This window comes from Apus apus, chromosome 2, assembly GCF_020740795.1.
Source record: "Apus apus isolate bApuApu2 chromosome 2, bApuApu2.pri.cur, whole genome shotgun sequence".
Classification (NCBI taxonomy): Eukaryota; Metazoa; Chordata; class Aves; order Apodiformes; family Apodidae; genus Apus; species Apus apus.
The window spans coordinates 106,329,988-106,474,166 of NC_067283.1; the positions used below are offsets into that span (position 1 = coordinate 106,329,988).

The window sequence follows — 144,179 nt, forward strand, 5'->3', positions numbered from 1 at the left end:
CTCAGATCAGTTTTCATGTTACTTCTCAAATACTTGCCTGGGATTTTATTTGCAGGAACTCCAGCAGTTTCTGGTCTTCTGCTCACCTTGTCTAATACCTTCAGCATGTAATTGTAGGAAACTCCTACCAAAGAGCTGAGACTCCTGAGTACTCTTGAAGTCATCTGCCAGCAGCCTCCACGGCTGGTTCATCTCTAACCCCAAGCAGACTCAGTCTTGGAAGCAACAGAGGCCTAACAAATTGTCGGGTCTCATTTTTGGAGATGTGAAACTTCAGACCCAAATTTCAAAGTCATCAATGTCTGATTCCTTATGCCGTCTCCATCGCTTCCACAATTCCCCTCTCCCTGCCATGTACTCCTCCATTCAGACTTCTCTGAGGCTCCTGCTTATATTTGAAATACCTTGGCACATGTGGGTGGTGAAGTCTGGTAGAGGAGAGAGGCTCTGCCAGCATCACAAGCTTACTCTCAATAACAGTTAAAATGAAGAAGCAAAAACCCTTTTGGCTGAGTGCAGTGTGAGACAAGAAAAGCCCTCTCTTTGCCAGTGCTCCTGCTGGCCTCAGTGTTTGCAGAGTAAGGAAGAGGACAAGAATGGTCACATTTCTCTTCTACAGGTTGGATGCTCTGGCTGACTCCCAGATGGGCTCAATTCTGCACGTAGATAAAATCTCCATCCAGAGTCAGTTTGGGCTGACCACCCACTTTCAGAGGGACTTTTTTCCTTTTCAAGCTGTGCATGACAATAGGTTGCTTTTGGCATCTGGAGGCTCCCCACTCAGAATGTAATTACAAACTTCAGATGCCAATGAAGGACAAGCTTGTGCATCTGTCTAACAACACACTGTCACAGTGACACACCATTACTTATTAACTGTTCTAACCAGTCCCTGATGGAAGATAATGCTGCTATACTGAAGGCAACTCTCTGTAGCCAATTTACCTACCAAAATCACCATGTGCAAGAGAAGCAGGCTCAATTTCAGCATGTGTAGCTTCTTGCATGTTTACCAGTCTTCAGTGTGCTTCCATTTCAGCAGTTCTGCTCTGTTTTCCCGTCACTGAGCCAGCTCTGGTATGCATTACTAAAACTACTCTCATGACTGTTTTTGCCAGAACTCACTAACATTTTGAGGACTTTTAACCATCCCTTCTCACTTTTCACAAGACATTCTCTGTCCTAGAATTGCCCCAGGACTCTATTGAAGAAAAGAAGCTCTTGAGCAACTTGCAGAATGGCCTCTTCCATTGTTTCAGAAGAATTCTTTTCACTGCATTCCTCAGGCTGTCATGAATCTTCCTCTTGCACAACCGGCTCTTCCAGCTTGAGCAGAGCTGGACCTATGAACTGTGACTGCAGGCAGACCAGTCCTTAATTTAGGTTGATATTTGTGTGCTAAAAGCTCCTTAAAAAGACATGAAAAAGACACAATCTTGAACGGAAGACAAAGCAGAAGCACGCCAGTCCACCTTGCCTGTTTATTATGAGGCAGTCTTTAATTGAGTACAAATTTTATGATACTGCCATTTCATTCCTCTACTGTATTCTTGATCTAATCATAAGAACCTGATAAAAGCAGAAGCTGTTTGTAATATGAAATATTTGTTTTCAACAGCTGTTTACTGGAGAAAGTCAACAGTTTTTTGGGATAATTTCCATTAATCAAAGTAGCAGCAACTTTTAATTCAATAATCCCTTCTTTTTTATTAACTAACTTTTTAATCTACCAATTTTTTTGTGAAAAATTGTGGATGAAAGGTTCCCAGTTAGTTAATTGGTTCACCATTCTTCCAAAATTCTAAGTACATTGCGGGAAAATGAAGTAATTTTGCTGTTCTAGAAGTTAGGCTTGAATGCAACAGTTTGTGTATTTTTTTGCATGATGTTATTTAGTTGGTTTGCCAAAATCATAGGAAGAGGAATAAAGGAGTGAGTGGATAATGGAAAATGAGAGCCCATTAAAAGTCCTTCAGGAAACTAGAACATTCCTCTGCTAAAACCAGAAAATATTATATAATTCAGGCAAAAATTATCGGGCTGTTATTAGGTGAAAAATTATTAAAAAAACCCCCCAAAACTTAGGTAATTTGTTGTGGTGTTAGAATGGGAAACAAAAAGCTCTGGTATTGTAAAATATTTTCAATTTTGGCAGATTGAAGGAAGGTCTATTCTTTGTGGCCCATTTCTGTTGCAAACTACATATGTGCTTGACTTTGTGCAAGCAAACTGGGCCTAAATATTGTAGTCATAAACAGCTAGCTGCTAGCATACTGTAAAATAATTACCCACAAAGTAATGAGTAATTTCTTTAGAGCTCTCATAGGTACTCAGCCCTATAAAAACTAGTGTAAGTTGTAAGAACCCCTTAATATACATTAAACATACAGTAAGAATTGTGGAATCAATATATTTGCAAATAGAAGGTGCTTGTTTCCCTACAATATCTGAACATTTCCCTTTGTTTTATATACAGGTTGGTTTAAAATAAAATTGCATTCAATTAGCTTATGTGCACCCATGCATATGTAAATTTTTCAATGTGAGACTGCTCTGCTCCTGGGAACCATTTCGTTGTGGAGAAGACATAGTGAGTGTATCTATTCAGCTAAACTACCTTCAGTCAGCACAGTGCATTTCCATGATCACAGTGTGTGTAGAAGAGGCTGTTGATGGCAATACAGAACAGCACAGGAACTAGATGTATGCATATACATACATATGTTAGTGAGTGTATGCACATACATGTCTATGCTTTGTATGCAACAGAAATGATCCCTGGTCCTGAAGCCTGGGGGGATGATCTGATGTGGCAGGAATGTCAAGATCACTGGATACACCCTTTCCAGCAACAGGCAGAAAGGGAGGCTGATAGCTACTTGATACTGAAAGATAATGTTAGTGCTATCATCAGTAAAATGTGTTTTGATTGCTGGAGGATAAGAAAACAGACTTAAAAAAACCCAACAAAACACAACTAAAACTAATTTGGGCTTCTTCAATGCTGAACTGCAACCTAGCAGGTGAAAAGGAAATGACTGCAGGTCTCTTCTGAGATGGTTGCCTCAGTGGAAATTACTATTCTTTGTGTGTTCTAAAGAAATACAATATTGACAGGCTTTGTTTCCTCAATATGAAAAAAATCACATGGGAGCAGAATTTATTGGAAGAAAATGTTGATGCATGAAGGCAGCCAAAATTTTAATGACAGTTTGTTACTACTGCTTTATTAAATGTCCACAAAATGACACCACCACAACCCCCGCCACATTCTGTAATCCTAATAGTCTTTGATGAAGAACCCCTGTTCTACTGCCTAGGTAAAGAGATGAAAAAAACAACTACTGCTAAAAACAATGCCAATTTATTTGCTGTTATGAAATTATTATTATTATTATTATTATTATTATTATTATTATTATTATTATTATTATTATTATTAATGTAAAAAGAGAAGCATGTTTGAAGGGTCAGAAAACACAAACTGTGATAAAGGATGATGAAAGTATCAGTAGAAAAGGACTGTTGGGTTTAATAACAAAAAGGAAGAATGGAAAGCCTGAAGCGAACTGATGCCTGGAATGGCATACTATTTGCCTGAACAATTAGTATTAATTTTTAATGAATCTTCAAAGACATGGGAATTATTAAGTTACATTCAGTTCTTTCATTGCTGTACGTGTATCAAACACACACACCTTAGACAGCTGGAACTGGTCTGTGTGCTCAGAACTTGAGTTTTGCTTCATTCACCAAGGACAACTGAATTTGTTTCACTTCCCCCTCCCCTCCAACCAAAATACTGGATACCAGTTATCAAGAAGCCCATGGAAAAAGGGATGGAGGAATAACTGCAAAATGTACCTGTAGACTCTGCATCCCCAAAAAACCACATTACAGCAAGCAACCTACCTCTCTTCATATTATGAGCAACTGATGGTATGGACCATTTGTCAATGGTGACTGCAAATCCCTTGACCAGCTTAGCTGAAATGGAGCCCAGGTCCAGGATTCACATTAGGTTTCCCATTGATACACTTTTGCTAGAGGCTCCCTGTCCTCCCAGAGAGCTCAGCAGCTTACGCCATAGAGGGGCAGCACCCTGTCTCCTTGTTAAGGATACAAGCTCTGATTTCCATGTTGGCTGACCAGCCCAGCATATGAGATAGATGATACTGGGGTCTGCTGGGGCAGGGATCAATAAAATCCACAAACTAGGGAAAGGGCAAGATCTCTGTTCTTTTGATGAGGGGAATCATGTCCACCTTCTGAGGAGGAAAACTGCTGCGTGGGGTACAGGGCTCAGTGTGTGGAGCAGGGGCAGCTGGCACAGCCGTGGGCCTCCATTGAGCTTCCGGACAGGGCACAGCGATAGGTGCACTCATGGTCATTGCAGACACCACCTCACGCTGGGACAGCAGCACCACCAGTGTCTCTGGGAGTCTGTCAGAGCAAGAGGGAGAATGTGAGGTCCTGTCTACCTGGGCTGGGGCATGTGCTAACAGCCAAAAGGGAACAAAAGGGACTCCCAGCCAGGCTGGTGCTGATGCCTGAGCTGCTGTGGCTGCAGCCCACTCTGTCCAGTCACCACCCAGCCCTGCTGAGCAGCTGCTCTGTCTCCCTGGGGTGGAGTGGCAGGCAGCAACAGCCCTTCCCCACCCAGAACTGCTTCCAGCCTCCATCAGAAACCAGCTCCTTGGTCCCGTGAGCTGGCCCAAGCTTCCGCTAGAACCATTTCCCCCCACATTTCCTGCACTAGTCTCCACTAACCCCTCACAACATCATAGAGGACAACATACACACCCTCATTTTCAGTTCCTAGTTTGCTGTTACAAAGTAAAGAACAGGTAAAGAAAAACAAATTGACACATTCAGAGCTTGAGTGTTTTGTTAGGACCAAACCAGCTGCCCTAATCAGCTGTGCAAAGCAGTAACTTGCACCGTAATAACCTGCAATCTGCCGAAAAAACCTGAAAATTCCCTTGTGAAATTTCCTGAAATCTCTGATAGCTCTTGCACAACTCTAGAGATCATCCTTAATTTCCTGCTTGCTTCTCCCAGGAGGGAGCTCCATCACATGCTGGTAGTGCCTATATGACCACTGAAGGCAAGAGATGAATTTCAAAAGGAAACTTTTCTGCTAGAATAGGTATTTAATCAAACAAGCTTCAAGGTCATCCAGAGGCTGGAGGTTGAGACTAGGCAGATCACGGAATGAAAATGCATTTAAAAGTAGTACTGAGTAACTTAGTGTGGTGGGGCAGTTTCTTATGTGACAAGCCCTCCATTGCGGCTGCCTGGTTCAAGTCTTGAAGTCTAAAGTTAGAGCTGAGAAACAGGAAAAAGGGCTGAGGCAGGGCTAGCATTGCTTTTGGCTGGTGTTACACGTTATACTTGAATATATTGATTTTCTTTAATACTACAAATTGTTATCTAAAAACTAGACTAACTTTAAGACCTGAGGGTTTGGAGAACCTTTCATTACAGAATACACTTCTTAATTTCTTCTTGATTTGGAGAAATTTCATTTTATTAGAAATGTCAGAGATATGCACCAGAGACCAGCACTCTGAAACTTCCAGCAGGATGCCATTATGTCTTACTACATTTAAAGTCCCTTTTCATAAAAGCTCTACATAAAATGCCTGTTGCTGAGTGTTAATGAGTAGATTTGATATTAAGTTTCACTCCAAAGCAGAAATTCTTTAAGGCTGGTGTAAACCGACACCATCCACACCCTTGAACAACTTCTGCTGTTCTTTACATAGCTTGGAATAGTGTTGTTACACTGTTTCCAGCTTAGCTTTCTATGCTTGCCCCACCTTTTTTATCTAGTCAAGCCTATTTTCAAGTCCTCTCTCTGAGCCTGGCTGAAACGGTATTTTCAGTTACCTCTTGTGCTCCTCTGCCCTGTACATTAATAAAATCCTTGTGATTCAAATATTTGACCTTTTTTTTTTTTTTTTTTTGGCCCCTTTACCTGATTAATGCTTTCTCTAGCACTTTAAGACTCCATCTCTTAAACCATGGAAAACTTCAATATTCTTTAGCTATTTATGAAAGCAAACAGAATCCTTCTGTCTTTGTTACATTATGGTGTCAAGGACCATTTAAGGACAATTTTTTCATCTGCTTATTCAGTGAGGTTCTTTCATGAAGGATGTGGTAATACAGATGTGGAAAAGTGGTCAGCATTGGTAAAAATTGGCACCTACGAAGCATCCCTCCTCATTATTCTCCCAATCCATAAAAGAGCCTCCTAGTAAATGTGTTGCTCTTTTCATACTCACATTTTGCTGCTTTGTTTTTCCCATTCGCACAGTCTGAAGGAGACATGAATTCCCATGCCAACACCCTGCACATAAGCCCTAGATACTGGCTTGTTGAAGACTCTACAAATGGCTGTGGTTAGATACTAGTCCATGGCTCCTCCAACCCTCCCTTTGAAATTGGTATTACCTTGATACCTATTCCATCAGAGCAGTCCAGAAAGCTCTTTCCCAAGACAGCCAGGGATGCTTTTTAAATTAAAACCTCATTTCACGGCACAATCTGTTGACTTAATTATTACAATAGATTATATTGGCAGTGCTTTGTATTGAAGCAGTTTTATTGAAAAGATTGATTTATTTCATAAATAAAAAAGGATATATTTTAAACTTTTTTCACACATGAACATAAAAACTCTGAAAGCTTTTAGAAATCAAAACTAACTATACAAAAATTAGGCTATCAATGTTAAATACTTAGATTTTTTGTTTTTTTTTTAGTATTACTACTAACTGAAATACATTTATATCTTCTATCAGTATAAAAATCTTCATAGTGATGGGTAATACAACATGAATATGTCCTTTAACTGAATGTATTCACATTTTCAATACACAGCTATTTCCAGCAAGTCTCATCAGTCTATGCCTTTCTTTTTCGTCCAGTTCCATTAAGTTCTGAAGAGGATATTTGCAGTGGTTGCTGTTGCTGCTGCTTCTTTGCAGAAGAGGGGGTCCATTCTTCAGAGCTAAACAGAAACATAGCACAGGAGCTTATAAATCAAGCCCTTTTCTGTATATATGTTGTATTTTTTAAATATAGGTGTTATTTTGATATAATTAATGCAAAAGCACAGAGCTCCCACTAGTATAAATATTATAAAACCTGTATTTGTGCACAGCTTCTTGTTTTTGTAATGACTTCATTAAAATCAGGAATAGCTTCAGCCTAATATTAAATAGTTTAAATACATAACCATTTAAGTTCTACATGCAGATTAAAAAAAATTAAAATTATAACAAGCATAAATAATACATATTAATATAGTGAAAATTCATTCAGAGATTTGCAGAACACAACTAAAATTTAAATAATCTCAAAAATATGACTATAATTCAGCAAAGACCATGATGCAGTCACGAGGAGAGACATGAGAAATGGAAAAGTCAGTTCCAGTAACTTTAAAAGAGAAAGACTTACAGATTTCCCTGATTTTATGTTGTGTTCTCAAATGTAAATTAGCTACAGACCCAATGTAGAAATAGATATATAGGTAAAAAGATAACTATGTTAAATACTTTACCACCAGCTCACCTCAGCTACCTAGAAAAAGTTATGAAAAATTCTTCCTCTGTTCATCTGCCCAGAATTTGATCTCAAACCTTAGAAGAGTTTACAGACCAAACCATCTCAAATAGTTCTGGGTCGTAACAGAGTTGAATATACCAGAAAATACAGGGAATGTGAATGCACAAAGATGCCAATAAGTTCATAAAAGAGAAACAGAATCTGAATTAGCAAGCAAATCTTTCTATCAAGCTTAAAAACCAGCACAAACTTTAAAGGAAATAAAAATTAACTTGAAAATGACCCTTATGCAAACTCTACTCATTTTTGGTTATTGCATGCAAATATGAATTAAAAAAACCCAACCCAAACCAAAAGAAACTCTCTCTCATGCAAAAAAAATCCTGAACTAGATTTGCTTTGAATTGAGGATATGGAAAAGTAATTACTAGATTTAGAACAGACTTACCTATACAATTTTTTTACTGTTTCTCTTCGTATTCTCTTGGGAGGGATGGGGGTGTCAGACATATCCAACACTAGAGACTGATGCAGTGATTCACTGACTTTGTCTGATGGAGTCATACCTAAGAAAAAGTTGCAAGTAAGACCAAATTAAAAAAAAATATATTAATCATATTACTAACAAATGAGCCCTGTAACAGTAGTGTTAAACCTTTGAAGTAAGGCTTTAGACGTGCCATAAATTTTACAGTTACCTTATGTCTGCAACTGAGTTAAAAGATGACAGGTAACACATTTGCTTTATTTACGGTTGTCACAGAGTAAAAGTTGCTTTTTAAAATATATTTTGAAATATCACAAATTATTTGATATTGACATAAAAACCACCTTCAACTAAGAAATACTATCCTTGCAGAATTAGGGGTGTTTTCTTTTTATAGCACAATGTTTTGATTGTGTTTCCTTAGCAAAAGCAATTCAGCTTTTCACTATGCAGTCATTTCAAAAAGAACATCCATGCTGTCTACCACTGGGCCAGCCAGACTAATAGTTATACAGTCACATATTAATAATCATAGTTTCATGTTCATAAGACACTGTGCACATTCTTACTATCTGAACATATTATAGGGCAGTGCTGGTCTAGGCAATACCCACAGCATTGTACTACATACATGTTTTCTATTCTTTCCCTAAAATGAGGTATCTCTAAGCTCTTAATTTTAACCATCTTCCTTCATATCTTGGACTTGTTAGTCTGTAAAAGTAGAATATATCTGTTAACAGTTCTCCTCCTTTAGGACACCAGAAGTATAATTCAATAACCCACCCAACTTTTGTTCAATTAGCTTGAGGCTCTTCTCTTGTTCGGCAAGTTCCCGTTTTTTCTTTTGCATTTCTGGAGTGTTAAGTGACTGCAAATGTAAATCGAGGTCCTTATTCACATTATCAAGTTTCACCACTGCTGCACGGTATTGCTGAAGAAGCTCTAATTGAATAAAATAATAAAATGCAAAACAGCAAATAAATGTTCATTTTGATGTAGATGCATACCAAATACAATCCAGACAATGTTTAAGATTCAACAGAAAATGTATCTTTCAAAGAACCACTACTTAAAAAAAACCCCCACAAACACCCAAACTTACAGTGCACCAGTGTCTGTTCTTAAAATGACTGTAAAGACAGACTGAAAAAAAAATCACACCTAATATTTTAATTCTTGTTTTCTTCTTAAGCCTGTATCTTAGAACACAGTAAAGGACCAGCCAACTAAGAAAATGATGTGGCAAACACATTCTTGGGTTTTTTTGTTTTTGTTTTTTAAACACATCTTGTCACTTGTGTGCTCCAAACTGAATTCTCTACCTTTAATGCCATCAAGTGTGCTTCTAGTACATTCTGTTTTTAGTGCTACAAAGCTGAAGCTTGTATTACTGACTTGAATTCTAGTCCGCCTTGTGGAACATGAGAACATCTACTGAGTTCACTTTGTCCCTCCTATCGAAATTTAAACAAGGAGACAGCAGTAGAGTCAGGTAAACAAGGGCATATTTTGCTGACAAACTTTGTTTCGCTTTTAACATGTGACACAAATATTTTCTCTTTGTCCAGGTATTGAATAAATATGTCAAGTAACAAAGAAATGGTTCAAGCATGTTAGCCCCAGCTTATTTATTTTGCTTTGTGGTGAAAATGAGGTAGCTTGTCCAAAGCTTAACTGAACACTAGATGACCTTACATGTGCTATACAGATAGTTACTGCAGACTGACAATATGCACTATGAACTCTTAAGACATTTTAAAAGTAACTCATCAGTGTAATCACACTAAGTAACTACTTTTCTTTTATGCTACAAATAGAGAAGAAGAGCAAGTGAGAACTAACACTAAGGCTGAAACTCCATTCAAAACAATTCTTGTGTAATGAGGTGCTGACCTTTATATGGAATTTCACTGTTATTTTCCTTTAAATGTCTAGTAACTATCCATGTGAATTTAAAACATGCCCTTCTATCATGATTGTTCCTGTTCTAAATTATAGACAGTCCCAATTTAATTTAACTTGGGCAATAATTGATTTCAACAATTGAAAATGCATTGATAGACAAACAGGAAGCATGCTAAATCCAGCATATTTCAGTCTATAGATGAAATGCTTCCTATGTTTTTCCTACCGGTAATGCATTTTTTATGGAATACTTAGGAACTATCTTTTTAGGGTTTTTTCCCCCTCCCTCAATTGGTCAGTGTAAAATAGTTTGCTCTCTCTCATTCTCCGCCACCCCTCTCCATTGTATATTTCTAGGAATATTGTCATGGAAAAACTTTATGTCCTTTCTTTTGAAAATTAAGTATTTAAGAATAACTTTAATTGCGATTAAGACTTTTCAATGTTTTACAAATCAGTCAGGTCAGCTGTTACACGTCAGAAACTGCCAACTTTTAACTTAATTTATAACCTTTATTGTGAAAGGAAGAATCCAAGCACATAATGAAATATAAGGGATCCCAGAGAGGTAAAAATTATCTTCTTGTTCGGAAAATAATGCAGAAGCTGTTGTTCATGACTGATGAGAGCAGAATTTTTCTACTACTGCTACATAGAGCTTTCTTGCACAGTAAGAAATTGTAAAATGATGTATGGTGTTTCTGGAGGAGAAAGACCTGAAACTTGTTCTTCAAGGATGCTGGAATTCAATCAGCTCAAGCTTGTCATGCCCACTGTTTGACAGACTACCATTACTCACACTCTTTCTTTAAGAAAAAGAGGGCATATCTCTTGAATATTGTTTTTTCTTTCAGGAAATTTAATAGCTATAAGCTTTTAAGAAAAGGGAAATTCATAAATAGGATATTGTCCCGGCCATATTTCTTAAAATAACTTGATATTACATAAAAGAATAACAAACATAGGTGAACAATATAATTTTGGTAGTTTTGTCTTTTCATTATTTCATTAACCCACCTATCTGTCCAGAGAAAGCAGAGTAAAGTTTTGGCATGGGTGCTCCAAACACCATTCCTCTGAGCTTGTCCATTGGAGGAGCTTTATTCTGAAGGCCTCCAAATTTTCCATTGCTGCGAATCCTGTCTCCTTCCCGAGTCAGCAAAGTAGGGCAATGCGTAATTTTTACAACCTACACAGGTATAAAAAGTGATACTAAATTAGTAACTCTGTGGAAAATCTATTTTTTTCAGTAATGCTATTGTGAAGCTTTGTATCTTTCAACTACAATGCAACTTGTTCTTTAATGAGAACATATTTCATTACTTTTACTTTCAAGTAGTAGAATGCATATATTAAAAACAGCAGTGTTGCTAATTATGAAGACTAGATTTTTGGGGGTTTTTTGTGTCCTCAGATTTTATCAGAACTCTAAAGGCAGAAATCAGATCTATACTGGGAAAAAGCTAATTATCAACATACACTATGAAGTAATAGTAATAAACAGTGTTGATGACAAATGTGAGCACATATTCAATTATTCGATTCAGATGAATTTTTCCTTTTTTATTTTTTTAATACACATTATTTAAAGCATCTGAATTCCAATGGATTTAGTTCTTATGAAAAATCCAATAAAACGCCCATATATAGTTGATGAAATTTACCTGTGGTGTGTGACTGAATGAGATGGGGTGACAGACTAACCAAGTGAAATGACCCAGAGAAACAACCACATATACAAACTTCTTGCCCTGAAGACACTCTACTTATACTGATAGACAACCCAAATCTGACTCTTCTGTCTCTTCTGTTTCACTTCATACCAAAAAATATACACTTTTTGAAGAAAGAAGCCCACAGTCTTCACAGTTGAAAAAAACGGCAGCTATTTGTTAATTTTGTGCACACTGAGATGGTTACAACACAAGATGAAAACTACAATATTAACGTCAATAACGTGTTTTTTACTTCGACTATATCCATATTTCTGAGACACTCTTTGGAAACATTCAAGATAGTCCTCGTTCACAGGTTAACAATAAGTGGCAGCCAAAAAAAAGGGAATGGAATCACAGAGTAATGAATAACCAGCTCGAAGAGATTAGTGTTTAATCAGTACAACTCTACATTCTTATGCTGAACCATTATTTCCATTCCAGCAAACTCATAACCTGAAAGAGAAAGTGCCCGGTGCCAGGACTTCCTCAGAGAGTCTTGCCTGCTAAAATGTGTCCCATCAAAACTATATAAAATGGGTCAGAAAAAGGTCTACTAAACTCCACACCAAGATGTTAGTTATTTTAATGGATCTGAAATTTTATCATGTGCCTCAGACTCTTATGTTTTATTATACATATAGGGACTAGGAAAGTACTGAAGAACTTACATTTACCAGTAGCAGCAAAAATAAAAATTATTCTCTTTTAAAAACTGGCCCCATGCTTCATGGCAAGATTTACTTAATAAATTGTTGAACAGAGATAAATTTGGCAGCACCAATAATAAAGATTCCATTAACTGTGAAGTGCAAGAACTACAGACAGTAAGCACACTTAAGCTAATGCAGCATTAAACTTAGCAATTACTTTAAGTTCGTAATGTATTAAAGAGGTACATACACAATGTATTTGTTTTAAAAAGTATCAGGAATATTTGAAACGTACCTCTTTTCTATAATGGTTGGCAGCATCCAAGTTATCTATAATGATAGTGTCACCCAAAAGCATCCCAAACACTGAAAAATGTAAAATTTTGAACCATGAAACTTCTCTGCAACAAAATAACCTGAGTTTTGCAAAATCAATTCTGAGGCATAGCTTTTCACAGCTTTTCAGATAAGTGCAAGGGAAATAGCATGTGAATGATCTTTTTTCAATGACATTTTATTCTGAGATTAAGATAAATATGCAGTCTTATGTTTTCAACAAAAGAATTAATAAAGAAAAAAAATTAGTATGTTCATTGGCCTTACAGTATAGTTGACCATTTCCCATGAAAATACTCTCTTGATATCTTACATTTATGAAGACACATATAATGAAAATTCAATTTTAGTAAAGAATGAATGATAACTTTAAGTCCTCCTTGAATTGTGTACTCAGCTTGTCAATGTTTCTTAATATTCAATGGGTTATCAAAGACAAAAACGTTAAGAAGCTGATAATCCAACTGAGTGTAAGACTTCTCTTCTGCTAATAAAAGACTGTTCTATACAAAGTAACACAATGTAGCCTTGCATGGGATATGTCAAGAATCTGGTTTTTAAATCTCCCCAAGGACAAGGAAAATAATTTATAGTTACATTCTCTGACAATATCTAACTTTCTGAAAATAGACTAAAATTTATTTTTTATTAACAGTAGCGAGGAATATTTCAATACTGGAAAGTTCTGAAGTAAAATGAAAAATTTACTGAACTAATTACAGATTCAAACTCTCCACATAAAAGAGCAGGTCTACTTAATTTAAGAAAAAGATTGTAGGAAAAGGTAGGTCCTGTTACATTATTAGAAAGAGGGTGAGAGTGATGGTTCTCTAAACTGAAGTCTACATAAAAAATGAAAGCTTATTCTTTAACTACTTAAGCATAACATATAATTAGTCATGTACAGTCCAGTCTGAGTGTACATAAATTTATGCATTACACATTTTTGAGAGGAAGAGGACTGGAAAAAAGCCGAACAAATGCAGTAACTTTTGCAGTATGAAAATATAAAACTAGTATCACAATTTTCAGTTTCTGCTTACGTGGTCTTGGGAATTAGACAGTGCTGCAAGTAATCTACAAAAGAAAAACCCTCTAGTATATATAGTGGAGAAAATAAAAGTAAGACAAGCAGAAGACAGTGGTCATTGCTGAAATTTTCACAACTGTTGTTTGCAAAAACGCTAATGCCACCCTCTTTTTACCAGCAGACCTCATAAGGAATGTACACTGGTATTTGCAAGTGTCTCAATACTGAACGGGTTATGATTTGTGATGTTTCTGTATTTCATTTATTACAAAGAAAGAAGAGATGAACAATTTCTTTAATATTTTTTTACCTATTTGGCAATGTTCTACATTATCTGGAAATGTTAACAGATCTCTCGCAAATACAGGATTTCCAATAGGTCTGAAGAAGATTTTTCCATTTCTTAAGTGAGGTAAAGGCCTAGTTAAAGGAAGGGGAGAGTGAGGGAGAAGAGAAAAAAAAATAAATTGTCCTTATTTCATTATTGCTCCTGACAACAGAGTCAAACTGAATTTAATGCATCTTAACACTACCACTTTAGGTGCTAAACAATCCCAACGTTACCTGAAATGCCAGTTGTAATAAAGATGCTTTGGTGAAACACTAATTTGCAATGAGACATATATCCAACAAATACATAGGACTAGTTTTATGGACAAGTTTTATTACACTATTTTACAACAACAGAGATTTTGGACCTTATAAATACATCTGCACATCAGAGCTTTTCTGAAATGCATTCTTTACATTAGCAGTGATTTTTCATAAGCAAATTATTTTTAGGCACAGAATTATTGTATTTTCCTTTATCTTCCAGGAAACCAACCAGCAAAACGGATTTCTATTACTACAGATAATTTTAGGAAATGTACTCAAAGATTGGATTTTTTAAAACGATAGAATTTTATTTGAAGCACTAGAATTATTTAAAAGAAGTTTTTGCCCTAGAAAACTTATATGTGAATAAAAATTGGCAGATTGTATTATCTTTTTAATAGAAACACCATGATAAATAAACAATGCAAAGCAGTTAAAGATATAAAGCTACAACTTCAGCTAGCATTTCTACTGACACTACTGTCGCTGTATTATGTAGCCAGAAATTTTACACTTAGAATCTTTAATAGGAGTAAAGTTTAAAAAACAAATCAGACAAAAAAAAAAGGTGCAGAGGTTTTTTTTTTTTTCTCTACCTGTTCCAATCAGGGAGTGTCTTCTTGTAAATAGAATCAAGGGGTAACACTTGTTGTCGACCTTGAGTTTCATCAAAAATAGATCGAGCGGCTTCAGTAGTCAGTGTGACTACACAGTCCATGTCACTTGCCAGATGCCAAGAGATAACTTTTGCTGCTTCATTATCCTCAATTTGAGCTAAATGTGCAATCTGTATCACAGAAGTTAGAACAGTCATAATAGAAGCCAAGGTCACCTCCCCTTTTGGTGCTAATCAGAATCATCCTGCACCTTCAATCAAAACATTGAATTCCCTCCCCTGTTGATGGTTCTGCTAGAAGAGCTGGTCACCTGATGGGTTGAGAATGCTATCTTCTTTTTAATATTCCTCAAAAATTACTTGCCTATTTGGTTGGCTAAATTTTCATCACTACCATTTCAATTCCTAGAACCAACACATTTGAAGGCTATCTGAGAGAAAACTCACCTTGCCTAAAATATCCTGGTTGCCTTTTGGGTAGTTGGGGAGGGTACAAGTTCGCCTCGGCTGCTTCATTAATCCTTCTTGATCCAACATCTTTTGTTTTATAAGAGAATCCACATAATGAAGCTGAGAATTAAACATTAAAGTTAGCAGGCATATATCATTGGGCCAAGCTGAAGAAGCAATTACTTTACCTGCTGGCAATCAAGTTCCTAACAAAAAAAAAATATTCAATAATCTGAAATATATTATTATTACATAGGGGACCACTGCATATAATCTCAGAGTAGAGCAGCAGGCAGCTCTATGCAATTGTGATGATGAACTTTTGCATTACACATGTATTTTTTTTTTTTAAAGACTTCAGGGAGCTTTTCACAAAGAGCTTCCAGTGCTTGATTAGAGCCAAAACTGAAGAAAGTTTAAATGAGCTTGAAGAGACAACCACAAACGTACAAAAATAAACCATTTTAGCATGGGACTATGTCCAGGCCTGAAAAATGTAACCAACAGGGGACCCTGGGTATTGTGATTGCAGAATTATATAATTTAATTAATAATTAATTTAATTAATAACTTAATTATATGATTTCTGATTAATGGCTTTAACACTTGTTTTTATTTGATCTGAATGGATTGTTTACTTTTTAAAAAATATTTTTATGAAATTTTAGTAGTTTGAAAGCTTTCTTTAAAATATAATTGGATCTTTATGAGAAATTAGCAGTGTGGTACATTGCCCTAAGTCTTTAAAAATTACTTTTACATAAACTTTGGCAGTAACATATGAAATTACCGAATTCTCTGAAGAGTTTTCCTTTGATCTACTTATGACAGGATACATACAGTGCAAGTTGATCAGCTTGCAAAAACCCATCATGAAAACTAGGTAACAGAACTGATAACCTTAGCAGAAAGGCAAAACCAAGATCAGGATATGACAGAAGTTTTTCTTATTTCTCTAGGAGTTTCTTTATGAGACAGTCACATTAGCAGAACAGCAAGTTTACCACTGATCCACAAATTGTCCTCATGGTTCAAATTTCCAGGGTTTCAGCAACAAGTGTTTGCGCATATACCAATGTGATTCAATAAAGTAATATAATTATATCAATTTCATATTAAGATGTTATGGAGTTTAGGAAGAAATAAGCCATACTGTGTTTGCCTGTGGTAATTCAATTTGGTGTTTTTTCAGTTCATTCCTCAGGTGGGCTTCTCTTGTTTCAGCTTCTTTAACCTGACCTGAAACCAGTAAAATAAACAGAGTAGGGAAATATTAGAAAGTAATTAAACACCTCCTCCAGTATTTTTTGCAACTTTTCAGGATTATGCCACAGCTGATCCTATCTACTTCTTTAGTTCAGCACAGAGTATCAGGATTTGTCAGCAAAGGTCTTGTACTTTGTCTAGCGTCTAAACTACTTTGGCAGCTGCCATCTCCTCTAGTTTTAGGAAGCAATGGACCCTGTCCTTACATCAGTCTGAGAAGATAAGTTCTTTTTTTCTTTTCATCCTCAATTGTTTTTCCAAATGGTTCTTCGATAGGCAAAATGGTGTGTTGAGTCTGTGTGGGCAGGCTGTAGTAGCAGGGAAGGGGCTACAGGGGTGGCTCCTGTGAGAAACTGCTAGAAGCCTCCCTGGCTCCAGGTGGGACCCATCTCTGGCTAAAGCTAAGTCCATCAGGAGGGGTGGTACCACCTCTGCAATAACATGTTTAAGAAGGGGAAAATCAAACTGCAAAGGAAACCTGCTGGGGAGAGAGCAGTGAGATGTGAGAAACGTGTATGCAGCTATCAATTTCCAGATGGTTGCACATTCACACATCTATTGCAAAGCTGGGAGTACAAGGTGGTCATGGAAGAAAATAATCAGACCACCAACATCAATGTGTTATTCATCCTTTTGACAGTTCTCACATGAGACTTTCTACCTCAAATCAAGACCCTTTAAAGGTAGGCTCATTCAAATAATCAGATGTTTCCCTGCTAATGCAAAGACATACTCCCTTCCGCTCCCCTCTAACTGTCTCATTATTTCAATACAATTTTTTTTGCCTCATCTATATTTTCAAAATTATCAAAGGATAAAAATGTTTAATTCCAAGGATATGTAATTATTCAAATGTCTGAACTTACATTTAATTTCAGTTACAAGCTGATTAGTAGTATCAAACCAACTTCTGTAAACACCTATGGACTGAGATAATTGGTCTCTCTCCCTTGTAAGTGTTGCCATCTGTTGCTGCTTCTTGAAATCTACAGAAACAAATACATATTCTTAGAAGAAAATACAGTAACATACAAGTTGGTTTAAGTATCAGCAAAAAACTACTAAGTTATTACACAGTTCTGAGTAAGTGTTATGGACCTAAAAATAGTTGAATGTAAGGAAAGGCAAGCATTTTAGAGTAACTGAAACATACCATTGTAAAACATAAATGACAGACGGTATGGTTCCAAAGGTTTTTTCAAAGCTGGCAGATCTGCCTCAAATACAAGAATATATTCAGTGCTATCTCTTCCAGGACTGTTTTCAGCCAGCACTAGGTTCTAATAAAACAAACAAATACAGATACACAAGTTTATGTTCACAGCTGAGTTAACACACAAAATAAACATTCGTTAAATACTAAATCCTGTAAGTTACCTGGCACATTATGTCTATACAATATTACTACAACTTTAAGTATTGGCTCAGAAATGCCTTTTATACATAATACAGAGAAGTAAAATACAATGATTTAGCAGTAAATATTAAGAATTAAAATTGTAACTTTACCTGTTTAAAGAGTCTTACTGGTTTTGGCTATATATTTTATTTAAGAGAGACATGCTTAGAAAAAATATTCTCTGCACTGTCCCACAAGCAAGATCTGCTTGGATGTATTTCATTCAGCATGTGAACAAATGCAAACACATTAAAAATAAAGATCCAATGCGCAAACACAGAGAAGGAAAACCAAATTATTCCCAGTGCTGAGTTAAAGTTACTGCTGTTACCATGGAAGTAGACAGCAGGTCCCAAATGAATCAACAATATATATCCAAACACTAACATATTTCTTATTAATCACTTACTGAAAAGACAAATAATTCTTTGCCTTTCTTTACAAACACATGAAATATTATAAAAGCATAAAGAACGGTAGGCAGAAGTAAAATTAGTATTGGTAATATCTAAATGTGCTGTTACTTTGGGAAAGGTATCATGCATAAAATGAATAATGCTTATAATAAAACTCATACTGTTTCCACCTTTAACATGTAGAAATTGCTACTCAACTGGCCAAATCAAGAGAGAGGTGGCTGCAGCCTAAAAGAAGAGATAGATATATAGTCTTCAAAGATAAGTCTTTATGGTTTTCAAGAATATTGCAGCTAAAAATTTTATCAAGAGAAGTCTGTAGTGGAAATTCATTTTCTTTAAAAAATTTATACTAATAAAAATCTTAAACATTTTCCTTCATTAAATGAGTTTAGTATTCCTGAATCTCAGTGTTAAGGGTAACCATGTCAGATTATTAGCTTCATCACATTAATGCTAATTGCACATAATTTATAAGTAAGATGGAACAATTTCAAAACACTTGAACACAGACTGGGTGTGTCCTCATTACTACTCATACGAAAAGTACACTGCATCAAACCAACAAATCCTTTCCACATGATCTTTGTGAGCTGTCTAAAGCCTTCGAGACATCAGTATAAACTAGAAAACTGAAAACTGTCCACAGAGGGGAAGAGATACAGGATTCACTGAAATAGAATTACTCCTGATGGAAGATAGGGAACACAAGTTGCTGTCAACAGCATCAGATCACAGTAATGAGAAAGCAGAAGAATGCAACCCCTCCACCCTCCAACAAATCAGGAATATGTAAGTAGAAAGAATACACATAAACTTATTAAAAAATCCAAAACAAGCCAAACTAATAATAATAAACAAACAAAAAACATTCCCCCACCATTACACAGACTGTTAGTTTAGCCACTGGAGCAAGATTAGAGTGCTTAGATCACTGTGGCTCAACAGCAGGTAACTAGTACAGGGAGATAAAAAAGTTACTTCTGCATCGATGAAGAGTCTGAGAAATTACCAAGTAACTTTATCTGAACTGTCAGAGTCTACTCTACAGAGTTACTATTCCCCTCAACAGTATGAAGTTTTAAATATCTGTTCACATTTCTGCCACAAGTGTAAATGCAAGATTTGTGGAGAAAAGCACTATTTTATTAGACCAGTGGTTATAGCTCATCCCTTATCTATACTTCTGCACTTTTTGCCACCCTGTACGTGTTCATATGTGAAAAATGTGTTCACAAACCATGTAATTTATTAGTCCTGAAACATGATTGGGGAAGAAGAGAAACTATGAGTGCACCAATTAATTTTATCTGATACTTCTATTCAGTCCATTAATTTTTCTAGTTTGTTTTTCATACGTACTGTGTCACTTGTCCTTACAGATCAGAGTGGAGCAGTTAGACAGACTGTTCAATGAAAAACGTTTTCCATTATTAACTGCATGTTTCTGTCCCTGAGTGTTAACAACAGAGGATTATTTCTGCTGTGTCATTAAGTTTAATATAACTAGTTCCATAAAAGCAGTTGATGTACCAAATAAAATAAAACATATTATGAAGAAGTTGGTATATAGCATCTATAGATTTTAGTGATTCTACTGGAGTTTTATTGTGGTGATTTTGAAGATGTACAGGGAGATTTTGTATTTGCTGCCAAGGCAGCTCCTGCCTCCACTTGGCACACACTGATGCTGGTCTGCTGGGAAGCTACTTGCAATGAATGAATTAGAAAAGGTGGCTGAGAAAATTTCTTTTTATGTCAGATTCTCCTTCAGTACACCTTCCACCTGTTGGAAGATCCTCACAGACTTCAGGCTAGTAAAACGTGCAACAACCAGAGAAGCCAAATAAGGTAGGGGTATACTTTTGCTCCACAATTTTTATGTGATACTGCAGAAACTTAAAAGAAAAAAATCTTTATCTACATATTTCACTACTATGAATAGTCCTATTGACTGTAGTTCTCTGCAGGCTTTTAAGAAAGATATTGTGACTGTTCCACTCAGAATAAATGTGCAGCTCTGCATTCATCTGGGTTTTTTTGGTATGTTTTGAACAGATTTTGGCTTTGTGCATGGATGTGTCTTTATATTACACTTTTTAACAATAGTTACAAATGAAACTCCTAGGTTTTAAAAATTCAACCTGTATTTATTGAAGAAAAAGTCATTGCAATGACATCACTACAATATGCAGTACTTTCAGAGGTATGCACAATGTTTCAGTCAGATTCAAACTCAACTAAGGCAAAGAGTCCAGGGCAGTAATGACTGAAATAAAGCACAGAGTGGTAGTTTTATCTTCTTCAAATGAGAAGAGGATGCCTTTCTGCAAAATATATGTAAGCCCAGTTAGTCTGACAAAATGTAAAGAGATCCTGGTAAAATTTAATTTCATATATATGAAGAGGTCAGACTAAGTGATCTTAAGATAGTATAACCAAATAGTATTACAGATAAAAATGTAAAGTAACACTGATATTAATGTAAATTTGTAGTTAAACAACTACAAATTGCTGAAGTGTTATTTACAAGTGAAATTGAAATGAGGAAAAGACTGAATCCCCCTTTTATGTCCCAGAGTGTACTTGTAAACTTCCCTTGCTTGGCAAAGATAAACAGTTTAAAAAATGTCCTTCCTTTGGGTTTTCTGAAAATCAACAACCAGAGAAGAAATAATTTATCTACTTATTTGTAAGCGAAAGCTACAGTACATGCTCATCCTCCACCAAACATGACAAGGTGTAAGATCAGTGTTGAAACTGTAGGAAAATAGGCCTCATTAGATCCATTGTTCATGGAGATAAGTGCATTTCAGTCATGCTTACAATTGCAGCTGATCCTCTTTCAAATGGAAACTCAACTGCACTGACTTTCCCCTGAAACTGTGGGATCTCTGTATCATCTTCACTGGGGCTCTTAATTTTTGCTATTATTCTGCCAATGAGATCAATTCCAGTGTGGTTGTTGTATTCATCCTGTAAGTAAAAAAGACAAAACAGTTAGTTTGGAAAAGTAAGTAATCCATTTACATACTGCACTGGGTTTACATGGCAAGGTGCTGGCAGTGGGGGGCTGCAGGGGGGCCTCTGTGAGGAGTGGCTGGGGCTGCCCTGTGCTGGACATGGCTGGTTCCAGCTGGCTCCAACCGACCCATCACAGGGCACAGCTGAGCCCCTCACCCAAAACAATGGTTCCTCTGGGAAAATTTATTTATGAAGGGGCGAAAATGCACAGGTAGAGACAAGAGATAAAAATAAGAGAAACAGCAGAGGGATCACCAAGGTGAGAGAAGGCAGAGGGTGGGAGGTTCCCCTGCAGCCCATGGGGAGGTCGCAGTGGAGCAGGTGTTTCCCTGCAGCCCACGAAGGAGCCATGGTGGAGCAGACATCCATCCACACGGCAGTCCATGGAGGACCCCACGCTACAGGAGGTGGCTATTTCCTGAAGAACTGCAGCCTGTGGAGAGGGCTCATGCTGGACCAATTAATGAAGGACTGCCACCCTCCACTGTGGAGGAACCCACACTAGAGCAGGAAAACTGAGGAGGAAGGAGCAGCAGAGAGGAGCTGTTATGGACTGACTGTAACCACCATTTCACATTCCCCGTGCTGCTTGGGGAAGGATAGAGGAGTCTGGAACAAAGCTGAGCCTGGAAAAGGGTAGGGTGGAAGGTGCTGCTTTTTTTTTTTATCTTTTTTTTTTTTTTCTTCTCATTACTCCAATCTGTTTTAATTGCCAATAAATTAGTTTTTCACAAGTTAAATATGTTTTGCCTATGGCAAATGATGTCCTTGTATCTCTGTGAAAGTTCAAAGTTCAGGATACCTTCCTTTTTTGTAACACAAGATTTCTAAGATAAACTGTCTTCTAGAGGAAAAATCATGGACACAAACACCTGCTCTGTGCGTGTGTGTGTGTATATATGTTTTCTTACTGCCACCTATTCTTGAAACGTTATTTTCCTGTGGCAACAAGAAATGGGTTTCAATTGAGATGTTCAATGGAAAGGATTGCACGTTTTAGTTTTGTTCATTTGTTTGTAAATAAAACAAGATGCACCTGTCATATACTGGAAATCACTATTTACAATTTTTTTTGGTGAGTTAATCTGCAAAGTGATAGCAGCAATGCCTTACAGCCAAATTCAACACACTTTTAGCAGCCTTATAGATTTCCCTAATTATGATTTTGTATTAAAGTATAGTTACCATTACATGGAGGTATAAATCCTTGACCAGCGTACGGCTAGTAAGAGTTCGAACGTTGGAAACTGCTGGAGTAGCTGGTAAAGAATCGGGTAACAAGCGTACAGGGTCATTAGGTACAACTTCAACTATAATCTAGCAGAAAAGGAGGAAGAATAAAATAAAACAAAATAAAATAAAGACTGATATAATTCAGTGCAATTCACCCGCACACATGGGTTGCTCAAAAAACACTGAAACAAATGCATGTGAAATTTACTGACAATCTTGAAATAAATTAGCATGACCATAAAACAGTTCTACTAGGTTGCAAATCATGCAGCTGTTATTCCACAAAATTTCTTCTTAGTTTTAAAAGTTAATGAAAACATATTTTGATAACCAACAGTTGGAAAACAGTAATTAAAAAAACATACAATTCTTGCAAAGCTTGCAAGTGACAATATTTGCATTCAGAATCAACAAAATATTATAATATTTCTCCCAGAGAATTGTGTGTTGCATGTTCTTGGCTTCATGTAGTTAATTACAGATTCAAACCTGGTCACTGATGAGCATATTTGTCTTATCCATTGCAAAGGTAAACTGGATACTGTAAGTGCCCACTCTCTCTGGAACCACTTTATCCCTAAAAAAATCAAAAACAAAAACCAAGCAGAAGCAAGTCAATATTGAATCGGCAAGTAAGTATGCAAGCAATTCAAATTCTGAGTAGTCCTCCGAACTTGTAAGAAAGAATTGTTAAGGCATGGCATATTTTAGTAGTCCTCCATAATACACCTCCCTTCAGCAAGAATGCTATGACTGTTTCTCAAGAACTAGAATCAGGCTTTTGAAAACTTGCATGAGGAAAGTTTCCTTCAAGAGTTTGTCTCTACTAGCTGATAGGAAGGCTTGTCATGGACCTATTATTCAGAAATCTGCAAGTCTACCTCATTTCACTTCCCTATTCAATGAATTTTCATAAAGCTACTGAAACAGAGCATAGAGAAGTTTATTCCTACAACAACAAAACACCTCAAAAGTTAATTGTCTGGATTCGATTTAAATAAAGCCTGAGTAGCTAATTCCTCTTCTTACTCAGAAGGTGTACAAAGTTGGGTAACTTGGACCAGTGGCCGAAGTTGAGCACAGAGAAAAGTTTTCATTCTGCTTTACAGTGTTCCAGAGTGCAGACTACTGGCAAAGAGCCCCTAACATCAAGATAGGAAGACAAGACAGACACCTCTGCTTCTGCTGCTATGAACAGAACTTCACCCAGGAAGGCTGGAGAGCAACCAGAAAACTGTTGCAGTGTTTAACAAGGGATAGCAGTGATTTGTGAATGCTTCGAAAATTTTCAGGAGATGCAAAGAGTCTCTAACTAAGATTCAGTCAGACATCTCTCTGAGAGAATGACTTATGACACTTTTGAGCTGATTAATGAAATTCTTGTTTTCAACATACAGCCTTTTATCTGTTTTGTCAATAACATCAATAAATTTGTGTCCTCTTATTTTGTCTGGGAAGGACTAAGATGCAGGATTTCCTGGAATCCTTAACTTGTAAAAAACAAAATCCCAAACCTTTACCTAATTTGTAGAACAGGCCATGACTTTTCCTTTTCCTATTTATATGGAGAAGAAACAACTGAACCTTCTTTTCTGCATTTTATCTAGGTTAAGATTGCTAGTAGCTTCTGCCATGTCAGAATACATTAAAAACTGAGTTGTAAATAATCTGCTGCTGAGAATCTTGTGGCTAAACACCACATAACCAGACATATGCTTTAGAAAAAGAAGAAATCACACATTTGTTGTTAAAGTTGAAAGACTGTATAAGAGCATCCATTGGTGTTAAATGGATGAGAACCATCTGTGACTGTGCCAAGGACAGAAAACCTTGAGAGAAACCTTAAGGTTGTAGTCAGTGATGCCACAGACACTGGCAGCAATGAGTAACATGTACTTTCCTGCAAGAGCTGCTAATGGGTAACCTCTACCATCTGTCATTCCACATTTTTTTGTAAGGTTGGCAACTTTATTTCTGGGTATTTGTAGACAACTAGTAAACTACAGGTACTAATGTCAAGATTTTCATAATTCCATATTCAAGTCACACTGACCACCACAGTGCTTTTCACAGGAAAACATTTACTAGCATGACTACGAATTGGCACATGCATTCTAGCTGGTTTTGTTTTTGGTTTTTGTGGGGTTTTTTTCCTATGGAGGTACAAACACATGATGCAGAGTGCCTTGTTTTGATAATGGGTTTGGGTGTTCTTATGTTTTAATTAACTTTACAACTAAGAATTTCTCAGAATGACCAATGTCACAGAAATGCATCTCATACTTGGTCCAAGTCTGGAGTAATCCTTGCTTTCTAGAGAAGTTAATTCCGTAAGCTTGGACTAGCCACACAGAAAGCTCTGCTGTGTTAAAAGCAAAACCACACTTTTGTTTTGGAACCTAACTTTGCTATAAGCTGTCAAACTCAGAAGGCTTTGGAACCTCTGGTGCCCTCAAGGTAAAGAAAGATCTTGGTAATGATACAAAAAGTCATGCTTAAATAGCTTTTTGAATTAGCTGTAATCTCTTTCATGAAAAAGCCTTTATATACATTACATTGCTGAACACCATCTGAGAAGTTAAAAAGACTGAATAAACAAAGGTCATACCAGCTGCCTTCCCAGATGGGATACTTTCTTGGATGGCCAGGACAGATGGAATTACAGATGGAGGTACACATGCACTGCATATCAAGCTGGGCGAGAACTCTGAAGTTGAGCCTCAGGTCCCCGTAAGAGTTAATGCTACATTCAAGGTCTTGAAAACACAGATTTCCAAGGATTACAAATAAGATGCATGGTTTCTTGAACTCTACAATGCACCTCAAAAGAGAGGAGAGCCACAGCTGAGAGGGAAGTTAGGAAACTTCCTGTCACCTCCAGAAGTGCTAACACTCATATGCTTCTGGAATTTTGAGATAACTGAGCTGCTGCAGCCTTTATTCCTCTGATACAGGAACTAGGATCAGCTGTGCAGCAGTGGTGTCGGTAGCATTAAGGTGATCCTAAAGTTTGCTTTCTAAAAGCACAAGGAAAGTCTGTTCCTAGGAAGCAAAAGAGTTATTTAACTAATCCTGCCAGGAATGCAGAAAGAACGTGGCAGTCAGGCACCAGCTTAGGATGACCTCTAGTTCTGCTGCCTGTCATCTAAGACACCATCTCTGAAAAAGTAACCCAAGAAAAGACCACTAAACTGACTGGGCCATGGTCATGGTTCAGGATTAACACACAGCAACAGAAGGTATCAAATCAGTTCAGCTCCCATTGTCCAGCCTGCAACTCTATAGCAGTTCAATGTGACATTTAAAAGAATTATGGAATGTTACTAGATAAATGACAAGCAGATGGTGTACCTGAAGTAGAAGAAGCCATCTTCCTTGTCATCCTTCACTTTACTACAGCTAAACGTTGTAACCTGAGAAGAAAGATGCAATATTTTTTATTCAATATACTGATAGTTAAAGTACCTTACTTTTAATACGCTATCAAGTCAATGACTTGCAGTACTGATAGCATACTGTAATTCAGTATCATCACCTATAACATAGACTCTAGTTCAATATTCTTAATTCTCAGACTCTTTCTTTGCAAAATTCAGGGTGGACACTTTGAGTAATCTCCCTGCTATTAGCTTCTGCAGAGAGGTAGCATTTTTGTCTTTATTATAGTCTTGACATTTGAACAGTCTGACAACTTTTAACAGGACAGATACTGATAAACAAATATAACTGATACGTAATACTTTTTATTTAAGATCTAGAACGCAGTATTGATCCAAGTTAAATGAAGGAAAGTTTCTAGTACAACCTCTATGCTGGCACTTCATCCATTTTGAATACTCATTTTGATGACTTACATCAACTGGCATCCTAGTTCCGCTGCTCTGTGTTTCCCACATATTCATAGAAATCCGTGCTGGATTAATATTTTTAATAATGTTGTCATCTTCAGAAAGGACACTAACCATAAAATCTGTAGAACGAAAGATAGCATTTTTTTCAATATTATTTTAATTCAGAATTAAGGCAAACAAACTCCCTGAATTCCTGCACCTCTCACACTTAAAGGAAAACCACACAATACCCACATTCTAAACAACAAAAAATTAAAAAAAGATATGGAAAACCTTCTCTCCCTAGCGCTATAATTAGATCAGGTAACAATTCTTAGAAAAAATACCCACCTAACTTTATCCAATGACTGCTTAAAAAAAAAATAAAAAAATCCTCAAATTTCAAGTCTGCCTTTCCCAGATTATCATTCTTATCAAAATAGCAAGCCAGGATTATTTTTGCTCTCAGGAAAGAACAATCATTAGCTAGTTAGGTAACTGATTCCTTCCTTTGTGCCAAAGTTTCCTTAAAGAAAAAAGCAGAAGTTTCAAACTGAGTTTTGTTTTTAACAAAATATGTTTACTCATGGTCATAACCTGCTTGTCTTTATCTGTTTATGCTACTGTGAATACTAACAAGGATATAAAAGGTGAGACTGTTTTTTGTTTTCTTTTATGACTCAGCAGCCTTAGAAAGCAAAGATCATCATTTTGTGAGAGAATAAAGCAAAAGTGAAGAATAATCTGCACTGTCCCTGGCATCCTTCTGATCGCTGTTTGGTTCCTCTTGGCTCTCTGCTGCCTCTAGTATCATAGTTACTGCCTTTATTACTATTCCACAGAAACTGACATGAGGGAAAACATGCATGAACTAGCTCAGATCATCTTTTGGGAAGATCAAGAATGGAAATATAGTGTTTCATTAAGGACAGAAGAAATTCTGTATCTTACTATGTATTGAGAAAAACAGACAATAATGTGGAACAAATAAATAAGGTCTTTTGAAACGTTTTCCAAGGTTCGTATGTGGAACTTTTCTCTCCAAGTGCTACAGTGTGTGACAGAGCCATGTCAATTATGGCTGTTACAAAGAACTGAGACAAAACAGACAAAAAGAAAGAAAGTAATTTCATAGGTTTCCAAAGCTTTTGAGCAATTGGCTTCCACCAAAGAATCCTTATACTCACCAGGGAAGGTACCTCCTGCTGGAAAAGAAGCATTTTTGTCGTATTTTACATTCAAGCAGACAGGTTTCTCAGGATCAGGTAGGACATTCAACGTGATCAGAGGACAGTCTAACACGGTCTTGTTGTACGAGGCCTTAAGCTGTAAAGTGTGCTCTCCCCTGAAATATACAGAAATCATAAAAATTGTTATCAAATACCTCTTCAGAAAAGACAGTTTTCAACACACTTCAATTGTGAATCATGTACATTCAAGTATGATAAAAATCGAAGTTATCAATAGTAAAGGGATGAAAAAATCTGTTAATGTGAAATAATGAGTTTAAGATATTCTTAAGATATTAGTTTATTTATGTTTATTTTGCTTTAATATTTCATTAGCTTGCTCATATTTAATTGTCTGTCTGTGAGACATTAGCAACTACAGCTGTAAGTTGCCAGAAGACAGTAAGTTGGAAAGCAAGCATAGCTAATTAAAATGCTGTCTGAGAAGCATTCTGCTTTGACAGTTTCGAAAGGGTGAATTTGGGTGCATCCATCTCGCATTTAGAGAAGCGCGTGACAAGCGTGTCATGTCTTCATTGCTAGAGAATAACTGGTTTTCTTTACGGTTGTTAAAAACTTGAAATTTAAGTCTTTATGCAGAACTGGGAATACTGTATTTAACTGCATAGAGGCTGTACTACCCAGCCAGTTTTGATTTGCTATAAATAGTATGATGTTACCACTGAACACACCTGTTTCTAACCTCCAGAAATACACTGACGATGAATATTCATCACCCTTCTACCAAGACGCAGGCATTATAAATACACTGAGCACCATCAATAGTATTTAAAATATATTTTCTTCCAAATGCAAAACAATATTATGGATCAAATCCTGCAGATATGAATGCAAAAACATTTAACTGCTGTGAAATACTTCAAAAGTTTAAGAACAAGCACTTATTGCTAGCTTTTAAGCTAACTAAAACCCACTTAGTCTCCCGGGAAAAGCTCAGGGATACATGGAGTGGGTAGCAGAATGGTGAACACAAGGAGGATACAGAAATAATGAATTTGAAAAGTCAGATGGGATGTGTGTGTTTTAGGGGAGCCAGGGTGACTGACATGAAGAAGCAAGAGCCACAGGACACACCATCTGCCAGAAATGAGACTTCATCAGTTTTACTGCCAATAAGAAAAAATAAATGTGTATACTTAAAATACTTTTGGACACTTTACCAAATCTTTAAAACAACGGCTAGCACCCAGAGAAACTAAGGTTTCAACACTCCTAAAAACACGCCTACTTTGAAAACACGGTGTCTAGTCCAAAGGCTGTACATTTTGAATATTTTAAGTGGTTTATTATAGCATCTGCACTAGGTACAAATTGACAATTACAAGGAGTGTTTTACCACAACCAGAAAAATCCAGAAAATTAGAGAAGCAGCTTCTCAAGAAGACCAAAAGAAGCAGCTACTACATTTCAACTAGTTAAGCACTTAAATTCTTCAAGCTCACTGTCTGGTCTTCTACTGGCATATAAATAATAAATGTTTCATCTTAGCTCTAGATTAATTCTTGGTAGGTACTTTAGGAAATGTACAGCTTAAATACATGCAGGAAACAACATTTCAGAACTCAGTTTTTTTCCGTACAGTTTTCACTACTTACCTAGGTGCATGAATACTAATAACTCCCAGGTTAGCCCTACCATTTTCATCTGTTTTATGTAGCTGGTTTGAAGGAACAATCTGTCAAAAAGAAGAATAATAATAAATTATTTCAATAACATAGAAATAATACCAAGTTTTACTATAAAATGTTTATAATTTGCCTGTGTACTGTCCATCCACTAGAGCAACAACTTCTTTGTACTTTTGTGCCCTAAATTGGTGAAAGTTACATTGCTATGAAACAATATTAAGAGGTTTCAGAATTTTCTCTGCCAGTTTTTGAAGACAGTAACTTTATTTAAACTAGGATATTTTTGTGAATATGTTCCAATATTTTATTAATGTTATTTAACTGCTATTGATACTATCACATCACTCATGACACGTGTTAATCTGAGTATATTTTCAGATTCTAAAATCTTCTACAAACTCTTTATTGCCTTTTACAGTGTTTCACCAGTTTGCACAGAGATTCCTGGGTATCAAAAATGAGTGAATTATACAACTGGAGCAAATACAACCACAACATCTGTGTATCTTTTCCTCCCCCCATTCTAGAACCACTGCCACAAATGTAAGACTGCTAGACAACCTAGAAAAAAATGTCATGACAAGTGAAGAAGTACAGTACCTTATTTACCGAAATGTAATGACAGACAAGAACTAATCACTATACTGTAAGAAATGGCATTTAATGAAAAACCAATAGCAATAACTTCTTGTCAGTGGTCTTTTAATATAATAACACATATAATAACACAATAAAAACACAATATAATAACAATATACATCTCCTGTTCACCCTGAACATCAATTAATTCTGATTCAAAGTCCTTTGATGTCAAGGGAAATTCTACCATTGACTTGAAAGAATTCTTGGTGAATCCCACTGTTAGAAAATAACTCCCCTTTAACTATCTGGTGTTCTTCAAAGTGTGTCTTCTATGTGCACCCTGTCCGGGCCGCATTTACTTCCCCAGCACGGAAAGTGAAATCGTATGATTGGCAGTAATATTAAGTCATACTTGCCTTGACATATTATACTGGCAAATCAGCTATCACTTCGCTTTCCTCATCTTCAGTGTAGCAGATAGAGAATGCCTATCCTGTCATTGAAACAGGTCTTACAGAATACTAATACACTCTTAAAGCAGAAGCTATTGATACAGCACAACAAAGTGGGTCAAACATCTGCCAACATCTGAATAGTCTTCCAAATTAAACTGCTTTCCCTTTGCTATTTCAGCACAAATTTCAGGAGACTAGGTGTCTAGTATCCACTTACACAAAAAACAATGGTTTTGGAATATGTGAAGTGGGCAATCTTAATCCATAATTGTTTTATTTTCCAAATCTCACTTCAGTAATCTAAAAAAAATGGAACTACTTTAGGGAAAAAAGTGTGAATGCTGGTTCAAAATGGATTAGTTATGGGAGTATGAATTTATCCTACCATGTCACTAGAGAAAAGCCATGGCAAAAAATGTGTGCTTTATGATTCAAACGAAAAGCAGCATTGTAAAGATAATACTGAGAAAATTGCCAGACATTTCATGAACTCTTTTGAAGAGTATATTCAACTCAAGAAAATAAATCTGTATTTGAAATTACAGTACATCACAGAACTGAAAGTTTTTTTTTTTACAGGAACTACTGCTTTGTGCATTTCCACTACTGAGCTACATATATGAGTTAAGAGTGTTTCTGTTCAGCCATACTACATGGCCAGCTTCTGTGGTTTTTTTTTGTTGTTTGTTTTTGGTTTTTTTTGTTTGTCTGTTGTTGGGTTTTTCTGGGTGTTGATGACTGGACTCTCATCTCAGAGGTCCTTTCCAACCATGATGATTCTCTAATTTAGTTTTGGATCTGTAAGATACAGGATGGAGTCCAGGAAATGCATGCTGCAGAGTATCAGTCTTAGTAGACTTAGAAGGCAGAATGTGAAATACAGACAGACAGCTTATCTGAGAATTTCAGTACCCAAAATCTTCTCACTTCCTTTGGGAGACTGTGCATACAACTAGTCTGAAATGCCAAAACAAGGCAATTCTATAGACAGGTTGTCCAAGATACTCATGAAGACTGATCCCATCTCTGCTCAGCAAATTCGCAGTTGATTGTTCCCTAATGTACAAAAGCAACTCTTAGAAATGATACCAGTGTTAAGCTGTGGCAGAGCTAATGTGTAATAAAAACATTACAACAATGATCCACCTTGGCTTTCAGAACACTTTCTCCTGGACAAATCCCACTTGGACAAGGAGCATGCAGACTTTCTAAGCCCTGCTGCTGGTTCTCTCTGCAGGAGTATCTGAAAAGGCACAGCATGCCTCCACAACATCTCTCTGATTGGACAATACAACCACACGGTGTTATTGTCAAGATTGTATAGTCTCTCAGGAACAACATAATTAGAAGCCCCAAGGAACTACAGCTGCCATTACAAAGGCAGTAGGTGGGCAAACAAAAAAAAAAACAACCCCAAACTATAAGGCAGGCTTTTATGGCAAGAGATTGAAAAGAGACAGAAAATAAAATGTTCCATATATCAAGAAATATCCTTAAGAAAACCCAAAACAATAAAAATAAGCAATAGTAGAAAAGTAAAACTGGGGAAAGGTGAGGCTGTGGCACAGTTCTTGAGGGGTGAGCAAAAGGAAGTTCTTGGCTGTTGGGTGTTCTGGGAGAACTGAGAGACAGAAATGCATGGCAAGCACAAACAACAAGGGAAGAACAGCCCTGCATGAAAAAGATGTCACATATAGAGGTGGATGAATATATCCTGTAGTGGTAACGTACACATTCAATATAATAGTCCCTGCACCAACAATCAGGAATGTTTCACAGTTTTACTTTTTTCAAATAACAAGAGAAAAATTTTCCATGAATGGAAAATTCTGTCAGACTCCTTTCTTTGTACAGACCACCTGCCACTCATACCTCACTCATGGAAAGGACAGTAAACACTTAAATTTGGGTTAGATTTGCATCCTCAGTTCTAACTTGGTTTGTATTGTCAATGCTTTTTCACAGGGATAATCAAGTAGGAAGCAAGCCTGCTAACTAGCTTTACATACAGACCATAAGTCATACATTCAGGAATGAAAGTAAAAGAACCATCAGAGAAAAATTACTTGGCTGCCAGTGTGGACATAATAATAATAATAATAATAATAATAATAATAATAATAATAATAATAATAATAATAATAATAATAATAATAATAATAATAATAATAATAATAATAATAATAATTCAGTAAATTACCTCAGATAAAATGGGAGATGGGGGCAGGGTGGTGTGCATGCAGCATTTGGGAAGAGGTTCAGTAGAAGATCCAGAATGTATACTACTTATATTTGGATGCTTCACTATGAAAGTTTTACTATATTTTTTATTGTTATAATGAAATAGAGCTGAGCAATCTGTCCTGGGAACTATTCACATTACTCATTGACACTACTATTATGAGATCAATTATTCTTTTCTGCCCTTACAATATTTTACTGACTTTACAAAAAATGTCTTTAAAATGAAGAAGATAATGTTGACATGACAACAGAAATTTGTGTAAAGCAAAGTTCACATAAAAAGGACTATGCTTACCTTTAAGTTGTTACCCTTTATAAGGCTAATTTTGACATTAGGTTCAGGAGTTGGATTTCCCCATTGATCACAGAGCTGAACAATAAGAGGCTTCTGCAGTTCTCTACCATTAATCACTGCAACAGGCTGGAAGAGATACAAACGTTAAACGCATGCACGGTTCTTCATTTTCCCAGTCCTTGCCTTTGCCTTCTGTCACTTGAGTGTGGCCTGAGCCTTTGGCTGGTGAAGACTGAGGCAAAAAAGCTGTTGAGTACCTCAGCATTCTCCACATCCTAGCTAACCACGTATCCTGTTTCCTTCCAGAAGGAGCCCACATTTTCCCTAGTTTTCCTTTTATCACCAACAGAACAAATGAAGCTTTTCTTGTTGCTCTTGATATCCCTGATATCCCAGATTTAATTATATCAGGGATTTAGCATTCCTAACCTGATCTCTGGATCTCTGGCTGCTTGGAAAATTTATCTGTATTACTCCCAGGCTACCTGTCCTTGCTTCTACCCTATGTAGGCTTCCTTTTTTAAGAGATATTAAGGAATACAGCATTGTAAACACACACTCACTAGTTAGATTACTCCAAAATAAGTTTAAAAAACCAAATGTAGTTAACTATTGCATGAAAAATGCTTCACATCTAAAACACAGCTATATAATTAGATAGACTGCAAAATACTTCCTTAATTTTGCTTCTGTTACGTTGTCCTGCGTAGACAGAAAGCTCTGGAGATAAAAGACCAGCTGATTAGGAACCTTGTTGTTTGTCCTAAACCAAAGTTGTGCAACTTACCTTTTCTAACTCTGGCCAATCCACAAACTGCAATTTAGCAGGGAATCCTGCAGTTAAATATACTCTGAGAAAGTCAGAAAATTCACGCCAAGCGAAGCACAATTCTTTGCTTCCAAGTAAACAGTTTTTAAACCGAATACCTCTTACTCTCATTGTTAGAGTACTTTCCTATTGAGAAATAAAAATATTTTATCAAGAACAAATAAAGGGAAATATAATTCATTATTTTTTTTTCTACATTATTATAATATTTATGCCTGCTAGAAACTATTTGCTGGTTTTACTGTGAGACACTGGACTTAAAATTAAACTAGTTCTATTCCTTTTCTTAGATTTGATTTTGTGAATAAGAAATGATCAATTTAAAATTCAAACATTTCTCAGGACCTTGTTTTTCAGTATATAAGAATTATGTACTACTTAGTAATATCCAGCATATTTTAAAAGGAACTACAGCACACAATAGCTTTAGTCTGCTCTACAAGGTTCTTCAAAAGATCAGAAAATCAACTGTACCACCATAAATAAACACAGAAGACGACACTAAAAGCAAGTTAGAAGAAAAGTTTTATGACAATGTACTAGAAACAAAGCAAACCTGACTCAAGCACGAAGTGAACTGACCCTCATACTGTATAGATGCAGCAGTGATCAGGTTTTTAACAGATCCTAGAGAGCAGGATTGTACAATGTTAATGCTTTAAGTCTTTATCATTCTCGCAGGTTACCACCTAGTGTTTAATTTTACTCCCTTTCCCTGGTTCTGGTTTAATTCTGTGTCACAGAATTTAAGACAATTACAACACAAAGGCCACAAAGAAATAAACTATATGACATCTTATAAATACCTGCCAAGTTATTTTCAAATTTGATTTATCAAGTCCAGGCCCAGAAACTCCTAGGGAATTTACACATGCAGATGTCACTGTCTGCACCTGATTTCCATACTGATCTGTAATCATTACATCTGTTAAAAAAGATGTTGACGATTAAAATTATTATTAAGATTATTACCTCACTAGCTGCTTTCAAGAAACATTATACAACACATAGAATATACAACATACACATGAAATAGAGAAAAAATACATGAGTATCATTGAATCACAGAGTGGCTGAGGTTGGACCTCTGGAAGTCATCTGGTTGAACCTTCCTGCTCAACCAAAGCCACCAACAGCAGGTGTCCAGGACCATGTCCAGATGGCTTTCAAGTATCTCCAAGGATGGAGACTGCAATCTCTCTGGGCAAACTGTGCCAGTACTCAGTCACTCTTGTAGTGAAAAATTGCTTCCTGATGTTCAGAAGGAACATCCTGCATTTCAGGTTGTGCCCATTATCTCTTCTACTGTCACTGAAAACCACTGGGACAAGCCTGTCTCTATATTTTCACAATTCTTTATCTCTTGCCATGGCATGTAGCAACTGTGTACAGAAGCCAAAGGAGAATGAGAAGACTGATCACTAACATGCCTTCCTCTTAGGTTAAAGTTAACCTTAAAATATTTTACTTTGCAGCCCATGCCTTTGAATAATCCCAGTGTTGTTATGGCCTGCAAGATTTCAGAATACATGAACTAAACAAAACTACAATTTGAACTCAGTGTGATGAATGCCCCAATGTACAAACTAAGAAGAAAATTTTCTCAGAGTTACTCCAGAACTGTAAAATGGCAATTTAGAGAAGTCTGATCATCCTTCCATGAGTGAGAATGTAAACCTGTTTTTTATATTAAAATAGTCAAAGATACTTCACTCTTGATGACATCTGTATACATAACAGGCTAACAAACTGCAAAGAAATGTATCTTACAGGTAACTGAAGAACATAATTAGCAACACTCACCAATTTCACTTGGTAGTTCTTCACCCAACTGCAGTGTATTTGGTCCTTTTAATTTACATTTAATGTGTTTGGGTTCATCAGGAAGTGGCCTAATTCAGCATATGAAAATTTACTTAGTTTCATGAAGACAGTAACTTAAATAGCAGGCATGAAAAAGCATACAGCAGTTACCCATTCATGAGTGGACTTTATTTACTCTCTTCTTGCACATATTTAGATCAAGCCTCATGTACACCTAAGTTACACTGAAGCTTTCATTTTGGTCTCATCAAAGCAGCTTATCAGACACAGCTTACATAAAATTCTATATTGCTGTGATTTGTTACCTTATCTGTAATAGTGTCCCAACTAGCATTTTACCATAGATCAGATAACTAGCCAGATAGAGTAGTATTCAAGCTTGGAGTATTTTAAATCTTGAAAAAACCCATCCCTAACACCACTAAGACAAAGTAACATAAAATTGTCCACATAGTAAAATACCTCTGTTGCTGTAAATCTAATTATAATATCACCATTAATCCTGGTATGTACCTAAAAAGGTATCACAGTCTCCCTTGCTGTGAAAATATTTGCTGACTTCTTCAGGACCTGATTACAACTAATATAGCTTAAAATTTTTAGTGATAGTTTTTCCTTAAAAGTAAAACAAAACCAGAGCACATTAGAAAAAGGATGGAGAAGGTGAACAACCACAGAACCAAAAAAATCAGATTTCCATTTCCTCTTCTGTTATGATAAAGCAAGTCATCAACCTAAACTATGCCTAACTCTAGTCTCTTAAAAATACTTTCTGCTCTGCTTTTTAACAATCTCAGCTTTTCTTCCTATTTTCTTGATGAAGGTTAACATGTTCTTTGCTGTTTCCCCAAATATTTCAGTTATCTTGCATCTGTAAACTACTTAATATTTAAGAGTTATCCAACACAATGTTTTTTACATCTTTTGTGTGTTCTAAGCTAAAAATTACGTTGAGATCTTTAAAAATCCCATTAGAATGGCCTCCAGTTAATTTTTATGATAACCACAATAGAATTACCACTAAATAGAAATTCCATTACCTGAGACTGCTTTTTAATGACAGGCAAAAATGTATTGCAAGTACCCAATGAATCAATCCACTGTTCTACTTCCTTTAGGAAGGGAGGTATCAATTCAGTCTGCTTTTTTGATCTTCTTAAAACAGAAAAATACTGCTTCAATTAAATACTACTTAACTGTCTCTGACAGTGCTGCATCATGGACAGCTTTTTACAAGCATTATGCTCCCAGCATTTTTAAGAATCTTAATGCTTGGTCATGGATACTTTTTCTTCCTATTGCACATCTGTGAAATGTCTGACTGCTGCACTGGGGCTCTGTGAACTAGTTAACTTTCCACAAGAAAGATTGGACCATATGATACTTGAGGTCCCTTCCAACCTGCTTTTTTTTTTTTATTATTTTATGAATTTTTGCCTATTAAGAAAAACTAAAATACACTAAAGTAATTTAGAATCATATGCATCTTATCAAACTTCATAAAGATCCAATAAGTAGAGCTAACTGCCTAGGCTAACTAAGATTGTTAAACAGGCAATTCTGACGTTCAATTTACAGCCTGTCACTTTTGACTGAGATACCAGATGCAGGCATCCAGCATTAAGCTAAATAAACACTATCTTTAGCTTCAACATTAATAACTTCTATAACGGTAACAATTAACTTCATAGTGGTATCTCTTTGTAACCAGTAACCTGACTCTTCAGTAAAACTGGTTATTCTATAAGCTAAGTTCTACTGAAAGTTTTCAAAGATAGCGATGACCTTCTTCAGTGTAGGTATACTTACAGAAGTAATTATAGGGCTGGATACAGATTTTGATGGAGGCTTTTACATAGGCAATTTTCTCTTCTGTAAACAGTTTGCATAAAAAACCGCACCCACCCACACCTACATTCCCTTGTTAATTTGCCAACTGCTTGCATTATCTCAGCTTCTGGAGAAATATTTCTTTACCCCACACTAGAGATCTACGATTGATTGTTAACAAAATAATTCATAACAAAGTATTTCAAATGAACAAACCTGACTGTGAATGCACTCTCCAAAGACACATGGTCATCAAGATAAGTAATTAGACAGTAACGTACATCTTTTACGGATGTTGGTACTTTGACATCAGGTAATAATCCCTGAATCAACTGTTCTTTGTTAATTTTAGGTGTCCAGTTAACCTAAAATTAAAGCATCTTACATTAATAAAAAGCTACATTATTAACGACTAGCTACATAATAATCTGAAGTAAGATAAGGGCAATAGAACTTTCAATGGAAAGCCTTTGGGTTTCCCAACAGTAACCAGTGCTATCTTCCCAAATACAGAAAATTACTCTAAAAACCAACCCAAACAAAACATACATTCAGTTTCCTTCACTCATCTTGAGTGAGGAAAGATCTGACTCCGAAAAGCCTCACCAAAAAAAGTGTAATGTATTTGGTGAAGCTCCACCTTTCTATTAGGCTCCACATTTGTACACAGACAGAACCATAAGATAGGTAAACAATTTTTCACAAAGGAACATGCCTATTGAGGGTTCCTAAATGTTGGGAAAACTCCAGATCTGAAGAATTATAATTATGTGGAAATTATTTTATTGTGTTTAGGAGAAGCACTGGAAATGACTAACCTGCTTTTCCCAATACTATCCTGAAGCATTTTTAAACATTTCATTAGGTGTCTTTATCTCACTAAGGACACAACTTTAATAAAATGTTTTTTTTAAAAATTATTAAGCAGAGAGTGAAGTTCCCATGTTTAAAAATACAATCTTGAGGAATATTATTTCACAGTCTGGATTTTAGAGAATCATCATTGTACCTCTCCTCTATATTATGCTGCTGTGTACTCAAAGTACTTGCCTTGATTTTTTCTGCCACAGCCGGAGTTATGTGTATCTCCCTTTCACCTTCATCATACATCTGAACTATAAGGTTGCGCATGATATCGCCAGCAACCCAATTAATTTCATCCTGATGTTTAATTTGAATAGCTTTTTGTCCATCCATACTTAAGACCTGTAGTCTTGCAACATGACTGCTAGGAAGAAGTTTAATAACCTTTTCCACCGGTGGCACATCTTTGCAATTCTATACACAGGAAAAAAAATAAAGAAATATAATTAAGATATTAAATATGCAAAAATATCACTCCATAATAGCCTATGGCATTACTCTGGGATTACCAGGTGTGATCAGATGTCCACACATGAAATCACCTTCCCTTGTCAAAAGTAAATAAAAAGAATATGCCAAAATAGTTACAACTTGTAACAGATACTAGAATTGATACTAGATATTTAGAACACTTTTCTATTCCAAAAGTACCATGTTACACAATATACAAAATACTTACTAAGAGTAATCATAAGTATCCTTTCATGTAGGTAATCTTGCCATATCACTATTTGTTTATACATCTTTCAGGGTAAAACACTACAGATCGTATTTTCTCCAGCCGTATGGCTCTTCTGACTACCAGAGAAATGGCACATTCACCAGCATTAAAAAAAACCCCACAAATTTCAAAAGCTTTGAGACTGAAATACTACAAAAGCTTATTGATTCTTAACCTTTGAAAAAATATATCTTTTTTCACAAAAGTTCTGGGGAACTTGTTGCCGTATCTATTCTGGATCAAAGTGTTTTTGCAATGAAGGCAATTTGTCAGAAGGAACCAGGGAGTAAAAAGGGGAAGAAAAATCCCAGAAACTATGCATATTTCTGAAACACTTCAGGAATTTCAGAAATAAAGAGTAAGGTTTAAAGAAAAAAATGGAAAAAATCTTTGCCTTTTTATGATTTCCCAGAGAGGAAAAAGGGCAGCCTCTCGATTATCAGACTTATGACAAATAAAACAGTAACTTCTTAGGTTAAATTGACTTTGGTACACTAGCAAGACAGTACAATAAACTGTTTTCAATCTTTTAGTTATTCAAACATCCCATTCAATACTTACAAGTATTTCAATCTTTGCTTTCAGCATCTGGTCTTTCTTGATATTCTGTACATGTATAGCTGGACCAGTTAAAATGTTTGTTCCTGCATTACTGCAGTCCACAGAATACAGAGGAAGGTTTGAAGCACCTAAAAACTGTTTAAAACATAACATTAAATTTCAGGTTTCTTCTACAGACCTACTGCAATTGTTCCAGAAATTAGTATTTGTACAAGTAAAAAAAAAAAAAAAAAAGGATTATTTCCATATAAATTTGACAGATTTCAGTTTTCCTACAAGACCAACACCTGTATTTTTTCACAGGTGATAAGAAGAGATGTGTGGGAGAAAGGAAGAAGTTATACAAGTAAAATTTACTATCTATTTAACGGTTTTGTATTAACACAGAAACAGTCTCTTTTGCCATTATGGCAATAAATTCAATTAAGCTTTTAATAAACCTCTGTTTAATTAATTTTCTAAAAAACACATTAAACAGAATTTAGATACGAAGTTCAACATGTCATCATACTACTGCAGAGCCAGTCTGCAGCAAAGAATCTATGTATACGAAGTGTGAATGGAACACAGATGATTGTGCAATGGGAAAAACTTTTAATTTACCTCATCCTACTAGAAGACTGATTTCATGAGAATTGGAAAAGTCACTTTCTTGAGTTAAAAATAAACTTGGTTCAAAAGAGCACAAGTTTTTTATTTCTAAAAGCCAGGCTAACAATTGCACTCCCTTCTGAAGTTAGGTAAGTGCTTATGATAGTATTATCTAATACTGATTTTAGGTACTAGACTTGCATTTTTACCTTTACAAAAAACAAAAGTATGTTGTATGAAGTTTTTATCCTGAGCAAACTTTAGCACTGTACATTGTATTTATGACCTAAAACATGAAAACTGTAGCTATATATCCTAATGTAATTTTCTTTTCTATTTCTACACCCAGGTTCCTGTGACTCTGAAACTTAATAAATGACTCATAATAGGTGAGGTGAGAAAAGTCACAGTTACAGGTAGCAAGCTACAGAAACTTCAAAAGCATTATTAAAAGATACTAAATCCTACTGAGATGCCAAAATAGACTCTTTTCCCAGCCCTTTAAAAAGCAAGTATCAAAATTCTTATGACACATAATAAAATGCAGTTTACCTTACAATGAACTATCAACTTTGGCTGTGCTGTTGTATTTCCTGATTCATCCAGTACTTCAACCTGGAAGGGGAAAGCTGTACCATTTTCAATCTTCAGAACTTCAGAATCTGGTTTTACTTTCAATTGATGAGGAGGGCCTGTAAAAATGCACAATTGCAGAACAGTGGTTTTATTTTAGATAACCTGAGACACCGGATTTCAGTTTTTGCTATCTCAAAAAGTTTTCAAAGGCAAGCTACCAAGATACTTGTGGTAACAAACCATTTAGACCAATTCAAGTGCATCAGTTTGTGCTGAGAAGGTCTAGAAACTTACTGTCCCTCAATAAATACCACCTGCCAAGCAGTGCTATTTACATACTATATGGATTAATGTTAATCGAAAAGGAACTTGGAGCTTTCTCACGACAAGTTAAAATGAAAGATATTAACGTTGAGATATCTGATCAATCATGATGTACAGCAGCTTAATTACCAAAGCCATCACACCTACAACTTCTAAGCAACTAAAAGCAAAAGGAAATTTTGTTAGCCTTGGAGAGTCAAGTGAAGCTATTCAAGTAAGTCTACCCTCTGGAACATATAATAATCTTAACAGTTTAAAAAAAAGAGAAAGTATAATAGATAACTATTAAAAGACAAGTTCTGAAGGAACTATGAAGGCCATTTTTCAGAAAATGTCCTTTATACAACATTCATTAAAACTTCAGTTTGAAACTGACTGGTTGAAGAACAGGAAAGACTGAAGTAGCTTTTATTCTGTCCTTCCTCAAAAAGCAACTTTAAAAGCTAAGGATAAATCCAATGAAAAGAAAGAGGTAGTGAAGCATCTGTATGTTGCCAAAGGCAAAAGATTCTAATCAAGCATGAAGTTGCCTCCAGTCAAAAGTAAACAACTAAGCAATATGCAGTACAATCTGTCTCAAGCCAGATTTCTCCACTCCATTTCCTACAAGAAGCCATAACTTCTACAAAAGATAAAGAATAACAGAATAAACTGTGCATTGTTGGTCTAACAAAGCTTGAAGTACACGATTTCCCTGCAAAATGAGATGGGAAAGCCTGAAGTTTGGTAATCTGGGAGGCTACAAATCACCCTTCAAACTGTACCTTTTCTCCCAAATCCAGAAAAACCTAGGTAAAAAGGGATAGCAGGTATCACATAAGGGAATCCTCAGTATCAAGACATCCACAAAACCAAAAATTATGGTTTCAGCAGTGGACTTACAGACCTTTATATTCCTTTATTGCATTATGATAAAGTCAAGATGTAACACTAAAAATTTCAGACCCAATCCCAGCTGCTAAAGCATCCTCCCTCTGCTGCTGTAAGAAACTGAATGAGCACTTACTCATTCACAAGACATTTTCTACAGGGAGAACAGGTCAATGCAGACTAGTGCAGCTTAAAGGGCTTAATGTTGAAGAAAATAAAGAAGAAATTATTTCATTCAATGGTGCTGGGTTAAAAATAAATGAAAAAAAAATTAATTTTTTTTTTTTTAAAGCAAAAAATCAAGTCTCGAGTGAGCAAATTCCAGCTGCTAGAACAATGGACAAGATTTGGCTGTGAGTTTGATGCCAAGAATGACACACCCTCAGCTTTATTTAGTTTCAGTCATCACTTAGATGAGCTTCAATAAATATTTTACCTTCTTGGGAGAAGCATTTCATTAACAGTGTCAGAATAAGGTTCAACAGAAATTCACTAAGTATTTTAAGGATACTTACCAGGCTGTAGTCTTATTTTAATGACTTGTGTGTCTTCTTTCAAACCAGGAAGAGTAACCTTCAGATTAAAGTTCTAAGGAAAATAGTATTTTAAATATTAACCTTAAACAAAACCAGATCATAAATCATCTCACATAGTCATGTCAATTCATATACATGTAAATTCCAGAAGTCTAACCAAATTTTCTTGAACTGCCACATATTTCAAGATTTTTTTTCCTGTACTAACATCTACTATTTTCATGTTATTGTTCCCAGAGATGTTCAAGATTTGCATGTTCAACTACATGGTTCTGAAACCACTAAAATCAGCTATGATAACTTGAGGTTTCCTGCTTAGAGGTTGGTTTAGTAGGGGAAAAAAAACCCACCTATTGCGTAAAAAAAAAAAGTTTTAAAGAAAGGATCTGCAAGTTCTGTGCTCATTATTCCCTAGCTAATTGCCTGAAGGAAAACACCACAATTATTATCCATCTCATCTTTGAATAAGGCCATAAGAAAAACAACCACTGTAGAGCTGCATCACTAAAACTGATTTTCACATTAAAATCTGAGAATGAAGTGGTCTAATCAATAATCTTAAAAGCTCCAACTTAGTTAAAAAACCTAGTTGCACTGATGATATTTGAATTTCATATTTTACATATTTGAGAATATTTAGTTACAATTCATGAACTGTCATTTTTACACATTCAAAAATGCTTCCTTTGGAAAGGTTTAGTTTCACAATCCTGGCTTATGCCCTGACCATGCCTGACAGGGTATGTGCAACGTTAACACCATGCAGATTGGATGAAAACAATCAGGCAATTCCTTTGGTTTGCTGGGTAAGAGAAGCAAAAAGTGCAATGAAGCCTGGGCAGGTGCATCACAACCACAGCCACATCAAATGCAGGAGCTCCGCAGGTGATGGGTGGCCATACAGCTGCGTGGAATCTCTCCAGCTCAGACCAGCCAGCCAAGCATATTGGTCTGCCTGTAAGCCAAGCAGCACCTATCAGGTGGAGCCCCATTAAACCAAATGGTGACTCATGAGAAAAAGGGAAGGCAAAATATACTAAAGTTCAGTTTGCAGACTGGAAGATAAAAAAAAGCGGGGGAAAAGAAGGGAAAAATAAGGTAGTAAATAAAAGCATAGGAAAACAGTATAACTCATAGATGAAGTTTAATGTCAATAACTTGAATTCTTCAGTAGTTCATTCAATCTAGCTTTGTATTCATGCACTAGACACTCATCCTATGCTAAAAGTCTGCTTTTCCTATTTCAATCAAGTTTTTCTTCTCAATTTGGCATGATTATTCCTTCCACAGTTTTTCCCTTACTGCTTTCTCTGAAAAACATTATTTTTTCTCTATGCTCTCCATGTCTTTTTGTTCTCTTATTCTCTAAACTCTTTCTAGAATCCTATCACTAGCTGTTTCTCTGACATATTTTAGTTGTTCTGCTACCATTTAAAAAAAAAATCAACTTTTCAGGTGCTGATATTTCTCCTCTCTTCTTTACTTCTAATTTTAAATTAAGCACTGAAAAATACACACTACTTATGTGTTAAAATTATATATTGATTTTACTCTGTTGTCCCACATCATGCTTTTTGCCATTATTTTCCATTACTGTCTTAAATGGTCTTTTTTTCTAATAAATTAGAACAACTACTTCCAGCATCAGTTTGTGTATTGTCTTCAATATTTTATACAATTAAGCAACATGACAACATAACACTCCTGCTATTCCATTGTTATGGTATTATACGATTTCTGTGTTCCAGGTTCCTTAAATGACTTTTGGTCTGGATCCTCAGCGAATTTGTGTCTTGCTACAGCCTTGTCCTTTTGCTCCTACACACTTAATTTCCATAATCCACTTTTATTTTCTGTCATTATTCTTGTCCTTCACCTTAAATTTTTCTAAGCAACAGTATCAACAGTATATTGAGGTATCTTCAGCTATCTCGGTTCCTAGCTTTGTCTTTACTATGCTACACTGCAAGACTAAATGAAAGGATTAGGACCTGGAGAGAACACCATGTAAATATGCCATATGTATGTTTTTTAAATTATTTTTTAAAATCTTGAAACCTATATTTCTCAGGAGCATTAGAATTTGTTTTATGAAAAAATCATTTGAAGATATGTTTTTGTTTTTACAGTAAAATAGCAGCTGGAATAGGTGCTGAGAACTTATCAGTAGCAGGTTGGATTTGGATCACATATTTGCTACAGAAGTGTGAACAGCCCTTAGGAAACACCTAGAGAAGCTCAGATAGTTACCACATATATTCATATCAAACCACTACTATTCATCATCTCAGCTATGAAAATACAAGATTTATGTGCTCCCTGTGCTATTTCAGTGCAAAAGCCACCAGGATTATTTGGATTAAACCAATTTCTGCAGCAGTCTAGGCGAGCTGGGTACACTCTATCACACACATCCATGTGTTGTGCTCCAGGTAGAACTGCAAGAGATTATTTGAAAATACCCCAAGAAATATCTGTAGTCATTAGTGTGGACCAAACGTGGATAACACAGTGACAACCCATTTTACACAAAATTATTTGCTCTGTGTTGGTTTGTTTTTTTTTTTAATATGTTACTTCAAATTTAAATTCATTAGCCTACCTTGCCCTGGCAACTATTTACGCAGCCTTTAGCAGTGACACCCTTAATGATGCACGTTACTCCTTTTGTTATTTCTTCATAGTGCAATGTCAGTCCACTAGAAAAATACATGGGATGGAAAACAAAATAGAGTCAATTTAAAAATAAGCACAGAGCTCTGATATACTAGATTCTTTCAGATATCCTTATGGAAAAAAAAGAAAAAAATCCAGTTAATTTATGTGAAAAGGATTGCATGCATCACCCAAACAAACCCCAAAGATTGTACTAGTGACACATGGAAAAAGGACAACAAATTAGTTAAGAAAGAAAAAAGATGGTTGAATTACCTAGCTTCAAGAACTGGTTTAATGTCAGTTGTTAACTGTGTTGCATGACCAAATTCATCCTGTAATTCCAAAGGAATATTAAAAGGTACTCCAACACGAAAAGGAAGCTCAAGAAGACCCACTGAAAATTTCTCTGGCTTGCCCTCTAAGAGAAAAGAATAGTACATTTTTAGAAGGAATGATGTGTGTTCATTGGCTTTTTCTTCATTAGGGCTCCAATGAAGTCAAGTAGTTTTTCAGCCTCAATGTAAAGAGGCTGTTCAGAATACTCTTGTAACTAAAATAAAGCTTTATTGCGAATCCTCTTTTCTTAACTTACACTTAACATAAAAAAAACCCCAAACAGTTAAAACATAACGGCAGTAGGCTATAGTATAAAAACAACAAGCACTCAAAACTTCCAAAGTAACTTAGAACATAAATACAGCACCTGAAAGTGAACTAGTTCCTTGTGGACAGCTTTAGTTTTATTAAAATAAAATAATTCATGTAACAAAATATTTTTGTTCTACAACTATCTCAAATTTGAGAGATAAATAACTATGAATATTTGAAAAAGAAATCTGAGTGTACCCTTCCTGTGAAATCTGTCCCCTTTGGTCAGCCTTCAGTTAGACACCAAAAAGTGAGACCACACAGAGCAGTAAAAATGGGACCTTAAAAATCAAGAGTAATGTTTTGTGGAATCAAACTGTCTTGGCCAAGTAGACTTTGAAAACAGCAATACAGTGCTGAGGCTAAATGATAAATATCCTACCAAATTATTTTGGGTTCGAATTAACCCCTATTTTCTCTACCTACAGGTGTCATTATCAGGGAGCTGCTTTTGCACAAGATGTGAAAATCATGGGGGAAGGAAAAGTGTTACCTCATATTGGCCAACATTATTTAAACTCTTTGAGTAACAACAAAAAGACCTCAATCTTTCAGTGATTACAATTTTATTTACAAGTGAATGATAAAACTGTAAAATTATTTCACAAACTGACTGGTTTGGACTAACAAGCATGAGGATTTATGGCTGCCCATGTCACAACACACAAATTGCAAAAACGAAGACTTTAAAAATTCAGTTTTCAAGACTGATTAAAAATGGTAGATTTAAAAAAAAAAAAAAAACAGCAACAGGTAGCAGAAGTGCTTTTAGAAACCCTTGTGTTAAAGTACAAGCTTAGATTTTTAGAGCATATACTCCTTTCTGAGGAGATTTGTTCATTTCAATCATTATGGCCAAAGGAACTTTTAACTGAAGGCTGCCATGCAGGGGAAAACCACTACAGAATGCAATATTTAAGATTCTCTTTCTGCTTTGATAAATATAGATAAAGGAACAGACAAAGTTCATTTCTGTATTCATTCAAAGAAATCAGTTGTTTCATTTTCTTGGAACATCACAGAAGTATCTTGAGACTTTAATGCCAGGTTTTCAGCCATATTTTAAAATAATTACTCTTTTCAAGTAATGCCAAGTATTCTTCTGCATTATCATACAAGAATACTTCTTTGTATTCTGCCAGTAATATCTTTACAGAAGCTTTTAGACAAATATGCTACAAAGAACTCTTTTCTGCCTCAAGGATTTGCATTCAGCACCTCTAGTTTTGAGGAAAAATAGGAGACAGCCAAAAGCATTTATTTTTCTGTATTTTCTGGACTAGATGCTAGCTCTACCTCCCAAACTTGTGACAAAAATATCTATTTTCATATTAAATGCAAAGGAAGCAATATTTTATTCTCCCTCCTCCTTACCCCCTTTGTAGATAAAGCTCACAGAATCGTTGAGGTTTTAAGGGTTCTCTTGTCTAACCCTGGCTCAAGCATGGCCACCTAGAACCAGCTGCACAGAAACTTTTCCAGAGGGCTTTTGAACACCCCCAAGAACAGGGACTCTACAACCTCTTAGACAAGCTGTGCCAGTACAGATGGAACCTCCTATGTCTCACATTGTGCCCCCCACTGCCTCTGGTCTGATCACTGTGCACCAGTGAAAAGAGCCTGGCTCTGTCCTCTTTACATCCTCCCTTCAGGAATGTATAAGGTACTTCTAAGATCCTCATGACTCTTTTCTCCAGGCTGAGCAGTCCCTGATCTCTCAGCCTTACCTCACAGAAGAGATGCTCCAGTCCCTTCATCCTCTTCATGGCCATATGTGGGACTCTATCCAGTATGTCCGTGTGTGAATTGTAACATGCCTGTAACTGGACACCAATACTCCACTTGCAGCCTCACTAGCGCCAAATAGAGAGGAAGGATTGATCACCAACATCAACCTGCTGGCAACACTCCTACTGATGGCAGCCCAAGATGTTGTTGCCCTTCAATGAAGCAAGAGCACATTGCTGGCTTGTGTTCTTCCTGCTGTCCACCAGTACTAACTGGCCCTTTTCTTAAAGCTCTTTTCCAGTTGTTCAGGCACCATCCAGTATTTGTGCATGTGGCTGTTCATTCCTAGGTGCAAGACTTTGCACTTGCCCTTGATGAACTTCATGAAGTTCCTGTCAGCCCATTTCTCCATTACCAGAGTGTAATTGCCGCTCTTCCCTGTTTTGTGTCATCAGCAAACTTGCTGGAGGTATACTTGCCCTTTCTGAAGAAAGGAGTGACACTGGCTTTCATCCCATACACAGACAGTTCTCCCAATTGCCATGATTATTCAGTTACTGCCAGTGGCCTAACAAAGACATCAGCCAGCTCTCTCTGTCTCATGTGTGCAACCCATCATGGCCCATGGACTTACATATGACCAGTTTGCTGATCCTTCCTATACCTGATAAGGGCACATCTTTCTTGTTCCAAACCTTCCACTGGTGTCTGGGGCCTGGGAATTCTGAAGGTCCATCTTGCTAGTAAATATTGAGGCAAAGGAGGCATTCGGTATGTTAGCATTTTTTGTCTTGTGTCCCCTGCCTCATTCAACAGAGAGCTCGTATTTATCTGAGACATCCTTTTGTCACTTATGTATTTCTAGAAGTCCATCTAGTTGCCTTTGATATCCCTTGCCAGGGATTCCAATTTCAATTGCAATTGGACTTTGGCTTTCCAAGCCCCATCCTTGCATGCTTGGATAGTGTCTCTCTATTCCTCCCAGGTTACCTGTCCCTGCTTCCACTTCCTGTATATTTTTTTGTGTCGATTTTTGCCAGGAGCATCTTGTTCATCCATGGAGGCCTCCTAGCATTTTTGCCTGACTTCCTATTTATTGGGATAGAGTAGACTTGAGCTTGGAAGAGGTGATCTGTGAATATTAACCAGCTTTCTTGGGCCCCCTTTCCATCCAGGGCCTTATCCATTGTAACTTCACCAGAAAGATCTTTGAGAAGGCAACTCTTCTCTCCCGGGGTCCAGGGTTGTGAGATTCCTTTTTGCCCTCCTTTCATTAATGATCATGAACCTTACTATCTCTTGTTTCTGAGTATGAGGTCCAGCACAGCACCTCTCCTTGTTGGTTCCTTTATAACTTGAATCAGAAAGCTGTCATTGATGCACTCCAGGAACCTCCTGGATTGCTTATGCCCTGCTGTGTTGTCCCTCCAGCGTATACTGAAGTGGTTAAAGTCCCCCATGAAAACCAGAGTCTACAAATACAATGCTGCTTCTGGCAGTCTGCAGAAGGCCTCATCCACTTGTTCTTCTTGGTCAGGTGGCCTACAGCAGACACCCACTACAGTGTCAATGATACTGGTTTGCTCTTTAATCCTTACTCACGGGATCTCAGTTGACTCATCATCCATCCCCAGGTGAAGCTCCATGCATTCCAGCTGGTCAATGACAGACAGTGACACCCCCTCCTTGTCTTCCCTGCCTGTCCTTCCTAAAGAATCTGTATGCTTCCATTCTAACACTCCAGTCATAGGAGCCATCCCTCCACATTCCCATGATATCGCTGAGATCACAGCCCTGCTGTCCCTAACCCATTGTGTTTATTCCCCATGTTGCATGCACTACTGCACACTCAATTCAGAAAAAAGGTTTTAGGATTTTGCCATAATGGTATCTTGTAGGCATTTCCTTGTATACATACAAATACTGGGGGTGAACCCATTTCGGACCCGTTTTACAGCTTTTGTGATTTTCTTGACTTTTAGATTTCTCTGTCACATCATTCCAGGCCCTGTGCTCATCAACCATGTTCATCACTCCCTTACATGGCTGCTGGTAACTCTTTCTGCCCCCTGTTGTTCCTAGTTTAATTTTGGCTCAGTTTTTGCCACTTTAGTAAAAGGCAAAGTCACAGCACAGCAAAAGGGCTGAACAAATTTATTCCTTCTGAACTGGAGGTGGAGAGGCAGAGATCAAGAGAAGTTCTATTTTTCTCATGTATGTAGGCTATATACATACACTCTTACATAAAAGAGTCTGGCTGATAAGACAGAGTAGGGGATGTATAATCCATAGTTAACATGTAATTTTTGCAAATTAATTTAGCAAGTCAACAACTACAGATTTTCTTGAAGATGAACTATGATACACAAACAAAAGTACTGAATTTTTTTTTCTTTAAACCCCATGGAATCTTACTTACAGAAAACATATTACTCCTTTATAATTTAAAAACAAATTGTGTTTCATATTTTTGGAAATAAAGAGCAACTTCAAACTAGTCTATATCTTTATGCTTTTTCATAAATGTATTCCTACTTTACATGGAAATTAATTCTTTTAAGCAAAAATGTGTGTAAACAAAACTAGCCAGCCACTAACAGATAAATGTACACAAATAAATTAGGAAATACAATGCATTAGAGGACGAGAGAAACAAGACTAGCAAAGGTTGTACCAGAAACACAATATAACCATACACTGTAGATCTTACAGTCTTCAACGATATCATAAAAATCAGAATCCATCAATTTCTTTGGTAAGATATGATCAGTTGCATATTATTTCAGGCCACATTCATACATAACAGAGTGTAAAGCAAGAGAGAGCAAGACCAGACATATTTAACAGTATTATTTCTATTCTGGTATTCCAGTAGGTATTTTATGATGGTTAACTCAAAGACCCACATCCATTATAACCAAATGAGAATTTAGTTTTGCACAGGATACTTATTTTAATATTAAATATAAAAAACAGACTTCAATCTCAACATGCATATTTTAAATGCATAACTTTAAAAAAAAAATTAGTTTCTGTGGTTTATCCATGAAAAGTTGGCCTAATGGATACTAGCTTTATGGTAAAAAAAAAAAATTCGTGCCAGTGGCATGAGAAAAAAAAAGGTAATTCTAATTAAGTAAAAGTTTATTTTTATTAAGTACATTTAGGAAAGTTCACATCAGGAAAAACTTCTGATTCTATCAACACTTCACTTTTTGGTAAAACTAACTGTATATCAGAGCCAACACACCACAGGTACTATCACACTTATTAAGACAAAGTTATTTTTCCTGAACCTTCTTCATATTCAACATGCAAATGCTACTTTTCAGGGCTGAAAATTACCTCTCAACTAAAATATTAATAATTTTTATATACAATGATTCAAATCTGAACAGTAAAAGAGAATTAGCATGACTGAAATTCTTACCTATAATAGTAAATTTAAATATTTTAGATGGTAGAGGACTTCCTGCATAAGTGTCTGCATTACTTTCATTCAATACTACTTGCAGTTTCAAAGTGTAGTTCCCAAGTTTCTGAAGATTTTCTAAACAGAAGTACAAATACAATTAGAAAGTAAAAAAAGGAAAATTATAAATTAACTGAATATATTGCATATATGAACTTACCCATTTTTTTAAACCAGTATGGCCATTTGCCTCCATGCTGACTGATATGGGAAATTATTTCTTTATTCCCAGTAGGTGCTGAAAAACAATTAGCTTCATGTATTTAGATTCTAGACTGTAATTAATTTTTCACTAATTATTACGTATTAATGTAACTTCTACATCTAAAAAATATAAGTTCACCTTCATAATTAATCACAATCACAGCTAAAAAAAAAATAATTAATTGTCTACCTAATCTAATTTTAATTAAAAATTGCTAGCCTCAGACACATTAAACCGAAACCAGCAGGTTTGTAAAGTTTCATTTTATTACCTTTTTGCTTACATATTCCCTATTAAGTTTGAGCAGTTGTAGTTTGTGCAGTCCACACTGGTAATTGATCAACTTGACAAATGACTATAACAAATTAGCTTAAATGGGAGTGAGGTTAAAAATGTGCAGTTGATTGAATGTATACTAGAGGGAAAAAGAACATTCCTTTTTTGCTTTAAATATTTTATCTATCTGTATAAACACTTCTGGGCATTCTGACACATCCAAAAAGAGCAAACATTGAAAATTCAAGGCAATTTTTTAGCCACTGATTCTATAACCTAAGTTAAATATAGGAATAATATTTACTGTTTGAAACTTCAAGAGGCATTAATATATATTTTTCAAAATGTAATTTAGACTAAATACAGAACATGACGGCAATAAGACTACAGAGAGTAAGAAGAATGCAGTAAAAAACATAACTTGTTCTATAGCTAAGTACAACTGTTTCAGATCCTGTTCTTGCACCAAATTGCATACATAAAGCAACAGCCATCAATTTTCTTAGGTATATTTCGCTGAATGTGTAATTCTTGAAGTTATTTTGATAGTGTTTTGTAGTAAGACAAATTCAGGTTCCTATAGTGGGGCTTTTTCCACCTTTGGTTGTTTTTAACACTGAGCAAACAGTACTTCTTAAGTAAGGGCAGACTTCCTACTGCAGCACCAACTGCTACCAAGTTAAACTGCAAGTGTCTCTGTATTATGCAAGACGCACATCTGTCAAGTGCACTACTTTTTGTATTGCCCCAATATAGATGGATAATGTAAGGTAGAAATTTGTTGAAAGGAAGTGAAGAAAGTCCAATACTCCTGTGCATAGCGATACACAAAAGATTACAATAAACAAATGGGATCTTTGAAGAGAATAAATAATAAAATGTTGGCTTTTAAAGCAGGTCTGCTATGTTCTGATGTTCCCTTCTGAGAGATGATCCAAAGAGCAGTTCTGTGCAAAAAGAGTTATCAGGTACGTCCAATATTGTTGTGGTGGTCTTTGTGGTGAAAAATCATCCTGTTTTTTTTTATTTGAACAACAGACTAAATTATTTCAGTAGAGCCACATGCAAAGATTTAGAACTTTCATGGGAACTTCTCAATTTTTTTCCTTTGCGAGAGGAAAAGCTTTGTACTATAATGAACACTTTCCTCTGCTGTTTTGCTAGAAAGCAACATTACGACTTCCTAACCACCACGTTCTTGACATTTCAGCACACACATTTATAAATATTACAAGTATCCCTACAATCACTGAGACATGGAAGGTCACACTTGGTGCAAATTGTGTTCCACTAACAGCACACAGATATGGTAGAGCTTTGCATAAAAAAAAAAAAAGACATCTGAGGCTAAATTATTTCGATTTTGTTGGTTTTCCTCACACAGAAACAGAAGAGAATTCTCATTCATTGTTGAAGAGGTTTTTTTGTGGTTTTGTTTGTTTTTGTTATTGTCTGAAACCTTTGGGAAACAAATGTTCTTCTAGAGACAAAACATACCTTTTACTCACTATGGCACCAATGTTTGCTTCTCATATGAACAAAGTTTCCATATATAATATTCTAAAAACAAGAGCTAACTAAATGTCCCTGCTATGGGATAAAATAAAACCACAGAGGGTACAAACTGAAGTAAAAGGTTTGTAATTTTGTATCAAATGACATCTTAATACCCAACAGCCGTAGCCTTCCTGAACTAGGAGAGAAACAAAGCAAACAAGATTTTAAGTTTCTCTAAATGTCAGATATATTTGACATGTGCAGCACTGCAGTTTTCAGAGAGTTTAGTGTTCTAATTCTGTGTTCAACACACAATTGAGTAATTTCCGCTGCCTAGGACAGAAAGCAATTCTTCAACAAATGCAATATAAGAATATCATGTGAAACATCCATGAAATGGAAACCACAAAACAGTAAAGCTCACAAGAAAACTGATTTTAAAAAATTCTTTAGTGACTTTACATTAGATACTAAACAAGTCTGGTCCACACTTTTATGCAGGTCACATGAATTGCTATATTAATTACAGAAATATGCATTTTAACCATGTTCTTAAGTATATTGAGTAGACAGCTAGGAACTGATAAGCCATCCTGAGATTTGACAGAAGATAACTATAATATAGCATTAAGCCAATAAATATTTAGGACTGAAGCAATTGTCATTTCATGAAATGAAGCTTTGGAGTAATACATGCTCTGATGGGATATTGTCCTTAAAAGTAACAGCTATAGCTATCTATCAAATTCTAATATGCATTATATGTTTATATACAAATAACACATGATCCATTATGCATTTCAAATAATAAAGACTCAGTCAAATATACTGAAATACTTACAATGTAAAATAACCTTGAGTTCAACAAGAAGCTTCTTTGAACCTCCATGGCTTGTACCTGGAAGTTTTTGCATTGCTTCTCCTTTTTTATTCAAAATTTCTATTCTTAATGCTCCTGTATTTAAAAGAAAAAAATTATGGATTTTTAAAGTATGCTGTGTATTATAAGTGATTGGAGATTTCTGTATGCTTGCTTTTTTTAAAAAAATGTGTGTATAATATATTTTTAAATTGACATTTTGGAAGAAAAAAATATACCTATTGGTGTACCAGCAAATCTTGTTTCATTCGGTATTAACTCATCTCCTTCGGGCCATGTCACTGATAATTTGTCAGGAAGTCTAGCAAAAAAATAAAGAACGAACAGTTTTTCTCTGAGTTCCAAACAGAGTAATTTATCTTCAGTAGAATATACACAAAGACATTTTCTGGGGAAAAAAAACCTACCCCGAACTATTTCATTTTGGTTTAGAGTTCCAGTTTATTTTTTTTTTTCCTACTGAAACAGCTGATTGCTCTCCCATTTGGAAATAAAACAATTTTTTTTTTTTGCTCCTGAGGAAATACTAAAACTCCACAAGTCAATAACCATGTTAGAGCTTACCTTGCCATTTCATCCTCTATGTATTTTTTAACAACTTTGTCAGACACTGTTCGGTCAAGTTTTGAGATTGGAATAGTTTTCATTTCAGCATACAATGCCTGAGGTTCCTGAAAAAAAATGGGAGTGCTGTTACATATAGCCAGATGACAATTTGTCAGAGAAAAAAATACCTCTCTATTATGGGACTAGACAAGCAGATACACATAGTGCAATATGCTAACAAATACTACCTGGTGACAGCACAACACACTATTCTAAAATTTGCTGAAATCACAGGGGTTAAGAATGGATGCACAACATACCTTCGATACCAACTGTGATACTCTAATTCATATGCAAATGTAAATAAATGAGATGACAAAATCACAAAATGTTAGGGGTTGGAAGGGACCTCTGGAGATCACGGGAGTCCAACTCCCCTGCCAGAGCAGGGCCGCAGAAAGGCATCCAGACAGGTCTTGAAAGTCTCCAGAGAAGGAGACTCCACAACCTCTCTGGGCAGCCTGTTCCAGAGAGATTATGGAGATCACTGATCATGACTAATAATTTTAATATGTTTACATTAAAAATAATGTAACTAAGCAGTTTGATTATTTCTAGATTACCAAATCTCAAATAAACCCCATAATTTTCAACAGTTATTTAAAAGTCACTTTAACAAGTCTGACCCAGTATTATGTTTAAAGATTCCGTTAGGGATACCAGGTGTGTGAATCCTTTTTATGCTTCTCTTACCAAAGCAATCTGAACCTCTCCTCCAGTGGCAAATATATCCCCGTCATGGTCTCCATACAAAAAAAATTTCTCAATAGTTCCATAGAATATTGGAAGAGTCCTAATAGTTTTCACCTGAAAAGAGATAACAATTAACATCAATGTGTTACTTCTGCATCAGATGTATAGCATTTACCTTTTATAAGGTTCAAATGCTCTATTACAAAACTAACAAAACCCCAACATCAGCAAACAACTAACTTACCAGCTGCCCAGTTTTGTATGTTTTCCCATCCCACTCTATTGCAGCATATACTGCCCAAGGGCTCTGCATTCTTTTGGATGGTAAATCAGTACGTGTAGTTACTCCTTTAAAGACTGTGAATTTTATTTGTTTGTCATATTTTTCATGACAGTCTTTGAGCCACAAAGCAAATTCTCTGTCAATTTTCATTCGTTGCTCCTATAAAGTGATTACAAAATAAATACGTATTATTAATCTAATACAAAAAATTAATTTGACAATTTCAGAAGTACAGACAGTTATAAGAGTACAGCGATAGTGTACTAAAAAAAAAAAAAAAACAGGTAGAAGAAAAAAGGATTCTTCAGCTTGGAAACACTACAAGATTCTAGGAAAGCTGTAATTCAAGCCAGAGTAAGCATTTCCCCCAGCACCCACATTCCTCTGTGAAGAGAGTATTTGCACAAAACCTGTCATATAACAACTAGATAAAGTCCCTGTTTAAGAAAATAAAAGGAGGAAGACTAAATTTTGTATTTTTCAGATTTAAAGAGTCAGCTTTTCTACTCACTAAAGGGGAAACAAGCATCTGCTACAAAGTTCTGCAAAAGAGCCCATGGTGAAAGTTCTTCAGAAACCAGGCAATATTCAGTGACAAATGACCAGTGAATAAGGGTTTCTATATTGTATGCATTAAACTTTGCCAAGAAGAGATACTCAACAGAATAAAATGATTACCTGTCCATTAAAGATTCTTGTAAACAGAGTATTTTTATCTTTTAACTTCAGCTCCAGATCCATGAAAGTGAGTTTGTTTGTGCTGACCTGGAACTTATCATTGGTAAATAATGCCCCAGAAATTCTGTTGTAGCATTCAATTGGTGCCAATCCTCTCTTCTTTGGAGGGGCGCACCAGTCAAAACTTAAACGAAAGGAGAAAGACATTAAACCCTTCTTTACACAGAGTTTTACATTACAGAAGCAGGCTGTTTTACATTGTAAAAGCAGATTGCCACTTACTCTTCCACAGTTGAATACGGTATTAATCTTCCATTCCAAAAACATTCAAAAATAGGCCTTTTTCCTCTGGCACCCTTTTCTACTATAAAGCAGTCCTCCTCATCATCATCACTGTTTAATTCTTGATTAAAAAGAAGAATCTCCATTAATAAAGTTTCTTCTAAAAACTAATCTAAAGCAAAAACCACAGACGACTAAATTAAGAAATCCTTACCAGGTTAGGCACAGTAGTAGCATGCATGATATGAAGTTAACTGTACACAACAATAGGATTTTTTTTTTTTGTTTAAGTACCACCAAGCAGAAAACTAAGGAAAGGTAAGGAAAAATTTTAAACTAGGGTTGAATAATATCACCTAATTTACAAATTTCAAATTTGACTAAATATTATTTTTTTCTCTCAGTTTCAACTGATGTTCTTCTACTATAATAAAACTTTGTAATACTTAAACTCAAAATTTGTTCCATTAAAAAAACCCCAAATCATCAAATTATTTTAAAACCCTAGAATTTGAAAACTTGTCAAGACTGGATAAAACAAAATTTTTTTGTTTTATCCTAGACCTAGGATAAAGGACCTAGACTACATGTTGTCCTCTGAAGTATTCTGATGTTATACTCTCTTAAATCAAATTGCTGGTGTTTCATTATTTTCTTGGAGAAAAGATTATAACAGTCAGGAAAGTGGAAATGTTTCAGACAGGCTGCATTCCGTAACAATTTATAGCTTGAAATCAGATGGTGTTACGTCACAGATCAGGTTCACGTGAATAAGCTACCAGAACAGCCACTTTGTTCACAGGACTTGTTAATCCAAAAGGACATGAACTTTTCCATTCTGCCACAACCCAAATTAGATAATTTACACTTCCATTTAAATTGTTCTGATTTCTATTTCATTAAACTTTTAGGGCAGCAGGGCTGCCTGTAACAGGGACTGACAATAAGAAAAACATTTCACTCACTTGATGGAAAACATGGATCATCAGGGTACGTTTCCTTATCATACAGGAAGGGATGATATCGGATGATGCCTTCCACTATACCTTCTCCATCAACATGTGCCTTAAACTCAAAACTATCTGCTGCAGTATTTATATACAATGTCTGCATGTCATCTTTGATCTCCCTAAGATTGACAATCTTTGGTACTTTTCCTTTTTCAAACATGGAAATCTGGAACAAAATAAAACAATTTGATTTTTCTTAAACCAAACAACCTACAGTAAGAAGCATTTGTGACATTTATCTTAACTGTCAGCAAAATTAGTTAGCTCCTATGCCGCAATGATAAATAGTATTACTTTTAAAAAGTTAAATTACATACCTATCTTAAAATGCTGCTGTAGTTCAAAATTAAAGAGAAACAGGCACAATATGAAATAAGTTGACATCAAAGAAAAATTTTGACTAAGAAGTATAAAATGTTACCTGAATGTCAATGTTGTTGAAAGGGCTTCCATCTTTTGTTACAGCATTAGTTTCATTTCCTTTTGGTCCATGGATATAATAGTGATAGATATGTCTAGAACACAATTTAAATTACAAATAAATACAAAAAAGTAAAAGTTAAAATTCGCACATTATAATTTACACAAATCTATATACACTTGTGTTTTAATTGAAATATAACTGATTCACTGCATTGCTAAAAATCACCTCCATGACAACATGTATATCTGGTACATGGAAGGGAGTGACTCCTTTCCTGTCACCTCTTTCATATTAAGATCAATTTTTGATAAAATAATTAGAAGTATTAAAAAACTGAAAATAATAATAAAAAAATTGTTACATGCCTACAGATCCTTTACATCATAGTGCAGACTAATAAAACTACTGTAATTTGTTCTGTTTTCTGAAGATCAAAAATAACTAGAGCCAAAAAGCTTTCCACACATTGTTTCCAATATCAGTTTTGTATTGATCATCTAACAGTAATAGAAACATTCAATAAACAATCACTATCCTTAGGTTATTTACAAAAAGGTAAAGATACTCCATTTGAATACAAGCAGCAGTCATGGATGTGATCTGCATATTAGTAATATTTTTCTATTTGTAAACATTATTTTCTAATGCCACTTGTGCTCATGTAAGAAACTCAAAAAGATCCACATGGTCAGATAGATTAATTACTTTCATAGATATATGAACTTTGAGAAAATGGAAGAACTTAACTCCATTTACTTAAACTTTCAGAAAGCTAGCTACTTCTTCCACCTTCAAAGATGGAGTCCTTAAAGCTCAGTGTGGTGGTTTGCAGAAAAAGAAGATTATACAAGTCAATGGGACTGGATGCATGAAGGAAGTTAATTGTCCTTCAAGTGTTTATAATCGCTTGTCTTCTGAAATCCACTGCACTAAATGTACCCCATGGAGAAATCTTGGTTCCCAGACAAAAGCTCCTCATGATTTCATTGCTCAGGACTTTAGAGCAGACTTGTATGTCCAAACTGCTTAGCATTTTGTCAGCATTTCTTTCAGACTTCAAAAGGTGCTCTCATGGTCTTAAGACTTGATTCTTTTGGGACTTCACTTCCCCTCCCTCTACTTTAATGCATCTGAAAAACACGAGGGCTGTGCTGTATGCCCGTTAAAGCAGAATGAAACTGGTATCATGCATTTGTGACAAAAGGCATGGAAGAAGGGTATGTGCAGGTGCCTGAGGGGATCTGACTTGGCAAATTGTTGAAATCTGTAAGACCTTTAGGACCCCAAAAGACCCTGGAAAGTCAGAATAGAGAGGGGTCGGTATTCCCTCCCACTTCCTGCCATACTTTATAAAAGCTGTGAGAACTGGAAGCTCAGCCTCCTTTTTCCTGTGTCTTCTTCCTTGCTGCCAGTGCTGCTCCAAGTCTCCTGTCTTTTCCTTCAACTCACCACACACTCTGCAGAATCCAACTCAGGTGCTGTGAGGAGCTGTGAACCCCTCTCCTGAGGTGGCCTTGTCACAAGGGACATTCATCTGCCTGTTCCTGAGATCATCAAGATAGGTTTTGTACATATCTGTAAATTAAGTTTATATATCTGTTCCTCACCTCATGTGTTACTCCCTTTTTCCTTATTCCCCTTTATGTCTTCCCTTAGGAAAGGTGGGGGAAGGGTAATAGCAATTCTCCTCTCTGGTTTGTGGTTTGCCGTGACCACTTAAACCAAGACAAGGGGATAAAGGCCATTGCAGCTGAAATACTACTGCAGAACTGTGTAGTACTGGGAAGGTAAATCTGATTGGTCTTACTATAATAGCTACCAGGCATGTACTTCAATAATTGCACCCGGGTTTCATCTCAAATGGAGGCAGTTCTGCCACTTCATGAGGTCCCTGGAATGAACTAACACACACCTATGTGTAGGTGTTCACCAGAAGAGCATCTAGAAGCTCATGGGGGACGTAAGCAATTTGTCAACATAGATGTACACTATATTTTCATAAGATTAAAAAGGGCTTTCCAGTCACAAGTTCTTACATGCAACACTGATGTTGCTTCATATAATAAGGTACTATCTAATCCTTATACAAATCCTTTTATCAGTATTACCTATTATTATTAGACTACAGGTAACAAAAAAATATAGCTTAAAAATTAAGTTCTATGTTTTGCCAGATTTCAATATTGGGCTATGATTTCATATTTCAGTTTAAATTCACAGACAGATCAGTCTTCTTAATAGATAAGCCCACATGATTCACAGGTATCACAGACATCAGGTATCACAGGTATCTCCAGGCTCTGCAGTCCCATTGATGACACTACAAAAGCATTGAGTGGAGAGTATCATATACTGATCTCCCTCTTAAACTGGGATGAAGCAGCAGGTTTTTTTTGTTCTTGGGTTTGGTTTTTTTTTTAGGGTCTTGTTTGTTTGCTTTTGTTTCGTTGCTTTTTTAAACAAAAAACCCTCTAAATACAATCCTAGATATAAAGGTTAGGAGCATAGCTGTGAGGAAAGTAATTTAGCAAGTTATCAATAATTACTTCTATAATTGTTACATTAATATTACAGCTACTACGTTAAATAGATTCTTAATACTTAAGATTGGATAATTATGTATCAGTTATTAAGCCTCATTGAGACTGATATTTTTAAACATCTATGCTTGGACAGGGTGTCCCACTCAGTTGTGCCAGCTGCTGCAAAATTAGTTAGCTAGGAAGACTAATTGTGGCATCAACACAATACGTATCAACAGCCTTAATACGAATAAAGCAAATTACTAAGTATAAAAAGGAAGTAAGTAATCATTATCTGACTTTGTTAGTAGTCCACTTTTAAATCACCAACTTACGCCAGCTGCCTTGTCCAAAGATGAAAGTAGTTTTTCAAGTACTGCATGTGATCTGGTTGTACACCTGTAATGACAACTGCTGTGAAACTCTCTTTATCCCTTTCTTCTAATATTAGATTATGAAGAAATCTTTCATCATCACTTGTGATGTGAGTAGAGTCAGATGGCTACAAAAAGAGTAAAATAATAACAGCAGGAATGTAAAGTGAATTTCTGAACTCCCATCAGCTTTGAAAGGGATTAAAAAACAGAACAGGAAAATAATGCAGAACACATGATGCTAAGTATCACAAAAGGTTAATGCTTAAAATAAAATCTTTCAAATTAAAGTCAACAAACTGAGAACCCCATATTCCTGATCCAGTTCATTTTCAACTCACTTTCATCCCAGCATTTGAGATGTTCAATCTAGAAATGCATTCAGTCATGTTTAATGTGGCACTGCGTGATACCCACGTTCTCATCCATCAAATGGAACTATTATGTGTACAAGGCATAAGTCTTTAAGAAAATCAAGACAGAAAATAAAGTTTACTTTTAAATTAATAGGCTGCTTCCTATAACAGAAGTTAAAAAGTAATAAATATGCTTTTGCTGTGAAAGAGGAAGGGTAAATCCACAGTTCCAGTTGAAATATGCAGTAGTCACCCAGAAACAGTAATTTCTTTTTCCCGAAAGTCCTGATTGTCTTTTCCTGGTTAGATGCACTTTACTCTTAAGATACATGCTACGTGCTGGACCAGTGGATGATCCTTTACATTTGGTGCATTCAAAAATGAAGCTATTTTTAATATAGAGATTGAGATCTTTATAGCAATTGCAACTAATTGGTGCAACTGAGAAGACAGGTTTTCCCACGCTGTAGTAAAAGGTAGCTTCATGCCTTGATTTGCAGTAAAACAGGCAAAAAGGAAACACATCACTGAGTTGGTGAAAGGAAATATCTACCTAAACTACAGATGGTGAAATATGCTAGTAAAGTCTGTTAAGACTTGTTTTCACCAGGGAATCAAAGAGTTCTCCTTAACCAAAAAGATAATTTAACCAATTGTGGGAACTTTAATAAAAAAAGACTGCAATTACTTAAATGCTGTCTTCTATCCAGGGCACAGCCTCTTTTAAATTTAACAGTTTTGTTGATTTAATCCAAGCAAGAGGCTGTTTCTATGACAATTATGAGATCAGAGATAATAAAGAAAAGCCAGAGTCCTCACCTTTGTATGAGCTGACCAAGGACCTAGAAGCTGCATTCACACCTTGAACAAGTGCTATCCCGCACAGAGTTGAAGCATCTCTGAAATGCTGTTCCTTGATTACCTTCTCACTACAGATGACAAACTACCACAGCACTTTCCACAACATTCCTAACACCCATCTCAGCTAGAATAACAGCATTCACTTGTTGGTAGTATTAAATGGTCCAGGGAAGTGTATGCAGTAAAGTTAATCAAGAGAAGATGAATGGCTGGGGTGTTATTAATGCCATTTCACTTCAGTGTGCTGGCCTTGTTTTAGAATATCTGAGCTTTGATTTTAACTACATCTTGATTTCTTTGCAAAAATAACTTCCTTTAATAGCTCAATGCCTCAAAGATTAAATTACTCCTCTCACACTGCAGTACTTCACTACAACTTCTATTTGTGCCACAGTATTTATTCTCTTGCTCACCTATGAGCACTGCTGAGAGTTTTTCAAGACATTAAAGAGGCCAATTCACACATTTCATTTCACACCGATATAATAAACGGGTGTGGTTAGTTCAATGATTTTTACAAAATTTCTTAGACCTCAGTTGTCTATTCTCTCCACACTTCTGTTACTTGAATGCCTCACATCATCTCTTCCCTCTTGGATATTTACATGTTATTTTTTACCTCTAATAGATTTCTACTTGCATTTTTTTTTTGACTGCATGAGCTTTACTTTCATTTTATATTATCACTACAACTTTTCAAAAAATGTATTGCACCACCTTCTTGAATTTGTTAGTAGTATATATGTAACTCATTCTGCTAGTATCCTACAACTAACATTTCTTAGCTTATTTTTTACTTTTCTATCCTCCATGCTCCATTTTAAATATCAAATGGGGATGGAAAGCATTTCTGACCTCTCCAAAAAGCAAGTTTTGTCCACTTTTATTTTCAGTTTCTATTTCTGTGACTCCACCTTCTCATGTGTATTGCATTTGGACATCTCACGATTCATTCTTTGTTCCAAGTCAGTGAACCTTATTCATTCCCTGTTCCTCTCTCAGGCATACAATAGGCCAAGAACACTGATAGAACCCACAAGACGTGGGCTATAATCAACCTCTGATTAAGTCTTTATACACAGCACCCACTTACACTCCCATCTACACCCTTCTCTATATCTTCGCCTTTATCTCCTTGCTCAAAACTGTTCAAAGAACAGTTTGTTCTGGTCTTCCTCTTTCCTTTACAACTTTTTGCTCTTCATGAAAACCATCAGGGCTTTTGCTGATCTGGCCGACTTTTCTCCCATACACAGGACAGTTCTTCTATATACCTCTATATAATCCACAGTTTGTTTCCCTAATTTATGCTTCAATACCTCAGAGAAGCGACATTTTTCTTTATGTTTCATAAAAACCAATTCTTGTTCTTAGAAAGATCTTTCTAGGTATTTTTCTTAACCTGATATGTCAAACTATATGACATTATTGTCTGTTAAGCTAAAATGAAAATAATCACGTACAAAGTCTTATGATATAGTGTCTCAAATTTCCCATTACTTTCATTTACACTCCAGAGTGCAAATGATTCATAAGATATCACCAGATAAGTATTACAAGACTACTACACAGTGAAGTTACGTTAATCTGGGAAAGACTTTCAATTAAAAAAAAGTATTGAGACCATTTACCTTCCTGTTTCGAATGTATCCACTATATATTGCTTCTTTGTTTTTCTCCTTCTTTTCAAAATCCTCTTTAGAAAGGACAAGTTCATGGACATCCTGAGTATCTGCAGGCTTGCTTATCATCTGTTTTTATTAAAGAACCAGCATTTAAAATCAAAAGAAGAGTTAAAGGGAACATAATAAAACAGCTTAATGCTGTGATTAAAAGGTAGGATAGTAACAATGTCATTATGTAAGAACGTTTTAAAATAACGATTAACATTTACTTACTCTGGCAGACTGTCCAACGAAGAACACTGCTTGTTTGCCTCCAACTCCAAAATATGAGATATCACTATTTAAACTACGAGGTACTGGCAAAGGGCGTACGTATCCTGCATGGTCACTGACAACAAAAGTGGCTTTAATCAACTTTCCCAAAACAAATGCCACATAAAAAAACCCAAAAAAGCTGCTGATCTAAACAGCTTGCATTAAATTATTCTTGTGGCCATAAAAAAAAAAAAATATAAAAAAATCCTTCATTTTAGATTGTATTTGCAACATTAAATGTACTTATTAATATCTATGTACAGTTTTCTACACTGAATTTCAGATGAAAGAAAGGAAAACATTTGTAGGAAGGCTCTGATAGAAAAAGAAACTATTACCCTGAAAACTTTTCTCCACTGTTTACAACAGGGACATGGTCAACAGGTCTGCACAGTAGGTACTGCAGTAACAGCAATTACACACTTTTAATGGTAGAAATTAAAAGGCAAAACTTCTCCCTTTGACTACATTGAGAAATTAACTGTGCAGCTACTACAAATGGAAATGTATCACAACGCAAGACTGATCTTTCTGACATCATCCTTTTACAGAAATAGTTTTGAGTCAAAATGGGAAATCATGACAAACAGCTACTAAATGCAGTCTTGGAGAGACTACATATGGTTATAAATAATTAAAATTTCATCTCTTTCAAGTCAGTTTTGATGGATGAACATTCTTAACTAGTTTAAGCAAATAGTAGGACACACAGCAATCCCAAATGAAAACAAGGTGTAGATGGTATCATGGTATAATTTACAGCTATGCTCCCACTGAATGATATCAACCCACAGTTTAAACCTGCAGCTTAAAAATGCTATGTGTTTCTACTGTTACTAAATTCACCTACAACAATTTAAAAAAACCTGATTTTCTCTACAAATAAGGAGATACCCCAGAATCATTCTGTATGCACTTATCTCCAGTTTTTCAATAAACATTGACCATTCTAATTTGAAATGCATCCAAATGCAAAAAACCCTGCTCAGCTTTATCATTACTTTCTACTGCCCCATTACATTTCACACTTGTTTCCCATTGCACGAGGTAGTTATAATTGCAGCTGTGATCCTTATCTTTAGATTTATTGTCCTAGGCTTAAGGTATTTAAAAAGTTACTAAAGCTCGAGAACTGTACATAGCTGCTTCTCTGGAGTTTTCTACATTAGGGTTAAAGCCTGGCTGTGTGGGTAGGAGATCTCTTGGGAACAGATTCAAAACTGTCAAAATAACTCATAAACACCAAAACCCACCATAAACCTCTAACTCCTTTAAAGGCAAACCATTAATTTTGCTTAGCCTTCTTCAATTAATAGACATAGTGAGGTATAATTCTGGATTACATTGCATATGACTAAGATACAAAATAATAAGAAAACCTAAACCAAAACACAGTATCCATTATTCCAGTAGCATAACAGACATTGAAAGTGTTTCTTAATGCACTACTGGAAGATTTGCAGGTAACGCTATAAAAAACTGCAGAACACAGAACGCCCCTACCCATATGTAGGCAAGACAATGACAAGTCAGCTCAGAAAAGGCCACAAGAATAAAAAACCTTTGCGCAGTATCAAAATATTAGAAAAGTGTTTGTGTGTTCTGAAGCTTCTGTATTTCCTGCCTACAGAAAATGTGTTTATTTACATCTAATCATAGAATGTTGGTATAAAAATATGTCTTAAAGTGATATTCTGTGACCCTTCAGTTTGCTAATTGCAAAAATGATTTAAGCTTTCTAACCTCTCGAAGTCACCTTGTCTTGTAAACTTTGACAGTCTATATACAGCCCAGTTGTTAAGCTGTTTAGAAGTCATTCCTCTTCCATTATCAATCACAGCAACAGCTGGTTTTCCTTGGGATTCATCAAATAACTGGGGGGGAAAAAACAAACAAAAAAAGGAGCACCAAAAAAAAAAGATAACTCAAATTACATCTGAAAATAACAGAATATTTGTATCTTACCAATTTTATCTGTATGCTCCGAATGCCAGTATTTTGGGCTGTAGCTGACAGAGAATTGTCAATCAACTCAGCAAGGGCAAATGCTAAAGAAATTGAAGAAAAATAATCCTATTAAAATCCTGTTCTCAAAAGACAAGAGCTCATAAAACACCCATGCACACTCACAGTAGTTTTTTCTGAGGAATTAGGATAACACATTCCCTAAACACAGACAAAAGCTATGCACTGTCAGAAACACCAACATTCGATAACATCTTCATTTTAAAAAAGCTTTTGTACATGTACTTCATGATTTGTTTCATCACTGAATCTCTCATGTCTCTGCTGGTGTAAGAACACAATTACTGCAAGTACCTAGGAAGAGCGATGAATTAATAGGCTCCTTACCACAAGGCAAATGTGTCTTTTTCCATGACTAGGAATGAGTTAGCAAGATTAATATTCAAGTCAAAAGTATGTAAAAAACCTTATTCTGACTTGTTAAAATACTGAGGGAAGAATTAATTAATTGAAAAAACCTGAACTGAAGTGTTCCACAATTTCCAATTTGTTGGCATTTGTTTACAAAAGAACACAAAGAAAATTGTAAAAATGGTTGAAAAATTTAGTCAATGGCAAATACAACCAAAGTCATGCCAGACAGGTGACAATACACAGCAGAAATAGTCAGCCAAACTACTTGCACAACTCTGGTGTTTCTAAACATTAACACTTGAAGCCCTTACCTAAAGTTCAGACTACCTAACTTTAGTAAAATAATGGCATTTAATTTAAGCCAATAGCATCAGTCTGAAAAAAATACATCAAGTTCAGATTAACTTGCTCCAACTGATCAGCCCTAGTGTTCAGAATAAACATTTCCATTCAATCTCTCTGATAAGGAAATTTTATTCCCTACAATTTGCAAGGTTCCTCAGTATGCTATAATAGTCAAATTACACTGCCCATACAATTTAGACATGCAAAATTAATCCCTTATATTTTAATATCATATAACAACACTGAAGCATTAGGCAATTTCCCTCAAGTCCTTTCTGAAGTACAAAAACAACTCTCAATTTCTTTGCAACCTTCTTCACTGCTTACAGGAGTTGAGCATCAGTTGTGTGATCTGTATCTACTATTCCATATCAAAGAACAACAGTCCTCCATCAACACATGAAACTGGTTATACGTGCCCTTCAAGGTGCTGCAAATAAGAAGCATCAGCAGCAGCACATTTCCACATGCTCAAAATTGCTATTTGCTCTAACAGTCAGTTCTAGTACATAGTAAGCAAAAGAAGACAGTTTAATATAGGTGTGCTGCAGAATTTTCCAAGTTACTTCCCTACGGTTTCCAAGAGTGAGAATTAGTAACACATAAGAAAAAAACCCAAACCAGTAATATCATTATAGAACTGGACCTAAAAGTTAGTCAGTTTGTAGTCTAGATAATTATAGTCTCTTTATGATTGAAGAGTTATGACCACAAGAAGCACCAGAACTTTTGGATAATTTTGAAGGCTTTTGTGGTAGCAACGTGAACACATGCAGTACACTGAGAGCAGAAATCCTCTTTTCCCTGTGTTACCTATTGCAGAGTACAGACAAGTGAATAAACAGACTTTAATGCACATGAAAAGTTTCTCACAAACATCTGAAGCTTGTTCAGTTCTTTTAGAGAAAAGGATTTAAAGCAAGCTGCTTTAGCAAGAATATGACAGAGGAAAATGTAGGGAAAATATTACTTTTCCCTTAGCAGCAGTAAAGTTTGCTTTACTAAAAAAAATTTAAATTAACAGACTTCAAAAATACAAAATTGAGATCCCATATTTAAATCACTCATCTGACTCATCAATAAATATGATTCAGGCTTTTGGGCAACAGTATACAGGGAGGGAAACAGCAAATGTATGTTGATGATACCACCAGATGGACCCAAACAAAAGCTCAAAATGTTTTTAAACTACAGCAAGTCATCAAGAAATTTGGACATCTAGGCACACAGACATCAACAGTCATGATCTAAGTGTTTCCTCCTTTTGTGGATATACTTTCTTTCTACTTCAGTACTTCTGGAACACAAATAAATCTGTCAAAGATTATGCAACATTTTACATTCAATCCACATAGTAAAATGCAGTATTTTTACATGTGGATGGCAGATTTGACCGTGATACAAACTCCTGATAACACAGGTTGTTATCATTGGATAACGTGAGGCAACAGAAGTAGAAAACCTCTTATGAAGAAAGCTGAATTTTTTTTATTTTTTTTTTTTTTAACGTCATCCAGTGTGGTTGCTAAAGGTGCCATCCTTCAAATCAGTTTCAGCCATATACTATGGTTTGACTGCCAGAAGTTGTCATTGTTCTCTACTGCTTATAACTACACTGTATTAACATAAACATCATTTATACCAAATTATTTTGGCAAGTACTTACGCAAAGGATTTTGCCCTTCACTGGCATAGTACTCGTACATCCCACTTTTGACAAGTGTATCGTAGTGGGGCAGGAAGTCAATTCGCTCCTTAGTTGCCGAAAGCAGCATTTGATCAACTGACTGTAGTAGATATAAAGTAACCCCATCTTGAACAAGGTTGCCTGCAGTGAAGATAAAACAAGGTCTACTGAAGAGCATTCAGTGCACCAGCCAACATCTGCTCTGAAAACCAATACAGACTTAGCCTCTTAAGCACTGACTACTGAGCCTCCTAGCAACAACATGGAATTTAAAATCTTCTCATGTTTCCAAACTTACTAATACAAGTTTTCTGATGGAAGGTAAAAGGTTACCTTGTAGAACTGTCATCATACTAACAAGAAATTGCTAAAAATTGTTTGCAAAAATCAGTTTTGTCATAATTCTTAACAAGCTATTATGGAATCTGTATGTCCAGTTAATTACTTCATGTCAGAGTACAATCATAATGCAGTTTCTACAATCAGTATAATAGTTGTATTTAATTTGCCATCTAAGATACTTACTGAAGTTGTCTTCTGTAATTTCCTTCCTGTTTGTTGTAGTGATAACGAAGTTTTCATCAGCAGCTATGCCAAAAGCCTGCAAAAATTGGAGGTAATTCAGTTATGATAATCATGTACTTCATCAAGTATTCAGATAAATGAAAAAAAAAAAACAAACCCAAAACACAACATAACAATCTTTCTGTTCACTTTGCCACAAACTACTAAGACGTGACCAAATATTTTTTCCCATATTAACTCAGGAGTACACTTTAATCACTGGATTGATTCCAGTTGGAAAAGACTTTGAAGATCATAAAATCCAACCATAACCTAAAACTCTACCAACCAGTAACCTAACTCTACCAAGTCCAGTGCTTAAACCATGCTCCTAAGCACTACATCTACACATCTTTTAAACTCCTCTAGGGATGGTGATTCAACCATCTCCCTGGGTAACCTATTCCACTGTTTAAGTACCCTTTAAAAGTTTCTTCTAATAGCTAATCTGAACCTCCCCTGGCACAACCTAAGACCATATCATCTTGTCTAGAACTTAACTCCATTTGCTTTCTCAGCTTAGCCAAAACTGTCTGTAGTGGTGTAGCTTGGGTTTTTTAAACCTGCTTAAAATATGTTCTAGAAAGCAAAAGGAATTTTAAGTAGGAGGAACTGTCTTACAAATTAGCACCTTGAGGGATGAGGAATGGGACTGAACAGCTCTACTTCAGACTGCACAACTACAACAGCAATAGTCTATTATCTAGAGGGTGTCCCATATTAGACACTAAACCAACCAAATATTTCTTAATGTTGGATACACATTAAAGTCTTTGATCTTCAACTATATCACAAATTCAAAAAAATAATCAATCACCCATTCTATGGGTGAGCCTCAGCTAAGCTGACTGCAACAGCCTTGTAAGCTGCATTTCCTGGGTGACCCCAGCATTACTGTATCTACCGGCAGCAGGTCCTTTCTGCTCTGCTCCAAATGGCTGTCATTTCAAGATAAGCTACTAGGTAGGTTCACTGACCATGTTTGCCAGTCTTACTGCAGATAACCTGTTTTTCTTGCCTATACAGGAATTTAAGAGGTCATATCCTTTGTAAACTTTGGCCAACATAGAAAATTTCTCAGTATAAAAACTTCAGTTGTATATAAGACCTATTTGTTTTACTTCCTCCTTTCCTCTGCCCTATACTTTTGGTTATCCCAGCCTGTCTCCTCCTACTATGCTAGACAGAGGTGAGGTGGTTGCCCAGATGTTCTATTATGTAGATGTCCTCTCCAGGAAGATGAGCTGGTCATACCTGAATAACCATAAATCTATAGGGTAATTTACTTGAACAGTTGATGATGTTTCATTTGATTCTGATTAACAATGTTTGAACAAGTGTTTCATTTCTCACTAAGATTCTTGCACCTAAGAGACATCATGGTATCTTTTGCTGACTTGATGTACAAGTTCTGGTTTCACTGTTGAGCCCCTTCCAGCCTAGTATTGTGCCCTTTTTCAAAGAAGCACTGAAGGCGCACCCAGTCTTGACTTCAGAAGATTTACATTACATCCTAACAGTATGCCTAGGCTATAAATCTAAGTCAGTTACTTTTTTGCAGGTTGTCCAGATGCACAATCATGATCTAGCTTTTGATGCCATCAAAATCTTGAAGAGCACAACAGGATTGCTATATTCAGAAATATGTCTGCACATTCACAATGAAAGCATGTTTGGAGGTTATTGTGGTAAAACAGCTAAGCATAAAGCTTTTATTTTTTGCATACTAAAAGAAACTTTGGGAAAAATTCCAAAAAGCTTTTGCGAAAAAAACAACCACCAACTAACCAACCAAAAACAAACAAACAAAAAAACACACAACAGAAGAAAGCTCCAAATTAATCCACAATCCAGGAGGAAAAAAATAGTAATTGTATGTTCTCTAAAAAGAGAGGCAGGTATGTGAAAAGACAAGGATTCCTACACTATTGGTTACATATGATCAATACATGCAAATGCAAAAGTCAAAATGTTACGAAGATGAAGTTATATGCATACAATGGAAAAAAGAGCCACCTAAAAAAGTATGCGTTATATCAATGGATCAAATTTTGCAGAGTCTAAAAAAAAAAAATTACAGTTGTCCATTAAGAGCCATTAAAATTTATTTACTAAGCCACACTTGGAGGTATGCTGAACGTACACCACAGGGTTTTGGTGCCAGAGGGTTGTAGGGGTCACTGGTGCAAGATGAGGCCATGAATTGCCCCTGAGCCAGTCATAGCCAGTGCCAGATAACTCAGACTGATGGAAACAACCTTCTGCATGCCAAATGTCAACTAGAAGGGCACATGGTGCTTCTGCTCAAGCTTATTGGGAGGAAAAAAATAACAAACGAGAAGCAAGAGGAGATGTGTCAGAGGAGACATTGCTAGGGACAGCACTGGAGATGCTGTTGAAAGGATGTGTTCCATGCCAGAGAAGGAATGGCCCCAAAGGTGCTTGGGCCCATGGCAAATCCCTGTCAGAGTAGGGAATCCCCCCCCTCTGTCCTCCTGCTCCCATGGGGTTTTGGCCTGGGCAACTCACCAGAGCAGAAAACCAGTAGAGAGTATGGAGGAGGAACAGCAGCAGAGGGAAACTCTGTACATGTCCCTGACCTATCACACCACCTGTTGCCTCACCAAAGGAACTGTGACTGACCAAGTATTGTGCATGGGGAGAACACAGGAGGTTCACACTAGGAATGGGAGAAGTGTATCACAGAATCATCATGGTTGGAAAGGACCTCTGAGATCACAGAGTCCAACTATCAGCACCAAAAACCCAAACAAACAAACAAACAAACAGAAGCAACCATACACACTCCACCAAAAAACACTTACAAAAACCCCCTCAACCTTGGCCACTAGAGCATGCCCTGAAGTACCACATTTACATGTTTCTTGAATACCTCCAAGGATGGTGACCCAACCACCTCCTCGAGCAGGCTGTTTCAGTGCCTGACTCAGTATAGAAATTCTTCCTAATATCTAATCTAAACCTCCCCTGCCACAACTTCAGGCCATTTCCTCTGGTCCTATTATTATTTACTTGGGAGAAGAGGCCAACACTCACCTCCCTACAACCTCCTTTAAAGTAGTAGTAGAGGGCAATCCTCAGCCTACCCTTCTTCAAACTAAACATCCCCAGTTCCCTCACCTGCTCCTTGTATGACTTGTTCTCTAGACCCTTCATGAGCTTTGTTGCCCTTCTCTGGACCTGCTCCAGCACCTCAACATCCTTCTTATAGTGAGAGGCCCATAAATGAACACAACACTCGAGGTGCGACCTCAGCAGTGCCGAGTACCATGATATTCCTGATACAAGCCAGGATGCTATTGGCCTTCTTGGCCAGTCTGCTGGCTCATGTTCATCTGGCTGTCAATCAGCACCCCCAGGTCCTTTTCTGCTGGGCAGCTTTCCAGACACTCTTCCCCAAGCCTGTAGCACTGCTGGGGGTTGTTGTGACTGAAATGCAGGACCCAGTATTTGGCCTCATTGAATCTCCGTCACAACCTGCGTGGGGCAACCCAGGGAGATTCAGATTGGATCCCTTTGTTTTCTAAACTCCTTCTCAAAGATGAGCCTGGGTGTGGCTAGATACAACCTTCCACTCAGATCTGGCCCTTCCAGGGAGGGTGTTTAAAATATCATGGTCCAAGGAAATGCTCAACCGTCTGATACCCCTTGGTCAGATTAAGGTGAAATGACACTCAAGCTCTGTATTTGAATATTAGGTTTAATTAAAACTATAGAAGGAATACGGATACTTCAATTATTATTATAAGCTGCATGATCATAAAGGCTGACAATTAGATCACAAGAGTACAATGCATACATGTTTAACCTGCACAACCTGACAAAAAATCGTGGTTAGGCCTTGTGTTACTTAATGATGTTAGGAAGGTAGAGAGAGAGAGTAGGAGAAGAAAAGTTTAGAGAGATAGATAATAGAAAATCACCAGTCCTGGATCCAGCCTTGGGCCAGCCAACAGGTGAGAGTTGGTGTCAGTGAGACTCCCCAAGCCCACCATTGCAGCCCTCTGTTTTATAGGCCTAGTTTCCTTGCTTCCCAAGGATGAGAAAGCGTGTTTGAGTCAGCAGCCTGAGCAGCTGGAGTGGACCTCTGCCCCCTCCACCCTTCTATCCTTATCTCATTCGCTGTACATGCAGCTGCAGGCCCTATACAGGCCATCAGCATTGTCTCTATCCTCTCCGGTAGGCCTTCTGGGACACAAACAAGACTTTGTTTAGAGGCTACAATGGGGTTTCGACACCAATTCATAGGTCCTGAGGGCTGGTCCCTCACAACCTCATACAATTGGCACTGGCCCATCGATCCAGCCTGTCCAGGTACCTCTGTAGACCCTTCCTACCCTCAAGCAGATCAAGACTTCCACCCAATCTGGTATCATGTGAAAACTTACTGAGGGTGCACTCAATCCCCTCATCCAGATAACTGACAAAGATGTTGAAGACTGGCCCCGAAACCGAGCCCTGAGGGACACCACTGGTGACGAGCTGCCAACTAGATTTGACCCCGTTTACCACAACTCCCTGGGGACAGCTATCCAGCCAGTTTTCTACCCAGTGAAGAATAAGAGTATGACAGAAGATAAGCTTTGAGAAGCGGGAGGAAAAGCATTTCACTAAGGCATTTGTTTGCCTTCCCCAATCAATAATCAAAAGCTTGTATTAATTTGCAATAAGTTAAATTAAGAAAAATTCCACAAGTCCAACTTGTTTTGCCCACAGCAGGATGTCAGTCATTATACCCATGAAATGATACACAAGCCAAAGAGGTGTCTTTGCTCAAACAGGAGAAATGTACACTTTATAAACCAGAGGCTTAGTCTGGAGCACTGCCTATGTTTCATCATAAATAAATAAAGCTAACTGCTCTCAAGTTGTTGATGGATGTCTATAACGTGAGATTAACATAATGCTAAAAGGCAAAGAGTTTGAAACAGCCAAATGAATGCCAGATGCCCCAGAAGATTTCAGCAGAGCAATTTACAGGTACGATATATGGAAGTGTGAATGAACTGCAATAACTCTAACCGTTAGATCTGAACCAAGTAGCAAGGATCACTTTATACACTTGCTTGAGTCACAGGTTTTCTTAACTTAAAAAAAAAAAATCAACTGTCATAACAAAAGCCCACAAATCACAGACAACTAACTCCTCATCAGCTAAGGCTCCCTCAAACAAGCCTCAGTTTATTTTCTCTTTCACATATTGGCACATAAGCAACAAAGCAAATTTTGCTACTACTTGATCAGAACACACTGTGAGGCTTACCTGGCTAGTAAGCCAACAAGAAAGAAGTCAACATACATTTCACCTCTCAATTTACCATCTGCCTTGGAAAATGTGTTCAACAACCAAATGTTCCACTTTGTGTATATACCATTACAGCTTGCAGTAACATGGATAGGCTTGAAGTGGTAATTGAAGGAGAAGTGACACAGTGTATGCTTCCAGTGGTCCTCCAGACTATTACCATAAAATAATAACTGCTGGTGCTGAGTTTTCAAACTAAAGGAATGGAACAGTCTCACACATGACAGACATGAAACAATCAAAGTGAAACTACAGTATCTTTAGATATGACATTTAACCCCTTGCAACCCAAAACTTCCAAGACAAACAATTGTTTCCTACAATGAGCAACTTCCACAAATTTAAAATGCTGTCTCCTCCTACATAACCATTTCCAGTAGGCAAATGCATAAAAATGATGTTAAGGACTGGCTTCAGAGCTTGGCAATGTAGCCAAGGGCTAAGAGAGAGGTAACAGACATGCAGCCATCCTCTACAAATGGGTAAAATAACTGTACTGCCAATATGAACCTCTTAAAGGGGACCTGAAATGTATCAGTTAATTGTCAAGAAATCTGGTAAGAGTATTTTCCATGTTGTCCTAGATAGCTACTCATTTTCACAAAACTTATCTACATACGTCAGCTACCAAATATGATAAAAAAGGTACAGATTTACTTTTGAGTATTTCAGTGATCCAGTGCTCCTTTGCAGGTACTTGTTCAGGAATCTAAACAACAAACCTAAATGCCCTATCCAAACTCTGAGAGCCCTGTAGCCCTTCTTAACTTTCTATGTGATTAACTGAATGTCCCATGCTATTTGTCAATTTAACACCTGAGAGATATACATCCACCAGTTGGCTCTCCTGCTTTAGGTCACATTACAAAGAATAATCAGCCCGAACTGTGAGAAATCTATTTGATCAAGAAACAAATGAAACCATAAAACACAATTAAGGAAAAGGATTTTGTTCTCAAGTCACAGATTTTCAGAACAATAACTCTTTCAATAGTATGGATACTGATATATTTGTATGATCTCTCAACTGTTGATACAACTAGATAATGTTAAGGCCATTTATACAAATTAACAAGTGGAAAAAGTAAGATATAAACATATTAATGGGAGACAAAGGCCTCACTGGAAATAACTGAGAACAACTGTATGTAGCTCACAAGACTGCTAGTCAGATAAACTTTTCCAGTCCACTGTTGGGTCAGCTAGTCTCAACATGATGATGGTAGCAAGAACCTGGTACTCAGCACTCATGGTGGCAGAGCAACTATGACAACAATTATCTTTAATCATAATCTGAACAAGCTTGCCTAATGTCAGAATACAAACATGTATCATCTTTGGCCACCAACAGAAAGGGCATACAAAAGTCTCTAGAAAAGTAGCTGCATTCAAAAAAGATGGAAATTTTTTCTAACCATTTCTCAGGGCTCAAAGCAGAGTTGCATATTAGGGAAATACAGGAACACCCAGTAGCCTGTTATCTTCTGGGCAGATGGTCACTAGACACAACCTACAGACAAAAAACAGCAGTGCAGACTGGTGTTCTCATTTTCCAACCATCCTTATTGACAATCACCTCCACCTAGAGAACAAACTACATAAGACAACATTTGCAGAACTTCGAGTGCCCTGTCCTCTGTACTACTTAAAAGTTTCACTACTTTCATAAGTTCAAATGATAATCATCTAAACATTTACAAAAAGATAAAAGACATTAATAAGTGAACAGATGGTTCAACACTAAGAACATCAGTACCAATCACAAGATACTGCATAAAAAAACTTACTCTGTTACTGTATCTTAAAGTAAAGCTTTATAATAATTTTGGTAGGAAAACAGAGAGAAAAAGGAGAGAAATAGCATGACAGAAACTTCCTACAGAAGCCACATACATAAACCTATGAAATCTTGTCCAGAACAATGAGTTAAGCCAGACATCTTTTCAAGATTTGCAAGATTTAAAGGGAGGAAAGAAGCTAGGAACCCTAGAATTTCTGCAAAGAGCATGGAGTCACTAGGAGATTTATGCAGAGTCTGGACAAGCCACTGTATCTAAAAGCACAATCAGAGACATTGCAGCTATTAGCCAAAATGTTGACATGATCTCCATACTGCTTCCACCATGAAAATACTCTGCATGGTATCAGCTGTTGAAGTAACAAGAACACAGAAGCCATTCTCCAAAAAAATACTTGGTCTTATCTAATAAGTTGTACCTAAACAACTAATAATAAAGAATTGCAGACACTCTGTATCTGACCATATAATTTGCACTCAAATCTGAGCAGGAATTAAAAAACTACACAGCTTTACAAATCAGTCAACACCTAGTAAGATAGTACCTAAGGGCACAAAGGCATGCAAACTGTATCATTCTTCCCACTAAACATCAGTAACACATGCTACACACAAGCACTTCAGCTAAATCTGAAATACTATATAACAGTTTTGGAAAAAACCTCAGACTATCGCTGCATCTTATATGTACCTTACACTACCTCCAACAGTTTCTTTAAAGATCAAGGAAAAACTTGGCTTGTGCATTCACAGCATGTTTAAAATACTTCAATTTTTAGTTTCTGATTATACAGAATCTTGAAAAGCAAGTAAATAAACATAAGTTTTCTAATAGAAAAATACAATTATTGCAAGGTGGATTATATCATCATTAAGAATGGAAGTACTTTTAATGAGCAAATTTATCAGAACAGTAGCTTAGCAAGTGATCCAAGTACTTCTTAAATACATACAGGAGTATGGTAATGGAGATAGCAGAAGCTGCTATTATTTTTCATTTATCATAAATAATTTCATTATTCATTATTAGGCACTGACAAGCAAATATTCACATACAAACCCCCCACTTATTTCTTGAGTTTCCATCATTGTTTTGCTGCTTCTCCATATTCCCTCTTAACGAACAACTTCTTTTGCCTCTTAGCTTATTGAGACACTGGAATTTATTTTGATTGACTGGCAAAATAGTCTGTTTCAATAGTAGGTAGCCTGACTGCTCAAATGGAATAATAAAGCTAACAGATAATTTTTTATTAAGGAGGTTTTTGCTTTAGGATTGATCACTGCAAGGAGGAAAAATGAAGACCATATATGCTCCAGCTTATTTTAAATTTTTTTTTTTTTTTCTCCTTAATCTCTCCCTCTGCTTTCTCCCACAGGAAAGGCTTAATTTATCAGTATATAAAGCCACATTCAGCCACACTGCCATGCATTAACTTGTTAGGGGACAGTAAGAAAATTCATAAGGTGACAACAAGTATTTGCTTCAAAACAGAAACAAGCAAAAGTTTCAGAAATTAAAAAAAAGAACATTTTAATAATACTAATAATAATGGAGAAAAGTTTTATATGATGACAGAGAGTACATGAATCAGCTCCTAAATCCACCTATCAGTGGCTGAATCTCTTGTCTCAAGAATCGGTTTCCTACATAAACAGAAAATATTCACCCTTCTCTCTACTTTATGGAAAAAAGCAAGTCTTAGAAGTGGCAGTCTAATACCATGTCTTCAGTCATTCAAGTCTTTTCAACTCAGAATCATCACATACAGCAAGTAATTTCATTATTTTTTTGAACATTTACATTCTCCTTTGACTCCTACGTAACCAGTTATACCCAGAGGAATTCTCTTATGCCACAGGAAGATGTTCACAGCAGAAACAGTTCCAACAACTTAATATATTTCTGGCACCCTTGTCAGACATTACCACCCCCACAGCCCAGCTGGCAGACTGGAAAATGCACGCACACCTTCACTGCTGCAGTAGAGTAATTCAGTCACAAGAGTAACTGCCAACAAAAGTTGATTTAAAGCTGAGCCTGTACTGAAGTTGAGCCACTGGGCAGGACACCCATGGAAAGAGATGCTGTGAGACAAGCTGTGTTTGCTGGACCATCCACCCAGACAGCCTCCAATAACTTTAACTGGAGAAAAGTAAATACAATATTCCGCTTAATCTTAGTCTAAACAATTCAAAACCTGCTTATCAAAAGAATCTTTTTTCCTCAACTTTCAGCACTTCCCTGACACATTTGCAGCACCATGAAGTAAGGAAAGCGTCCCAATCAGATGAACCCACTCATTACTTTTTTCCTGAAAAAAGTTTGTAGAAGCATTCAAGTTGCCAGAAATTTGGCACTTTGCAGTACAACAACAAGAGAAACATAAACAATGTGCCAAACTCCCAGGGGCACTGAGATACCAGAACGCTCTTCCAGAAACATAACGCATACCATAACCATACACTGTTGGTGTGGGAGACTTCAGACAGCAAACTTCCTGGAACTCAGTTTGTCCAGTTTTCAGTCTACCAGCATTACTGGTCATGCCAAGCCTTCTGCCTTGGCAGAAGTTAGATGTCCTACATGTCACACAACGAAAGCTCAAAGGTGCAAAGAGCCACCACACTGAAACTAGCTGTGAAAGAGGAAGCCTGGACTGAACTCTTAGACAGTCAACCTACCATTGGAGAAGACCTTTCTTTAAGGAATGAACATTTGAGATTGTTGTTGAACAATTCTGTAAGAGCACTGACTCTATTATCCTTAACACCCCGAAACAGCCACCAGGACTAACAGTAAGGATTACAGTGTTGACACGGTGAGAAACTATATTTGAAAACATTCTTACACAGGTACCAAATCCAAACACACCAAGTTCTTCTTTGCAGCACCAGACTTCTCAGCACACCTGAGCAGTCTACCTAATGACATTAAATGACATTAATGACTCTGCAATGTCAACACATTTTTGAGATACGACAATCCTGAATCTGTCTGTATCCAAGATTTGCCACATCTTGTGATGACAGCCTGCTTCTGTATAAGACTGCAAATATGCTAAAAGCTCTGTGAGATACTTAACACTGTGAGGATGCACGGAAACAGTCACTGGAGTGTGCAGCATACATAAAGTCACGAAAAGCTTCTGCAAGAAGCTGCAAATTTCTATTAACCTCAACCCATCAATTACTTACAAAAGCTAAAAAGATGGATTAATCATCAATATATTTGACCTGAACACTGAAAATACGAAGTAGCCTTGCAATTCATCCACTAGACACAGCTGAGACGGGATCCATTAAGACAACTCTTGCAGGAAATTGCGTAATACTTCCAATTACTCATAGAAGATACAAACCTATAATGATGCTCCATTAAGGAGTATGTTGATTCTCAGCAGGCCATGAACCCACCCCACTATAACTTCTCATTATATTCCAATGCATAAAGTGTACCAGTTTCTTTATTCCATCCAGTTACTTGTTTCTTCCAGTCTTCTGAACTTCAGGGGCACTGACCAGATCGTGGGATGCGCTAACAACCCATACCTGAGTACCTTAAGTAGCAGCACAGATTCAGCACCTCTACCAGCATGTGAACATGCCATTCTGAACACTGAGGTAGAACTGAGCAAGGGGGAGGCAGTAGCATCTCACAGCTATTCCTGCTAACACTGATAAGACAAAGCTTCCATAGCAGTAGGAAACCATTACATTAAACACTGTCCAGTCACAGGACAAAAGAAGCAGTTTTCCCCAAGAATATATATCCTAGAGAACAAAGTGTAAATTACACTGAATGAAGAAACCAAAACAGCATGTTTTATAAGACTAAATTAGAGCATAATTTACAGCTGATTTTCCTAAGCACTTCTTCACAACACGAAACATACACAGGCAGCTAACAGGTTTATGGCATTTATTACTCCCTCAGAAAATGAAACCACGACAGAAACTGAGCGATGCCTACTGCTATCATTAGCAAACTAAAGTAAACAGCCCGTACCTAGAAAAAAATCTCCACCTCCGAGAGATCTGCGGAGGGAGCAAATTCTCCTTTTGTATAACGAAAAGGAAAGACAACTGAAAGGACAGAGCAAAGAACCAGCCAGGTCAAGTATTTAAGCAGCAGCCGCCCCTGCGGACTTTGAGACAGGTAAAAGGCTCAAGACGGGAAAGGACCGGCACTTATGGTCGTCGACACCTTGGACCTTGCAGAAGCCCGGCCGGCTGCCCGGGGACGCCGCCGTGTGCCGCCACCGGTTCCCCGAGCGGGGGAGCTGCCGGGCCACCTGCTCGCTTCCCGCACGCCGCCCCGCACCGCACCGCACCGCCCCGCCCCGCCGGCCGCTCCTGCTGCCGCCCCGAACGGGCGCTTGAAGCTCGGCGGACCCCGGGGACGCGAAGGCCGAGGCAGCGCCGGGCGCGCTGCCTCCTCGACGCCCGCCCACCTGTCCCGGCAAGAAAGTTCGGGGGCGGCCCCGGCGGCCCCCCCCGCCCCGACACCCGCCCCTCGCGGGCAGCCCGCGCCCCTCACCCCCGCGCCGCCCCCGCCGGGCGCGCGGCCCCCCTCGCCCCTCCCACCGCACGTGGGGCCGCGGCACGTGCCGGCCACCCCCCACGCCGCGATGCCCGGACGCGGGAACCGGCCGGAGGGGGCGGGGGGGGGGGACGGGGACACCCCGAAACGCGAGCCGCACCCCTCGGCCGCACCTGACCCCGCCGCCGGAGGGGCGGCCCCGCCGCGCCCGCTCTCCCTCCATCCTTCCCCCCCGCCCCGGTACCTGGCAGACGGCGCCGCGGAAGCCGCGGTAGCTGTCCTTGCCGTAGCTGAGCACTTTCTCATCAGGGTCCGCCTGCTCCCGGCGCCGGTCGAACAGAAAGACGGTGCGCTCCCCGGTGCCGCGGGGCGGCAGCGGCGCCGGCCTGCGGGCTCCGCGGCTGCTTCCCGCCGCCGCTGCCATATTGAGGCGCCGGCGAGACGGAAACCGTCCCGCAGCGATGGCGGCAGCGGCGGCAACCGCTGCACCTACTGCCTGGCCCGCGAGCTCCCCCGCCTGGCGCTGCCGGCCCCGTGCGCGGAAGCCCCGGCGGGAGGAGGAGCCAGGCGGGAGGCCGGGGGCCCGCAGGCCGGCGAGGAGCGCTGCGCTCGGCGGCTGCCGCGCCGCCGCTGGGGGTGGGGCCGGCCGGGCGGGGAGCGGCCTGGAAGCGAAAGCCCCTCCCAGCTCCGCGACCGCGGAACAGTTTCTGGCCCTACGCGCCCCCCGCCCCTTCCGCCGCCGGGCGGGGCGGGGCGGGGCCGGGGCGGCGGGAGGCGGTTGCGGCTGCGGCCGCTGGAGGCGCGCGGGCGGCCCGGCCGGCGGAGCCTCGTGCTGCCGCTGGCGGCCCCGGCGGTTGAGGCGCCCGAGGTCGCCGCCTCCTCCGCGCGGGCGGCGGGGCCGGCGGGGCCGCTCCGCGGGCGGCGGCGGCGGCGGCGGCGGCTGCTGGAGACATCGCCGCCCGGGGGAGCCGCCGCCGCCCGCCCCGGTCTGCGGCGCCCGGCGCCGTCGCGGCGGAGCGCGGGCGGTGCCCTGTGCGGGGTGCCCTGTGCGGGGTGCGGGGTGCTCGGTCCTGGGGGTGGTGCGGCTGAGTTTGGCGCCAGTCTGGACTCTCTGGCTTCTCGCTGGGCCAGCCGTGTCCATAAGCTGTTGTTGATTCTTCTTCGTGTTTCGTGCTTGAAACGCTTCCCTTCTGTTTTTTTTCTTTAGTCTTAAAGTTTCAATTACAACCTTCCTAAGTTGCTGGCGGTTCGTGTATGCAAACCCCCAATGACTTCTGTTCAGAAGGGTAGGACTGGAGTAGCTGCAAAACTGCAGTTGGAATATAATAATTCCATAAATAATATAGTTTTCGTGGTCTTTAAGGAATCGGTTAAACATATTTGTCAAGAAACTGTCAGGATCTTTTACGTTTGTCACTTCTTACAGGGTAGACTAGCAGCTTTTCCTCCTATGGTAGAACAACAGCTTTGTAGTTGGGATACACTTTGCAAATGAGCTTAGAGAAAGAAGTTCGGTGATCGCTGTTCATGTGTTCAGGTTACCAGAAGATGCAGCTTATGCTTCTGGGGGAGTTAACTTGGAGAAAACCACTTGTGTTCTGAGTTGTGTGTTCTCATTGTAGTTGCAGTTGATTCTTCAATGCTGTGTGTTCTTTTTATATTCTGAGTTCATGTATGACCTTCCAATATTGTCAGTTGAGTATAGCACTTAAAATTTTGAGTTTCCTCAGAATTTGCTGTAATTTCTGAGGGAAGTTTCTGGTCTAAGAATACATACATGTTGTAAGTGGAAACATTTTTATTTGTAGTCCCTCTTCAGTTTGAGGATGACATTGTGTCATTTTTTTCATTGTCTGATACAGCTGCTTGTAGGGATTGAGATCAAGAAGACATACATGACTGGATACTTTCATCTTTGACCTTCAGTATCTCCCCCCCCGCCCCAACTGTAAATAAATTGCTTTCAAGCTTTTTTGGTACCAAGTTGCATGTCCTATGATCTGTCATTTAGCAGTACTCAAGGGATATGTAGTCCTCCTGGGGTAGGAATATGAAATGAAAGAGAAAACTGTCCAAAGGAAGGGGTCCTCCTACATGGTCTGTCCTGCTTTTCTAGAAGAGCTACCAGCAGGAATCCTCAGAAGAGTGCAGTGGCTTCTGTCTTGAGGACTCAGCTTTAGAAGGAGAGGATTGAGACAGCATGTAGGGCAGGTGGTAAAATACTAAAACTGGCAGATTGATAATAGAAAAAACCCATCATGCAAGAGCTGAGGTTCATGCAATTGCACTCTTAAGAAAGAAAACGGCGTAGTGGAGCTAAACATTGGGGTTTTGTGAGAACAAAGGGCATGAGTGCTACCCAGTTAAGAAATGAAAGGTCTCGAGAGTTTTTATACAGACTGTGACTCAGACCCTCTCTAAACGATGACCTAATGAAATTTAGAAGAGCCTATCAAACCTCATGACTTTATTGAGTTTGTTAAACAGAATTTTGTTTTTCAGCATACATATAAAGTATTTCTAGACTTGAGACAGCACTTCCATTTTAAAATGCTAACTATTTTGGGAAAAAAAAACAACCAAACAACAACCAACAAATGATGAATTATTTAATCTACATTCAAAATGGAGATGGTTCTACCTGAAATGCAGGCACTTCACTTGCGTGAAAATAAGGTCCTCATTATTCAACCTCTGTAAGCTGGATTAAAGAATAACTGCAGTTGCAAAGTTTTAATTCTGCAGTATGAAGTATTTTGTTCTATTAACAACTGAGTAATCATTTTCATTCCTCATAGAAAAGAACTTTCTTTGCTGAAACTAGGAACATTGCTTACATTGAACTACTGAATCCTAAGTTCAGATGTTACATTATTTTTCAAAATTAGTAGTAGCAGTGGAGTAACCAATTATTTGTTCATCTTGCCATTTGATATTTCAGATGATGCTCAGGAATGTGTTTTTATGTGTGTGAGAATAGATTTATCAGTATGTCCTCCCTGTATCTAAATTTTTTATTCAAGGAGAAAATGAAGTATCTGGTTTTTTTGTATTAAGGGAGAATTTCAGCTGAATTCCAGCACTGGACATGTTTAGGTAGTAAATAATTTGTATACATATAATGCAGATTGCTCTGTCTTCACTAGAATAAACCACATGATCCCTCTAGTAGGGCTTGTTGCACTGTCAGTGTGTTGAGTGATTCTGGATGCTACTGCCTGCATATCCTTTGTAGGATCAAAACGACAAGTTCCAAATTATCTAACAGCACTGATCTTCCTTAAAGTAGCAAAGATTTTAGACTTAAGAAGAGGAGCCTGTGGCATCTTGCATTTAGAACTCTATAGACCTTTAATATGGCCCCTTACAAAAAATCTCCTAGCGAGAACACCTGAAAGCATCATTACTTGAACTGCTGAGGTGCAAAATGACCTCCTCATTACTCAGAAAATCTTCTGAGAGACAGAAACCAAAGAATAGAAATAAACAGTGAATTGTTGCTGTAGCATGCAAGCTAAGGTAAACGTGGAGAAGTGGGTTACTGAAATGCTATTTTTTCCTTTGCTTCTCAGGGACTTGAAAAAAACAAGTTAGCAACTGAAGCAACAAAATTTTTTATACACAATCCAGTTAGTCAGGTTGAGTGGACTGCAAAGACACTCCATGGTTCTGAGGTACCTGACCAATGTGATAACACTATATTTTTAAAAACTGGAGGCAACGCAAGGAGGGATGGTGGAGGAGGGGTCAGGACAATGAACCATTCTTTCAATCTCCTGTGGTCCAAATTAAATCTGTCAGCTGGGCTTGTGAGTAAAACTCATGTAAATTCTCACTGTTCATTGTGTACTTCATTAACAAGAATACAATGTGACATGCTGATTTAAAATGAAGTTGAAATAATGGCTCACATGAATGCAGGTAGGATGTATCTAGTTGTGGAAAGTATGCCTAAGATGGCTGGGATTTTCACACTAAGACAAGACTATAGTTAAAAACATAAAAATTGGAAAGATAATTAGGAATTTCCAGTCCATCTTATAAAGCAAGAAAAAAGGATATGCTGTAGGCAATCCAGTAGACTCCTGGAATGCCTCGATGGCACCTTCTTAAGTCAAGAAATTGACAGTCCTACCTGGGGGGATGTGTTATTGGACCTGACAGCCACAAATGCAAGTGAACTCATCAGGGATCGTAGAATCATAGGGGTTGGAAGGGACCTCGAAAGATCATCTAGTCCAACCCCCCTGCCAGAGCAGGGTCACCTAGAGTACATCACACAGGAATGCGTCCAGGTGGATCTTGAATGTCTCCAGTGAAGAAGACTCCACAACCTCTCTGGGCAGCCTGTTCCAGTGCTCTGTCACTCTCACAGTAAAAAAATTTTTTCTGATGTTCACCTTAAACCTCCTATGCGCCAATTTGTATCCATTACTCCTTGTCCTATAACTGGTCATCACTGAAAAAAGCTTAACTCCATCTTCTTGACACTCACCCATTACATATTTGTAAACATTGATGAGGTCACCCCTCAGTCTCCTTTTATCCAAACTAAAGAGACCCAGCTCCCTCAGCCTTTCCTCATAAGGGAGATGTTCCACTCCCTTAATCATCTTTGTGGCTCTGCGCTGGACTCTTTCCAGCAGTTCCCTGTCCTTCTTGAACTGAGGGGCCCAGAACTGGACACAATACTCCAGATGCGGCCTCACCAATGCAGAATAGAGGGGGAGGAGAACCTCTCTTGACCTACTAACCACACCCTTTCTAATGCACCCCAGGATGCCACTGGCCTTCTTAGCCACAAGGGCACACTGCTGGCTCATGGTCATCCTCCTGTCCACCAGGACCCCCAGGTCCCTTTCACCTACACTGCTCTCCAGCAGGTCAGCCCCCAACCTGTACTGGTACATGGCATTTTTCTTCCCCAAATGCAAAACTCTACACTTGCCCTTGTTAAATTTCATCAGGTTTTTCCCTGCCCAAGTCTCCAGCCTGTCTAGGTCTGTCTGAATGGCAGCACAGCCTTCTGGTGTGTCAGCCACTCCTCCCAGCTTGGTGTCATCAGCAAACTTGCTGATGGTACATTCTGTACCCTCATCCAGGTTGTTGATGAAAATGTTGAACAACACCGGTCCCAGTACTGACCCCTGAGGGACTCCACTAGTCACAGGCCTCCAACTAGATTCTGCCCCATTGACTACAACTCTCTGACTTCTTCCTTTCAACCAGTTCTTGATCCACCTCACTGCCTGATCATCAAACCCATACTTGATCAACTTATCTACAAGGATGCTGTGGGAGACAGTGTCAAATGCTTTACTGAAATCAAGATAGACCACATCCACTGCTCTACCATCATCTATCCACCTAGTAATTTCCTCATAGAAGGCTATAAGGTTAGTCAAACATGACTTACCCTTGGTAAAACCATGTTGACTGCTCTTGATGACCCCCATGTCCTTGATATGCCTCGAAATAGTGCTAAGGACAAGTTGTTCCATCACCTTTCCAGGGATGGAAGTGAGGCTGACCAGTCTATAGTTACCCAGGTCCTCCTTCTTGACCTTCTTGTAGACTGGTGTGACATTTGCTGTCCTCCAGTCCTCAGGCACCTCTCCTGTTACCCATGACTTACTGAAGATGATGGAGAGTGGCCTAGCAATGACCTCCGCCAGCTCCCTCAGCACCCTTGGATGCATTTCATCCGGACCCATTGATTTATGGATGTCCAGATTACTCAACTGATCCCTAACCCAATCCTCATCTACCTGGGCAAACTTCTCCTTTATCTTGACTTCTGGGGCTATATGAAACTGGAGCTCATGGGGAAAGCCTGCAGGAGTAAAGACAGAGGCAAAGAAGGCATTCAGCACCTCTGCCTTCTTTATATCCTCTGTCACCAGGGCACCCACCTCATTCAGCAGTGGGCCTATATTGCCTCTGGTATTAGTTTTGTTGGCTATGTATTTGAAAAAGCCCTTTCTATTATCCTTAACCCGACTTACAAGGTTAAGTTCCAAGGAGGCCTTAGCTTTCCTAGTTGCCTCCCTACATTCTCTGACAACAGCCCTATACTACTCCCAAGTAACCAGCCCCTCCTTCCATGATCTATAGATTTTCCTTTTCCACTTGAGTTTGCCCAGCAGTTCCTTTTTTAACCACGCTGGTCTCCTAGCTCCCTTACTAGATTTTCTACCCATTGGGACACACTGATGCTGTGCTTGCAAGAAGTGGTCCTTGAATATTGTCCAGCTATCTTGAGCCCCTTTACCTTCCAGCACTCTGTCCCATGGGACTTCCCTTAACAATTGATTGAGGAGGCTGAAGTTTGCTCTGTGGAAGTCCAGGGTTCTGGTCCTGCTGGGTATTCTGTTCCTCCCACACAGGATCCTGAACTCCACCATCTCATGGTCACTGCAGCCAAGGCTGCCATTGACCACCACTGCTTCAACAAGGCCCTCCTTGTTGGTGAGCACAAAATCCAGCAGCGCTCCTCTTCTAGTCGGCTTTTCCACCATTTGCATTAAGAAGTTATCATCAATGCATTGGAGGAACCTCCTAGACTGTGAAAGGCTGGCTGTGTAAGTCTTCCAGCAGATATCGGGATAATTAAAATCTCCCATGAGGACCAAGGACTGTAGTTGTGAGGCTGCTTTCAGCTGCCTGTAGAAAGCCTCATCAACTTCCTCATCTTGATCAGGAGGTCTGTAGTAGACTCCCACAACTGTGTCACTCATACCACCCTGCCCTTTAATTCTTACCCACAGACTTTCAACTTGCCCCTCATCAGCCCCTCCACAGAACTCGATACATTCTAGTTGCTCTCTCACATAAAGAGCAACTCCACCACCTCGCTTCACCGACCGATCTTTCCTAAAAAGCACATAGCCATCCATGGCCACATTCCAGTTGTGTGAGCTGTCCCACCATGTCTCTGTTATTGCTACCAGATCATAACCCTGAGACCGCACACAGACCTCTAACTCTTCCTGTTTATTCCCCATGCTGCGTGCATTGGTGTACAGGCATTTCAGGAAGCAAGCAGAGCACACTGGTGGGACCAAATCCTCCTTAGACCACCTTCCTTCAGGCCCTGGTGTGTTCCTCTTGGGCTTGTCCCTAACAGACCCAGTTTTCTCCCCTTCCCCCTATCAAAGTTGAAGGCCACCTGGGCTGCACTGATCATGCACTGGTGCAGTTCACTGTCCTAAGTGGTAAGAAGCTCTGAATTTTAAGAAAGCAAACTTCCAGCTCTTTGAGGAGTTAGTAGATAGGACCCCACGGGAAATGGCCCCCAGAGGCAAGGGAGCAGAAGAGAGCTGGCTCCTCTTTAAGGATGCTTTCCATAGGGCACAAGAGGTCTCAATCCCAGGGTGTAGGAAATCAGGCAAGGAAGGCAAGAGACCTGCATGACTGAGTCGAGACCTGCTGGTCAAACTAAAAGGCAAGATGGACCTACACAGGCAGTGGAAGAGCGGACAGGTATCCTGGGAAGAGCATAGGGACACTGCCCGGTTATGTAGGGATGACGTCAGGAAGGCCAAGGCACAGTGGGAGCTGAACTTGGCGAGAGATGTTGAGAAAAACAAGAAGGGCTTCTACAGGTACGTAAACCAGAAAAGGAAGGTTAAAGAAAGTGTGTCACCCCTTGATGAGCCAAAATGGTAAACTGGTAACGACAGACGAAGAGAAGGCTGAGATTCTCAACAACTTTTTTGTCTCAGTCTTCACTGGCAACCCCTCTCCTCACAACTCTCATGTTGATGGCCTACAAGATGGAGACCAGAGGAACAAAGTCCCCCTGTCGCTGTTTGACTCAGTTTGACAACAATGCTCTCGATCCCCTCCCCCTCCCATCCAGGTAGGGAAGGGGAGAGAGATTGAGAGAGACTTTACTGGATTGAAAACTAAACTACACAGCTTTAATTAAACACTAATGATAAAAGAAAATATATACACTTATATACAAATGTATTCAGGAAATGTGCAAAACCCCTGTTGCCTCTTCCCACCCCCAGCAATTCCCACAGCACTATCCTGAGGTGTGAACAGTCCTGAAAAGTCCTGGAGCTGCCAGAGAGAGCGCAGAGTGATGAGGGTCAGGAGAGCTCAAGCCTGGGAGCAAACAGTGATGGATGGACAGAGTCCTTCCTGGATGCTGGCCATGGATGGAAAAGAAGGGAAGGAGAAACAGGAAGGAAGTTGTCTCCTGTGATCTCTGACCTTCCTCTGAGCTTGCATAGATATACGGAATGAAATATCTCTGGCCGATTTTGCTGTCTGTCTAATCCAGCCTCCTACAGAGGTGTCATAGATCTGCCAGCAGTGCCTGAGCCGGCAGAGTAAAGATGTATCCTTGGACACCCAGCAGTTAGAAAAACATTCCAGCTGTTATCAGCCCAAGCTGGGACACTTTGCTACTAGTTAAAAGAAAGCTTACTGAAGGAAAAAGAAATCAGTAAAAGGAAAAATGGCTTCCTCCCGGCTCAACCCAGGACACCCCTCCCAGTGTAAGTGAAGACAAGTTTGTTACCATCTGAGAAACCTGAAGATATACAAGTCCAAGGGATGTGATGAGATGCATTCCAGAGTCCTGAGGGAATTGGCGGATGTAGTTGCCAGCCACTCTCCATGATATTTGAAAAATCATGGCAGTCAGGTGAAATCCCTGGTGACTGGAAGAAAGGACATGTTACACCCATTTTTAAAAAGGGTAGAAAGGAAGACCCTGGGAACTGCTGACCTATCAGCTTCACCTCTGTGCCTGGGAAGACCATGGAACAGATCCTCGTAGAAGACATGCACGTGGAGGATAAGGAGGTGATTCAGGACAGCCAGCATGGCTTTACCAGGGGCAAATCCTGCCTGACCAACATAGTGGCTTTCTGAAACGGTGTGACTACATCAGTCGACAAGAGAAAGCAGTGGATGTCATCTATCTGGACTTCTGCAAGGCCTTTGACACAGTCGCCCACAGCATCCTTCTCTCTAAATTGGAGAGATATGGGTTTGATGGGTGGACTCTTCAGTGTATAAGGAACTGGCTGGATGGTCACATCCAGAGGGTAGTGGTCAATGGCTCAGTGTCCAGATGGAAAATGGCGACAAGTGGTGTCCCTCAGGGGTCTGCACTGCAACCAGTGTTGTTTAATATCTTCATTAATGATATTGACAGTGGTATTGAGAGCACCCTCAGCAAGTTTGCTGATGACACCAAGCTGGGTGGTGCAGTCAATACACCAGAGGAACAGGATGCCATCCAGAGGGACTGGGACAAGCTGGAGAAGGGGGCTCAGGTGAACCTCATGAGGATCGACAAGGCCAAGTGCAGGGTCCTGCACCTGGGACAAAGGAACCTGAGATATGAATACAGGCTGGGGGAGGTCATGCTTGAGAGCAGCCCTGTGGAAAAAGACCTGGGGGTACTAGTGGACCAAAAGCTGGACATAAGCCACCAACGTGCAATTGCAGCCCAGAACCAACTCCATCCTGGGCTGTATCAAAAGAAGTGTGGCCAGCAGATCAAGAGAGATGATTCTGCCCCTCTACTCTGCCCTGGTGAGACCTCACCTAGAATACTGCATCCAGCTCTGGTGCCCCTAGAACAAGAAAGATATGGACCTGTTGGAACATGTCCAGAGAAGGGCCATGAAAACAGTCCGAGTGCTGGAGCACCTCTCTTATGAGGACAGGCTGAGGGAATTGTGGTCGTTCAGCCTGAAGAAGAGAAGGCTCTGGGGGGACTTCATAGTGGCCTTCCAGTACCTGCAGGGGACGTAAAGGAAAGCTTTTGAGGGACTTGTTACAAGGCCTTGCAGTGAGAGGAAAAGGGGTAATGGTTTTAAGCTGAAAGAAGAGAAATTTAGGTTAGAGATCAGGAGGAAATTCTTTTGTGTGAGGGTAGTGAGACACTGGAACAGGCTGCCCAGAGAAGTTGTGGAAGCTCCATTCCTGGAAGTGTTCTAGGCCAGGTTGGATGGGGCTCTGAGCTAGTGAGAGGTGCCCCTGCACATGCAGGAGAGTTGCAACTCAATGATCTTTAAGGTCCCTTGCAACTCTAACCTATGATTCTATGACATGGAGCAGAGTTATGTTTGCCTTAGGATAAAATATCCAGATATTATTGAGTAGGAAGAGCTTAAGCTGGGAAAAAACTCATCCTATGTCTGAATGTTGTAGTTTTTTGCACTGTTTTCCGAAGTGGGTATTTGGAAGATGGACACCCAACTAGATGGATACTTGTAGGATTTAGCCTGGCAGCTCTCCTAGAATTGTCAGAACTCTGTGAAGAAAACTGTGGCAACAGCAGGGAACCTCTGTGAAGAGTAAGCCAGCAAGAAGCTCTTACCATTCACCCCCCAGGGGCAAATTACTGCAGCCAAAAATGCAGTGGTTACAAAATAAGTTTGTGTTGGGGTTTAAGCCCAGCTGGAAACAAAGTGCTATGCAGCCAGTTGCTCAGTGCCCAACACCCCCCCACCTCCTTAGCCCTCACACGGTGGTTTGGAGGGAGAGAATCAGAGATGAGAAAATATGTGAGATGAAATAAAGACAGCTCAATAGGTAAAAGCAAAGGCCGTACATGCAAGCAAAGCCAAATAAGGAACTAATTGAATGTGTGTGTCCTCCCCCCACTTCCTTCCTCTTCCCCCAACTGTATATGCTGAACATGACATGATATGGGATATTCCTTTGGTCAGCTGGGCTCATCTCTCCTAGCTATGTCCCCTCCCAACTTTCTGTGCACCCCCAGCCCACTCATCATGGGATGGGGTGAGAAGCAAAGGCCTTGACTCAGGGTAAGCACTGCTCAGCAGTAATGGAAACATCCCTGCAGTTATCAACACTGTTTCCAGTACAAATCCAAAACATAGCCCCATGTTAGCTACTAGGAAGAAAATTAACTATCCCAGTCAAAACCAGCAGTTTGATAGCAATCCACTGCACCAGAGTCACCTCTCTATGAGAAAAGAGTGAGGATGGACCAAACCTTAAAACCTTCTTCCTCTGCAAGACAAACATGAATGATTCTTGAACAAGTACATGAAAAAATATATGTGACAAATACACAGTGGTAGGAAAACAGAGCTTTTAATTTGTGGAAAGGCTGTTGAGTATAAGATTAATACAGTAACATTTTAACAGAACACTATTGCTGTTACACTTGCAAAGATACTTTTTGTTTTTTAAAGACTGTATCTGAAAAAGTCCATCCAATGACACCCTTACAAGTCATAAAGGCTGGAATAAAAACATGTAATTCTCTCTTGTATGATGCATAAGAAATAGGCAAACTTCATAAATACATAATCACAGAAAAGATCCTATGTGTGTGGGACATTATGCCTTTCAATTCAGGTTTATATCACTGCTACACGGTCTTACTTGAGTATCTTCCAGCCTGTTTGCAGCTGAGCATCATTATTTTTTCCTCTGGAAGGCTGCTTCCTCCTATCACTCTTCCTATCACCTTGGCATTTGGCTCTGTTTTCTTACTCTTCCATTTTTCCTGGACTAATGGCTGCTCTCTCCTGAGCCACCAAGGACTGCCCTCATCACCAACTCCAGTAGCAGCAGCACCATTGAGTCCAAGCCAATGGGCCAGGACAGACTGGTTGACTGCTTAGTCATTTAAATGTTTCTGAGTGGCATTACCTCATGATCCTGCTTTTGGGATGGTGACACAGTAACCATTGCCCTGTCATTGTGGGCAGCATTTTGCTGTCCAGATTCTGTCAGCATGTATCACAGAGTTCCTGCTGCAGCACACACAAAAGACAGCTAGGATCTAAGGAGCTTCTAGAGTAAGCATTTGTGTGCTCAGCACCCACGACGAAACACCTGAGGAATACCTTCTGAGTAATCAAGTCAGGTGGGAAGGGTTGATCGTTGCTGGTAGACATCCTCAGTGATGCTGAACAGCCCCTCTCCCATTTCTTTTTTCCTTTACCATTTTTTATCATTTTAACTTTGTAGTTTCCCTCTTAAAAAAAACCCAACATTTGTCCAAACAGTCCGAGCTTTAACTGTAGTTTTCCCTTTCTTATCTTACATGACTCTACTCTGCCACTTTCCTTATGACTTTCTAACAACTGATGGCCAAACCTTTGGGAGGAGGAGAGGACAGTAAGTCACTATAGAGTATTAGGCAAGTGGAGGCCTTTACTTTGACATCCCCTCTGCACTTTAAATGTAACATAATGACCCTAGCAGATAATTAGGACTGGTAAAGATGCTCTTTTCCAGGCAAAATAGTGAAAGACTTTCCTTTCAGCTGGGTGCACCAGTAGTCACGCATGACTGTGCTAGTGTTCAGGGTTCTCAGAAGGGCCATGTGATTTCTACTGATACAAAGGCATTCACTATTCTGAAGGCTGGTATGAAAAGTAAAATAGAATTACATACATCTTTCTTGTTTCAAAATATTTGTACACATCCCATCACCACCTGTCTTTCCTTCTGCTACGGAGTCTTGCCAAACTTGGAAATATTTCAGTGGAGGTGAAACTGGAGTAACAGATGATTTATTGTACCTTTTAAATTCTGTGCAAAGGGTCCTTAAGACTAAAATGCTGACCAGATAAGACACCGTCAATTAAAAATTGTGATCTCACACATGAGGTACTTAGGAAAACACCATACAGACCACACATCACAAAGGCTCCTTGTTCTCACAAAGCTGTGGCTGAGGACTGCTAGAATGAAGGAACAACACAACCATCCCGTAGACAGACCTAATCCTATCTACTTCTGGCAAATGCCAGGACTGGTAGACCACTCTCCAGAAGGGTGTAGAGCACAACAGAGCTGGCATTTGTAATGTTTTTTTTTAGTACTCTTTGGTCACGACCCTGCCCTGGACAGTCTCAACCATGAGTAATAATCTTGAGCATTTTCTTTGCTTGGCAATGGTTACCATTGCCTGACCTGAGACTGGTAACAATTGCTTTTTATTCCTCTAGTAGATTTTGAATCTGCAAATCTGAAAAACAGATAGTAGACTGGCATTAAGATACTCTTCAGTCAAATCTTGCTGCTGACGAGAAGGGTTTGAGTAACCTCATACACATGAGCTGAATGGACACTGCAAAGTTAAAAAGCTTTATGAGGCTCATATGAGGCACTCAAAAAGTAGTCCAAAAAGAACTACCCAGTTCCTGACAAGTGATGTAAGTTTCTGACAACAAAATTTGAAAAATAACATACTCCAGCAAAGAGAATTATGCTGTACAGAGTTCTACCATGCTTCTACAGCATCAAGTGTTATTTTTTTTTATAACAAGGTTAAAAAAATAAATACATGAAAAGATGAAAGAGCTAATGTAAAGAAAACAGTCCTCTAATGCTTAAGATAGCAAAAGGCTGGTGGGAAGATTTAACACCCAAGGGCTACCTACATGCATAAATCAGTTTCCAAAGTAGCTTGGACATCCATTCCTTTGAGTTTTTAAAAAAAGCCATCTATTTTCAAAAAAGACAATTTTTATTCCTTTGCAATTTACAGGAAACAGGTGTTTCTGTATGTATTCTTTGTCTGCATAATGGACATTTAACAGCAAGGACAGTCAGGAATTAGTATTTGCTGCTAAGAGAACGGTTAACTACCTAGTTTTACCTAGTAAACACTGGCCCATGTTATGACAAAAATCCCCATAGTATTTTGCAAAACCAAGTCAAAGCCTGAGCTGTTTCTAAAGTCCGTTCATTTTAACTGACAATAGACCAATGATTCAGCCCAATAACAACAAAAAAAATGTTGCCGGCATTACAAATGTGGACTTCTTTATTACTCAGTCTGCCTTCATTTCAGAATATTACATTTGCCAGTACATGTGAAGGAAGGTCATTGTGATCTTGATTCTTTAACCCATTACCACTGGGTTAGCATTAGTCCTTGGAAATGACATTTATTTTGCTTTCATTTACTCAGTAAGCTGACTACTCCATGTGGCAAAAAATCTGCAGATACTAATAAACACAAGAACAGTCAGGTATAGAATTAAACAGGTATCAGACAGTCAAGAGAGAACATAGGCCCTAAATACACATTTTAAAGGAACATAATTATGCTGTATTTTTCACATTTTTGGTTAATTAGAAGAATACTGCTTTAGATAAAAATTGTCAGAAAGCTCAAAAAACAAGAAAGCTCCTAAAGAGAAGGAACAGATATTTGATAAGGATTGGACTATTACAGAAAAAAAAAGTAAAAATTTGTGAAGGTAAAAATGAAAGTAGACAACAGAAGAAAGCAGAAATACTACCCACCTCTCAGAAAACTTTTATAGCTGTCAAATTAAACTTATGGAGTACAACAAAAGAAGAGAAAGTTAGAAGCTTAAACAGTGCCATCATTGTCATAGTATCTGAAACAAAACACTCATAATCCAAGAGCCAGAAGATTCATACACTGTGGTAAGGAAAACTGAGTTTTATATGTGCTCTGCAAAAATAGCCTAGAATTAAGGACAATTCAGGTTTTATTTGCAGTCTGTGTTCAGATGATTTAATGTAAGTTTTGTTGTATACCCTAGGGATCCATGTTTCATTCAAACTTCATTTAGCTACCTGCTGCTAAAACCTTTTGAACGGTCTGCAAAGTTGTTTTTATCACTGTGTATTTGCATCATCAATCACTGAACTATTAAAAACACTCCAATACTTCAATATTTTTACTAGGAAATACCATTAGATACTAAACTATCCAAGACATAAATGCTGATTTTTTCTTTTTTAAACACAAAGGTATATACAGAGTAGGTAAGATACTACTTCCACATAGCACTGAACAAAGACAAGAACATGTTCAAGAAATAGGGCTACATTTTCTTCAGTGTATTTAAACTGGAGCTTCCCATACACTAACTTTACTGCTTTCCTGAGGATAAAAAAAATAAAAATAATCAAATAGACTGTCATACTGGTCTAACAAAAGAATGCAGACTCATTTTAGACCATTTTGATGTATTCAATATTAGCCCAATCTACAACTGATTAGCTATATTGACCAAATTCATTTGCTGTCCTGCTAAGAAGTATCTCTTGTATACATATTCAAATGCAGTGAGGTTTAATCTGGGGCTCTGAGCAGCTAGAGACAGACCTTTGTTTTCAAACTGACTTTTTTTCTTTACACTATTTACAAGACTACTGTACAACTATTACTGATCTTTTCAGAGATAATTTTGTTAACAAAAAGGTATCTTACTAATTTAAGAGGGGTGTCCGGGCAGTTTCACAGATAATGAACAAGCAGGAGATGGAAAGATATTTACATTTGACTTGCTACTGAGAAAGACTTGGGGAAAGATGTGCACCATCATGCACGACCGCTACATACATACAAATATATATAATAGAATGCACAAACTATACTCCAGAAAGGAAAGCATAACTTTTTCTCAGCTAGGAATCTTGCAAATTTACAAAAAACATTACTTATTTTTAAGTAGTAGTATTTCAAGTTGTCAGTATGCTCTGCAATTGTGCTGTCACTTCCAGTTACATCTTTAAGTCCACTCTGCCATGTTATTTTAACAGGTTAACGTACTCTTGTCTTAATGTTCCTAGAAGAACACAAATTATTTGACTGTGAAGAAAAAAATGAAATCAGGTTGTTCCACAGTTCTCTTGTCACAGATGTTTGTAATCACGTATACTATATTGCAAGGAGGAAGTGTAAGCAGCCTTTTTTTTAAGAAAATGCAAATATACTGTTCACTTCTTTAATATATTTGTGTCAATAAAACAAAAGTTCATAAACATTTCCTTACACTTAAAGCCTGTTTCACTGCTAAATACAGGAAGTACCCATCCTTTTAGAAGGCACTGTGTCAGAGCTTCAGAAATGCAAACTTTTCATCTTCACCTTTCTGTTAATTACAGACTTTCAGCTTTCTTTTTATAAGCATCTCGAATTCTGGTCAAGATTGACAATAGATCTTCAGACATGAATTCTTCATAGTCTCTCTCAATTTTTACATTCTGTTCATCAAGATATTTCTAGAAAAGAGTTACAAAGAGATTATTAGAACTACCACGGTCTCTATTATACCTCTTCTGCTAAAGCATTTTAGGCACAGGTTAAGTTACTTCAGTGAAATGCTTCTCTGAAAGACACCTACCAGAAGCAGATTAAACTTGACAGGATGTTACTACTGAACTTTAATGATCCATTCTGATTATTTTTATACCAGCGGTTTTATCAACATACCTATTTAACTAGAATCCACAGACTCAGTGGAGCAACCCTAAATGACTAATACTTTATTGGAGAGTGTAAGTATTAATTTCCCTGTGTTTAACTGCAGTTGCAAATGTCTCAAGAAAGACTTAAGTCTGAATATTGAATTTTAGCTTACCTCTATAGATACTACATGAGTAGCAATCATTTCTAAAAGACGATTCAAATTATCACCAGCTTTCCTGCTGTTTTCTGTTGTTGTTTGCATAACAGCTAGATATCTAAAAAGTAAAGACATTAATAAAGTCATGTTCATAATTAGGAAATACCTGACATCTAAAGCCGTAACTTTAAGTCTGATATACCATCAAGTTTAGCCATATTTTTGCCTATTATAATTAAAGTGAACCAAGATACATTTGTATATTAATACTCAACTTACAAGAAAAAGAACTGTATTTTCCTAACCAGTAAGAAACAAAGTACTTAGAATAGCCTTTCTAGACCTTGGGCTGTAAAATGTAGTTGTTACACAAGTTTGGAAACGAAACACTTTCTTTACTAAACTACATATATGAAAAATAAATGGCTATAAGGGTTCTGGCACAAGAAATATTCTAGCAAAATATTAAGTGTTGAGGAGAAACATATTTCAATTGTGAATTTGTGGAATTAATATACTTAGATAGATAACCACCCTCCAAAAGATTTTATGTCACCAAAGAATTTTATGTTAAGATTCAATAAAGTGTCTTTATCTTTGAAACACACAAACCCAAAAAAACTACATGAACAACTTGAAGTAATGGGCCTTACTGTCGTTGAAGATCATGCAATTCATTTGTGTCTTTACTGAGACCTTCCTTGACACCACTGTCAAGTAACTGTTCATACTTCTGTAACAATTCCCGTTCATTTGTACATTTTTGCTCTTCTTCTTCTTCCTCCTGTAAACATAAGGAAAGACAAAACAAAATAAAAATAAAACGCTTAACTCAGGAATAATTACTGTTTTTTTCCCTTTATATTACCTGATTACACCTGAATATTTAAATTCAGAATTCACAAGCAACTTCAAATTCAGAACTAAAAAAAACCCCTAAAATGTACCACCAAACCTAAAGTTTCATGTATTTTCTGTATCATCTTCCACCCAACTTCTCTAACATAATATCAAGATGTGTTGCAGCTATTTTCTCTTCAAAGTTCATCTCAACAAGTGTTATTTACATATTTTAACTAGGTTAGAAATGGAGCATCATGAACAGCTGTTTCTAGGTTAAAATAAAATAACATTTGAGTAAGAAAATTGCTTTCCTTTGTGTCTGAAGGATGAGGACAAAATGTAACTCATCTCTCCAAGCAGAGTAACACTCTTGACACTATACTTGGCACAATTAAATGCACAAAACCAAACTAAATTCTGCTGTCAACTAAACATGCGATTCTGGTAAATTACTGAAACATCATCCTTCAAACACAATTTTAATACTGAAGTCTTATGGATAGCATTTTTAAAATTACATAAGGAATTACATGACTTATTATAACCGTGTCTTATTATTACATATGTGTCTTATTATAAGAATCAAGTTGCAACACGAATATTTTATGAGCTCACCTTAAGAGAAAAGCATATGCAGCAGGATAGATCAAAAGCTAAATGTCAGGTGTTTCTAAAAGCAATAAACTCAATGTACTGAATGCCTTCAGCCACCTAAGCAGGTATTAGCAATGAAATTACCTGCTTCATGGTTATAGCACAGAAGTTTGGATTTGAAAGAGCAGGTACGTTAAACACTAGTTAAGTCCAAAAGCCCCACCAAAGCCAAACTGTTAGGGAAGCTGGGGGTGGGGAAGAGAGGGCTATGTTTTGTTGCTGAAGTAGAAGTGAGAAAAAGCACAGTGACTTCTCCCCCATTGCAGAAGAAAAAGAAAGAAAGCAACAATTTTATATAATTAAAACATTTAATGTGATTTCAAGTCAAATAATGCTTTCTTTAGTTTTTAACATGCTTAAACATGTTTACTAAAAAATGTAAGTGAAATTGTTATATACAACTGAATAGACAAGGCAGATACTGTTATATCTAAAATCTCTTTCAAGCACATGCTTTGAGATAACCTGAGGTCAGGAGATAATTGCTGCTGCTTTTATTACTGGATGTAGTAGCTTATGATTTACAGGATCTGCCAAAGTAGCTTGCCAGATTGCCTTTTGAGAAAGTGGAAACTGATTCACATAAGATAGCACTAAAATATTTCTGAAAAAAATGAGAATCCTGCAAGAGGAATAGAAGGAAGCAAGAGCAGAGGTCCAAACAAACAAAAATGCAAACCAAAAACTTATGTATAAATAAATACAAGGGATTAAGGATAAGTATATATTGACATCAACCTATAAGAAGTTCTACCTTAAGCTTCTGATGAAGAAGATCATCCAGCTTTTCATCTTTTTCTTTCAGCATTTTCACACCGTTTTTCATGTCCTCTACCATTACATTCACCTAGAATGAAAATATTATCAAGAAAATATAACTCAAAAAGAATACCAACATATAAATCCATGCCATCACAAACAATACGTGGCAGTCCAGAAATATTTAAACTGGGTCTGGCTGGGATGGCATTAACTTTCTTCATAGCAGCCTGTATGGTGTTTTGTTTTGGGTAAGTGGCTAAACCAGTGTTGATAACACACCAATGTTTTGGCTGTTACTGAATAGTGCTTGCATAGCATCAAGGCTCTCTCTCCCTCCTGCTGCCTCTCAGTTTAGGGACAGGGTAAGAGGCTAGGAAGAGCATAGCCAGAAGACTTCAGCAACATTGGCCAGAAGGGTATTCCACACCACATGCTGTCAAGCTCAGCAATAAGATCTGAGGGTAGAGGAAGAAGAACAGGAAATAAAATTCTCCTTTCCTCCAATTCATCCTGAACCCAATATTGCTAAAAGTCTTCCTGATGACAACTTGTCAGTGATGGTAAGCCACACGACAGACTGAAATGGACAATTTATAGAAGACAAATCTTTCCAATGTTTATGGTTAAATATACGTAAATTGCATAATCTTCAATGCAGGGAATATGCATTATTTCAGGCAACAGAAGATGACCCTAAGTCTCACAAAAACTTTTAGGTTCCATCATAATTAGAGCAATCTTCTCACAGCTTCTCTTCCCTGCTGCCCCTGCCCCCAAAATAAACCCAAAAAATAAGCCCAAAAAACAAAAAATGAACCACCAAGCCACAACCCAACAAACCCCCCAATAAAATCAACCCAAACCAAAAGTAACCCACCACACATCAGACATGCAAAAGGTAAAGTGAGACCAGCAGATACCATTATGGCATCCTTGCCCTAATCCTCGTTATCCAACACACCTGTTCCAAAGTATCTTCCAAAGTCATTTTCCGTTGAGTAAATTTCAAAATTTCTTCCTCAGTCTGGTTTATGATCTCCATAAGGGGAGCCTGGAATACACATACAAGATCTGTCTAATGCAAGTAGTTAGTTTGAACCAGGACATACCCAAGTACATATTTTCCCTCTCCAGTTTTTATTTAGGCTGACATATCCCCAATCCTGAATTTCCTTCCTACACTATAATGTAGTTATGCCAATGCATCACACAAACTTTCCAATGAAGTTTTGTGGAGAGGTTAAGTGTGACCTTTCAGCATTTCCAATAAAACCCTTTTTTGTGAGTGGTAACAGAAGTTTTTAGTGTTGACTCTACTTACCTTAATCTGAGTTCTGTATTTGACTAGGCAATTTGGTCCTGCCTCAGGATTAAACTGAATCTCAAAGTCATGGCCTTTGGAATTCTCAGCACTTACAGGGATTAATTTCAGCTTTCGAGCCAGTTTATGATACTCTGACAGTTGCATTTCAATCTGTTCAGAGGAGAAAAGGGCAAAAACCATAGAAGAAATACAAGTGAAAAGCTTTGCAAGTAGTATTCAAATAGTATTTTAAACAGATTTCAGAGTTGCTCTGTACAAACATGATTTCAAGTCATGCCATAGCATGCAAGTCTGAGCTGCTTGGATTAAGGGCTGTTTTATGATTCTTTCAGAGTTTGCTCTGCAAAACTTCTCAGTATGTATGGGTGAGACAGAATGGCTTCACCTGTAGTTTTTCCTACTTACCTAGTCTATTTTTTTCTGCCTCAACTTTTTGAGGCTTAGTTGATAGAGAAGCAAAAACATGCTTGGAAGTAATACAAATAACCAATATGCCAATATGTCATGTCAATATGCCTCCTCTCAGTGGTTTTGACAGGAAATGCTACATCACCACACACCCTAAGAACAAACTTTAACTTGAGCATAAGGATTTCTTCACCAGGAAGGCTGTCAAGCATTGCAGCAGGGTGCCCGGAGAAGTGGCTGAGTCACCATCTCTGGAAGTATTTAGAATATGTGTAGACATGGTGCTTAGGGATATGATTTAGTGGTGGACTTGGAGTAGGTAAACAGTTGGACTTGATAATCTTAAAGATCTTTTCCAAATTAAACAATTCTATGATTCTATACCTCTAGACAAAGCTTATTAATCAGAAAACAGAACATTTAATGAGTGCCATTTATACGAAAGCTAATGACATCAGTATTTCTTCTAGTTGTATATGCTTCAAACTTGCACTGTATGAGAAATTTAAGTTAATACCAAGTGCTTGATAAAGCATAACCCTGCCAAATGGAAAACATGTTTGCATTTTTAATGTTTTCCAGTTCTTCATCTAGTAAAGCAGGAGCTTTTAAATCTCAGCACTTAGGGGACCACATCTTTTCATTCTGTTTGCAGGAATTGAATTTGGCCCTCAAAATCTATTAAAACTTCTAAATAAGGGACCAATCTGGCCCTAAATGCATGCAGAGTTATTGATTCAAAGCACTAGTTTTGCATTATTTCATTGCTATGAAATCTTAACATTTGCCTGAAATTGCTTGAGTTATCAAAACAATTTCAAGCTAATATTATTAAAGCGCTTGATGCTAATAGTGTCCCTCATGATGCAGAAAAATACCAGAATACATTTCAGTTATGCTCAAAACAGAAAAGAGTAAAAAAGAAAAAAAATCCATAAAAATTCTAAACAGAAGCCATACTTGTAATGTTAGCCTGCTAAAACATTCATATGCTGCTGCTATTTAGGAAAGAAGTTAGCAATAGTCCAAGTTTAAGCTTGCATGATGAAAACTGATAGCCACCTCTCAATGCAGTAGTGTTTTCACATACCGCCTCTTTATTCCTAGCATATTTTAGCTCTTCATTCCACAGCTGATGTTCTTCTGCTTCCACTTCCTTAGTCAGCTTGTTAATGGTTTGCTGCAACTCATTTCTCTCGTGATGTATTCTCTCAATGTCAGCAACCGAGTACTTTTGGTTATCAAAGATGTGCTGGAGCCGAGCATTCTCCTGCTTCGTTGCTTCTACTTCCATTTCTAAGTTCACAAAACATTTGTGAAATGGATGTCAAGTACCACCCTATATAGCCAAACATAATATCTCTGTATTTTTATGAGTAAATAATATCTGTATTTCATTACTCAATGTACAAACAGCTATCACCCCCCCCAAAATATCTTTATTAGCAATGAATTTTGGAAATTTTAGTGTACAATGATGCTACAAATAAGTATTTCACTCTGCTCTGAAGCTGAGAATTACAATGATTTAAAGCTTATTTCTGGCTTCACTATCCCAGCTGTAACCAAGGTTTTCTTACCTGCTGTCTCAACTTCCTCATTAACACCTTCCAGTTTTTGATCAAGGATGGCTATGTGAGATTCCAAATTAGCCAAATAAGCCTGGTATTTCTGGACATCAGCTTGAAGAGATGATTTCACATTTCGAAGTGTTACTCTACGATCCTAGTAAATGGATGGGAAGAACAATCACTATTATATTAATCTAAAATAATTATCTGACTTTATAGACAAAACAATAGAGTAATTGGTCAACTTCAATAGTATAAATACAAAATTAAAGAACTTCAATCATTTTTTATCTCTATGACTGCTGAATTAAGTTAAGAGTCTTCAAAATAATAATTAAAAATGGCTGAAAAGATGGTTTGTACCTAAATTCGCACACTGCAGCATTTAGTCTTCGATTTGCATTAGGCATTGCTTAACAAAATTCTTACTAGAGGTAATTCACAACTCAAGTATTGTATACAAAGGGTAGCTAAAAATAAAGGCAAGGAAAGCTGAGAATACAAGCAGCACATTTTGCTCAGTAGACAGGAGTCTCCATTTGCCAGCTGCACAGCCACATTATGATTTTTAAACTTATGATGTAATCAAAGCAGAATCCATCTTTTCAAATAAAATATTTTCCCTAAAGTACATTGTTACCACCAAATCCTATGTTCCCATCCCATCCCATTGGAAGTTCTCACACTAACAGATCTCATTACCTGAAAATATCTGCACAATATCAAAAACAGTGACTGAAGACTCCACAGTAAATGTCTTGTATTATACTGCCATAGAATGTCATTATCTGGCCTAATTAAAATCTCAGAGCACTGAAAATAATTTCCATTTGTTGTAACATATCATCAGTATCTTCACTTAGTAATGGCAATAATAGAAAATTCAACTCCATGATATAAACAAGCATAGACACAATTAACTAACCGGCTCACTTTCCTTTTCTTTTTCTAGTCTTGCAATCTCTTCATGAAGTCTTTTGTTGTCAGCTGCTAAAGCTTCTATCTGGAATTCATCTATATTAAATAAATCCTCTGGGGGAAAGGGGAAAAAAAAAAGGGGGGGATGTTTACAAATTAATCACCTGATCTGAATATCTGTGCTTAACTTCAGCCCAGTAAATATCCATTATCTGGACAATTATTTTAAACTAAATAAAACAACAGCTCAAAACAACAACAAACAAAAAAAATCCAACTTTCATTACAAAGCAAATAAGCAAAAACCCCAAAACAAACAAGAAAAGAACTAAATTTTTCAGTTCTCATGTCATAAAAGAGCTCAAAATCATTCCTATGAGGTCAGAGTTCCCAAACTCAACCCACACTATAGGATAGTGTTTGCTAGCTAAGTTTCATCTGTTCCAGCTTCACAAGGTATTCTGATTTGTATACTCCTTTCTTATCCACATACTTCCTTGTCTCTTAAGATGTCTAAAGTCTCTTACTCATCAGATGTGCATCTTCTGGTAATATTTTTCTTTTTTTTAATTGTTAACTTTGTCAGACAGAAATGAGTAATTTGCACAGATGGAATTTGCATCTAAAGAATTATATACTGCTTTTCTGTCACAAAGCCACTGAATAGCATAGTGTTACATAGAGCTGGCAGCAGAGCATGACTTGTCTGTACTAGTGACAAAAATAAAAGAATTAAGGCAAATTAACCGAGACATACTTGGGAATTTCAGGTTCCCTTATGTCAGATCACTTGCACTTGTAAACTGAGCAACGCTGATGCTAGGAGTAAAGAAAACAGTAATGAAACATGAAAACTTACTTAATTTTGACTGCACTTCCACATCCAGTTCTTCAAAAGTATCATTCCCTTTCATGAAGTGCTCATAACATTTCACACAGTAGTCCATGAAAAGCTGAAAACAATTTGCTTTCATGTCAGTGCTGAAAAATATCTAAATAGTCTAAATCTGCTCAACCAATGGAATAAACAAACACCAAAAACATCTTTCACTGGTTTGACTGTGCCTCTGTAAAAATCAACTTTTTCTCCTTTTATACATAGAATGTCAGCAGACTACACGCAGGCAGAGGGAGGCATCTCAAATTCACATCAAGAATAATCTGGAAAGGTTTCTGATTTCTTGAAGCATATGATCCTCTCAGAGTAGTTTATAGAAACTGTAGGTCAGTTTTACATTCAGTAAATACGACCACTATAATTCAGGTGTGCAGATCTCAGAGAACTGATTTATAATTAAGGAAAGGTTACCCCAAAATAATGTACTGGAGACTTTAATTCACAGATCTTTCAGAGGCAATTGCACCAGTATTGTAAATTTTGTTTCAATATAACAGCACACATTTGTTTTAAAATTATTTTTACTTGTCAACTGTCAGGTTTGTAACCTTAGTCCAAAATTCTGATTTATTCTTATTTTTGCAGCTTTCTAATTAAGTGCTCTACTATATCACACAACCCCTTCCAAACATCTGCTGTGAGTTAACATAGTTAAATCTGAGTCATACAAATAACCTAATATCAATCAGAAAGAAAGTAGGCTGCTGGATTTTTAATGCCTGAATGATATTGCCACCCTGATTTGTGGCAAGGAAATTAGACATTATGACGCATTATTAAATGGTAAACTGAGTAGATATTGGCAGGAGCCACCACATTTATAATTAAGTCACTGTCTTTACACTGTACTGCTGTTGACTTTAGAAGACTCAAGCTCTAGTGAGAAATGTACCCAAGATTCTACTGAGACAATAAACAGCATAATGACTCCCTTTCTCCACAAAGGAGAATAGAAACAGCAACTCAGAGAATAAGGCATTTCAATTTAATACCCAGTGTTTAAACAGACTGGCCATGATGCCTGCTCAGGAAACCAGTTGATCAGGCTTTTTACATAGTGCTATTCTACTTCCTAGAGAGCTCTGTGAATATAAAACTGAATGGAATCTATAAATACTTAAAACTGTTGTGTTAGATATTGAAATGTAGTTGTTACAGCAGATGGCAAAAATAATTTGAACAATTCTGACAATCATACACTTTTAATAGTACCTTATTATGTACAATTCCATCATCCGTCTCCCCTCCCCAGTTCTGTCCTTCATCAAAAGATGGTGCGTTTTCCCTCGTGGCAGCATAAAACTGAAAGGCATAAGTGTACATACAAAGAGCAAGTGTGAAGACCCTCATTAGCTTTCATCTTAGCTTCATGTTCATAAAATCGTATGATAGAATGGTTTGAGTTGGAAGACGCCAACCTGGCCTTGAACACTTTCAGGGATGGAGCTTCCACAATTTCCCTGGGCAACCTGTGCCAGTGTCTTACCACTCTAACAGTAAAGAATGTCTTCCTAATTTCTAACCTAAATCTCTCCTCTTCTTGTTTAAAGCCCTTCCCCTTTGTCCTCTCACTGCAAGCCCTTGAAAAAAGTCCCTCCCCAGCTTTCCTGTAGCCCCCTTCAGATACTGGAAGGATATAAAGTGGAGTAACATTGGATTAGGATTTCAGCAAGCAGGATGTAATGGTCCTGCTTCAGAATGTGATCAGTCACGTCAGGGTAATGAGCTTGTGTTTAGTTGACTAAAATCACAGATGAAGAGGCATGAACTGGACATTTGACACTGCCAAGTTGCTTCGTTAAGTCCAATATGCCTTTTCAGCATAAAGATTGGGATTTCCATGTCTGCCTGATTCAGCATTGGTGAACTTCTGTTACAGATTCCAAGTTTTGCTCAGACCTGAGCTGGTAGCAACACAGTTACTAGAATTAAAAAAACCAAACAAAACCCTCCACCCAAACACACCCCCACCAGTCTATGTAACAATCACAGGACATTTGAATAGTTGCTATTGAAAATTCCATCCTTAGACTACAAATTTAGAAGACAGCTAATGCCACAAGATCTGCACTGAAGGCACATGATTAACTTTTCTCATTTATGTATGCATATGTTGTCATTTCCACCCCCCCTTCTCATACAGATTAAACCAGTGCATACAGTAAAGAAAATATCACCATATAATATGAAAAACCCAGTTCAAAAGTCACTCAAAGTAAAGCTAAGAGCTACCTCACAGATGGCAGGTAAAAACGCTACTTTTTTCTCTCCATAAACGTCAAACAAAGAGATTCTTAGAATGCATTTAAGACATCTGTATTGAAACTAACATTACAACCTGGAAAGTGGAAATATTTGGCTTAAAAAAGACAAATGCTACCTTGACACAATCAATTAACCAAACCAAAGCTGTCACGATCTGAGGCCATGTGTGTGGTGCTCCCACTGTGTACATGGAGCTTTTTGACAAAGGAAAGGGATACCTACAATGCAAAAGAATATACATTTTTAATAGGCATGGCAAACAGCAATGAAAACAAACCAGCACATTTTTATATGAAGATCAAGGCACAGAAGGAAGAATGAACCTAACTGTACTTTTACTGTACATCAAGGGAGATAAGCTGAATTCTCATTTTATTATGGGTTTTTCATTTTGTAATCCATAGTAGGAATATCTCAAGTCAGAAAGGACCCATAAGGATCACTGAGTCCAACTCTTTGCTCATTGCGGGGCTATCATAATACAACCAATATGACTTAACAGCATGGTCCAGATGCTCCTTGAGCTCTGGCAGGCTTGATGCCATAACCACCCTCTGACCACCCTCTCAGTGAAGAGCCTTTTCCTAATGTCCAATATGAACTTCCCTAGATGCACTTTCATTCCATTTCCCTGTGTCCTATTGCTGGTCACCAGAGAGCTCAGTACCTCCTGCTCCACCAGTCCCCTTGAGGAAGTCATAGACTAGTGGGGTCATGCATCAACCTTCTCTTCTCCAAGCTGAGTAAAACAAGTGACCTCAGCCGCTCCACATCAGCCTTGCCCTCAAGAGTTTTTAGCATCTTGGTCACCCTAACAGTTCCATGTCCTTCTTATATTGAGGCACCCAAAACTGCACACAGTACTCAAGGTGGGGCTGCACCAGTGTAGTAGTGCACCACCCTCAACTAGTCAGCTATTGAAGAAATCAACTTTTTTTTGCATATCCAAGGGTTAGGAAAAATTAAGGCCTCATGCAAAACAGTGTAAACTATTCTTTCATACATTCCTTAGCTCCTTCCTATTCAGCTTAGTACATTGCCTTGGTCTTGGTAACAGCCAGATCTTTCTTTTTCTGAAGCTACTATAGGAGGGGAGATGGGCACTGCAGTACTAAGGAAAAGAGGGTGACCTGTAAGTGTGAGGTGATTTATGATGAGACAAAGACCTCAAAGGAAAGGTAGCAAATATAAAGGAGAGAGCAAAAGTCCACTGGAAGATGCTTAAATCTCCAAACTGGGTGTGCAAGCCTGAAGGATTGTCCAATACATGAAAAGAAGCTGATACATAGGAGTCCTCTTCTTAAGCGACAAGATTCTGGCTTCTTGGGTCAAAGTAATTAGATTTAACATTACAAAGCAAGCTTCCAAGAGCTTATAGTTCTGCAAGCTCAAATATTAAATGTATTATGGTCTGAAAATCAGAGAAGAAACTTAAAGCTAAACAAAAGTGAAATAAAATCACAACATTGTAATTTCAGAGTCTCATCTGAATAAATAGGCCTATCTGTTCTCTCCAGCTTTCATGAAGAATTCTTGGCTTTTAAATTTCTAGCTGTACCATATTTATTTAGCACAACAGACTAACAATAAACATCTTACCCAAGCTCTTTAAAAACTCTGGGAATTTCCTCTTCAAATTTTGAGTCAGGCAGTTCGTAAGAAGGGCAGAGAAATCCATAGATAAAAGTGAAGATTCTTAGAAAGTCCTTAACTGATGGGGACTGGAGTGATTTCATGGAAACATTATGGGCATAACCATTCTCTGCAAGAAACTGAGAAAAAGAAACACGGCTTATTAGCCACTAAATAAAACCTACAGTTGAAACAATGAAAAATAAGTATTTTTATTAATATCTTCTATGCCTAATCATGTCAGTTTATATGAAGATAATAAGTTACCTCACAAAGCTGCTTGATACATTGTTGGATGAATGTCTTGTCGTGAAGTGGCCTGGGATCTTTGATCTTTTCTGTACCAAACACACCATACTGACTGTTGCGTGAACCTCCAGCCCCACTAGTTCTAAGGACAAAAAACAAGTACCGTTCTTGTGACAATACATACAAAGAAGAACTCTCTCAACGTTAAGTCACTGAAATCGCTGTTCTCCTGTTTATTTTGCATTTGTTATGCCAAGGCATGCCTGAAGGTCTCTTTATTTCAGATAAACAGAAAAACAAAATCAACCTGGAAACCACGATGCATACATACAACAGAGAGATTATTGCATTAGATTAATAATTGATTCAGTTTCTTGAAAGATGGTTTTATGGAGCAGAAAAACACCCCAAAGGTGAGAAAACAAAATGATGTGATTGAAAATAAAGATGAAAATATTTAAGGAATACTTAAAAGGAATAGATCCCTGCAACAGTGGGGTCCTATGAAAGGAGATGCCTGCAAGACATCAGAACACAGAAAGCCATGAACTAAACTGAAAGATTACAGAATTTTGGAAGGTTTGCATCTCAGAGAGATGAAACTAGGGCAGAGTGTGCTTGAGATACTACCCTTCCTTAAATAGGCAAATGTATTAAGGAGCTTTTAAGGTCTGCAGTGTGTATCATTCCCAAGAGAAAGAACAGCTCTCAAAGCAATTCCTACTCCACAGCATTATTGCTTAGTGGTCAAAGAGTGGAGAAAAGCAGACCTGAAGGACAGCTGGCCTCAGATCCATTACTCCCTCTAACAAAAGTCTATCAGAAAGAGAATTTACAAATTGACGAGGGACTGGTTATTGTTTTAATACAAAATACAGAGATGTAAAGCTATCAATACCTCTTCCCAAAAAAGCTGACTCTTCTTTCTGAAGTTCCAGGTGTAGGTTTGCTCATGCTCAGCTTCCCAAACGTACCTCTGTCCTTCCTGAGGGACAGTGAGAAGGATAGAAGTGACTATTTCTACCATTTCATCTTTTGCTCATGCAAGAAAACTATAAACACATGCATATAAGCCCAAGCAACGTCAGCATAGCAGCATCTCAGAAAAGTCAACTGATTTTAATGCATTATTTCTCCATTATCAAAATGGCTTCTGAGAGAGGATTTATAAGTGTACATTTTATAAACAAATGCACCCAGCCACCACCTACAAAGTATGTAAGGAAAAGTGTTACCATTTGAAATGTGTAATGGGTATACAAATAGATTAAAGAAAGTTTTCTACAGAAATGGAGCATAAGTGCAAATATCGTTGGTTGCAAGGAGTTTTCTTTTAGTTTTCAAACACACTACTGTAAATCTCTTCAGAGTTAATCTATCTATCCCTAGAAACATGATTGGTAACACTTACCTTTGAGGTGTTTGAAGATCCATCCTGTTGCTGTCCTGCACTCTCTGTGCCATCATAGACTGCCGACCACTGCCTCCGGCGATACTTGAGCTTCGTCTCATTGTGACTAACTGTAATTCACAACCCCTCAGTATTGGAGGATCTAGGAGTATTTGCTTTGTTACACACCAGAATAACTTTCTAAAGGGTCAGAATAAGCAAGTACAACTGTACTTTGGACCAAGCCGTGTGACAGGTGGTTTTCAGAAATACCAGGTTCTCTTTAAAAAACCAAAACCAAACAAACACAAAACAATAGGAAAAAAAACAAACAGTGAGTGTCAGACTCCAGACCTACATAGCAATAACCACAGCCTTTCAAATTAACTATGTTATCAATGAAAGTGCAGGATCTCGTTCCAAACCTATGACTTTGCCTTTGTTTTTATCTAGTCATCTCTAACCTACAGGTCGCAAAAGCAAAAGGGCTTAAGAAGCTTTTCAGTCCAATCCATTGGGAGGAAGGCCACAATAAGAAAACTTCTCTTCCTGGCAGTACTGCCAGCCACCTGTTCCTTAGGAACTAATTCTGAGCCTACTTATTGATTTTTGCCCGTGTCCCAGCATCATAGCACAACCGGAAAAGCTATTCTGAGGCAATATTATGCATATCTTCAGGTGATACACACAAAATGCAAATCAAATTGGAAGTACTGAACTGTCCCCACAGTGGTATTATGTGGGATCTTCAGGTAAATAGAATTAACTTTGCAAAAATGCCAACTCTTGCCCTCTGCAGGGTGCTCTCAAATGACTGAATTATAACAAGTGGAAAAAAACCTTAACCACCACCATTACCGAAACACATTATCAATAAAAACTGTGTTTCACAATCACACTTCTAGTTCCCTTCCTGTAAAACATGACGGAAGTTTAGCTTAGGTGCACTTCGCAGGGCAGTTTATCCATACCCTCCTTTTCTCTAGGGAAGAAATTGCATTCTTCCACTACTTTACGAGGGATTCGCCGCTGTTAGAATAAATTGTTTTCACAAACACACGAAACGACTAGCTTAAGAGCAAAGCTTGCTAGAGCCAACGCGCCAACAGGAAAAGGGTAGGAGCAGGGCATAAGGGGGCACAACTACACTCGCTTGCATTAACATCGCGTTTAAACCGTACCAGAAGCAAACAGGGAAGCCAGGGGCGTTCACACACCACTAGCAACAGCCCAACGCCCCGCACCGCCACGCAGGCCCGCGTCCTGCTCGCAGCGCTGGCTCCCCGGGGGCCGGCGGGCAGGGGCAGCGCCCGCCGCCCGCCCCACAGACAGCGGCCAGCCGGCTCCGGGGCTGCTGCCGAGCCCCCGCCCCACAGACAGCGGCCAGCCGGCTCCGGGGCTGCTGCCGAGCCCCCGCCCCACAGACAGCGGCCAGCCGGCTCCGGGGCTGCTGCCGAGCGCCCACCCGCCGCTCGGCACGGAAAGGCCGCGCCGCACGGACCCGTCCCGACATCCCAGCCGTTACCGTTAACGGCGCCGGCGCCTTCCTCTCGATTTCAAATCCGCGCGCCGACTGCGTCACGCCGCGCGCCGCAGCGCGCTGCCCCGCCTCGGCGCGGCCAATAAGAAGGCGAGGAGCGGGCGGGGGCGTGTCCCGGCCGCGCAGCCGCCACCGCTTCCCTTTCCGTCACGTCCGTACAACAAGATGGCGGCGCCCAGGCGGGGCGGAGCAGTGGCGGTGGGGGCGTGAGGCGCCGCTGTGCTGTGGCGAGCCCCTCTGCTTTTCCTTCGCCCGCAGCGAGGGGTAGGAGCGGAGGGCAGCTCCCTCCCCGCCCACCCACCCACCCCCGGTAGCGGCTGGGGGCCGCCGCGCCGAGCTTTCCGCGCCGGCTTCCACAGCTCCCCCGTTGGGGGCGGCGAGGAGGGTGCTGCGGCGCGAGGCCGCTCTCCCCGCGGGGCGGCGGTGGGACGTGGCGGGGACGGGGGTTCTGAGGGGAAGGCCCGAGCTGCCGGGCCCGGCGTGCCCGCACCCTGCGGCCCGGGCTCTGCCGCGCTTGTGCCGCGGCTGCCGCTGTCCTCCCGTCGCTGCTCCCGGGGGCTGCCCTCTCAAGTCTCGGCTCTTGCGTGCTCGCTGCCTCACGGTGCCTATTTCCTGGCTTGTTAAAAGAGGCATCTTAGAGTAAATCTGTGCTGTGTAAAGTTCCAAAAAAATTGTAAAGCTTGCTCGCTATGAAAAAAAAACAACGATGAAACGGCGATGGAGGGGAAGGCATCGCAGGAAAACCAGCTGAAGGCAGAAGTTTCTGCAGCGCGCCCTGTGCGCTCAGGGAGACGTCTCTTGGAAGATAAGGGCTGCTCTATTAAACAGTGACAATTCTGAAAAGGGAGCTCTTAAAAAAAAATTCCCACAGGAGTTTCCTCCAGGAAGTGCATATGATTGCTGGCTGCAGTTTCAGGGAGTTGTTTCTTCCTGAAGACGGGAGCTGTGATGTCCGTGGTCCATCGGCTGGCAGCGGGGTGGCTTGTGGACCATCTCTCTTTCATCAACCAGTGTGGCTATGAAACCTGTGACTCCTTTGCATGCCCGAGTAGTGCAGCCCTCAATAACTCTGTTGCTTCTACTGGAGGTTGTCATGCTACTTCTGGCGTTGTTGCCACCTCTTCGTGGAGAGGTGGTCCTCTTCTGGATCCTGGAGATGCAAGAGAAACAGAAGGTAAAAGAGCAAAAAAGAGATATGTGTTTCGGGATGAGTTCTTTGACATTTCTAAGCCCCATATAGCTGCAGCTCCTGAGAAGCAGCTGTGGCAGGGATGCCCAGAGGTGAGTGGCACAGAAGTACAGACCAACAGCAGCAGAGAGGAACATCAAGACGGAGCCAAGAGTGAAGCTGGAGATTGTGTTGCCAGTGCTAGGAAGGTATGTTCTCCATAATACAGTAAATGACAAAAGCTCCTGGTAAATAATACATCACTGACACTGGGTTGCACATTTCAGTTTCCTGAGGTTGTGTAGTAGAGCAGGAACAATAGATTTTAAGATGCATGGTAAATGTAAGTACTCATGAGGGTAGCCTTGTGTCCCTTATGTCAGTAACATACATCCTGTGACTCAAAAGCAATCTTCTGATACTGTGGTCAGGTACTTGGACTGAAACTGTGGCAACTGTCAAGATTGTGCAAGTAACAAGAAGGACAGTATGACTTTACTTTCAATATGTAGATTGTTCAGTACTGTTCCTTTTGGATCAAACAAAAAAGGGAGTCACAGGTCTAAACTAACAAATGGAATAATGTAGACCTAGTCATTTTTTTCCTGTTATTAGTAAACTGCACTTGGCAGCTGAACAAATACCTTCTTGTGTGGGCCCAAAGGAGGCATGAACATGAACTGTGGCATGCACTAGGTACCTTCAGATCCCAGAGCCATGAGTAACATAACTACAGGTATTATGAGTAACATAACTAGGTATTTTGAGAGCATATTTTTTGCTTACTGGACTTATACTTGTGTTAGAAAAAGAAAGAGATGAAAAGATTCTTTTGCTTTTAAAGGAGTTATTTTGTAATTCAGGTTCTTATTTTTTATTTTTTTTCCTTTTCATTATGGAGTAACAAGGATTTTCTTTTTTTTCCCCACCGTTTGCTCATTCTGCAGAAACGTAAAAGGAAATGTGTATACAACCAAGGTGAGCTGGATGCCTTAGAATACCATTCAAGGGTAAGTTTGAACAACGGTATGTTTTGCAAGACATATTACCTGACTTTGGACTGTGTATGGAGGGCAAGACATGGCTGCAGACAAGTTCTGTTCTTGTAGCTTGTTCCAGTAATGGAAAGGTCATCTCTCTGGTTCTTAAATGTTGTGCTCCAAGATGTCCCACTTCTGCTAATGAGGAAAGATTCTTCCCTCTGGGCTTTTACATTGTTGTACTAAGGCATCATGGACGAATTAGAATTCAAGTTTCTGTTCACAATCACATCAGTGATATACTGGTGAAGTTACAAGTGTGTTAGTAAATCATAGAAATATAATATGTGGATAATACTTGATGTATTCTTACTGCTTTCCTAAGTAGTGATATGGACCTGAACTGGGACCTACACTCGCTTTCTTTTCTCTGACAAATGTAGTAATTTTATTGGGCTTTTTGTTTGATTTTGTTCCCCTTGGACTATATTTAAATTACTACATTTTTCTTCTTTTACATGACAACAATTTTGTGGTAAACATGTACAGCTTGCTAGAATACAGTGTAGAGATGCTGTAATTATTGTGAATAAGCTCTGAATGTGCAGAATTGCCTTTAAGGAGAGGGGTTTGAAGTTCAACATCAAATATAGGTTTTTAAGTATGAAAACCTTTCAACTAAAAGCCATTTAACAATAGGAATAAGGGAAGAAATAAAGAGAAGTCTGATATCTTGGAGAGCTGTGTAACTTCAGATAATTTTTGGTGAATATGCAAAAAAGACAGTTTTGAAAAATACTTGATCCCAGTTAGCCTCCAATATCATTCACTAATTAGAGTATATTGGGTTTTTCTACTGTATTTCAAGTGTTAAAGGCTGACTAGTAAATTCAGATTATTTTGGCACTTACTCATATATTTATAATTGTTTTCCAACCTCCCCCTTCCCTCCTCCTGATTTATGTCTGCCAGTGAAAACAGGCATTGAATCTGTGTGAGTTTCAGTCAGAGTCAACATAGGGAATAATTCAAAATATGCTAAATTTCTTCAACAACATTTGTTTAAACTACTGTTTAAATTGCATATAGTAGAGAGGCTTTGTCCACCTGTGAATTAACTTGTGTGTAAGAAGAAAAGCCATCTGTGTTAATTCAGCTGTGCAACTTGTTGCATTTTCAAAGATAAATGTATTAATTCAGTTAAAGCAGTATGAAATTTTACTATCACAAGCCTAGGTACTAAAAATTGTGACTCTGTCCCCACAGATATCTAGGTGATGGTCCTATTAAAGAATGAAAAAAAAAATAAATCCTCCCCCAGTTCATTTGGAAGTTGTAATAAGGAGTATTTTGTAAAAAATATCTTGTAAAGTTGAGGATTCTAGAATCGAGCTTTAGGAATCCTAAAAAGCATTTGAAACCTTTGATAAAGCCACTGTAACTGGTGACATTGCTATGCTAAATGAACAAAAATGCCTCATTGGTAATTCAAAATCATAAAGGCTTAATGATTTGGGAATAAACTAGGTCTCCAAATGCTGTAAAGGAGGGGTGCTGAAGTGAATGAGAGTGTATATAGATCCAATAATCTTGTCTTCCTGGACTCAACGGCAGATCATTTGAGAGGTGTGTCACTTAGAAAAGTTGAAAAAAAATTATAGTAATTTAATTTGATTTACTTATTGTCTTTCCATATTACTTTTAAAATGCACAGGCTATTGTTTTTCAAAGAGAATTAAAATGTGGAGAAATACTGGTTGGCTGTTTTTTTTAAAACATGTTTATGGACACAGTAACTTGAAATTAGATTAAAATTTGATCATTTGCTTCAAATTAATTCTTTGCAATTTATGTTTGTTTGGAATAATAATATTCTACCTCTATTGTCTATGAAATGTTTTATTTGGTATTCTCTCACTCTTTCTTTCTTCAGGCTTCAAATAATTGCCACTTCACCAAAAAAAACCAATAAAAATTAGTATGGCTTCATCAGCATGCCCCTGTAGCTTTTGAGACAGTGTTCTTGGTATTTGGCAAAGATCCTTTTCCATTCTGCAGATTGAAAATGTTTGGTTTCTCTCTCTTATTCCCTCATCAAGTAGATTATTGAAAGATTATTTATTTTTCCCCTGTTTCTTTATACAGGTCAGGAAGCTCATTTGGGAAGGCACTTTGCACCTTGTTCAAGAAGGACTCAAAAGTGGTTTTCTTCACCCTGCTACTGCAGAGCTCAGTAGCAGGAAGAATGTTGTCCCTGGACACACTGGCTGTGGATTGGCTGAATTATGTGAAATGGCAAAGCAGTTTCCATCTGTGAATGAAAGTGACCATCAAGCTGTACATGTGCTAGATGATGAAACCTCCATTCCAGAGCAGGACGTGCTTTCGTGTGTTACAGAAAACAGCTCAAACTGGGCGAAGACAGTTGTCTTAATGGGGCAGAAGTATTTGGTGCCACCAAAAAGCAGTTTCCTTTTATCTGATATTTCATGTTTGCAGCCCCTGCTGAACTGTAAGTGTCTTTAGGCATTAGAAATTACCGCTTCTCTCCTGCTGAGAATAGCAGTTAACGTAAATATGACTAAGGACTCAGTGAACAGATTTTAATATACAGCATCACACTGATAGGAGATGCTGCTGCAAGCTTTGAAAGTGGTATTTCTAATTTTGTGCAAATAGGTGAGGTTTTTCAAAGGAATCTTGAATGTTTATGAGCTCATGTCATGGTGAGGTTATCTGTCTCGCCTTTAAAATCTATCCTTTAAAAATCTCAGCCACTTACGTGAAGCCCAAAATACAGCAGTTTGTGAGCGTGTTCTGAGCCACTGTTGAGTACAGAAGTCATGCAAATACACTAAATTGGGACTAGCTGTGCTGCTGGGTCCCTGTTCCACAGGATGAGGCTTTAACATAGGTAGGACCATGCTGCTGCTGGGGTGATGTTCCTGCTATATTCATTTTTAGCTGGATTAGACCATGGGAGAGGAATGAGATGATGCACTTCAAGGATTCCCTTACAGATTCATCCTGGTCAATGACAGGGTCTGTGTATATAGGCATAAACTGATTGTGGAACCAACGCCAGTGTCCCCCAAAGAACTGCTGCACCCAACTCTAGGTGAAGGCCACTTTAGCAAGAATATGAGTAGCAAACACAAGCTGACTTCTCAGCTGCTACATTTCACAACTGAGGGTACTGGCTTAAGTCAAAATCAGTGACAGGGAAGTGGTGGGATTCTAGGATTAATAGCTCCTCTAAAAGTAAATCAGAAGCTATCCAAGCCAGTATTCTCAATCTTAATGGGCCATGCAGAAAGCTTTAAGCTGACAATAAGCAACAATCTTCACTGTGCTTCACCATTCTATTAACTTTCAATTTGACTATTATTACTAATCAGAACTAACATCAGACAGTCTTACAGGAAAGATGTTACCTGTGAGCAAGAGCTGGTGATTACTGCTCTATCCTCTAATCAGTAATTTTAGATTTATTAGTTATATATATTTCTTTCTCATATGCAACTTATATATTCATGGTTTTATTTTTTTTAAGAAGAAGGAATGCAGAAGGTAGAATCTTGTTATCAAAATAATAGTAATTATAGCCAGTTGTCTTCTTTCAACTTTATGAAAGAGGAAGATCACTATTTTCTGAATCACAGCTATGCACATACCAAGTTTCAATTCTCCCAGAGGTCAGAGAGCAGTCCAGAAAATTTGAGAAAATGCTTTTTCAAGTAACTAACAGTGAATATTAATAAAATGCCATGACTTTAGATTTTTTTCATGTATTTATTTATTTTTATTTACTTAGAAAATCTAGTGTCCATTTTAATTCCTATTTTTCTTCTTCCCTTTCACCTGCCAAAAGAAGATTATTTCTTGCTTGTCAGCCCACTCTCAGTATGAAACCTCCAATGTTAAGAAAGGAATAAGATGTAGAAAGCGCATTTAATGGACATTAAATATTAAGTTGTTATTAGCTGTTTAAATAATTAGCATCAGACTCAAAGAAGGAACAAATATATTCTGTGGACAGTATAAAATTAAAGAGTCATGTTTTTTTTCATGGACATGTCCTGTATCCTCTATCTTCCAGCTAAAGTAAATGCATCTTGTCCCATGAAAACTCTTTCAGTTCTCTTCTTCCTGTCCATTAATTTCCATTTCACACACTGGGCCTAGCTCTCTGTCTCTCTTCATCTCCAGTAGTGCAAAACACAGTTTTCCAAGGCTGGTTTGGAGCTTTTCATGTCCCGTTTGGCCTGCTGAAAGATCAGACAGCACGGGAATCTTGCATTCAGGACTGCAGACTTGCATTCAGCTGGTTGCCTTATTACAGAGTTTCTCTTAGGAAGTGTGGAGAAATTTTCATCTTTGAGACTTTTTACTCTTCTATCAGTTTTTTTTTTTCTTTTTTTTTTCTGGAAGTTCTCAAGATGTTGTAAATTTCTTGGAGGGATCAGACACAGATCACATAAATGTTCTTTCAACAAGCATGCTATAAGCCTTTCAACTTCTTATCTGGAAAGAACAGAAGAAGGTTGCAGTTTTGCTGTGTAATTGGCTCTTTAGATGCTGTCTGTGTGGGTAGCTAAGCCTTCATCAGTTTTAACTAGTAGATTTATTTTAAAACTAGTATTTCAAAACTAATTTACTGGCACTTTTTTTTTTTTGTAATTTCACTTTCCAGACAAGAAGAAGTATGATGTAATTGTGATTGATCCACCATGGGAGAACAAATCTGTTAAAAGGAGTAACAGGTAAATTTTATTGTCAAATCAAACCAAGTTTGTAATCTTTGCTTACAATGAGTAATGAACATTTTAATATACTGGTGTAGTCCAAGACCAATATAACTGAGACTGTAGCTTAAACTTGTAAATATTTTGGCACATGCCTACTTTCTATCTGTGATGTGTCTCAGGGGTTTCACTGAAATGGCTTGGATATTTTGTGTTCACAATATTTGCAAGACTAGATCTTAAATTACCTAACTGGTGAGAGAACATTAGTCATTGAGATTTAAAAGCAAAGCAACTGTTTATAAGGCCCAGATCATGCAGATATTAATTTGAAATTAATGGGGTTACTTTAATGGGCATAGAACTAGATAAGTGTTTAAGTATTTCCTGGACTGAGGTTCAATTTAGAAGTTTTAGGGTTGATTTTTTGTTGTTTTGATTTTAGTTTGAGCTTCAGCCTGATGGGTAGAAGAGGGAAAAGTGATAATGCAGCATTTATGTCCTCAAGTGCAATAGGAACTTTCTTAGTACTGTAGTTTATGAACTCATTAACTTAAACTATTATGGGCTTCCTGCTCCACTGAGTAACATCAGGCTTATGCCAGTGGAGCTCTCTTGATTACTGTAGAATTGTATCCATGTAAAAGAAGGGCAAACAGGAAATACGGCCATACAGCTTTCTAGAATAATGTCTACTGTAGCTTTTGAAGCTTGTTATGAAAATGTAATTTGAAGACAGACAGACTAATTAGGTTTTTAGTTTGAAAGTCCTACATAAACCTCTAGAAACCCAGAGTTAAATTCATCCGAGTGCATTTCTTAACTGTGTAAGTTACTTAAAGGAAAACTGTAGTTATTCACAAGCATGAACTAGCCAGCAAGACCTTCTCACCCTTAGAAAATAAAGGCAAAAAGTGGAAGCACAATTGCTGCTGTAAGATACCTTGTTGATGGCTTATCTTTTTAAAGTATTTCATGTCTGGGTAGCGAATTTTGTATTCTCTACTTGGAGTCTACTCCAAGAGGTATTTTGGATTTTATCCGTGTTACCCTTTTCTCACTGTTGCATTGCATAGGCATCCCAGGTACCCATTGGTTACCAATTCCAGTAGGCAGTGTGCCAGTGTTCTTGGTACTGCAGGGTGTAGGTTCCATGAATTGCAACTGGCTAATAGTGCAGAATAGCATAATGAGAAAAATGGTAGAACAGGACAGAATCTGGAAAGTGGAGTGGATTTGCTGATGTGGCATACAGCTAGCTCAGAAATGTGCAGAACTGTTCTGAATAAGCTAGAGAACTTTTACCATGAATAAAATAATAACTTCTGCAAATAATTGGAGAAGTGATTACTCTTTTCTGACCTTTTAACTTAAATTAGTGTTGCCCTTAGGCTTGTAAATGACTCACCTGTCAGTCTCAGTCAGAAGAGCAATTGCTTATTATGAAAAGTGAATAATGTTACATTGACTAAAGAGCTACTTGTCACTAAAAAGCTTTTTTCCAGCATAAAGATGAGAGAGTTAAGTTACATATGATCGTTCTTAAATGAAACATGGGATTTTAGAATTCACAACTCATGATACTCTATTTGGGGGAATAGTAGATATATGAGGCTAAAGGTTCTGCTCAGTAAAATTTGAGTGTGTACACTAATGATTTTATACCAGAGTCCATTAGATTTGACCACTGGGTGTCAGTCTTGAACCATTTTTATGACGTGTTTTCAGGAGATAGTTCTTGAAACACCTTGGCTGTTTAATTCTTTATCCATTTCTGTTGCTTTGTGATTTTTGTATTTGGTATATGCTAACTTGCCTTTCTCACTGTACTGGCATATAGATACAGCTACTTGTCTTCGTGGCAAATCAAGCAGATTCCTGTACCAGCACTAGCGGCTCCAAATTGTCTTGTAGTCACGTGGGTGACTAATAGACAGAAGCATTTACGTTTTGTTAAGGATGAACTTTATCCTTATTGGTCTGTGAAAACACTTGCTGAGTGGCACTGGGTCAAAGTAAGTTCTCAGTTTGTTTTGTTGCTTTCTTGGAGACTGATAGGGCTTGCGCTATGACAACTTACATTTTTACCATTTGTCTATTTGTTACCACGTGCTTTTGTTTCTGAAAGGTATAGTATCATTAGTATCTTTCTCTATATCAAAGAAAATGACTCAACAAAAATGCAGTGGAAGATTTTTGTACCTAATTTTTAACTTCTTTATGTCAGATTACTAGAGGTGGAGAATTTGTATTGCCTTTGGATTCTTTACACAAAAAGCCCTATGAAGTTCTTGTACTGGGGAGAGTTCAAGGACATGTAAAGGAAGCCTTGAGGTATGCCAGACTACTTATGGTAAAAGTATTTTTAGAGGCTGCTAGGATTTTCTTTGTACATATTGCTTATTCATTATGTAGTGTGATGTCCCAAAATCTTCTCTTCATGTCAAGTTTTGACTTACTTTAGACATAAAAGTAACCTTACTAGCTTTGGGATGAGGGAGGGCTTTAGTGAGATTAAGGGATGGAAACCTTTGTTACATATATCTGTCTGTGTTGGGAAATGGGCTTAGATAAAAGCCTTGTGCACAGGGCTTTATTTGCTGAGAGGCTCTCATGGATCACGAAGCCTTGGCACAGGCAGACGCCAGTTTGGGGATGCTGGTGTTTTTCGACATGTAAGAACACAGAGGACTACATTGTTTGTTCTCTGTGGCTTTTTATGGCTATTGTTAACCACATCTTGGTTTATGAAATCATGGAGGTTTTAAACATCTTTTTGTATTTTATGACGGAGCACCACTTAACTTCCCTTACACTTACCTGAAGTTTGACTCTGAATGAACATTTGGTGTTTCACCTCACATCTGAAGTAGCTCTGTGAGAGCTGCAGCATCACATTTGGTGGTATCAATTCTCACGCTTCTTTTCTTGTTCCGATTTATGCAACAGGAAATCTGAAGATGTACTTCCAGTTCCAGAACATAAGTTAATTGTCAGCATACCCTGCAGTCTGCATTCACATAAACCCCCTCTTACTGGTATGTTTTTGTTGGTGTCTAAAATTTCTGTAGGGCATTGGACTTGGATGTCTGAAATGGATATGTTTATGTATGAAATGCCTTAATTTCTCTCATGGCAAGCAGTTTTGCCCAGCAGGACTTGTGGTTCCTGAACATTAGTTAAAATGTTATCAGACACCTCAGCCTTGGTCTCTAAAAATGAATGTGAAAAGTAGAACTTCCTGGATTATTATGTAACTATTTTGGGTAGAAGTGTAAGGAAAAGTTAAATTTTTAAAAACTTGATTTGAAATGCTGCAGGAACAGCTTACAGGCACTGTATGTATGAAGTTATACCAAATTAACTAAAGTGCTTTCTGGGAAAGGGGGGAACTTTGTGAATATATAAATTGGGATAGCTTCTACTTAGTCAATAAAAGCAGAACCTTTTTCTTTACTATGTCATCCTGGAAGAAATGTTTTTAGTTCTGCCTAAGTTTCTTATCAGCCTACAGTACAGTTGTGCCTTTAAATCCAAAAACTTAATTATTTTAAAACTGGTAGCAGTAGGCAACAAATAAGGCATGCTCTGCTTATTTCTGGGGAACTGTATTTAATTTACTGAAACTGATGTAGTAACTCCAGCCAGCCAGTTATCATGGGCATGAATTAAACTTTTTAGAGTTTAATCCAAAGGATTTGAAGATTTGTGTGTGATATGTTACCTTTTGCACATGGTTCTGGAGTATTCTTACTCTAATTTAATCAATAGGAAGTTGTACTACTTTCTTCGCTATAGCACCTGAGTGCCTTGCAGTGCTTATGGTAAGAAACATTTAATACCTCTCACAAAAATGGTTTCATCCTCCCCCAAGGGAACACTCATGATGTACCTGCAGATATTGTGGGTGCTTGTGGTGCTAGGTAATCACATCAAAAAAGGCAGGGATAAGAAAGGCATAAAGCTGTTGGAGAGGAGAGGCATCACACTTCACTGACATGCTTTCCTTTTTCCCTTTCCAAGGAACAGAACAATTTTTATTAAGAAGCTGATCTGGACTGGTGTTAATATGTTCAGAAAGGCTCTAAAATTCATATGTTTGGCTTGTATTTATTAAAGTAACATACCTATGTATACATCTGTTAAAAAACTAGAAGACACATACTTTGGTTAGTTAAAGAAAAAGGGCAGTTCTAGGAGGTTTTTTTTGCAGTTGTGAAGCCACATTTTTAAAAATTAGGGCTACAGCAGGAAGTATGTGTGTTGATTCAAGCTAATGAATGGTAGGGTAGTGATTTGTGAGATGGCCACCTAGGGCCTCCTCAGAAAACCGATACTTAGTGGCACACTCAGACACAAACAGGAAGCTTCTGAGGTATCCAAGGGTGCAAAACAGCAGTTTCTATGTATTATAGAGAATTCTAGTGCCAAAATGGTCCTCAGAAAAATTATTTTGTAGGGCAGAATCTAGAAATCATACTGGGAAATCTTTCATAAATTATTATTCTGAATGGGTTTTAAAATAAATTGTGTATGCTAACTTATGCATTTCTTAAATATTTACTTGAATGCTGTAATTTAATACCATTGTGCAGTATTTGTTTCTATTTGAAAAATGAATTTACTGTTGAGAAATATGAGTGATTTACAAGTTTTTTATAAAAATCCACTTGTGTTCTACAGTTTTGGCAGCTCCATTTAGAACATGTTTATAGAATGAAAAGGTAGACCATAAGACAAAAGCCAATTGCTGATGCTTTGACTTCAGTGTTGTAAAAGGGCCTCTCTTTCGTTATCAGACAATATTCTCAAGTGGCCAGTAGAGAGCAGCTGAGCTACATCCTAGAGTGGTTCAGAAGAAATTTGAACAGAATCAGAGAGTTGGCAGTGGGGGAGAAGGACACTTGATGAGTCACACACATTTTTTATGCTTTGTTTAAGTAATAACAAAGCCAAAAATATTAGTATTTACGGATGCTGTCTGACACTTTATTTCTTGTTACTTCTTTAAGGGCTGCATGTTGATACATATGTAGCTACTTAATGAATAATTATGACAGTTTATCTCTCTGGGGAAGAGAAAGATGTAAATTAAAGTGAGCCATCAAAAAGAGATGTTTGGGTTCCTGCAGTTCATTTAACCATGAAATTGTGGCTGTCGAGATTTTTGGTGATGCATGTGCTGTGTTGAATACTTAGACCTTTAATATGTAATTGTAAATGTACTTAAGCTTCTTTATGCAAATGAAATTTTATTACTCCTGGTTTTGATTCAAAAGGTTTTCTTCCTAATTCAATTCAGTATTGTTCTTAGATATAGAAGGTATTAAGTTACATAGAGAATATGAAGTAATGTAGACATCTTTTTTTTGCTTTTTCCTGTTTTATAGATTATTCTTGTTATAGCCATTACTCCTCCAGCTTTTAAGTACGTATGTTTACTGATATAAACAACATTGTCATATAGGAGTATGCCTAAGCACACCAAAATTAATTCTTGGCTATGTTCTATCCACTTGGCATATCTCCAGCAGAATAATGCAATGGGAAATCTTGGGAACCCCCATCTTTTGTACCAACTTTGACTTGTTAGGCTGCATTATTAAAGTGTTTTTAGAAGTAAAAAGAAGTAAATGCCTTTTGTTTTCTTATGCACCTTGTGAGCCCTTAGTGTTAGACTAATTGATAAGTACATTGTTCAGAAAAGATGCAGAGGTGTAAAACCATTTTTGTGCTGAGTTTCACTTTTTTTTGATACTGCTTTGTTGAGGGAGTAGACAAACTAGACAATGATGACCTCTACATTGCAAACCCTTTCAAAGGGTTACTATGCAATGAGTTTCATCTTGTGCTTTGCGCTTTGCATGGCTCACAAATTGGGCAGTGAAAAGCCAAGTTATTTTCACTTGATGTATCTAATTTGGCACATTCAGAAGGTAAGGGGAAACTTGCTTATTTCAAAACTTATTTCTCCTGTTGATGATTTAAACTTTTTTAGCAGCATGCATCTTCAGTATCCTTTTGGGATTAAGAGGAGGCAGGCATGGTAAGTAGCCTGCCTGGCTGCTGGGTTGCACTTCAGAAGGAAGTGTGTTTTCTGGAAGGTCAGTGTTATATCTAACAGCTGGCTTTGTGGTAGCTTTGTGTGTCCTAGGCCATTAGATGCATGAGTATAGGTACTCAGGGTGCTGTCATTGTGTTTATGACACCTGCAAGTGATAAGAGTAAACTGTGTGTTGTCTGTTTAAGCTGTTTATTGTCACTGGTATCTGTAAGCAGATAGAAGTAATTGTGGTGGTTTTTTGTTTTTTTTTTTTTCTTTTTTGAGTCTATTCCTGTGATAGAAAAACATAATACTTAAATAATACAGATCCTTTAACATGTTTTCAGAGGCAAAATCTCCAGAGTTTGCTTAAGGGCTGCAAGTCATATCTGTGTGTTAAGGTAGCCTTCTGGTGATATAGAAGTTTAACAAAGAAGCTATGATTTATAACTTGAACACTGAATTTTCCTATTTTCAGGAAACCAGTGTAGTGAGATTTTATGTCAATGAAATACAGATACATTATTGCCCTCTTGATATGGTAATTTCTATTGCAGAGCAAGTTACTGCCTGATGTGATTATGTAAATACCTACAACCTAGCAATGAAAAATACTAGAATGTGATCTTGAATAATTTGTATTCTGTCTCTGTTTTTTAAAAAAATGTGAATGCAAAAAAGATGCTCTCTCTGTTAGCAGCAACATGGGGGATTCCTGGGACTTCCTTTCAAATTCTATAACCAAATCGATCTGAAGATTGGCATGAGCTTCCTGCTTCTGCTGAACAAACCTATTTTTTGGCTACCTCTCTTTTGCTTTCTGACGAACAAATCTTGAAGATTCATCGAATCTCCTAAGTGTGCTTTTAAAATATGTTCTCTTAGGCATAGAAGTTGTTGGTACTCAGTAAAACTGCTTTTGATCACTAGACTTAATGCTGCGGTGGTATTTTTAATCTGTACATTTAAAGAAGAAATGTTAATATTGCTAATGTGCTCTTAACAAAATTTTGTCAACTAAATATTTGCTTCGTCTATTTAGAAGCCTATATAAAGCATAAAATAGTTCTGTTTTGGTTTTAGATGGAAAGGGGAAAGAAGTTGAATAAAGCCTGATTCTGCAGTAAGTTCTACATGATCTTGTGACCATTAGGGTCAAAAAGATACCCTACATGTCAGGATCTGCTCACAGAGAGTTTATTGAATGCTTTAGAGCTGTGCTTTCCACAGTCTCTCCCTTATCTTATGTGGAAAAAGTGCAACCTTCTGCAACAAGGGCTTTCTTACATGATGAAGAGAATAGATGTTTGGAAGCCTTTTGTTAACATCATGGAGTCATAGATTGGTTTGGGTTAGAAGGGATCTTTAGAAGGTCATCTATTCCAGCCCTCTGCCATGAGCAGGGACACCTTCAACTAGATCAGGTTTCTCCGAACCCTGTCCAACTTGACCTTGAATTCATTTCCAGGAATCAGACTTCTACCACCTCTCCAAGCAACCTATTCCACTGTTCCTGTTCTACCCTCATTGTAAAAAATTTCTTCTTAATATTTAGTCTAAATCTATCCTCTTTCAGTTTAAAACCATTACCCCTTGTCCTGTCACTACAGGCCCTGCTAAAAAATTTGTTCCCATCTTTCTTATAGGCCCCCTTTAATTATTGAAAGACTGCAATTAGTTTTTCCTGGAGCCTTTTCTTCTCCAGGCTGAAAAACCCCAACTCTTTCAGCCTGTCCTTATAGGAGTGGTACTCCACCCTTCTGATCGTGTTGCCAGCAAATTTTGCACAAGAAATCCTTAACTAAATAGAGCATTGAAAAAGAACAGTAAGTTTTACCGCATTTTTTTAATATAATGGGTTTGCAAAATGATATAAGTGGTGTCTAATTAGTTGAACCCCTGTGACACCAAACAGCAATGCTCAGTGCAAGTTTTCTGTCAGAATGTACGTTTTCCTCCAAACTTTCCAGACTGTCTCTGCAAATGTTAGACTTATTTAAACATTTTAGCTTGTCTCTAAAAGCAGGTTTTTAGAATGAGATTCCTGCTGGTAGCAGTGGTTTTTTTAGACTGAAAGCTGCCTTGATGATAACCCATCTGAGACATTCATTTGACATTTGTGAAGGATTAGGAGAAGGGTTGTTTATATATATGCCATGCCAAAATACAAGAAAGCCTGGAAACACCATTACAGAAGCGTTTTGAATGGATTGAAGCTTTGGAAGAGGAGATTGTGTAGGCAGGATATGTATCTGGGGTTGATTAATACCCACTGGAAAGTGAAGTGGATGCTAGTTTCTCTGCAGCAGGAGCAATCCACTGGCAAACTTGATGCAAAAAGTCCGAATTTGGATTGCATCAAAAACCTCAGACTCTGATGTATGCTGATTGGATGCATTTTTCCTTTCTGGAATTATTGTATCTGAAGAGACTGTGTCAAGCAACATAATGTGGATTTATGAGTTGTTTTTTTAAGATACAGAAATTCTGAAACCACTGTGAGTTCTGAACAGAAATGACCAAGATATCCCTTGGAAAAGGAAACGATTTCATAGTTTAACTTATTTTGTTCTCAGTTGCAAAAATTAAAACTTAACATGTAATTTTTAGTATAGGTATCTTTTTCAGTCTTTTTGTCACCTTTTTAAAGTTGTGTATTCCTTAAACTTTACATTTTTATATGTAAAATCTTTGTAACTGTTTCCTGAAACCTAGTTAAGATGTTGTTTAACGCAGCCACAAACTGAATGGCTCTGTATGACAAGTAACATGTTTAATGATAAAGTCTTTGGAATTATACTTTTCAGGGGAAATGCAAGATCTCTCTATCACTCCAAGAATACCAGTTATAATCAATGACAGAATTCATATTAATGACAAGCATCTATTTATTTGGATTTAAGTAGTAAAAATGCCTAACTGATTTATTTCACTCAATTAAAGAGCACCGTTATATAACTATTTCTTCTGTTGCCAAGTTGATATTGAGAGGAAAAGAAGTCCCTGCATTTTTATAGTCTTTTTAGTGCTATGCTTATTCAAATGGTGTTTCTTATTCTACCTTTTAACAATTGTCATAAAAAAAAAGCTTTTATCCACTTTAAGATGTGAAGGAAAAGAGTGTGATCTTAATTAAGGAAAGGTTTTATGTATTTTGAAAAATGTTGCCCCTGTGTTAAAGGAGCTAAGTGAGTCTTTAGGAGGTGTTTGGTTGATATTAGTGAAAAATTCAGAACTCATCTATATGGAGGCTGATATAAATCCTCATTCCCTTTCATCCAAATGAAAACCAATAAATCAAGGCTATTGAAGGCCTTGACAGTATTGTTCAGAATTTCAAGGGCACTTACTTAAAATTACTTTCTCACTATAAATAGTCTAGCTGTTTGATGAAACCTCTGAAATTAATTTGCCATCTCTTTTTTTAATGAAGCATTCATTTTTTTCATCCAGAGTAGCACAGGGGATATTTTATTTGTTTACTATTGTTATTTTTGTCTTTGTCACTGTTATCTCCTTTTTTTTTTTTCTCTTGCACAGGGGTTCTGGCAGAGTTTATCAAGCCAGATGTGGAATGCTTGGAGTTGTTTGCTCGCAACCTACAACCTGGCTGGACCAGCTGGGGAAATGAGGTTTTGAAGTTTCAGCATATTGATTATTTCACTCTTCTGCAGAATGAAAACTGAGTTGGGTCTTGTAGCTTAATTCTGAAATTCCATCCCCTCCCCAGCAGCCTCTCAAACTTGCCATTATTACTGGTGGTTTCTCAGAAGAGAACAGAAATAAAAGCAATTGCATTTCAGTTAAAATTCTTTAATACTATCTCCAGTTTGTACAAGCTGGTCCTGTATTTTGATGATCTTGAGATACTTAAATACTTATGTCGGAATGTAAGTCCATCCCTGTTTTGTTTTTTCAAGCCTCAAGAAAACAAATGTGTTTTAAAGTATTCTCACTGCAGCTGTTGTCTCCCAGCATCATAAGTGCTACCATGTTGCACTTGTAATGTGTTAGTTTTGAAGAACAATAATGTATTATCACTGAAGATTGGCAATGAAAGTAAACAGTTCTGAATTACCTATGTTCTCATAAAGAAGATGATTTTTGCAAAACAGTGGATTTTGAACTAAAATAATGACAAAGGCAGTGGATCCTCTTACGTGTTTGTGTCTCTCATGACTGTCTACCTCAGAGGAAATAAAAGGAGCAGTTCTTGTGTTAATTGGCAAATGAATTGTTGATTGACCATGTTTGATGTAAAATTACACTTTTTAAACAGTCAGCAATTCCATCTATTTATATGTGGTGTTAATTATTTAAATACTTAGTGAAACCTCTGCCACTTACTTATTTGCAGCAGTAGAAGCAGAGCTGCTAGAAAAAGCTGATTTTCCTGATGGTTTATAATGGGGAACAAAATACAATGCATACTTACTTTATATTTGTTTTCCTTTTGTTAGTCTGATGAGCTGTGGATGTTTTTTAAATTAAACTTTAAATCTTAGCAGATTATTTTAAAAATAATTTTGTAATAAAAATTAAGATAAAAACTTGCCAGTGTCTTATTTTGAGACCCAGTTCTTATGTTGCTGTTCAAGTTTGTGTTTGCCAATTGAAGCAGTAGAGGGAACAAAACAAGGAAAATGCTTTAATCTTTTTTTCTTTAGCTTCCCTCCCCACTAACAGATACATATACTCAAAGTAAGTAAATAATGTAGCAGTGAGGGCAGTTGCCAGGCAAAACATTTATTGCTTCATGCGTTTATTTAGTCTATATTTAAAATGTCAGTTTGTAAGCAACCTTACCTACAACTGTAAGGGATAAGAAGATTCTTCATTTGTTTTCAGTGTTACAAGACTTTCCCTACCTGAAGCTTTAGAGTTCCCAGACAAACTTCCCTTCCCAAGATGGTCTCATCCAGTACTAAAAAGTGTGTGAGACTCAAGTATGGAATAAATCATGACTGCTTTACATACCTTGTTTTCCCTTTGTACACTATAGAACATCAAAAGAAATGATGTGTGTTCCGCTTCCACTGCTATGAATGGCTGTAAATCATCTTTTAATTGCAAAGAAAGGAAAGAAATGAACTGTGTTACAGATCAGGAAACCACCTTTCTGCTCAGTTGAGCTACATAAGCAGAACCCTTCAAAAGACGTAACCTTCTTGAAGCTGTTAAGAATTGATGACCTATTTAGTCTGTCTTGTGCAGCTCCTTTACAAGTTGCAGCCTTCTAGCCCGCCCTTGTCTTTGGGGAGGGACAGTGGGACATCTCTGTGCCAGGACATCTGTATGCCAGGACACTGGCACAGCCCTTTGTCATCTGCTAATTTGTGGAAACTTGTCCAGGCAGAGGGGTGTCCTGTGGAGAGTTGTTGAAGAGTTGTTCTAGACCCCCTTGTCTTCTGACCTGCCACACTCAGAAGCTGAGTAGCTTGTTCCAGCAGCTGGGGATCCAGCCTCCTTAGCATGGTTTGTTTGTTGAGGGCACGTGCAGGCAGGCTGTAAGCTAAGACTTGAAATCAAAAGTCGAAAATTGGAGTCTAAGTAATGCCTGATCCTGTCATAAATAGTTACAAAATTGTGCTACAGGCAGGTATTTGCTCTGCTGCTTTTCCAGTACTCTGGCTATGAAGAAGACCTTGTGAAGGTGACTGAAGTGGTGTTCAGCACTTGCAGTCAACTTGAAACTACTGGGTTTTCTCAGGTGAAGGTTCGATATATCTCAGTTGGTAACTCAGAAATCTCATGGCTTTATTAGCAGTTGACAGTTTCAGGGTCATCTTTTCAATGTAATTACTGGCTTCTTATGATTAATTAATAATTTAAATGACCTCTTGCATTTTCCTAGCTGTCCAAAACCCCAGCTATGCCCAACCAGCCAGCAGATTTATCAGTGTCGGTGAGATGATTCCTCTGAGGCAGAATCTGAAGCATACTGAAAAGCCAGTGATGAGTGAAGCCAGCTAATATAAAAGGACAATTTAAGATCTAGTTTCCTTTTATAAAAAAAGATTATATCAATTGCTCTATATTATTTTTGCGGCAGAAAGATGCTCTCTGTTGTGTCAAGCCTTGCATATAAAAGCAAAGCTGCTCTGAAGAATTTACAATCTTGGTAAGAAATGAAAGAAGGGAGAAGGTAAGGATGGAAAAATATGGGATAGCCATGAGATGCTGAGATGAGTGCACATCTTCAGTGTTTTGGGGCAGTTTGGCAAAGTGAAAACTGATTGCTCAAGAATTTTCAGGAAGTACTTCATTTAGTACGTATGCTGTTATTTTAGCAAGAACAATGATTTAAAAAATTATTTGACTAGGTGTTCTCCACTACTTAAGGCCTTTTAAAATTATGTCTTATTGCAAAAAACTCAGTACATCAAGTGTCATAATCAAACTTACTTTTATGAAGCTTCAGGTTTGAGTATGATTTTGAAATGTCAAATTAGCATATGACCTTTCCTTGTATTTTTAAACTTCTATAAAGTAAAAAGAATTATACCAGTAAGATGTGTTTTTGGAGTAGTGATTGCTAGGCATGAATTCCTGTGGAAATGGTAAAGTTTCTTTTGCAAGATTAAAAATTATTAAAAAAGTGAAGTAAGTAGGCAGCTCTTATCTCTTTATAGGATGCAACTCATGTAGGTGTCAGCAGTAGTAAAGAGTTGACTTTGGAAATTGATTTCTAAACTACATAAACAACTATAAAGTTACAGGAGGAAAATGCTACTATGCCTTGAGGATTTTGTTCATTAGCCTCAACATACCATTTAAGACTTAGCTACCACTTATTTTAGGTTGGACATAACAGTAGCAGAATGGAAGATGGCTAGAGAATAGCCAAGGGATGAGGTTTGTTCAAGTCACTGAATGAATTCTTTGTGGTGTCCCAGCTGGCAGGTATTCTCGTAGAATAGTTTAGGTTGGAAGGGACCTTTAAAGGTTATCTAGTCTATCAAGCCCCCCAGTCATTTTTGTGGCCCTCCTCTGGGCACACTCCAACAGGTCCATGTCTTTTTTGTGCTGAGGGCTCCAGAATTGGATACAGTACTCCAGGTGGGGTCTCACAAGAGCAGAGCAGGGGGGGAGAATCACCTCCCCTGACCTCTGGTCATGTGTTTTTTTTGTTTTTTTTTTGCAGTCCCAGATACAGTTCCTTTCTGGGCTGCAAGCTCAAACTGCTGGCTCATGTCCAGCTTTCCATCCACCAGTACCCCCAAGTCCTTGTCTGCAGGGCTGCTCTCAATCCTTTATCACCTAAACCTGTATTACTACTATGGACTGCCCCAACCCAGGTGCAGGACCTTGCACTTGGCCTTGTTGAACCTCATGTTCATATGGGCTCACTTCTCAAGCTTGTCTGGCTCCGCTCTGGATGGCATCCCATTCCTCAGGCATGTCAACTGCACCAGTCAGCTTGGCATCTTCTGCAGACTCACTGAGGATGCATGCAATCCCCCTGTCTATGTAACTGGTGAAGATACTAAACCAGTGCTTACTAAACATTTTCCGAATGGGCTGATAGTGGATCTTGATTGACTGAACAACTTTTGCCACAGTAACATTTTTGGGCTGTGATGACTAGGTGTGTCTTAGTGGAGCAGCACATTGCTGTTCAGTACTCTCCAGTCCTTACCTGGGTGGGGATTGCTTTTGATGGAGGACATGGCAATGGGAAGGAGCTGCTGTTTCACAGAGCCAGTGTCTAAACTGCAAGACCTAAAAAATGCTGCTCTGATCTAGCTGTTTGCCCTGGATACAACCTGACTCCATAGGAAGGACTCCCATGACAAGGATGAGACCCACTGTACTTTGGTCAGGGCTGGTATCGGTAGAAGAGGTGCATGCTGTGACCTAGTGTGAATCAAGGGCTCTGCTGCTACAGGAACACAACAGCATAAAATCCCTTCCCTAAAATGAGTAGGTATTTTCCATTAATGGTGGAAGCTGAATGCTGATGTTATTTCGGGAAGAGTGTGGAGTTGGAAAAAACAAACGGAAGGGAAACTGGCAGGTGTAGATAAGCTGCTACTCATACAGCACAGACATGACCTGTGTCCTCTTAGGGACGTGTCTTGCTTAGGACAAAATTGACTATGTTGCCTTGACAAAGCTTGAGCCTGCAGTTGTTAAACGGTTAAATTGACCATGCTGGGAGGGGTGAGTGGAGATTTTGGTTGTCAGAAGCAACTTACAAGGACCAGTCTAACTAGGGACCTTTGGGAGAGGATGCTCCTGCAAGACACCTTTCCTAAATTGCATCTTAGAGGCTGTTCCCAAGGGGAGAATGGAGCTTTATATAGAACAGTACAATGGAAATCTCATACAGAAAGCTGTTTCTGTGGCTCAGTCACAGGTACTCTTTGCTTTTGGAGAAGGCACCTATGTACTCCAGACTAAGTGGTGATCACCTGAGAAGAGAACAGGTAGAATCCTGTTGATGGCGTAGTGGTCAGATGTGAGAGGATATGGCAAGAGATGCTAAGTCTACTGCTTGGTTTGAGAGAAGAGCATTTGTGAGGCTGTGACGGGACAGCACTGGGACAGTGACCTGTCAGTATTTTGTAGAGAGAGTTGTGTGTGTGTATTTGTGTGTACTCTCAAAGGTGGTCTGTTGGAGCAGTGTGAATCACGGCAATACTGTCCTTTGAATAACAACCGGAGCTGTGCATTGCTAGAAATTTAACTTGCATTTTTACTTGTCGGTGCCCTAATGTTGCTAATTTATGGGGAATAATTTTGTTTGTTTTATTTATATAGAGACGCCCCAATAATGCATGTGATTTAAAAGCTTGCCTGGGGACTGCATGATATTTAAGTTTTTCTTGGTGTTTTTTTGAAGGCCTAGCAGTGACACTGATAAGTGGCCAGCAGAGCAGCTGCAGAGGTGGGTTCTTATGGCCCTGGCCACATCTGGACAGTGCAGGAAGCACGCAGAGGTAGGCACAGGTGGGTGTTTTCACTGGTCCTATTGCAGCTTTTATTCACCTGTGTATCACTAAAATGCTGTCAAAGCAGCTCTGAGTAGGCTGAGTCACCTTGCTGGGCCTAGCCATGAGGAATTCAATTGCTAGCATAATGTAGGTAAGGTTATAACCTTATCAGGCTTCTTTGTCGGGTGGATTGAAAAATTCTTAAAAAAAACCCAACTAACAACAGTTTTAATTTACAAGCATTTTTTATTTAACTTGTTGAACTTCTCTGGTGTGCAGCAGGGCTTGGGCTTTGGATGTGAGCCTGCCATGTGAGCATTAAAGACATTAAAGACATTAATCTACATGGGATTAAATAGTTATGGACCTTGTTCTGTGAGGCTGTGGTCCAAAATGCTTGGGGTTTCCAGGCATCATCTCTTGGAAGTGCTCTGGCTGCCGAGCTGCAGGTGATCCTCCTCCGTGGTCCCCACTTCTGGTTTTCTAGCTTCATAGCTCCCTATCAGTCCAATAAGAAGGACTGGGAGGGATTGTTAGCAGTAGGGTCTTGCCACTGGAATTCCAGTGTTGTTTTTCTTAAGAAATGTGGCATTTTTAATCTTTTCTGTGTGATGACAAAATCTGAAATTTCTATTACTCATTTCAGAACATTTACATTTTTCAGTTAGTAGTTTGTTGTTTACTTAGGAGAAAATAAATATGACTTTCCATAAGCTCTGCTTATTGCCATTTAGTTCTTCTTCCTTTCTCCTTTTCCATCTTCTGTTTCTCAACTGATCCAAGCATCCATTTATACATCAGTAACTTTATTTTGTTACATCAGAGTCTCATTGGTGTTACTGGAATTGCCTCAGATTTCATGTAACTGTTGGGAAGGCTTGGCTATAAAATTGTGTGGTTTGGGAAAATCCAATTTGAATTGATTTGTTACCTGTTTGCACAAACAACTGTGCATAACAGAGTGTAGCATGGGGTTGGAAACAAGTAGCTGGAGGAAAGGGAAGAAAGTGGCTGCTTAGTAAACAGAAGCAATGGTGGTGTTGAATGTGCAGCTGCAGGCATACTGAGGTATCTGAATTACCACATGGCCACGCTCTTGGAGTTGAGGATTTGAAATTGTAGCATTAGTGAAATTGGCTCCTATCACAAGGCTGTAAAAATGTGCAAGCTATGATGTCTCCATTAATCCATTTGTTGCCTAATTTGTAGGAGGGAGGATAGAAAAAGATCAGCAGTAAATAAGGTAAATGGAAAAACACTACCATAGCAGGGTTGTTTTCCACAAATGGAGTGTTATTTATTGGCTTTCTGGTGCTACCTGTTTCATAACAAAATAACAAAGTGAGGCTTCACTTGGTGGCCCTAAAGTAAATGATGGCCCTGCCACTGAATATAGGTGCCTTTTTTCAGATCAGCTAGGGAAAAAGTGTTCATGGTTAATGTACTGCTAATAAAATGCTATGAAAACAAATAATTGAGTAAGATTTTTCTCCACTGACATTTAATGTGTGGTGGCATGTCTTCTTTTTACCCTGTCAGGAAGTAAATTGTCTTAAAATAAATAAATAAATAAAATGGTATTGCATATCACTGGTTGGAATGTTGGGCACCCTTATTCCATTATTCTTTTATTTTTTAAAAGCCAACCAACCACTTCTGTTGAGGGAAAGGGAGGTCAGACATTCTTGTTTTGTCTGTAACATTGCCTCTATTTGCCTCAGATTAAACCTTGTGGAGCTGACAATCCCATAAGCACCCAGAACTGGTGGGATGTTCCTCACCTTGGCCTTAGAAATCTTTTTTCCATTCTCTTTCCTTCCTTAAGCAATATTTCTTTGACAGTTAATGTGTAAGAAAAGGAAGGACTGTAAAGAGGAAGTAACATACAAAGTGGAAACTAGTGCCCACAATGCAGTGGAATAATAAGAGCATTGCACGCTTTCATAATCTAGCCTACATCTAGTATCACTTCAGTGCTCATGGCTCTCTAAGCCAACCCTGTGGACTTGTGGATTTTTAAATCTGTAAGAATCCATCTCTTAGCCTTTTTGAAGATGGTAGCAATTTTCAACACAGAAGAGTGCAGTTCCAGTGGCTGGTATCATTAGCATGGTAGACATTGCACTCTGATGGTCACAAGTCAGTTGCAGAAAGTACAAAAATTGGAACAATTTTTTCCTATCATATTCTCATTTATAAAAGCTGTTTTGCTTAAATAATGTTCCAGGTAAACAATTGTATTATTCATGCAGATTGCAAGGTAAGGGTCAAAAAGAATCATAGAATTATTAAGGTTGGAAGGGACCTTAAAGATCATCAAGTTCCAACTGCCCTGCCATGAGCAGGGAACCCAACCAGGTTGCACAAAACCTCATCCAGCCTGGCCTTAAAAACCTCCAGGGATGGGGCATCAACAACCCAACTTTCCTGTAGGCCCCTTTCAAGTATTGGAAGGCCACTATAAGGTCTCGGAGCCTTCTCTTCTCTAGGCTGAACAGCCCCAACTCTCTCAGCCTGTCTCCATAGCAGAGGTGCTCCAGGCCTTTGATCATCTTGGTGGCCTTTCTCTGGACCCTCTCCAACAGGTCTATATTTTGTGCTGAGGGCCCCAGAACTGTAGGCAGCACTCCAGGTGGGGTCTGACCAGAGCAGAGTAGAGGGGCAGAATCACCTCCCTGGCCCTGCTGGCCACACTTCTTTTGATGCAGCCCAGGATCATGTTATAGTTTTCTCATCTGCCTAAAGGAGGCAGAAATTATTATATTTAATTTAGAAATGGAAAGAATTGCTAATAATATAATAGGCAAAAAATATCAGCAAGGTGGGCCATGATTTTACAGGATCATTAGCTGGTGTTTGTAGCTAAATTTTACTGTTTATTGTTTTGTAACAATTATACACGATTAGTTCAGGAGACAGCATATTGAAAATATTTTAATGACACTGTTACTGCCCTCAAACTGTTAAATGAGTAGTATTAACTGTGTGACCATTGCATCTTTCATTGTTCTGCACACTCCAAAAGTTAGGCTGAGTTCAGAAATAAAGTATGTGTCCTTTTCTGAGGTTCATGGTTCATCTATTGGTTCATATAACTTCAAAGAGACAGTTCTGACATAAAAACTATGTTTTCCCACATCAAAGTGACCCAATCAAAACTTCCATCTAAAAGATGGAACAGCCTAAATCATTAAAAAAACCAAAGAGGGTTCAGATTACAAGGAGCTATTTCTGACCAACTAATGGGAAGACAGAGCTAGAAGTATTTCTGAGTTTCTAATAAGGTCAAAAAGTGTGGAACATAAGAGGAATTTAAGCATTATTACAATTTTCACTTTGTGGTGCAACTCACATATATCTACTATTTTTTTAGTCCTGTGTTCTTCAAGGTTAATTGTGATGATAACCCTCAAAGTAAAAAAAGCAAGAGGAATCAACGTTAATGTTCTTCCCAACATTATAAGAGGAAACTTTCTGGTTTTGTAGCACTGAAAAGCCTCATTTACAGAGACTGGGAACAGCCTTACACAACAATTTAATTTTGTTGATATAATCGTGTCCTTGTATAGCCATTTACATAATGACATTAGAAGACTGTAAGAGAAACAGGATTATATTATTCTATAACAAAGTTACTGAGGTTTTGGTATTAAAATAAGACTCTGCTTTCACATATGATTTTCATGAGAATGCTCTTTAAAAGAAATGATTTACTCATTATCACACTGCACTTTTTGAGGTCTTCTGTATATCTCCAAAGCCTGGTTAGCCTTTTGCTAACTGTCTGCTGGAGATGTCCGACATTTTCACTCCAAATAATTATGGTGAACAAGCTCTTCTTTTACATGAGTGACTTGATTATTCTTGTGCTCTACATACACATATCAGGAGGTGAAGCACAAAAAATTTGAGTATTTGGCTTTGTCACTTGTTTCTTTACAGGAGGGTTTGATTATTATATAAAGCAGTGTGTGCAAAAGAGGAAGATATTCCACAAATTTGAAAAGGAATGATGGGCAGTGAGTAGTGATCAGACAGTGGGATTTTTCCTCTCCATGGGCGATGTGCTTCCTTGCGGTTGATCCCTCCATAGTGGTGAGTACTCTGCTTGCAAAGGTTGCATCAATAACAGGGGATTCACATAAAATTGAGAAGTTGCCTCTGAGTTTTTAATTCTCAGTGATAAATCTTTGCCAGGAATCTAAATAGCTTTCTGAGTTTTCCAGCTCTCACTGTTACACAAAACCTCTTTGATGAGGGTAGTAGCAAAAGCAGATGAAAATAAATCCAAAGGCACTGGTAGAGTTAAGACTCCCTTTGCAGCCCAGAGATGTGAGATGATACCTGTTGTGCTCATTATTTTTTACTGTCTAGTCATTTATGAAATGCTTACCCAGTCAAGATATAATAGTTTTCATTTAAAATCTTGGTACTAGTTATTTAGTCTGAGACCAGCTGTGACACTTAAGTATTTCCTTCTTTGATGAAGCAGATGATGAAATAATCTAATTAGTCTCCTCATGAGAAGCAGTCAGAAGTACGATAGCTTTCCTATTTAAGAATCAATAAAATGGCAAGATGATAAAATCTGTCAAGGCATCTGTAACATGAATGTTTTATTATGAAAAAATGGAAGCTTCATACAGATCTGATTACAGAGGATTACTTATCTTCCTTTGCAATAGCCAAGGATTAGCAAACTGTTCTTATCCTTTTGCATACTCCATGTATTTGTATGCTTGTGAGAGAAGGGAGTGTGTGAGTAAGATTTACAGATGCAAGATTTGGTTTTCTCTCTCTCAGTGGGCACTGTAGGTGATGACTTCATTTTTGCAAGACCTTTATTCTATCTCACCTTTCTGCATAACAGTTCTTGGAGATATGTGTGATGGTTGTCAGCTGCTTGAACTTGGGGAGTTGATGAAATTGTGCTAGGTTATAAGAGCAAAGCCATAGCCCTTTGCCTGACAGCTCCTGGTGTCCACTTTACCTATCATTGATGAGCCATTCTGTGAATTTCTCAGCTTATTTGTATTGTCAAAAATGACAGCTCCCTATAAGGCAGGTGTAGTATTTTCTAAACCATCTGTGACTATTTTTTGGCTCATTTTTTTCCATGTGACCCCAGCCTTTTTACTCACTGCATCAGTAGTAGCTCCTTCCACATTTTGCAGGGGCATCAAACCAAACCATAACTACAAGCTGCATGTGTTCATGCTTAATCCTTTGCCTTGAAGGAACTGAGCTGCTGCTGCTACCAGTTTAGAGTATTTGCAGTTCCCCGTCTTGTGATCATTACAGCCTCATGATATAATCTGCATTTGTATCCCATCTCATTTAGAAATGAACTACAGCTGCATTTGCTGTCTAGCAATTTAAACATCTTTTATATCTTTTATTGACCCTTAGAAAACTAAAGGACCACAACTTTAGAAATACTGAGCTAAGTATGCAGCAATTCTTGCTTCTAGGTGGCGAGGTGTGTTGGAGCTATGCTCTCTCTTTTATGGTACCACTTTCACTTGCAGATATTCCCTTTTATCACCTTGTCCTAGTATAGCTTGGTCATGTTGAGATACAAATCTGTTTAGATTGAAAAAAGACCAAGTATTTCAGTAGGCTTTCTAAAAGCAGCCAAAGCATTTATCTATTTTGGTTACAAGTATTCTAGCTCTACCTAAGAGAGCTCTATGTCTGGGGAGAGCTTAATATCGTATACAGTTCTCCCACTGGATGGGAATCTTTAATGTATCATTTGTGAGAAGTATGTCTCTTTTTTGACATTTACAGTTGCTGTTTCTTACCTTCTAATGTTTCTATGCTGTGAATCTTCCAGGAGAGCCTGAGCCGTCTCAGGCTGAGGCTCACTTGCCTCCTCTGGGAAGCTGTTTTGCAGTTTTGAATTCCTCAGCTATTCATAAAAAGGCAATGTGACTTTGCTAGCCCTGAAGGGTACATCTGTCTCACTGACTCACCACAGAGATGCTGAAAACAAATATACTTGCCAGTCCTGATAGCCGTGCTTGGTTGTTTGGATATTTCATGCAGTTCAAGGACAAAAGTAAGCCTTCTCAGGAAGGGCTTTGGGCAGGTGGGTCAGGATGGCAAAGGCACCCAGCCAGGACAGCAGGTCAGCTGGAGTGCGAGCTGGACTGCTGCATCATCTGGTTCATTATGAAGGAAGGCAGCACCTACCTGTCACCAGTGGTGTCTGACCGAACCTCTAGCACCTAGAAGAAGGAAAAGAATTGCTGCATTCTATGATTCTATATGACCTACAGGGACTCTAGCAAGAGATGACTTGTAGTATACGAGGGAGCTTTTATGAGGATCTCTGAGAGAAAAGAAGTCTACATAAAGTCTGAGTCCCAAAATAAAGGGTCAGTATCAAGGTTAGGATTCCTAGTGAAAACTTCTAATGCATGCCAAGCTTGTATTAAAAAAGGAAGTCTCCACTAATAACCTTTAAAATATTTCATGAACCTGTGGTGTTTAGCTTGTGTGGTCTGAGCTAATTTCTGAGTTATTTTCTCCTCCCAGTTTATGTTGGCAGTGTGCTCAGCTGTGCATGATGCTTAGCCATTATAACGGAGAAAATCAGAAAGGCAGCTCAGGCCTTCAGCTGTTGTTTTTAAGAACCATCTTTCACATGCTCATTACAGAGTAAGAGGCTCAGAGTTATGTATGCTGAAGTCACTTTTCTGGTTTACTTTCTCCATCCTTAGGAGCATGATTGTAGGTCAAGAATGAAAATGGAAGGTCCAGAACAAGATGAAAAAAAGCAGAATTGCTGGTTTCAAAACACAGCAATGAAAGATAATGTCTAAAATAATGTAATTTAAAGGGACAGTGTTTTATTAGACAATGTTGTGCTACGCTGTGGTGGTTACGGAAATTGCTCTCACTCATGTCATGCCTGACCTAGATTTGTTTGAGATTAATTTATGCACTCACACGATTTTGAATGTCATGAACCAGCAATTTTACTCTTGAAATTCCAGCTGATTGAAGAGTGTTGTTTTTATTTAGCTCTAAACAATAAAAATGCTTAGCAGGTACAGTTGGTAGTTCCTCAGCCATTTAATAAAACAGAATAATATTTATTTTGCTTTAGAATTTTGTTTTACCTAGCACTTTTCTGCAGTTTGCATAGTTTTCAAACATACTTGGTATCCAGGACAGGTTTTGTCTTGGCAGAAAACCAAGATGGATGGTCAATCTATTATTGCTCAGTTCTAATCTGGCTATTGCTTACAATTACATGAAAAAATGTACAGCAGAGAAAATGAAAGAAGTTGATGAAAGATGATGATGTGTCAGGTTACTGAATGAGTTGAAAGCAGATCCAGATGTCACTGCAAGTTCTTTTACTGTGTACTTGAGAGGAATATACATGGACTCGTCTCACCTAGCATGTTCTTCTAAAAACCCTCAGTTGTGGCAAAGCTTGCTCTCAGATGAAGAAAAGCAGCAAATACTGAAAACCACTGATGGTGGCACTAAAGGCCTATCCCTCTATTCTCCTCCCCAGAAAGCTAATAAAAAACATAGAACCTATCAGGCCATTGAGAATTAACAACATGCAGCAGATGGTAACACCTACCCTTTGCTACAAATCTAATTTTAGCCCAGACTATTTACCAGCAAATTGTGGCAAAGGTTAAGGAATCCACTGCCAAGGAGTGGGAACTGAGTAGAGGCAGGAGGGAGCAAAGAGGTTCTCTCTCCCTTCTGGCCCTCTTTTTAGGTTAACATTTTAATCAGCAGCTTTGCCCACCATGATGACCCTCAGTTACATGAATGAAGATCATTCTTTCAACCCCAAACTATCAAGTGGTAGTTAGAAGCTACAGCCCTTGAAATCTACAACATACCCAAGAAACTAGAGCTATATTTTATGGCTGAAACTGGTCTATCTCCCTAAAGGTGTGACCAGGGAAAATGCAATTATGTTATGTAGCGTATGTGTGGGGTGTGCACATGTGCTTATGGATGTACGTGTGTATTTTCACTTGCTACATTTAGTCCTTACCTGATCTTTTCTCTCTGCTTTGTTAATTTTTCTTTCCTGACACTAGCAACAGTATGATTTAGAACAGTAAATGTGCATTAATGCATGTTGGATCTGGCACTGTTGTGATGGATCATCTAGACTGAGAGCGTGCCTTCACTGCAGGCTTAACTCAGGCTCCTGCCCACATTTCAGCATAAATCTCTGTCAAAAGAGCACTTAAACTTTTCACCTGGGCTTATCTGAGCTCAGAACAGACGTGTGCTGGCCTGATGAGGAGCACAGGCTAAAGCCAAGGTGACGCTGAACGGCAGTCTCTGAATGTCCAACTCTGCAATGCCAGTCGGGCACAGGGAATGGCTGCAAAAAGAATGAAAGACGGCGTTTTCTTCCCCTGGGATGAAAGATGCCACCAGTGGAGTTGGCAGGCTCCACCAGATGGGTTTGAGGCCAGCTTGTCTGGTTTCTAAACCAAAGGAGAAGCTGGTGCCACTTCTGGAGGTGTCCACCCAGGAGGCTGCAGCCTCCCAGCAAGTGACAACCAGTGTTTAAGAGCCTCCCATCTGCTGTCCCTCCCCACAGCCACTCACCAGGGCCAGACTGTGCTGACTCTGTTGCAGACTGAGCTCACAGGTGTGCACTTTCATGTCTTGCAGTGCCGGACTGTGGTCTTGATGCTAACCAAGGGACTGACTGGATTCAGTGTCCCAACCTGCACCCGTTTATGGGGCTTTTCTCACTTGATCCCTGCTAGGTCTTTTGGCCCAAGGCTTGCATTTGCCCATTAGCTCATACTGGGAAAATGCAGAGAGGTCTACACATTAGAGGAGAGTTGAAAACCTCTGAAGGAACATGTAAGCAATGGGAAGATTTTCCCCAAAAAACTGCAAGACAAAAGCTTCCTTTGGTCCTCCTTTGAGAGGGTCATGTGTAGATTTCTTTTTGTTTAATTTCCATTTCACAACCTGTATTTCCTAACGGGATGTTCCTTACACAAGATGTTGAAAATGTTTCTCTGCTGTGGATGCTTTCTGTGAGCAGCACTTCAGTGAGAAACAAACTGCTCTAAGTTGCACAAGTGAATAAAAATGGCCTGAATCCCTGGTTCTGATATACTAATTACTATGAGTTTTCTGTATTTTGTGCCTGGTTTGAATTGCCTGCAAGTTATTGGGTTTTATATTTATTATTTAATAGACTTCTCCTGGGAAGACAGCTCTGACCTCTTTAGTTGTTTCATCTATGTTTTTCAAGAATAAAGGCTCCCAAACCTGTGTATTTTGAATGTTATGTTAATGGTAAAAGGGTTGGTCATTTTTTTAAGGTTCGATTTTCACATCTGTTGTTGGAAAGATCATTCATAAGGAACTGTTTGAAGAGTTTAACCTTTTTCTTTGTAGTTCTGTTGCAAATTTCACAGGTACATGCATTCAATTTCTATGTGTATTCCAGCATGTATATTTTTTGAGGGATGCAGATAGCTTTTAATGAGTAGCCAAAATCTGAAATGCTTGTAGTATTAGTTAGGTAAAGCACGATTTGTTTTCCCTAAGTGAATTTAGTAACACCGGTGATTACAAAGTGTGCAAGAAGCCCCAATAGTGCCAGTAATTCCTGAGTGCGTAATTGCTAAATTATACGAGCATTTAAGAAGGGCAGACAATTATGAAAGTAGTATAACTGTGTATCCCAGGATTTCCAGGGCTTCAATATCTCGTCAGCTTGTATTTGCTTAGCATCAAGTAAAATACTGCAGATACAACTGAGCTTTGTGTTTTGTTCTGTTTTCTTTTTTTTTTTCTTTTTTCTTGTCACTTAGTTAATGCAAATAGTTGGGAAAACAAAGAAAAAAAAATGCTAAGGTTTCTTGTTCCCATGCCCCTTTAATGAAGAACTCAGTAAGTTAATAACTTCTAATAAATTCTATAAAAAAAATAATTCCAAAGAACATCTGGCATTTGACTTCATAGCAGACCTGGAAAACAAAAAGACACATTTTTGCTTTTGCCCAGCTGACTGCACCATCCTTGGGCAATAAGCAATGAGCCAGAGTCTGATCTGCTTCCTCAGCTGCCTTAAACTGCAGCAGGCCTTAAAAACAGACTTTCTAGCACGAATAATGTTGAAATTAAACTTTCAGAGGATTCATTCAAGTTGAAAGTTTGAGTATGTTGATGCATAAGAGGCAAATGCCCTTTCTCTGAAGGACTTTATTCTGTAGCATGCTCAGGAACTAGCAACAGCCTTGAGTTAATTGAATGCAGTATACAAGAGAAGCATAATGTAGCATCCAGACACAATGCAATATATTCAAGTATTTGTCCATATGTAAGTGTTTAATTGACTGTTGCTATGAAGCACAATTCAAGGTTATTTTATTATCTTTAGCACAAAGGTCTACAATTACAAAATCATACAAGTGGCAAAATGCATTTTAAGGGCAAAGAAGGCTTAACTACAACATTGCAAATAACAATGAAGTTTCTTTGTGTATTTCTCTCATACTGTACCCTTCATAGCTCAGGGACAGCTCAGTGAAGTCCTCATTCCATTTAGTGTTTCTGCTAGGAGGAATGATGGCAAAAATTTGTGTGTGGCTTCCAAGTGCGTGCATTCATGCTAAAAATGGTTCACATTTAGAGTCCTGAATCTTGACCAACCCCAGCTGTTCCTGTATTATGATTTCAGCCTCTCAAAAATATGGAAATATTAGAAAGAGCACATACAAAAAATCCTACACAAGATTTAGTTTCTTTGTCCTCTCTAAGCCTTTAAACACCTCTTCTCCATGACCATGAAGTCTAGAAACTTAAATAATAGTGGAGATTCTCCTGGAAAACATTATTACAAGGTCTGAGGAAGTGCTGAAATTTCAAGACTTTTAATGAAATAGTGATAAATTTTAATGAAATAGTTAGATTCTCCTCTTACTTCAACCCAAAC

The 144,179-nt window shown here is 38.2% G+C and overlaps 3 protein-coding genes across 8 annotated transcripts; 1 reads left to right on the forward strand and 2 right to left on the reverse strand.

The window, feature by feature from the left end:
- Positions 1 to 6,592: 6,592 nt before the first annotated feature.
- SMCHD1 (structural maintenance of chromosomes flexible hinge domain containing 1) lies at positions 6,593 to 81,022 on the reverse strand. The gene is made up of 48 exons (XM_051610891.1): positions 80,798 to 81,022; positions 68,848 to 68,923; positions 68,302 to 68,463; positions 65,877 to 65,959; positions 65,655 to 65,785; positions 63,870 to 63,984; positions 63,603 to 63,722; positions 60,716 to 60,882; positions 57,856 to 57,949; positions 57,390 to 57,600; positions 56,425 to 56,545; positions 56,143 to 56,326; positions 55,426 to 55,623; positions 55,182 to 55,295; positions 54,447 to 54,553; positions 54,101 to 54,183; positions 53,844 to 53,957; positions 51,185 to 51,262; positions 50,983 to 51,102; positions 45,450 to 45,594; positions 45,121 to 45,217; positions 42,498 to 42,570; positions 40,765 to 40,904; positions 39,622 to 39,756; positions 38,526 to 38,753; positions 37,692 to 37,840; positions 35,625 to 35,713; positions 34,628 to 34,746; positions 33,780 to 33,947; positions 32,993 to 33,118; positions 29,384 to 29,463; positions 27,726 to 27,883; positions 26,563 to 26,678; positions 26,060 to 26,121; positions 23,198 to 23,285; positions 22,661 to 22,792; positions 21,278 to 21,427; positions 17,790 to 17,916; positions 17,503 to 17,622; positions 16,524 to 16,609; positions 15,368 to 15,490; positions 14,901 to 15,091; positions 14,018 to 14,127; positions 12,637 to 12,707; positions 10,991 to 11,162; positions 8,852 to 9,010; positions 8,027 to 8,144; positions 6,593 to 7,018 (listed from the first exon to the last, which is right to left on the reverse strand). Exons 1-48 carry the CDS (start codon positions 80,975 to 80,977, stop codon positions 6,913 to 6,915), a joined length of 6,096 nt encoding a protein of 2,031 aa, XP_051466851.1. The 5' UTR covers positions 80,978 to 81,022; the 3' UTR covers positions 6,593 to 6,912.
- Positions 81,023 to 96,258: 15,236 nt separating this feature from the next.
- Positions 96,259 to 111,354, reverse strand: NDC80 (NDC80 kinetochore complex component). Its single transcript, XM_051610663.1, has 17 exons — positions 111,339 to 111,354; positions 109,835 to 109,944; positions 109,322 to 109,408; positions 108,442 to 108,565; positions 108,142 to 108,314; positions 106,658 to 106,760; positions 105,490 to 105,579; positions 104,239 to 104,332; positions 103,387 to 103,493; positions 102,471 to 102,615; positions 101,981 to 102,186; positions 100,480 to 100,632; positions 100,120 to 100,209; positions 99,151 to 99,243; positions 97,553 to 97,683; positions 96,915 to 97,017; positions 96,259 to 96,555 (listed from the first exon to the last, which is right to left on the reverse strand). The coding sequence occupies exons 2-17, from the start codon at positions 109,933 to 109,935 to the stop codon at positions 96,433 to 96,435; spliced, it is 1,923 nt and encodes a 640-aa protein (XP_051466623.1). The 5' UTR covers positions 109,936 to 109,944; positions 111,339 to 111,354; the 3' UTR covers positions 96,259 to 96,432.
- Positions 111,355 to 111,517: 163 nt separating this feature from the next.
- Positions 111,518 to 128,839, forward strand: METTL4 (methyltransferase 4, N6-adenosine). Of its 6 annotated transcripts, XM_051611730.1 has the most exons (10): positions 111,518 to 112,730; positions 113,469 to 113,531; positions 115,647 to 116,013; positions 118,195 to 118,264; positions 120,087 to 120,261; positions 120,474 to 120,580; positions 121,196 to 121,284; positions 122,018 to 122,070; positions 125,373 to 125,412; positions 127,830 to 127,910. In XM_051611730.1, the coding sequence occupies exons 1-9, from the start codon at positions 112,302 to 112,304 to the stop codon at positions 125,403 to 125,405; spliced, it is 1,386 nt and encodes a 461-aa protein (XP_051467690.1). In that variant the 5' UTR covers positions 111,518 to 112,301; the 3' UTR covers positions 125,406 to 125,412; positions 127,830 to 127,910. The 6 variants fall into 6 exon arrangements, with proteins under 6 accessions (XP_051467690.1, XP_051467688.1, XP_051467694.1 ...); XM_051611728.1 differs by lacking the exon at positions 125,373 to 125,412 and having other exon boundaries at positions 127,830 to 128,839; XM_051611734.1 differs by lacking the exon at positions 125,373 to 125,412 and having other exon boundaries at positions 111,518 to 112,527; positions 127,830 to 128,839.
- Positions 128,840 to 144,179: the final 15,340 nt, after the last annotated feature.

Excerpts from the sequence above, each read along its gene's own strand:
- METTL4 (XM_051611728.1), top strand. The coding sequence starts at position 112,302 with ATGTCCGTGGTCCATCGGCTGGCAGCGGGGTGGCTTGTGGACCATCTC. Across the intron at positions 118,265-120,086 it reads TCTGTTAAAAGGAGTAACAG|ATACAGCTACTTGTCTTCGT; the intron begins GTAAATTTTATT and ends ACTGGCATATAG. Across the intron at positions 122,071-127,829 it reads AGTGCCTTGCAGTGCTTATG|GGGTTCTGGCAGAGTTTATC; the intron begins GTAAGAAACATT and ends TCTCTTGCACAG.
- SMCHD1 (XM_051610891.1), bottom strand. The coding sequence starts at position 80,977 with ATGGCAGCGGCGGCGGGAAGCAGCCGCGGAGCCCGCAGGCCGGCGCCG. Across the intron at positions 68,464-68,847 it reads AATTACAGAAGACAACTTCA|GCAACCTTGTTCAAGATGGG; the intron begins GTAAGTATCTTA and ends TCTTCACTGCAG. Across the intron at positions 29,464-32,992 it reads TAAAGGGTAACAACTTAAAG|ATTGTTCCTTCAAACCAGCT; the intron begins GTAAGCATAGTC and ends TCTTTTTGACAG.
- NDC80 (XM_051610663.1), bottom strand. The coding sequence starts at position 109,935 with ATGAGACGAAGCTCAAGTATCGCCGGAGGCAGTGGTCGGCAGTCTATG. Across the intron at positions 100,633-101,980 it reads ATGCTAGGAATAAAGAGGCG|ATTGAAATGCAACTGTCAGA; the intron begins GTATGTGAAAAC and ends TCCTCTGAACAG. Across the intron at positions 97,684-99,150 it reads TTCTTCATCAGAAGCTTAAG|GAGGAAGAAGAAGAAGAGCA; the intron begins GTAGAACTTCTT and ends TTATGTTTACAG.